General features: G+C 39.9%; 4 protein-coding genes and 2 non-coding genes across 6 annotated transcripts; 1 reads left to right on the forward strand and 5 right to left on the reverse strand.

Annotated features, from left to right (window-relative positions):
* Nucleotides 1-6,661: 6,661 nt before the first annotated feature.
* Nucleotides 6,662-18,988, reverse strand: Pdcd7 (programmed cell death 7). Its single transcript, XM_027926176.2, has 5 exons — nucleotides 18,071-18,988; nucleotides 16,160-16,298; nucleotides 10,554-10,790; nucleotides 10,203-10,290; nucleotides 6,662-7,932 (listed from the first exon to the last, which is right to left on the reverse strand). The coding sequence occupies exons 1-5, from the start codon at nucleotides 18,932-18,934 to the stop codon at nucleotides 7,809-7,811; spliced, it is 1,452 nt and encodes a 483-aa protein (XP_027781977.1). The 5' UTR covers nucleotides 18,935-18,988; the 3' UTR covers nucleotides 6,662-7,808.
* An 11,052-nt stretch (nucleotides 18,989-30,040) lies between these two features.
* Nucleotides 30,041-69,482, reverse strand: Clpx (caseinolytic mitochondrial matrix peptidase chaperone subunit X). The gene is made up of 14 exons (XM_027925182.3): nucleotides 69,192-69,482; nucleotides 63,175-63,335; nucleotides 62,504-62,621; nucleotides 51,434-51,588; nucleotides 48,427-48,586; nucleotides 46,514-46,555; nucleotides 42,639-42,815; nucleotides 42,101-42,265; nucleotides 41,066-41,154; nucleotides 39,930-40,094; nucleotides 35,952-36,251; nucleotides 34,668-34,760; nucleotides 32,597-32,703; nucleotides 30,041-31,769 (listed from the first exon to the last, which is right to left on the reverse strand). The coding sequence occupies exons 1-14, from the start codon at nucleotides 69,268-69,270 to the stop codon at nucleotides 31,679-31,681; spliced, it is 1,902 nt and encodes a 633-aa protein (XP_027780983.1). The 5' UTR covers nucleotides 69,271-69,482; the 3' UTR covers nucleotides 30,041-31,678.
* Nucleotides 52,207-53,690, reverse strand: LOC139704730 (syntaxin-12). Its single transcript, XM_071608387.1, has one exon. The coding sequence runs from the start codon at nucleotides 53,614-53,616 to the stop codon at nucleotides 52,900-52,902; it is 717 nt and encodes a 238-aa protein (XP_071464488.1). The 5' UTR covers nucleotides 53,617-53,690; the 3' UTR covers nucleotides 52,207-52,899.
* Nucleotides 69,483-85,525: 16,043 nt separating the features above from the next.
* Nucleotides 85,526-100,426, reverse strand: Cilp (cartilage intermediate layer protein). The gene is made up of 9 exons (XM_027925188.2): nucleotides 100,339-100,426; nucleotides 98,653-98,821; nucleotides 96,548-96,640; nucleotides 95,439-95,708; nucleotides 93,281-93,460; nucleotides 92,567-92,881; nucleotides 91,465-91,573; nucleotides 90,410-90,567; nucleotides 85,526-88,386 (listed from the first exon to the last, which is right to left on the reverse strand). The coding sequence occupies exons 2-9, from the start codon at nucleotides 98,711-98,713 to the stop codon at nucleotides 86,018-86,020; spliced, it is 3,555 nt and encodes a 1,184-aa protein (XP_027780989.2). The 5' UTR covers nucleotides 98,714-98,821; nucleotides 100,339-100,426; the 3' UTR covers nucleotides 85,526-86,017.
* An 18,480-nt stretch (nucleotides 100,427-118,906) lies between these two features.
* LOC114085101 (small nucleolar RNA SNORA18) lies at nucleotides 118,907-119,039 on the reverse strand. The gene has a single exon (XR_003581395.2). It is a non-coding gene; the product is annotated as a small nucleolar RNA SNORA18 (small nucleolar RNA).
* A 615-nt stretch (nucleotides 119,040-119,654) lies between these two features.
* On the forward strand, nucleotides 119,655-119,728 carry Trnav-cac (transfer RNA valine (anticodon CAC)). The gene has a single exon. It is a non-coding gene; the product is annotated as a tRNA-Val (tRNA).
* The last annotated feature ends 12,438 nt before the right edge of the window (nucleotides 119,729-132,166 follow it).

The raw sequence follows: 132,166 nt of genomic DNA on the forward strand, positions 1-132,166 counted from the left end.
GGAGTGTAACAATTGGAAAGAAAGAAAGCAAGCAACCATTGTTTATGGATGACATAATTATATGAGAAAATCAAAAATAATCTGTGAATAAAACTCTTAGAATTAGTAACATAATTCATCAAGGTCATTGGGTATGAGGTCAATGTTTCAAATATATCTCTGAGGCTAGCGATATAGCTAAGTTGGTAGAGTGCTTGCTTTGCATGCACAAGGCCCTGGGTTTAATCCCCCAAACCAAATGTGTGTGTGTGTGTGTGTGTGTGTGTGTGTGTTACTAGGGATTGAAACCAGGGGTGCTCTACCACTGAGCTACAACTCCACAGCCCTTTTTAAAATTTTTATTTTAAGACAGTCTTGCTAAATTACCAAGGCTGGCCTCCAACTTGTGATGTTCCTTGGTCAGCCTCCAGAGTCGCTGGGGTTACAGGTATGCACCACTGTGCTCAACTTAAATAGCATCTTTAAAACATTTCATTAGAAATGGACCAATTCTACTTGACTTTCATAGCAACAGTGCATGAGAGTTACAGATGATCACATTCTCAGTGACACCTGAAATTGTCAGGCTTTTTAATTTAACCATTCATTGTTGTGTGTGTGTAGTGGTATCTCATTGTTTACTTTGCACATAACTGACGATTTATGAGGTTAAACAACTTATCCAGAATTAAAAGCTCATTCACATATCATTTCTAGGTCTTTTGCCTAAGTGTAGTATCTGTACTTAGTTTAACAATACAAGAGCCAGGGATTAAATATTGAGTCTGCTGCCTTGCAATTAAAAAAAAAAAAAAAAACCTAATTCACACAGAATTTAAGCTCACAACTACCTATAATATAAATCTAGACTCCTAAAGACACTCTGGCATTTTGCAAACAATCAGGGATTATTAGGGAACTTGCACCAGAGAGTGCCTCTGGCTCAACACAATCTGTCATCCCTGCCAGGATGACGCAAAACCCTGCTGTTTAGGGTCACTGTGCGGTCATGCTGTTCCCTACAGCAGAGCACCATGTAGAGAGGTAGGGTGGGTGGGTAATCTGAGTGCAGACAGGTCAATTGAGGGCAGGTGGGCAAATCCTTTAATCCCCTCATCTCCTCCCCCATCTGTCCATTCTTGCCAGTGTCTTCCTCTATATGACTCATTCACTCCATGCTTTGAGCCAGCGCCCCGGCACAGCAGAGGCCGCTCCTCATGCTGCCTCCATCGAACAGGACCAGGCAGGTCCTCAGGTAACCAGTAACCCATCTGCCCTGTCAGCTAGTTCTCACAGGGCACTTCTGAGGTACAACAGTGTAAAAGGAGACATGGAAAATTCAGCAAGTTTTGGCATTCTCAGATTTATCATTCACACTTTCAGTTATCACTTGAATTCTGAACTATGGGAAGACCAATAGTTCTATTGAGGCTCAGAGGGAATGTACTGTCCACTTAGCAGGTAGAGGGCAGCCTTCTTCCCCATCTTTGACCCAGCATCTGCATTCTAATAGGTCTTCTCTAATCTACTATACACTTGCTTCCAGGGTAACTTAAGAGTTAAAGGATTCTGGGAATATCTCTCTTAAGAATGGCAAGAGCTGAGATATGATCTAGTTAGAACATAGTCTAAAATGAGGGTCACCTTGCTAAATACAAAATAAGAGATATAGATGGTTAGATAACAATTTCAGGGCTTACCAGGACCCCGCACAAGGGAGTGCCTCTGGAAGGGGAGTGTTCTAGTCCTTATGGGGCTTGGGAAGCTTTAGGAAAGCAACCGGCTTTGATCTGGACCCCAGAAGGTTGGAGAACAGCCTGTGATCAGGAGAGAGATGTAGAGTGAGATTCCAGGGAACAGCTTGAGCCAGGGAGCAGAGACAGGAAGCTGCAGGGCAGAGGGAGTGGGTGACAAGTTGTTTGATTCAAGTAGATAGTTTGTGCTGGAAGCAGTCTGCACCAAGATTGAAGGGATAGATTTGGGTCTGCCTGGGGAGGACTTTGAACTTTAGGTTGAGTTCCGGCTCCATTCAGTAGGTGACAGAGAAAGCCCTGAAGAGGCCTGGGGGTGGGGGAATGGGAGTGGAGACATTAGGAAAGCCAGGCTGTGCACGCTTCAACAAACTATACAATCCAGGATTTCTCAAATCCCAGTCCATGTGCCAGTGCCCATTTGGCAGAGCTGAGCATGGGCCTGGGTGGAGACTGGTGAGTTGTCTAGTCATGACAGCGGTTTTAAAGTTCTCTACTATACTCTTTTAAGTGACTTCACTTGCTCATAGCTTTAATTACCAACGAATGATTCACAAATTCTCCAGGTCTCTTCTGAGATCAAACTCATAAACACAACCAGCTACAAGACATCTCTCCCAAGATGTCTCAAGAGTCCCTCAAACTCAATGTATGCAAAGTGAACTATTGACTTTCCCCTCCCCCAAAGTGACCATCCCCCACTCCAGGGTATGGCAGCTTTGATCCAGGCAATGAGGATCTATTCCTGATGTTCCTCTCCTTTCCTACCCATGCCAAATCCTGTGACAAGTTCTCTCTTTTAAATCTGGAGTGTAGCCATTTCATGCTTCCTGCACTGCTACCATAGGAACCCCAGCCCCTGTTCTTTCACTTAGACAACTGTTCCCCATGTATCCTCTCATGCTGTATTACTGCGGTTTTGTTCCACATGCTGAAGCAAGAAGGATCATTTCAAAACAAAAACTAAGCCACTAACTTGCTTGAAAGCTTTCAATAATTTCCAGGTGCTTTCAGAATAAAAACTCCTTCAGAAGCCTTGCAACTTCTAGCCCCTGATCCCTCTTTTCCCATCTTACTGCAGCCATCATAGCCTTCAATTTCCAATTGTCTCTTGACTCACCACAGGACCTTTGCATATTCTATTCCAAATACTTGCCGTGTTCTTCTCTGTCTCTTCTCTACAACTAATTAAAAGCTGTTCATTTTTCAGAGTTCAGCTGAAACATCACTTTTATAAGAAAGCTTTTATAAAATGTTTAAAGTCTAATTAATATAGTGGCACTATCCATATATATATATATATATATACACACATATATATCCATACATATAAATTTAAAAATATATATATATTTTACGGTGACAGAGTATATATTTTATGACCTAGCATATACATATGTAGATGGAACAATTCTTATCCCTACTAGATGATAGTTTTTTCTGTTATTTCTCCTTATTATAGAACCATGTATGAAAAAAATTTCTACTTCATATTCTCCTAGAATCATACCTTTTCTTCAAAGTACTCAGTGCATTTTTTTTTATAATTAGATTAATATCTTTCTCACAACCTGTATTTTCTGTGAAGTTAGGGAGCATCTGGTATTTTGCTTAGCCTCTATGGGTACTTTGTAATAAATATTTGGATAATGAAAACTATAAATCAATTACTAAGTACTATTCCTTGTAGCATAATCATAATTGTAACTAATGACTCTAAATATCTGTACAATTATTAAAACTTTACATTCTCTATATTCAGATTCCAGGAAGGCATGAATCCTATATGTCTGCTCCTTTTTAATGTTTGAAGCATCTAATACAGTACCCAGAAAATGGGAAATTTAAAAAATCATATTCCAAGAAAACAAATTCTGGTATCCTGATTCTGACAAACATGAATTTAACAATGTTATGCATTCTAACACCACTTTGCTTCAAAGATCGTGATCTTAGTTTCAGAGACTGTTGAGAAATCAGTTTATTCCAAAAGGCAAAACAAATTCTTCATAGGTGACCAGATGTGGCAAGTTAGGAACTACAATACCAATACACACAAAGTAACAAGCTCCTTATATGGTAATTTATTGGCTCAAAACATTACAAAAAGTTAGTTGGAAATGTGTCATTTAATTTGTTCCCTAAAATAAATCACTACTAATACTTCACAGCATTCACATTCCTTTAATCTACTGAATTTTACTCTTATTTCAATGGAACAAGATATAGTTTGGACTTACCTTGGAATTCCCAGGAGAGCTTCTTTGTGAACAAAACATGTAGAAGTGAACTGCTACAACAGATGGCATAATCTTAGCTAAGCTTCTTGTTACAAAAGTCACATGGTCACAGAAGCTTGGTTTTAGAGTGATTGGTTGGCTTATAGCAGAAAATTCTTCGACAACATAAACTCAGCCACTTGGGTGGAATACTCTTAGTATTTAATGTATTTTCTTTCTCTCATAGCTTTCTTCCCTATGTTTATATCATTTCTTAAAAGTAAATGTTTTTGTCAGAGTTCTTCACAAGTCCAGGGATGACACTTCTAGGAAATAAAAGTATGCTTGCAGGGCTGGGGACGTAGCTCAGTTGTAGAACACTTGCCTAGCTTGTGAGAAAGAGGACCTAGGTTCAACTCCAGAACCATGCAAAAGAAAAGGAAAAAAAGAAAAGTATGCTTGCATATATGATATGATGAATCAACAAGTAATTGGTTGACTTTCTGATTAGTCATTGAATGGTTTCTCTATTTTTATCCATTCATGTTCAATCTATAGAGAATTCAGGTAAAAGTATAAAAATGACATGATTTCAAAAAGGCTGAAGGCTCAACAGCAATGTAGTTCCAAATTCTGTTGACTAAAAAGAATAAGAAATGACTCTAAATGGGAAGCAATAACAATAAGCACCCCTAACATGAAGGTTATGATCTATAAATACTTTTTCTTCTAAAGAAGAACCAGAACTCACTGGAAAAAAATCACTGACTCCAGGTCTGAGGTGGCAGATGGTACAAGATAAATTTAAAACAGAATACTGGAATGTATGGGAACTCAGTAGGAGTTGAAGAGCCTCCTACTGTCCAAAAGATGGGGCAAGCAATAAAGATAACAACAATGGTTTGATGGTTTTTAAAGAAAAATGTTTAGGTCCAAATTCATAAAGATACTTAAAAACAAAACTTGGGCAGTGGGTGCAGCTCAGTTGTAGAACACTTGCCTGGCATATGAAAGGTCCCAGGTTTAATCCCAGCACCCCCCACCCCACAACAACAACAAATGTGCAAAACAAAAATCACTGGCTATCTTTGGGGGATGTTAAAAACCAATTCGTTATTTTATGAATCTGTAAATAAAAAGAATTAAGTATTTATTTATCTCTTGCTTTCCTATACAAATTATACTCAAGGATAACCAAATAGTTGATGAGGGGAAGTTTCTCTTTTTAGTATTCCAGTTAATAATTGAAGAATTACGGAATTAAATTACTACTATTTTCCCACCCCTAATGAATTAATGAATCTAGGTCTTATTAGTGGCTGCTAACAGCCCAATGGGACAGACAGTAGAACCTGCTAAATGAAGTACATACCATGTATGTAAAGTAGTCTTGCCATAAAATTCCAATCAAAATGTCACCAAGCTTCTAGAACAGTGTTACCTAGTAGAAAGAATGTGAGCCACATACATTATCCCTATCTTAATTCAAACTAGTTACATTTCAAGTGCTTACTAGCATATGTGACTATCATATTGGATGGCATAGCTGTTGAACCACTAAACTAAAGAAGTATGGAAACAGAAGGATATGATATCACAAAGATGTAATTGGTGAGATGGAGACTGGGAACTCTTCAGAAAAAAAAATTCATTAAATGTGATAATAGTACTGTGGTTAAATTTTTTTAAACTAAGGTTCCATACTCAAGTATTCATGGATGAAGTAGTTTGATGGGATCTGCTTCAAAATAATCCAGGTGAGTGGTGGAGATACAGATGAAACAAGACTGTATGACTTGATAATTATTTGAAGCTGGATGATAAGTACATGGGAGAAAAGGTCACACTAACCTCTTTACTTCTGTATATATATGAAATTTTCCATAGTTAAAAGACTGGACCATAGGGTAAGATATTTACAATGACACCACTTGTAGTTTTGAAAGTACAATTCATTAAAGATGCTGTGATTCTTTCTAAGCCCGTAAAGAAATGCCATAGCACAAAGGCAATAAATCAGGAAAAACTTAAAACAAAAACCAAATAAAGTTCACTTTATAAAAACCTTGCAAAGGTCAAATAAAAGGTAAGAGGAATGTTTTTTTTTTCCTCTAAGGATAAATGCTCCCTCTGCTTGGGTTTTGCTGCCTGATTCTCCAGAGTCCCTACCTCACATTCCCCGCCTTCATCAATGCAGGTATCTTAGTGACAAGACTGTTCAGGCACCAAACAAAGATGGTACAATTCATCTTTTATTTCTGCTCCTACTGCAGTTCATCAGGGTAAATGGTGGAGCCTTCAAAGGAAAAGTCACCACAGGACTGTGGGGGTTACTTGAGGTCAATCACTTCAGATTTTAAGATTTATGAGCTTAGACACACTTTGGAAAAGTATGGTCCCTCATTCCTTGTGAACTCTGAAACACATAATGTGCAGTGCAAACAATACAAATCAAACAATAGAAAGAGACAAAGGCATTAGTATCTTGAACCCAGGAGTGTCCAACTATAAATCATTTCTAAGTTGATGGTGTCCATCCTTGCTTATCCAGAGTTGGATGTTGCAGACAAAGTTTGGTGTTTGAGATTCATTTTCCTGTAGCAAATGCCTGTTTAATAAATTTCAATTTTGGAATGAAAATGTTTCAGCAATGTGAAAGTGAAATGTGTTAAATGATTTAAGAGGCAACAAATTGGGGGCAAAGGCTGAAACTAAAAAATAAAAATGATGTTTATTTAGTTTTTCAGAAATTAAATAACAAAATTGGCAAAAATCAAAACAAACCAAAACAAAAGTTGACATGTTATATGACAGATCATCTCAACAGCATTTATTAATGAATATAAAAAATAAATTTTGTCATTCTTATTTCCTTTTCTCCCAACTATGACTACATGGATGTTTTGGGAAGCTTGAGTTCCTAAGAAAATTCCACAGCTAAACCAGCCTCCTACAATGTGACTGAGATTAAGGTCCCACTCCCACAGAGAACTTTCTATTCTGGGAGATTCTGAAAAAACTAGACTCCTAGGAACTTCAAAAACCAGGTGGTTTCACTAGAACGGAGAACATGAGGAAAATACAGTCATTGTCCATGTCCACTAAAACATGATCCAATTTGAATATGGGTACTCTTCAGATTTCCTAAGTTCTCTGCATGACTACTGAGACTAGGCCATCATGTTTTCTGGCAGCCCAGCCTGTAGCCACTGCCATCTTCCTAACTTGCCATCTCCCAAGCTGCACAAAAACTAGGATTAAGAAAACTGAAGGCTTTTGACCTTTACCCCAGGGAGTTAGTGTTCTCTAGGTAGGAAGGTAAGAAGGTTTTTGCATCAAGCTTGCCTTTACGCTCAGTTATTGGTGACGGGCTGCTAAATCTACCCAGCACACACTTGTTCTGAGTATTTAAGTGTATTGAGTATACTTACCCATCACCATACAAGGAAGCTAGACTAAATTAATAAGTCACTCTAGACCAAGCCCCTCAAAACAGAGGCAAATTTAGTGAACCAAGGTCACTACCTGTGGTAATAACCTCAATTCACCTAGGTCCTTTCCTGAAGAACCATATTGTTTTTATGGTGCTGGGGATTGAACCAGGGCTTTGTGCATGTGAGGCAGGCACTCTACCAACTGAGGTATATCCCCAGCCCCTCCCCGAAGAACAATATTAATCTCCTGATTCAAGAGGTACCTCTGGCCAGGACAGAGCATATAAGAAAGCATAACTTTAGGCTAGGGCATTGACACAGGGAGTTTAGCAGTTATGGTTTAGTCTACATCATAAGATGGCAACATCACTAATATTTAGAGCTGGAAAGAGCGTTGGCTGGACCACACTCCTGGAGCATCTTTCCTAATGCAGCTTAATGGCGGTTGCCCAGATGTCGTTGCTGGGGAGCGGGGGAAGGACCCATCCTTGGGGAACGGAGTTGCCTTTAGGATGATCGGATGGCACCAGGTACTGATCCCAATCATGCCTTAATAAGAACATTATAGAACAATTGTTTATTTCTGGTTTTTTTTCCCAAGCAAGATGTTCAATAATTCTATTTCCAGAACTGAGCTTTCAAATAACTAATGTATTAATCTACTATAGAACATGGTTTCCAGGACATACACAAAAGGTTACATTTCTTAAATGTATATATTTAGGGAAAAAATTCTGAAGAACTTACAACCTTATGGGTAACCAAATAATTAACATACAGCTGAGCCTCATTATTAGATTTTGTATATACAAATTTGCCTACTCACTAAAATTTATTTGTAACCCCCAAATCATCACTTATGGTACTTTCATGGATACTCATAGATGCAGAGTAGCAAAGAAATCTGAGTCACTAAAATACTTGTTGTGAGCTAAGGTCAAAGCAACACTCATTCTGCTTTCTTGTTTATAGTTCTTTCACTGTATATAAGTGTCCTTTTTGTGGTCTACTTACTACCATGTTTCCCCCTCCCCATATTTTTGTGCTTTTTACTGATAGTCTCTCTGTTTAAAATGGAGTGTAATGGTGAAGTGTTGGCTAGTGTGCTACATGTCAGAGAACTGTTGTGCCTTGTGCTTCATTTGGGCATGAGTTATAGTGCTATTAGCCATAAAGTCCTTGTTAATGAATTGACAATATGTGTTCAACAAAGTGTCTTTAAAAAGAAGACACACGAAACAAGGTACAATCAGTTGATGAAAATGAAACCAGAGGCTCGAAGGAATCTCTTAATCTCTTGTTTCCTTTAGACACAATGGTTTGGTACTCTGTAATTCAGTGTTCATAGTGACCTGATGGAACACAGCTATTGTGAATAATAATAAACTGTACTTATGTTTAAAAGCTGAAACTTGTACATGAGTTAAAAATAAACTCTTGGGGCTGGGGATGTGGCTCAAGCGGTAGTGCGCTTGCCTGGCATGTGGGGAGCGCTGTTTGATCCTCAGCACCACATAAAAATAAAATAAAGATGTTGTGTCCACCGAAAACCAAAAAATAAATATTAAAAAAATTATCTCTCTCTCTATAAAAAAAAAAAAAAAAAAATTATATAAACTCTTCCCAGAAAATAAATTTGGTGTGCTAAAGAGCATTCTTTCCAGAGAATCATAAATTGTAGTTTTGGAAGGGACCTGTAGAGATCACCTCTTTTGGTGATTTTCAAACCATATTTGAGGACTCCTAGACCCCAAAATGTTTTGAAGAATCTAGAATCAGCAAGATTTAACCTGCCTGGGAAACCTATGCATTCCATTTGTTTTATATACTGATTTCTCAAAAAACTGCATTTGGGAAGAATGATGCTGTTTCAGTTTGAAGGCCACATTCTAGTCCACAATCTCCATTTCACAGGTGAGAAGAATGAGACCCACAAAGCTGAACACTTTACCCAGATCATGGATTCAGATGAGTCCCTTGTTTCCAGATCTCTGGGCTATGACCGGTAGGAACTCAGAAGTCTGCCTGAGTCTTTCTTTTTTTTTTTTTTTAATATTTATTTATGTATTTTTTAGTTTTAGGTAGACAAATTATTTTGTTTTCATGTGGTGCTGAGGATCAAATCCAGTGCCTCATCCATGCTAGGGGAGCACTCTACCACTGAGGCCAGTCTCTACAGGCAAGTACTCAAAGGAGGGTTTTTCTTCCTAGATCTGTTTAGCATCAGAAGAGAATCAAGAAAATGAAGCTAGGGCTGGGGATGTGGCTCAAGCGGTAGCGCGCTCGCCTGGCATGCGTGCGGCCCGGGTTCGATCCTCAGCACCACATACAAAGATGTTGTGTCTGCCGAAAACTAAAAAATAAAATTCTCTCTCTCAAAAAAAAAAAAAAAAAAAGAAAATGAAGCTAGGGGCTGGGGATGTGGCTCAAGCGGTAGCACGCTTGCCTGGCATGCGCAGGGCGCTGGGTTCGATCCTCAGCACCACATAAAGATGTTGAGTCCACCGAAACCTAAGAAATAAATATTAAAAAATTCTCTCTCTTTAAAAAAAAAAAAAAATGAAGCCAATGTTTTAAATCCACAGAAGAGCTATGCAAAAGGGCAAGTCTCACAACTGAGTTTCAGTTTCTTTACCTGTTAAAATGGATCTAATGAGAACTAAACAAGACGTATGTGGCCTCCATGAAACTTGGCAACATCATAAACCTATAAGGAACTTAAAAAAAAAGTACAGTAACAGGCCTCAATAACATAAGCACTTCATTAAGTGCTTCTTGCTACCCAGGGAAAGACAAGAGAAAGAGCCTGCCCCTCTGACCTTATCTGGATGAGTGCTGGCAGGGAGTGCTCGGCTTGGAGGTAATACTGTCGGAAAGGCTGCAGGAGGTGAGCAAGTGGGAACTCATCTGAAAGAGAAAAGGAAGGAGACCACATCATTATGCTTGCTATTGAGGGTACTTGAGAAGCAGGGTGACTGAGCCTATGATTATGACAATAGAATCAAACATGTTTTGTCTGTATCTATGATTTGCATGATATAGTTAAAGTTTCAAATCAGAAGGCGTCATTTGTTGCCTACCACCTCCTAGCTTAAGTGAAAAATCACACATGATAAAAAGAGGTGCCAAATTATTATTTTCCTTTTCTCTACTGGGTAAAGAGAACTTACCTGGATCCCCAAATAACTTGGACTCGATTTCACGTTTCTGAAGTAAAAATTTCTCTTTTTCTTTTCTTTGTTTCTTTTCCAATTCTCTTTTCCTCTCTTCCTCTTGTTCTCCTTCCAACATAACTCTAAGGGCTCTCTCTTCAGCTTCATATAGTTCAGAGCGTTTTTTAATGAGTTTTCTCAGTCGCTGAAGATGGTGCTCAAAAGTCTCATCTGCTGAGGCTGGAGGACAGACCCCTGGGCAAGAAGAACCAAATAGTATTTTAGATAACATTTTTTCTTATCCCAGAATCCATGTTCAAATGAGCAGATTCAATGTCTTACCTTTAGTATGAATTTGCTTAGAATTTGGACATTCTACTCGGTCTTCAAGGCTCAATTTAATCTTTTCGAATTTCCAATAAGGCTGACCCCTACCAAGAGAACCTCCTGTATCTCCTCCCTCTGGATCACACCACTTAATCTTTGGTTTTGTCTCTAATGGTTTTGATCTTCCAGTTGGACAGCAAGCTCACTTAAGGGAGGCATCTGTCGTAACTTTTTCATTGGTTGTGAAATTCCCTCAGCATCAGCTCTCAGACCTCATAGACAATTCTCTACCATTCTGAATTCTGAAAGAGCATACTCCTGAGGTAGAAGATACACATAATCAATCACATTGACTGATCTCAAAGCCTGTGGCTGATAGTGAGATGACCAACTATTTGCCTTCTTTAGCCTTATGTCCCAGGAAAACTGGGGTATTTGTTAACTCTGATTAATCTTGGAGATCAGCTAACAGTACAATCAACATAACTAAAGCCACAACTGGGAAAATCTACTTACAGACTACTTATTAGGCAATATCAAAGAATTATTGGTCACTTTTTTGGTGTAATAATGATATCACAGGGGCCAGGGTTGTGGCTAAGTGGTAGAGTGTTTGCCTAGCATGCGTATGGCATTGGTTTCGATCCCTGGCACCATATAAAAATAAACAAATAAAATAAAGGTATTGTGTTCATCTATAATTACAAAATATTTTAATACTTATGTATTCTATTTTTGTGCATGTGTGAAATTTTTCATCAAGTTTTATAAGAAAACATTTAAAATTTTAATGAATACGTGAATAGATTACAGTTGTGCATTCACTACTCTATTGGCCTTTCAATATAAAAGCTGCTGAAACTGCTAAGTGATTCCTTGTGGACTGATGTGGTTATAGTTCATTCTGTCAAACCTTGAATACTTTTCTTTTAATATTTATTTTTTAGTTTTAGGTGAACACAATATCTTTATGTTACATTTATGTGGTGCTGAGGATCGAACCCAGTGTCTCGTGCATGCTAGGCAAGCACTCTACCACTGAGCCACAACCCCAGCCCCACCTTGAACACTTTTAAAGGAAATTGTATTTATTAACCTAGCATTTGAAAAACCAGAATCAAGGAAGAAAAAAATTCCAACCCCACTGCCTTCATCAACCATTTTTATTTCCTTATATTTCCTTCTAATCTTTCCATCCATATATTAGCAAGTTCATTTAGTTCAACATAACATGTACTTAATTTTTGCATCTCCCCATTTTTCCCCAGTATTTATAGTTTTTTAGTGTCTATCCAATTTCAACAAATAAATGTTATCATAATACACTTAAAAAGCTCTCTACTACTGAACCTTTAGCTGTTTCCAATATCCTATTGTTACACAATTCTACCATGAACATTCTTGGGTGTGTTATTTTTTTTCATTCCTAATATGTTATTTCTAAGAAATTCTCAAAGTGGAAATATTTATGAATAAACTTTCAAAAATTACCAAAATGTACTAAACAGCTTCCTAAAAGAGCTATACATTTACTTATACTGAAAAGGTAATGAATGAATATTTATTTGATGAATGGATAATTTAACAGTGTTTTAACAATTTATACTGCCACCTGTGAAACATAATACTGTTGGCTTTGAACACTAAAATTTCAATTCTAGCTGACAAAAAGACTAAAATAATGATTCCTCAAGCTTAGTAATTCTATTTCTTGTAAAGTTTTAATTGGCGGTATGATTTTTTCTCCCTCAATCACTCTATTAAATGATTATGGAGCTCATTCTCTTATCTTTACCTTCTAGGCTGACATTTCTCTGGATCATTTTCTCATACCTCTCTGCTTGAACATATTTCCATTCACTGATTCCCAACTATGAAACTCTACAATTCAATTTCATTTTCTACTAAGTTGCCAGGCTAATACTTTCTGTTGGGTCTGGACCACCCACACAGCTCTCTTAACATCTCACTGACCACTCCTGGTGCACTTGACACACTCCTTTGGAAAGGGCACTTCTCATCCCGTCTTCCTCTCAACCCCATGTACTAGCATCATGTAGATTCCTTTCTCCTCCACCACACATACCCTTAGTCTGCATCTGTAAAACACAGATGTGTTCACCTCTATTCCCCTTCAGTCACACACTCTGGGACCTCATTCACTCTTTGGATCTTGGCATGATCAGAAAAAACTTTCCATCTCTGAAATCTAGGTAGATTATTCTCTTCTGTCTATAACTTTCTACCCTCTCAAGATTTTTAGTTCCTTCTCCCCAAATACTATTAGTTTTTCCCAAAACCTCCAAACCTGATATATCTACCAGATTTCATCCTCCTTCCACTCCTTTTTTGAGCGACCACCAACATTTATGGTAACTCTATAAAGTAAAATCCCCAACAGCCCCAAGCTGTCTTGTGCACACTTGTCAGCTGCAGAGTACTCCTGGAAGAAGTCATTTAGGTGGGTAACCTCAATATATATAGGTTTATCAGCCAGACCCACAGTATCTCTCTGCAACCATCTAACCACCTTCCGTGGGTCTCCTGATGGCCTCACGGCATTATTTCAAACTTCCATGACTCTCTTAAAGCCCTACTTCTCTCTCTTTTTTTTTTTTAAGATGCTTCCTTCTTTCTTTCTTTCTTTTTTTTTTTTTTAAGAGAGAGAGAGAGAGATTTTTTAATATTTATTTTTTAGTTTTTGGCGGACACAACATCTTTGTTTGTATGTGGTGCTGAGGATCGAACCCGGGCCACACACATGCCAGGCGAGCGCCGCTTGAGCCACATCCCCAGCCCAAACAAAGCCCTACTTCTCTACTGATTCTCACCAAGCTGGCTATTCAATTTCCAAGAAAAAAACAGACTAGCAGTCAGGAACTCTATCAACCCTCCGCCCCCAACTGCACTCATATACCTTAGTTCCCATCTTTTCATCCTTCATTTTCATGCCTGAGGGAGATGGGTCCTTTTTACTTAGGTTAATATCTCCACCTGGTATCCAAATCTTCCTACCTTCTGGGAAAACCTGAATCACTATGTCTCCTGCTTCTCTTTGACCCTTCTTCCTCGCTCCTTCCCTCAGCACTTAAACATGCTCAAGTTTTCTCATGACTCTAAGTCACATAACACCCATCACCATTAGCACTAGACATATGGCCAGATACTAATCTTGCTCTCTGCCTTTTCTTTACAGGCAATCTTTTTTTTTTTTTTTTAATATATTTTTTTCAGCTGTAGGTGAACACAATATCTTTAATTTTTATTTATTTATTTGTATGTGGTGCTGAGGATTGAACCCATGGCCTCACACATGCAAGGCAAGTGGTCTACCACTGAGCCACAACCCCAGTCCCACAGGCAATCTTTTAATAAGCTGAATTTACTGTTTCTCTTATCTCCTATCTACTTTCTAACCTATTCTAGTCCAGTTTCTCACTCCCACCACCACTTTATGAAATGCCCCTGCATAGGTCATAATGACTTGTTGCATATTAATTCCCATGATGTTTTCTAGCCTTCATATTACTTCAGAAATAAAAAAACAATAATATGAAACATTTACATAGCATTTTTATGTGCTAGAATTGCTTTAAGAAATTTACACACACTAATTTAATTCTCACAATATTCACTCATGGATAGGAACTACCATTACTACCCTTTAGCAGATGAGGAAAATAAGGCACAGAGAAATTAAAGTAAGGTATTCATGATTTTATAACCACTCTCAGCACCTGTCACTTTCTAGGAGGTATAGGATTTATGTCTGCCTCTAGGAGACTTCCTTTTCCTCATCTCTCTCTGACCTCCCTTGGTCTGTTTTGTGGTCTGCTCTTTGCTCACATGGATTTTGACATTCTCTAGGATTTCATCTTTTGAGCCCTTAGTCCTCTTAAGACCATTCTTACTTATGGCTACTTGCTGATGAACTCTTATCCAGGATGTTTCAAACTCAACTGGCCCCCAACTAAACTGATATACCCCATCCAATTCTTCATCCTCTATATTCCTTTTCAATTAGAGTGGCATCAACTGGGCACAAGTGTGTATACCTATAATCCCAGTGACTCAGGAAGCTGAGATGGGAGAACTCCAAGTTGGAGGCCAGCATCAGCAACTTAGGGAGACCCTGTCTGAAAATTAAATCCCTGTAAAAAGGACTGGGGATATAATTCAGGGGTAAAATGCCCTGGGTTCAGTCCTCAACCCCCTTCCTGCCATGGGGTCATCTGATTCTGAGGGCTGAGTGGAAATTAGCTGCTCTGACAGCTGACATGCTGAAGCCAATCACTTAAGTAGTGAATGAGCCTAGCTGAATGCATAATAGTCACATCCCAACAAAACTTTACTAAGGGTCTAAAAGAATCACAGTTTTCATTTCTATTTTGAACCACACAGGGGGGAAATCATTTCGTACAGTGGCACCTTCTGATCTGTGTACTCTCAAATATTCCTGATGAATGTCAAAGGCTTATTACCTACTAAAAAAGGCAGTATATGGTCAAAACCAGGTGCAAGTGAGAGGAAGCAAGTCATCTCAGCCCAATCAGGGAAGGATGGAGGATGTTGCATCTGTAATCAATTTTGAAGGATAACGAAATCTTAAAATGGAAAAGATGGAACTGAGGGCCGACAAACAAACTGAACGGCAAGAGCAAAGACTGATAGGCAAATGGAAAGCATGACTGGGTAATTTCCAGAAAACCAATGTGGCTGGAACTAACCTTTGTGGAAAGGCTTGGAGGCCTGGCTATGGTGTCTAGTACTCCATTCAGTGGCAAGAGGAGACCAGTTAAGTCTTCTGAGTTCAAAAGGAACACATAGAGAAGCTGGGGACATCCATAGTCAAAGCACTCCCTGCCCTATTAAATCACTAAGATCTCTTCAAATAGCAATAATTCAGGTTTGAAACACAAGTTTTCAACACTTTCTGAAGCAGCAAACAAGAGGAGGGAAACCTTTACCTTGGTACATGGCAAAGCTGACCAGCTACAGTGAACCCACTCAGAAAACTCTGGCTTGAAATACCCGTGGCAGGAGTGATGAGTGGAAGGCAAGAAAGTACAGTGGATTCCCACACTGTATTTCTTTTCAACTTTGTCTACCTGGGGCTAAACATCTTCTGAGGCTTTTTGCTTCAAAAGTTCTAAGCTACTGCTGACAAGTCCAGTTACCAACACTGTGAAAATATCAAATATTTTTTCCATTAAAACATTTGGAGTGGAGAGGCACTAGATAAAGAAGGAGAAGAAAGAGGGGAAGAAATGAAAGTACAAATACAAAGCCTTGGTTACCTTTCCTTGCTGCTGCTTCTTTCCTCAGTTTCCTCAATTTCTCCAAAGCTCTAAGAATGTCCACCATTCTTTTGGTGTCTGCTTGTTTTTTCCTCACTTCAGATAAGACTCCGTCAGCAGCAGCCTTGAGTTCCTGCTCCTGGAGGAGAAACAGAGACCACAAGACTCTGTATTAGAAACAACCTTACAACAGGGCTTATAGCTGCTGATTTCAAAGGATCAAACAGTCACAGGGTTAAGAAAGACTCTACTGAATCTATACTCAGTTTCATAGGCCTGGCACAACTACTCCCCTCTACAATGGTCCAATGAAGGCCTTATCTTCCTCCACTGACTGTATAACTTTCTTAAAGGAGAACCTCTCTTCTCTGCATCTTCAACACTGACACTTGGTCCTTGTTTCTTTCTGTTTCTCAAAGCTTGGTCCAGGGAGTATCTGCTCCCAACTTACTTTGTTAAATGGGGCACTCTCTTGTTAAAAATGCAGACACACTGGCCTAAAGATTCAGATTCCCAGGGAAGATAATGCTGTTTCACCCTTCTGCTTAGATTATTCCCTCAGCCTGGAACAGTATCTGATGCCTTCACTTACTTTGACATTTTTTTCAAGGCTCAGCTTACAAGTCATTATATCATTTGGACTGAATATTCCTTCTCTTGTCTCCTTATAGCACCTATAAATGAAACCCTAACACACACCATGCTACAATGACATGATCCTTCTGAGACTCTAAGATTCTCAAGCACAAGGGCTATGGACTACTCATCTCTATCCTTGGTATTGTGCACCGATTCTGGCACCTAATGGGCTCTTGTTAAATTCCAGCTTAACTGACTCAAATTCCCTTGGGTTAAAGTGCTGCCTGTCCAGACATTCTCCTTTAAAGCAATGATATTCTGAAGTGCAATGATACAGCTTGCCATTAATATACTTCACTGCAAAGTTATATTAGACTCCAGAGTAGCAGCAGACCATAAAGAGGAGGAACTGACTGGGGAAAGTGGAGGGAGGCGGGAATGGAACCCCAACAGCATTCAAAGGAAAAGAGAAGGCCTTAGTAGAACATTTTACCAATTTACATTTTCACCCTGGTCCTACTTAAGAGCTTGAGATGACAGGCTTAGAAACAGACAATTGGGGCATAAATCTGAAGTTAAACTGCCACAAACTGGTTGTGATTGTTGGCAAGTTAATCTCTCTTTGCCTCATTTTCGAATCTGTAAAACTGGTGAAATTCCTCCTATATCTTGGGGTTGTTATAAAAACTCATGATCTAGTTTATTTAATACCTTAGAGTAGCACCTAGTACATGTATAGTTAAGTGCTCAAAAACATGATTGCTAAACCTAGGGACATGTTTTATTTATTGATACTGGGGATTGAACACAGAGCTGCTTTGCTACTGAGCTACATCCCCATCCTTTTTACTTTTTGAGACCAGGTCTCACTAAATTGCTGAGGCTGGCCTTAAGCTTGTGATCATCCTGTCTCAGCCTCCAAGTCGCAGAGATTAAAAGTATGTGCCATTGCACCTGGTTGATAGATGTTTTAAAACCAGCAAGCAAATCCTGGGAAAAACACTATTGCTCCACCAGCCAATTAGGGTATGTTCCTTGAGGCAGGGTCCCAAGTTCTCTATATTTTGCATTCTTAAAGTCACTTAGGGCAGTAAAGTCACTTATAAACCTTATAATTTTGGTTTACAGTCCTTTACAGTGCACTAGAGCTTTGTTTTGTGTGCCATACATCATTAACACGCAATTAGTATAGGAGTACCAGGTGGAAAGGGTGGCTAACATTTTACAAATACGGAAACAGGCTAAGCCCTGAGAAATGTCAGCTTAAAAACTTCACACCGCTCAGGTTCCAACCACCACCACCCCTACAGCCATGTCCTTCGCTGCTCTCACCCGCTTCTTCTCCTCCACCTCCTGTACGCACTTGACCCGCCAGCGGTCAATCTCCTGCTCGCGTTCCGCTGCCCGCGCGGCCTCCGCCTCCCGCTCGGCCTCGCGTTCCCGGGCTCTTTCGCGAAGCCGCAGCCGGCGGCGCCGGACCCTCTCTAGCCTCCGCCGCGCCTCGCCCATATAGGCGGCCTGGGACAGTGGCTGTAACCGCTCAGCTAGTTCGGTGCGCAGCGGCGCGGCCTGGGCATGCAACAGGGACCAAGCCGCGCCGTCGGCCTCCGCCTCGCGCAGGGCCTGACCCAGGCCACGAAGCCGCCGCACCAGGCGCAGAGCACCACGCAACCGCGCGCGTACGTCGCCTAGGCTGGGCGCGGCGGGCGCGCGCTGGGGCACCGGGCAGCCCGCCCGCCGGGGGGTCCCGAACACCGCCTCCAGCCACTGCCGGTCGCGCAGGCGCTGCAGGGCCGCGTCCCCAAGCACGTCGGGCGGCGGCGGCGCCTCAGCCCAGCGTGGGCTCCAGGGCGGCCCCGGGCCTGGAGGCGGTGGCCTCGGGCGCTCGCCAGCATCGGTCCCCGGGAAGGGCCGGCACTGGGGCGGCGGCGGAGGCAGCGGCGGTGGCGGCACCGAGTAGAAAGCGCTGCCGCCGCCGCCGCGGGAGGCTTCCGCGGGGGCCCGAGGCTGCAGAGCCAGCGGAGGCTGGAGGAAGGGGACAGAGGCCCCCGGAAAAGGGCCGGGCCGCTGGGGAAGAGGCGGCGGAAAAGCCGGGGAGGGCAACGGCGGTGGCGGACAGCCGAAAGGAGTAGGAGGCGGGGGCTGCGGGGGCGGCGGGCCCGGGCGACCCGGGTTGAAGAAGGGCGGTAAAGCCATATTCACGGAGATACTGAGAAGTGACAGGAATTCCAGCGGTTCTCCGTGAGTCTTCCGGGCGGAAGTGACGTCTTGCGATGCGCGACTCCTTACGACATGTCCCTCCAAGAAGCGCAGTGCAAGGGTGGGCGTTGATTGCATTCTCTCTCTTTCAAATCAAAAAATACTCTTCTAAATATTCTTGATGCGGAGCTATGAGCTCCGTGCAAGTGAGACAATGAGGCAGTCTATTCGTGGAATTGTCTAGTAAAAGAAAACCCATTAATCATGCAACAAATGTCGAAGTGTAATGATGATATTCGACTTGGTCAGAGTTTTAAAGTTCGTCCTAAGGATTTGAGGCTTCTGTTGCGATCTGAAGGACAAACAGGAGTTATATGGCAGAGACAGAAGCATGGTCCAGATGGGAACAGCATGTGCTAGTGGATAGGAGTATAACTAGTGGTGGTGGGGGACCCAAGGGGAAGTGAAGGAATGCCCGTGTGTGTGGAGCAAAGACCTGAGGGTGTCACCGTAAGGGGGTTCGAGGAGACGTTTACTTAGACCTTCCAGGCTCTTGACACATTGCAGAAGAGAATTTAAGAAAGCATCAAGTTTTAGAACATATGAAGGTGTTTATTAGAAAGTGAAAGGTGAAGATAAGCATTTTCAAGAGCAGAACGCGGGTTTGTTTTGGTTTTGGTACTGGGGATTGAGCCCAGAAGTGATCCACCACTCACCTACACTCCCAGTCCTTTTTATTTTTTGAGACACGGCCTCGCCAAATTCTTGAGGCTGGCCTCAAATCCCTAGTCGCTGGGAAACCCGAGGGCCACCATGCCTGACTGGGGCTTTTCTTTTAAAGGAAACTTTATGAAGGGTAGATGTGGTAAGGTTATGTGGGACCCTTGTCAGCCTGGTGAACTCAGTTCTTTGATCATAAATCACAAGCTGTTTATGGTTATCTGGTCTGTATCCAGGATTTTCAGCTTGACATTATCTCTTCTATCTAATCAATCTTTGGAATGTGTCTAAATTATGTACGCTAACAGTGCACATATTTAATCAAATGAGGCAATTTTCATAGATGGGTGAATTTATAGTAACTCTTTTTAAAAAGGTTTTGTAGATTTCTCAGAAATCTGGGAATGACAGGCCTGGGAGTGATATCTGGAGAGAAGGTCCAAGCTTGGGGCTTTTAGAGTTACAGCTATAGGCTTTTTTCCGGCTTTTTTCCTTCCCTTTTGTCTCCTTTTTACCTATCTTTTTTCCTTCTATCCTACTTCAAGAGGAACCTCGTGATCTTGGGGAAGTGGACAGAAGATATAAAATCCAGAGGAAACCGTTGATTTTAAGCAGTAGGTGAAGGGAAAACCATGCCATTTGATTAAACTATTTTAAAACAATTGCAAATTAAAATGCAATTGTAAGAAGAAATACAGGGAGATCCTGTGTACTTTCCCCACTTTCCCCTAATGATAACATCTTGCAGTATTGCAGATTACATATTACAATTACATATTACAACCAGTATATAAACAATTGCTACAGTCAAGATACGGAATGTTTCTGTCCCTGCTAGGATTCCTCATTTGTCCTTTAATAGTCACACCACTTTTCCCCCTTAACCCACCTTCTCCTCAATCCCTGGAAACCACTAATCTATTCTGTATTTCTATAAATTTTGTCCTCACAAGAATGTTATGTATTTATATGTGGAATCATATAGTGTATAACCATTTAGGATTTACTTTTTTCATTGTGCACAATCCTCTGGGGGAATAAAGTGTTTAAAAGTATACAGGGCTGGGGATGTGGCTCAAGCGGTAGCGCGCTCGCCTGGCATGCGTGCGGCCCGGGTTCCATCCTCAGCACCACATACAAACAAAGATGTTGTGTCCGCCGAAAACTAAAAAAAATAAAAAAATATTTTTAAAAAATTGTTATAAAAAAAAAAAAAAGTATACAGATCACTGTAAATTGTTGAGAGCCACAGCCGAAGGCCCCCCAGCAAACTTCCAACTGATTGGCTCACCATGGCCCCAGCAAACTTCCAGCTGCCAGCTGATTGGCTCCTCTGCGGTGATGCTCATTGGGCTGTTTCCCCGCCCTTTCAGACCACAGAGCTGCTCACTGGGGGACTCTTTTGGCTCTGTCCACGCAACCCAGCCAATCTGCCTCAAGAGCAGGAGGAGTGGGGGGTTGAGAGGCTCCTGTGAAGCTGGTGGTGGCAGTTGGGCTCTGAGGGAATTCCTGAAGAGCTTGTGTTTTGCGGAGTTTGTTTTCTAAAAATAAAGTTCGTTTCTGCTTGATAAGTGGCTCCTGAATTGTGCCCAGCCAGACTGCTGCATTTGGTGGCCCCTACGGGAACGACTGAGGGTAAGTGATAAGGTAAACTGCTCGCCCCTGAGGGCAGGGTGAGAGGATGGGTAGCCATTTCAAGATTCTTCTTTCGTTTTGTTTGCTTTTGTTTTAAGTTGCCTGTCCCTGGAGATGGGTGAGACAGAAGAAAAACCGCTCACATCAGAGGAAAAACTATTTGCGTCCGAGGAACAGAGAGAAAGGATGGATGGACATTTCAGGAGGATAGAAAGGCTGATATAATGATTTTTTGTTGTTCCATTTTTGTTTCATTCTGTATCGGTTTTGTTTGGCGTTCATTATCTTGTTGGGTTGTATTATACTTATAGTAGAAATATGGGATCAGAGATTAGTAAAAAACAAACCAAAAGAGTGTTAAGTAAATTGTTAGAGGAAGGAGGCATCCCAGTAAAATCAAGAGCAGTCAGGGCATACATTGATACAATACAAAAATGTAGCCCATGGCTTTTTAAGGAGGACTTGTTAAATATATCACAATGGAACCATCATGGTGAAGATTTAAAAAGAATAGAAAAGAAAAGCCCAGGAACTCTGCCAGTTGGCACATTGCCATTGTGGACGTTCGTATCTTGTTTGCTTAGTCCAAAGCCTTCAGTTCAGACAATGGTAGAGGAAGAAGAAGACATATTGATTCAAGTAAAAGAGAAGGTCTCTCAAGTTAGTCAGACAGAGGAAAAGATTCAAGTAAAAGAAAAGGTCTATTGAGCTAGTCAGACAGAGGAAAAAATTCAAGTAAAAGAGAAGGTCTCTCGAGCTAGTTAGACAGAGAAAGAAAGTCTAGAGCAGAAAAAGCCATCAGGGGAAAAGTTACAACAGGAGACTGCTACTAACATCTTTCTATCACCAGAGGACGTAAGTGTCCAACCAACAGCGCCACCTCCATATGCTGGGAGGCCCCCAACCCCCGTAGTTGATAGATGGGATCCTGAGACAGGACCTCAAATATTAGCATGCCCTGTATTTGAGCAGGCAGGAGGGCAGCGAATTCACCATGCTTTAGATTTCAAAACAGTGAAGCAGCTAAAAGAGGCTGTAACAACCTATGGTCCTCAAGCACCCTTCACTGTAAGCATGGTCGAATCCATTACCAACTTGAACATGATGCCAGCAGATTGGACTAGTATGTGTAAAGCTGTGCTAAATGGAGGACAATACCTGTTATGGAAGGTTGCCAATGAGGAATTTTGCAAGGAGACGGCTAGGCGAAATGCAGCAGCTGGTTATCCTCAGAGAAATCTAGATATGTTGTTAGGAAAGGGACCTTATGAGGATCAGCAGCAACAAATTGAATATGATCCTGCCATATACTTACAAATTGCTGAAGATGCAGTTAGAACATGGAAGACTTTACAAGGACATGGAGGTTTACAAGGTCAATTATCTAAGGTAATACAAGGAGCTAATGAACCTTACGCTGAATTTGTAGATAGGCTTATTCAAACAGCTACCAGAGTTTGGGGGAATCCAGAACAAGCAATGCCATTAATAAAACAACTGGCTTATGAGCAAGCAAATTGTTGGTGCAGAGAGGTCATTAGACCATGGAAACATGAAGATTTAAACACATATATTAAATTATGTAGAGACATTAATGAACAAGGGCAAGTCTTGGCAGCTGCAGTACAACAGGTTTTAGATGCCAGGCCAAAAACATGCTACAATTGTGAACAAATAGGACATTTTAAAAGGAATTGCCCCATAGGAGGGTTTAACAAATCTAGGTATCAAAGGAGTAGAATACCGGGTATTTGCCCACAATGCTGTAGAGGGAGACATTGGGCTAATGAATGCCATTCTCAAACCACCATAGAGGGTACTCCGTTATCAAAAAACGAACAAGGACCAGGTGTCTATCCACAATATTGTGGAGAAAGGCATCGGGCTCCATTGCCAAAAAATGGACAGGGGGGCCCAATGCTCTGGGGCCCACGACCACAAATATAGGGGGAACTGGAGGAACCCAGCAACCCCATCAGGGTAGTGCCCAGGACACATTATCCATTAGATCCCTCACTAGACAAAGCAGAGGAAGCACAGGATTGGACAGCTGCACCTCCGCCAGAACAGTACTAACTCCAGAGATGGGAGTTCAAATCATTCCCACAGGGGTAAAAAGACCTCTTCCCAAAGGAACAGTAGGCTTATTATTGGGACTCAGTTCTTCTACTCTAAAAGGACTATGATAAGTCCTGGGGTAATTGATCCCGATTATGAAGGTGAAATAAAAATTATAGCCAGTTCTCCAAAGGGTATATCAGTAATTTCACCAGGAGATAGAATAGCACAGTTATTAATAATACCCAGCCTACATGATAAATTTTCCAGTCATACTGTAGAAAGAGGTTCCAGGGGATTAGGCTCTACAGGTGTAGATTGAGCTATGCTTTCTTTAAATTGAGATTCTTGCCCCATGCTAAAACTAAATATTCAAGGACATGAATTTAATGGGCTACTGGATACAGGTGCAGACCTTAGCATCATCTCTCGTCAAGAATGGCCAAAACATTGGCCATTACAACAAGCCACTCAAACGCTTCGAGGCCTAGGAGTGGCAACTAATCCCCATAGAAGTGGAATGGTATTAGATTGGAAGGATCCTGAAGGATGTGAAGGAACTATACAGCCATATGTATTGGATCATCTTCCCGTAAATTTATGGGGACGAGATGTCCTAGATCAATTAGGACTAACATTAACAAATAACATCAATTCAAATGTGTCCACTATTATGGCTAGACAAGGTTTTAGGAAAGGAAAAAGATTAGGAGAACAAGAACAAGGTATAGCAGCACCAATACAAATAGATCAAGGAACAGACAGACATAGATTGGATTTTCAGGAGGGGGTCACTGAGACAATAAAAATTACTTGGAAAACAGAAAGACCAGTATGGGTTCCTCAGTGTCCCCTGACTAAAGAAAAGATACAAGCCCATGACCTGGTCAAACAACAATTAGCGGAAGGACATATACAACCTTCTGTATCTTCCCATAATACTCCCATTTCTGTCATTAAAAAGAAATCTGGTAAATGGAGATTATTGCAAGATTTAAGAGCCATTAATAATGAGATAGTTATTATGGGACCTGCTCAATCGGGGATTCCTCAATTGTCTGCTTTGCCAAAAACCTGGTATGTTTTAGTTATAGATATTAAAGATTGTTTTTTTTTTTCAATTCCAATTCATCTTGAGGATAGTCCACGTTTTGCATTTACTATCCCTGCACTGAATCATGAAGGTCCTGATCAAAGATATGAATGGAAAGTACTCCCTCAAGGGATGGCTAACATCCCAACTATGTGTCAAATTTATGTTAACAAAATAATCCAGCCTCTTAGAAATCAAATCCTGAACTACAAATATTTCACTATATGGATGATGTATTATTAGCACACAAAGATAAAAACACATTGCTAGAATGTTATGCCACACTTACAAAGTTATTAAAAAATTATAATCTAGAGATAGCAATAGATAAAGTACAATTAAATTTTCCAATTAATTATTTAGGAGTTCTATTATCCTCAACCATGGTCTGTCCACCAAAAATTCAAATACGAGTAGATCAACTCAAATCACTTAACGACTTTCAAAAGTTATTAGGAGTCATAAATTGGATAAGGCCTTATCTAGGCATACCAACAGGAGAGTTGGGACCTTTATTTGATATCCTAAAAGGTCCATCAGATCCAAATTCACCCCGAATGTTAATGCCTGAAGCAAGAAAGACATTAAAAATCATTGAAACATATATGGAAAATATGCATTTGGATAGAATTGATATAAGTTTGCCTTTATTATTTATTGTACTACCAACAAAAAATTTTGGCAAGAAGGTCCATTATTATGGATACATTTATCTTATTCTCCTAACACTATTCTTACTAGGTATCCTGAGGCTGTAGGACAATTAATACTCAAAGGAATAAAAGCAGCAAAGGGAGTGTTTGGAATTTCTCCCAATAAAATTATTACTCCATATACTATGGATCAAATTGATGAGTTAGCTAACGAGTTAAATACTTGGGCAATAATCATGTGCAAATCTAATGTTTCATTTGATAACCACTTACCATCTAATCCTTTATTGTCTTTTTGGTCATCGCATCCTGTAATTTTTCCAAAAATGACAAGAAAAACACCTATCATGAATGCTCCAAATATATTCACTGATGGGTCAAATAATGGTACAGAGGCAGTAGTTACACCTGATCAAACTTTTACATTTTTAGTATCCAAACAATCAGCTCAAAAGGTAGAGCTTAATGCAGTATTACAAACTTTTGTGATGTTTAAAGATTCTGTATTTATTTTCCGATAGTCAGTATATAGTTAATGCTATAGTATCCCTTGAAATGCTGGTAGGATTTCCCCTTCCTCTACTGTTTTCTCTTTGTTTTCCACTACACAAAGTCTAATCTGGGGCAGAAAAGATCTATTCTTTATAGGACATATCAGGGCACATACAGGATTGCCTGGAGCCCTTAGTTTAGGCAATGATTTAGCAGATAAAACTACACATGACATACATATTTTCTCTACACTAGAAGAAGCTACAAATTTTCATAAAAAGTTCCATATCAATGCTAATACTTTACAAAAGCATTTTAAAATAACTAAGGAACAAGCTAGACAAATAATAAAACAATGTCAAAATTGTGTGACTTTTTTACCACAAGTTAATCTTGGAGTCAATCCTAGAGAACTGATACCTAACCATATTTGGCAGATGGACATCACACACTTGCCAGAATTTGGAAAATTTAAATATTTGCATGTTACAATTGATACTTCTTCAGGATTTTTGATGGGCTCCCTTCATGCCAGAGGAAAAAACTAAAGATATTATAGCTCATTGCTTACAAAATTTTGCCACTGTGGGCATTCCAAAACAGTTAAAAACAGATAATGCCCCTGGTTATACTTCTACCTCTTTTAAACAATTTTGCTCATCATTTGGCATTACTCATATAACAGGAATCCCATACAATCCACAGGGACAAGGCATAGTTGAAAGAGCTCATCAAACTATTAAAATGTACTTATTAAAGCAAAAAGAGGGAATTGGGAAGGGGTATATATTCCCCAAAGATAAACTTAAAATAACCCTTTTTACTTTAAACTTTTTAAATTTGGATTCATCAGGGCTTAGTGCTGCGGAAAGGCATGTGTCCAAAAAATGTACATAAGCCCAAGGTACTTTGGTGATATTCTAACAGGACAATGGAAAGGTCCTGACCCAGTGATTATCTGGAGTCGGGGGTCTGTGTGTTTCCACAGGGAGAACAGCAGCCGATTTGGATTCCAGAGAGATTAACTAAGGTCCTGACCCAGTGATTGTCTGGAGTCAGGGGTCTGTTTGTGTGTTTCCACAGGGAGAACAGCAGCCGATTTGGATTCCAGAGAGATTAACTAAAGCGATTTCTACAGACCAAAAGAAGATGATTTGGCTCAAATCCATAACAGCTGATATCCAGAACTCCAGTTTGGCTATCCTTACATATGCGACAGTGGTTCTCCCACACCTGGAGGCTAATGAAACTAGGATGCTTTTTTCAGTATCTATTTTATTATTGCCCTTTCCCACATCATGAAGTTCTATTTTGTTTTTTGAGCTCATTCAGACCTAGGTTAATGTTTTGCTGATCAGTTCTATTTTTTGACTTTGGAGTTTTTAAACATTGCAATGGAGATTTCACCTGTAAAAAGTTATAAGGCCTTTACTATTATGTTATGTGTTGTATGTATTATGTGTGCACACTTGTGTTTTGTGTTGTATGTTTGTATGTGCATATGTCCATATATCATATATGACGAGCGCTCATGAAAAAATGGATCCAAATATTTTTTTTCTTATTCACGTGATTTAAATGGTTTAATTTAAATTGGGTAAACAGCTGTTGAGGATTGTTTTAATATGTGAACAAAAAAGGAGGTTAACAGATCTGTTTGTTTACTTTCACCTTTCCTTTTCATTATATTTAATAATTCCGTTCAGGATAATGTAAATTGTTCAGAAAATTGTTTTCTTTTAGTGCCTGCTGGAATGTTACATAATTTTTTCTTTAGCCATTATTGCCAGAATTCCTATCTTCATCCCAGTGCTGGTGAAGACAAAGATGACAGCTATCACTGAACTGCTTGCAGAACTTGCCTCGACTATGTATCACTTGTATGCATTGTGAACTATCTGTTGGTGCAGCGACTTGTGGTAGTGCCGGGGTATTTTTGCTGATGGTGACATCGATGGTACAATTTTTCCAAAAGGAGCCGTCAATTGGCTTGGTGTATCCTCCTTCCTTCTGCTTGTGATGGTCATTCAGCTAAAATTTGGGGGCCAACAGAGGTGAGGCAAGAACCTCACCCCCCCACTGGTACAAAGGCCTATCCACAGGTGTGGCTGTATGCTGGACTGGTAGTCAATGACGGGTAAGATCCAATTGCAATGGTACCAACCTAAAACAGGAGGCTGACACCTTGAGGTCAGCTCATCTGATGACGGGTAAGGACCATATGTAGTATTGGACAACCTAAGGCAGGCATGGTCTCTAAGCCACATGCTTGTTGTTTAAACAGAGAGGGGGGATGTTGAGAGCCACAGCCAAAGGGGCCCCAGCAAACTTCCAGCTGATTGGCTCACCATGGCCCCAGCAAACTTCCAGCTGCCAGCTGATTGGCTCCTCTGCAGTGATGCTCATTGGGCTGTTTCTCCGCCCTTTCAGACCACGGAGCTGCTCTTTGGGGGACTCTTTTGGCTCTGCCCACGCGACCCAGCCAATCAGCCTCAAGAGCAGGAGGAGTGGGGGATTGAGAGGCTTGTGGGAAGCCGGTGGTGGCAGTTGGGCTCTGAGGGAATTCCTGAAGAGCTTGTGTGGTGCAGAGTGTGTGTTCTAAAAGTTCATTTCTGCTTGATAAGTGGCTCGTGAATTGTGCCCAGCCAGACTGCAGGAACAAAGTGTTTAAAAGTATACAGATCACTGTAAATATATGAAGCACTATGGTAAATAGTCATTATAGTGAACAAAACAAGTTTGGTCTTCACCCTAGTGGGAATTATGGTGTAGTTGGAAAGATAAGTGAAAAGGCTTGGGAGATTTGCTATAGGATAAGGAATTCTCAGCAATATTTTGATGTTTCTAGGAATAATTCACAAGGAAGAAAACAGTTAATGTAATAAAAGAACTGGAGGCTTTGAGAAATGAGAGGGGATTATGGGACTCAAATCATACGTGAAGTGTTTGCATTTTGGTAAGGGGGACCCTTCAGTTTTAACTAGAAAGATTGGATGATGCAGTTGGTAGGTTCAGAGATGGTTTCTCTATGAAATAATAACAGAAAGCCATAGTTGCTACCTATTTCTCAACTCCTAAGGTTCTCTAGTTGTTTCACACTTCTGAGATTCTGATTTTAACCCTTTTTTTCTTTTCTCATTTTAGTGACCCTGGGGATTGAACCCAGAGACACTACCATTAAGCTACATCCCCTAGCACCACCCTCTTTTTTTTTTTTTTATAATTTTTATTGTTGGTTGTTCAAAATATTACATAGTTCTTGATATATCATATTTCACATTTTGATTCAAGTGGGTTATGAACTCCCATTTTTACCCCGTATACAGATTGCAGAATCACATGGGTTACACATCCACTGATTTACATATTGCCATACTAGTGTCTGTTGTATTCTGCTGCCTTTCCTATCCTCTACTGTCCCCCTCTCCTCCCCTCCCCTCCCCTCTTCTCTCTCTCTACCCCATCTACTGTAATTCATTTCTCCCCCTTGTTTTTTTTTCCCCTTTCCCCTCACTTCCTCTTGTATGTAATTTTGTATAACCCTGAGGGTCTCCTTCCATTTCCATGCAATTTCCCTTCTCTCTCCCTTTCCCTCCCACCTCTCATCCCTGTTTAATGTTAATCTTCTTCTCATGCTCTTCCTCCCTACTCTGTTCTTAGTTACTCTCCTTATATCAAAGAAGACATTTGGCGTTTGTTTTTTAGGGATTGGCTAGCTTCACTTAGCATAATCTGCTCTGATGCCATCCATTTCCCTGCAAATTCTATGATTTTGTCATTTTTTAATGCAGAGTAATACTCCATTGTGTATAAATGCCACATTTTTTTTTTTTTTTTTTTTTTTGAGACAGAGTCTTGCTATGTAGCTGAGGTTGTCCTCAACTTGATCACTCAGCTTTCTGAGTCACTGGGATCACAGGTGTATACCATTACTGGTTTTAATCCTCATTTTTCACCGGACAATTCCTAATTATTCTTCCAGACTCATCTGGGCTACCACACCCCCACTATTATAATTCAATGAATTCTATGCTTACTTCCCTTAGAAAACTAGTAAGGTTCTTGAAAAGCTTGGTCTGCGTCCTTAGTGTCAGATTCCATGCAGGATATTTAAGTAAGGATTTGCAATGATGTTTAACATAAATTTTAATAAAACTTTCTCTGAATCTATAACTAGGAATATTTGTTAGAGGGACATGAAAGTGCCAGGGATTAACCAATCCCTGGAATAAAGCAGCTCATATAACATCTGTGCCCTTTTAAAATGGCACTGCTAGCCAGGCATGGTGGCATGCATCTGTAATCCCTGCTACTGGGAAGCTGAAGCACATGGATCAAAGCCAGCCTGGGCAACACAGCAAGAGCCCACCTCAGCGCTGCTCTGGCTGTCCTTTTTACTTTCAATGTAGAGGTTCCTGCATTGTTGTAATATTGACACACCACCACAATGGCTTTCATTTAGTCCTTTTGTTTTATTCAAATGCCAAAACATAAGTTCCCAGATACAAACTGTAGTTGTATTCATTTGTGTTTGATTTAAAAATATCAACTATGCTTTGTTAACAACTTGTGAAACCAAAGGTAAATTGTTGACCATAATGTCTCCCAGTCCATTTCTGGAGGATCTTAATATAACTACTCCCAATTTTCACTCTACAAAAAGGAAAATGATGCTATAAGAGAAAATAATGAACAAAGTTAAAATACGAAAGATTCCTAAAGAGAATGTGAACCATTATTAGGGAGAGTAAGGATAACTTTTTCTATTTCACACTATAGCAATCAGGCTATACTCTGCAAAAGTGCATTTCTGGTCCTACCCCAGCCATAAATAGGTACCTCACATCCTTTTTATTATATCATAGCCCAAGCCTTCAACAGGATTTCTAATCTGTTAATAGCCTAAGAAAAAGTGAGTAAAAGGAAAACTAAAGACTAAAAACCAAAAAATGAACACAAATACTTAAAGGTACTCTGACTTAAACAATTTCAAATGAGACTGAATTGAACAATAATATAGAAACTGTGTCATTACAGAAGGAAAGAAAAAAAAAAAACCTTAAAGGGTACCCAGTTTAATAATAATGGAATTAAATAATATAATTTTCATTTGTTAAGTCCAAAAAATTTCCTCTTTTAGTTTTGCTATTAATGAAGGTTAATAACTTATATTAGTGTGAACACATTCACTTTGGCTGATGGCAAAACACATTTTCTTTAATGTTCTATGAAGCCAAAGAATTAGATGTCTAGCATCAAAACAAAACAAGAAACTAGCTTAGTACTTTGGGAAAGTACACATTATCAGGGTATTTTACTTAATTCTGCACATGGCTGTTACTATGACACTGCATGCTAGTTAAAAGAATGAGATGTATGGTCTTTTTCTGAAGATTTATATCAGACTTAATTCCATCAACTCACCCTTAGTATTAAAAATGGCTCAAAGATGGCAAATAAATGAGACAAGTCGGTAAGAGAATGTCTTTTTTTTTTTTTTTTTTTGTAAGTACCAAATGGGAAGTTAGCATCACACAATAGCAGATAAGACTAAGAATGTAGCTAAACAAATAATCAATTTATGGTCTTCAGGCTATTTTTTTCATGAAATTTTAAACTTCTTGAAACTACCTGGTCCAATTTGTAAGATGAATAAAATTCCAATATTTTCAGGAAATGAATGTTGGTAGAAAAAGGTAACACTAAAGAATGGTACCCCAATATTCAATTTTAAAGAATTTATTTTCCCATTTGTAGAGTAACATTATTGTAAAATCCACAGTTATTGCAATACCTGCATTGCTTAAAAGAACACCTAAGAATTTTGTTAAAGCATATTTTTTAAAAACTGAACCAAAATAATATACATTTTATCTCTAAACATTGTGCCATTAAAGTCCACATAATGTCCGCTGTATAAATCAATGTGATGTTACAATAATATACATGATCTGATTCTTATCCTAAAGGCTTCTGATCATGTATGATATCCAAGATAGATTCAATGCCTTTAATGTCAGACTGTAGAAACAGTTATGATCCTAAACATAAGAAGGAAAAGCTTTATATACAGGACAGAAGTCTGACAGTTTAGCTGTTTGCAGCATCTGCTTGGCGAGGCCATCCTTCTTCCTCAACTCCAGAGTCATACTCCTCTTCAGAGGATTCTTTTGTTGGGGCCCTATAATGAAAGTCATGTTTGTTTTTTAAATAAAAACCGAGATAAACAGGATTTCTAGATTCAAAGTAGCAAATTAATTTCCCTATCTAAAAATCCACAAAACAAGCACTTTTAAGATTGCTTAGTAGTGAAATATGGGAAAAACTACAACACAGTTGCCAAGTACACTTTCCAACATTTTTCCTAATAAATTTCTTATTAAAACTATAACTTATGAGCCAGATTCAGTCCATTGCCTGTTTTTGTAAACAAAGACTTTCTGGAATACAGACATGCTTATTCATTTACATATTGTCTATGGCTACTCTTGTGCCACAAGGGCAGTTGTGAATAGTTGCAATAAGGACCATAAAGCCCTAAAGTATTTATCTAGCCTTTTATGAGAATGTTTGCAGATTCTTGGAACAGATCAAATAAAGTAGTGAAAGATGTCATATTTGTCAACTGGTACAACTACTGAAAGAAAAAATTATGAACACAAAGTTTTAGTCTTATGAAAGATATGAAAAAAAGTCATTTTTTCAATTAAGAATTATTAGTAAAGTTCATTTTAATCTCTTAATTTTGACTACTTTTATGTTTCTTTTGATAATTTTTCCTTACGGGGAAAATGGATGCTAATTTTGAAGATCAATTTTCAAAAAGACTCACAAAATATTATTTCATAGGCCCAGATTAGATTTTTCAGAAAATTCATAAGATTACTTCCTTTACAAAAACACAAGGATTATTATGCAATTTTAAAATGACAGACCAATAAACTATAATAATAAAGACCAAAAAGGATCTTAAACTTTAGATCTTTTCTGGTTTGAAATACACTTTACCGAATGTATCCTGGTTCCTTTTTTCCTTCTACTACTTCTTTGTCAACCTCCACGCATACAATATCAGAATTAGGGACTTCAAACATTGGTTCTAGTAACAATTTTTCCTAAAGATATAAAAAGTAATAAATTACATGGAAAACAGGTTACATACAAAATACTTTTGTTCTATAGGTCAAGTGAATCCATTCACTCAAGAAAGACTGTCTATTATACACTCAAAACTGAAATCAATGTAAAAATTTTCGCGTTCTTTATATAAAAACAGTTTCTAACCAAATTCAGAAAAATCTTTTTACAAATAAGCTATTTGTCTGTAGTTTTGCCTATTTAGGTCAACATGCATGTACAAAAAGACTATGCTTTCAAGCTCACATGTTAACTCAGAGCTGTCCTGGCTTATTCTATTATTGAGGAGATCAAAAGATAATCCTTACTTTGAAAACAGTTCATTCTAAATCACTTCTACCAAGCTCTTCAATTTCAAATGACGACTCCAAATGAACACTGGTCTCAAATGCTGCAGTGGATCTAAAATTGTTTACTACAGAAAACCAGACTTGCCTTTAGGTCAGGGCTTTGCCTCTGAGTGTTATTCTAAAGGAAAATACTGACTGGGGACCTCAAATTTTCTTAAAAATGTCAACTCTATTACCTTCTCTTCATGTTTATAAAACTGTCCTTAATCATTAACACTTTATTTCCAAGCCCTTATCAGAGAGTATAATCCCACACTATCTGTGATGGATGAAGTGTTTCAATCAGAAGTCCTACTAAGGAAAGGGAAATGATAGTTAGCAGTGAAATCATTAAAAGGGCCAGGCTCAATGGCACAACCTATAATTCCAGCAACTCAGGCAGCTGAGGCAGGAGAATCACAAGTTCAAGGCCAGCCTCAGCAACTTAGGGAGGCCCTAAGCAATTTAGTAAGAGCCTATCTCAAAATTAAAAATAAAAAAATGCTAAAGATATAGCTCAATGGTAAATGTGCCTTTAGGTTCAATCCCCAATACCACAAAATGAAAAAGAAAAAAAATCCTTAAAAGGAAATAGGAACGGGGCTGGAGTTGTAGCTCAGCAGTAGAATACTCGCCTAGCATACGTGAGGCCCTCGGTTCGATACTCAGCACCACATTAAAATAAAGATATTGTGTCCAACTACAACTAAAACATAAATATTAAAAAAAAAAAAGAGGAAATAGGAACATGGGCTTGCTTTGGGAGCAGGTTGAGTATATAGTAATTCATTGTACAGTCAGACATGGAGGGCAGGGAAAAAAAACTCTAGAGAGGGTAATGGCAGAAAAATAGTCTGTATATCTGGGAAGTATACAAAGTTTAAAAGTAGGCATGGTGGTACACACTTATAATCCCAACTACTAGGAAGGTTGAGGCAGGAAGATTCAAAGTTTGAGGCTTGCCTAGGCAACTTAGTGAGATCCTCATCTCAAAGTATAAAATAAAAAGGATTGGGGATGTAACTCAGTGACAGAGTACTTGCCTAGCAATATGTGAGGCCCTGGGTTCAATTCCCAGTACAGAAAAAAAAAAAAAAAATGTGAGTTCACCTCATAGAAGAACTGAGGGGTAAAATGTCATGGTGTCTGCAACTTACTTTCAATCAAATAAAAATGGGGCTTTCAATTGGTCTCAGAAAGGGCTCAGTACTTAAAATAAAGGACCACAAAGAATTTCTTCAAATTGTTCTATGATCCTGATTTTCTGTATTTCACTTATCATATTATGTATGTGTCCTTGTTTGCAAACACCTTAAAGTTCCTTTTTGTTTTCTGGTGCTGGGAATTGAATCCAGGGATTCATGCATGTTAAGCAAGTGTTCTACCACTGAACCATACCCCCAACCCCAAAGAACCTTTCTGGGGAAAAAAAAAAAAAAAAGAAAATCTGCTGTGACCTCCATCCTCTCTGTCCCCTCAAGAAAGTCACACAAACACATACAAAGAAACTTTAGGCTGATTCTGTAAATACATTTGCAAAAGCAAAACAGGAGGCTTAATAGTCTCAAAACTCATGCCAAGAAATAATCTATTTTAGAATAACACCAACTTACCATTATGGACCGAAGGCCTCGTGCACCTGTTTTTCGTTCTAGTGCCAATCTAGCTATGGCTTTCAAAGCATCCTCAGTAACATTCAGTTCACACTACAAATAGATTAAAAATAAAGGAAAACTTAGATAATCCTTGATAATATTTTCCTAATATAATCATATAGCATTTGAGCTATTAACTATAATTATCACCATTATTCTTTTTAGAATCATAGAATTTTAGAACTAAATGAAACCAATGCTTTGACTTTCCAGATAAATAAGTTTTAGAGGGATAGTCTGATCCAACTACAACTCTGGTGGTAGTGGTCAAAGATAGCCTTGGGCTGGGGATGTGGCTCAAGCGGTAGCGCGCTCGCCTGGCATGCATGTGGCCCGGGTTCGATCCTCAGCACCACATACAAAGATGTTGTGTCTGCCAAAAACTAAAAAATAAATATTAAAAAATTCTCTCTCTCTCTCTCTCTAAAAAAAAAAAAAAATTAAAAAAAGATAGCCTTGAAACAGGGAGACCAATTGGGAACCAAGGCAGAGGTCAAGAAGAATGATAAAGGAGCTTGATTTTAGGCAGTGACAACAGAGAGAAGATGACTGATATTTAGAGATGTTAAATTCATAAAACCCAAAACATTTACTATCTGGTTGAATGTGTGGGCTAGATTGACTTATCATGTGTTTACTACAGATATGTAGATATGAAAGCTAATAAAGTTTTATTTAGACAAGTGTACAACAATATAAGCCAAGTGCCAGTAACACATGTAATCCCAGGGAGGATTACAGGGAGGCTGAAGCAAGAGGATCCTAAATTTGAGCCCAGTCTCAGCAATTTAGTGAGACCCTGTCTCAAAATAATAAAAAGGGCTGTGGGTGCACCTCAGTGGTAAAACATCCCTGGGTTCAATCCCCAGTAGTAGGGGGAAAAATATATGAAAGTATATATAGTATGTGACAATAAAAGTATTTAGAATGTCAGTGATAAAAGGACAATGCTGTGTATTTGGTTTAGAGGGGAAGGCCAATGACATCATTTCTTTCTATATACATCCTTGGGCTTTACATCACAATGATGTTTAATTTAGGAAAAAAGGAACCCCTAAATGTCTATGTAACACAATGTGCCTTCCTTGATTCATAGATCTATACCTAGTAAGAAATAGACTTATACTTAGTGAGGAACATTCCAGATGAACAGGATTCCTTTTTAAATCTGGAAGGCTAATTTAGGTATTTTAGAATTTCAACAGCGAGAAAATAATTAAATATGAAGAATAAAAACCTAACCTTATCCATGCTGAATAAGGCTTGGTATTGAGGAATAACAGCATTACGTGGCTCAGTTAGTATTTGTACAAGCGTTTTCTCATCTAGGCTATGCAAAGGAACCACCACAGGTAATCGTCCCACAAACTCAGGAATCATGCCAAATTCAATGAGATCTCTGGCTTCTACATGACGTAATAACCGATCTTTTTCTTCAATGTCTTGGTGAGTATTTGATTCTCCACTTCGATTAGCAAGATCTGCAGCAGCTGCAGCCCTTCTGCCTTTTCCCAGATTAGATGGTGTTCCAAATCCAAGATACTGCCAAAGAAATCATGCATATTATAAACAGTAGAATAAAGCTTAAGCACTTTACATACATACCTCATGTGATCTTTGCAACAATTCTACAAAGAAAGTTTTATTATTATTCACATTTTATAAAGGCGTAAAACAGGCTTATAGAGATTAAGTCCTTTGACCAAAGTCTTGCTGTAAGGGGCAAACCAAGAACTTGGGTCTGTCTGCCTTCAGAACTGTGTCTGCCTAATCACTACAGGATAATCAACTCTCAAAGCATTCTAACAGAAGTAGATATGTAAGACCTATTAAGTGAAGTCCCTTAGAACTCAGATAATAAAGTTGCAGAGTTTAGCCAAGACCACTAGACAAGTGTGCTTTCTAAAAGGTATAAGAAATATGAAAACTGAGATATCAATTTTTGTCATCAAAGTTAATTTTGTAGTACTATAAATTAGGATAATGCTTATGGAATAAACAGTCTTATAAAAAATTATATACAAACATCAGATTCTGCACTGCTGTGGCTTTGGGACTTCATTTGGCATTGACATCCCATTGTTAAACATTCTACTAAAATCATGATTTGGGGCTGCATACATCAATCTATGAGTTAGAATAATTCAGATTTTACAAGGAACCTAAGGATGATTCTAACCCAATGCTAACTTTGTTGAATGAGGGTTGATTATTGAAAGGTTTATAGTCTTGATGCAGTCAACATAAAAGAACCATACTCCAGTCAGCTGTTAGAAGGTTTAATCCTTACACATCATATAGTTTATGTTAAAAGTACAAGAGAAGCATGTTATACAAGAACATAGCCTAAGCTAAAAACTGGTCCATACTGCACTAAATGTTTGTGTTTCCCCAAAATTCAAATGCTGAAATCTTAATCCACAAGGTGATGGTATTAGGAGATGAGCTTTTGGGACATGATAAAGTCATAGGGTGGAGTCCTCATGAATGGGGTTAGTATTCTTATACTAACTATACTATCCTTTGTCTTTTTTGCCCTGTAAGGTTACAGTGAGAAGATGGTCATCCATGAGGAAACAGGTCCTCAAAAGACATCAGATAAACTGGTGGCTTGATCCTAGACTTCCCAGTCTCCAGAACTGTGAGAAAGAAATTTCTGTTGTTTGCAAACCACCTAATCTATGGTATTTTATTACAGCAGTCTGAATAAATTAAGACACGGTTCCTCTGATTCTCCAAGCTATGTACATGAAGAGTTGCAAAATACCTTTCATTCAAAATTATTAAAATTATTAACATTGAAATTTATCTAACATAAAAGCATATATAATAATAAATCTATATACTCATAAAAATGTTAAAACTCAGAATACATGCCTGAAGACAGACTTTATCCCCAAAGGGGTAATCTTAAGAGAGAGAATATATAAAAGTATAAAAGTATTACAAGTACTATGAGAGATGACTACTGGGCACTGTGGCAGTAGAAAAGATCCACATACTGGGGAGAAGTGACCAAGAAAATCTTCACAGAGAAATTAATTGATCATTTAACAGGTATTTGCTGACTGAATTGATATAGGGGAAAAAAGAGGCAAAAGCAAGTAGAATAAAAGGACTGTAAACAGTTTCATATGGTTGAAACACAGGTATATTATTTTTTATATTTATTTTTTAGTTGGACACAATATTTTTTTTATTATTTTTATGTGGTGCTTATTAGGATGGAATGCAGGGCCTCGCACGTGCTAGGTGAGTGCTCTATCGCTAAGCCACAACCCCAGCCCCCACAGGTATATTATTTAATATTGTATTCTTGGCTTTTAATGAGGGTTGATAAAAACAATACCTGCATGGGGTTCTTAATCTTCTATAAAATCACTCTTGGAGAGTCTCATGTCTCTTTCTCCATTACATTAAGATTTATGCAACATATCCTTTTAAAACTCTCTCTCCTAAAAATCTGATATGCTTCCTCCCTTTTTTATGTAATAACTACAGCCCATGACTTCCCCCTATTTTTTTGTTTATAGGTTTGTAGCTAAATGAAGTAATTTAATTCTCAATGGGTCAAAACTATATCTAAATCTTTCTTTTACATGTTTTTTATTCCTTTCTGATATTACTTTTAATTTTTCTATACTACATGTTTCAGCATCAAATTCTTTTTAGAAGTATAAAGAAATATTAAATGTAAATTAATATGAGTACATGGTCCCTGTTTTTGGTTACAGAATTTCAAATACAAGGTTATCTCTTACCCACACATGAAGAAAAAAAGAATTTCTTCTAATTTGTTAATTTATGCAGAATAGCAACAGTAAGAAAAATACAGTTCATAGTTAATTTATATTTTTCCTACTGTTGCAATTCTACATAAATTCATACAAAAATAAAAATCTAACCTTATTCATGCTGAATAAGGCCTGATTACATGGCTCAGTTATTATTTGTAAAAGTGTTTTCTCATGTAGGGTATGCGAAGAAACTACCAAGGGAACAAATACTACTCTACTGCTACTTAAACTCATGCATTAAACTAGACACTGATAACCAAGAAGACTCAAAGAAAACAACACAGGGAACCGCTAATTTGACATTCATTTTGGTAGAATGTTATAATAACATACAAGTGAACATTTGTGGCTAGTTATTAAGTAAAACACAAACACATGAAAAATCCATGTGTGTTCTGTACTTCTTGCCACCATGTTGATATTACATTTTATATAATCAATCAACAGACAGGTCATGAGCATGTAATTTGAAGACCTGAAGAAGTTAAGTCCCAGTCCCAGTTAAAAACAGGGCTTGCCAGGTACCCCAGCAACTCGGGAGGCTGAGACAGGAGGATCACAAGTTCAAAGCCAGCCTCAGCAATATCGAGGTGCTAAGCAACTCAGTGAGACTCTGTCTCTAAATAAAATACAAATAGGGCTGGTGATGTGGCTCAGTAGCCCCTGAGTTCAAACTACAATACCAAAAAACAAACAAACAAACAAACAAACAAAAAAAAAAAACAGGGCTTAGCCAGGAACAGTGTTGTCCGCCTATAATCCTAGTGGCTTGGGAGGCTGAGCAGGAGGATGGTGAGTTCAAAGCCTGCCTCAACAAAAGCAAGGCACTAAGCAACTCAGTGAGACCCTGTCTCTAAATAAAATACAAAACAGGGCTGGGAATATGGCTCAGTGTCAAGTGCCCCTGAGTTCAAACCTCGGTACCCCTCCAAAAAAACAAAAAGAAACATCTATGAAACTAGGTAAAATGACAACCCCACTCCCAAATGGTTTCTTCTATTTGTAAATGCCAGCAGTGATTTATGATAGACTCTATGGGAAGGAACAATGGAGACAAGCTGTTTAATAGACTTTAGTAAACATGGCAGAAGGAATTAATAAAAATTTTATTAATATAGCAGCTACCTCAAATGATAAGAGAACTCCATACATAAATATAAAATTGAATTCATCATATTATACTTTAAAAATGCCCACATCTAGTATTTTGAAATCCTCTAATTTACTGCTCTAAAATTAAAACAACCTGTAATATACTTCTGATATACTCTAACCCTCAATGACTGGTAGTCATAGATATGAGAACAGAAACTGAGTTTCCATAAAATCATTACATAACTTTCTTTTAAGATAAGAACTACTTTAAAATGTAACTACTTTAAAAAGTAACTCTGTAATGCTCCAACTCCTCAGAAAAACTTACCTTCTCATTTTTTCTTCTGCTGATGATTCTGTCTAAACCATTAAAAGCACCGGATGCAACAAACAGGATATTTGTTGTATCAACTTGTACTGTTTCTCCTCGTAGCTTTCGGGAATTCTTCTCTGGAACATTGACTATTGTGCCTTCTAGTAGTTTTAATAAGCCCTAAATAAAGAATGATTTATAGCATCACCATATATAAGTGCATTATTTATCATAATTTACGTAATGGCATTCAATGGGGAAATAATATGTGGTTATGGTCAATGAGCATAACTAATGAAAACTCCCACATAACAACTAACATAAAAAATCAAATGTACCTATCAGCTTAATAATTCATGAATTTATTTGAAATGAATACAAGACTCCTGATGCATTGTAAGTGAGGAAATAGTCAATCTAAGAAGTTGTTTTTGATAACAAAGCCATAACTCTGACCAAAAGACAGAATTATGATTCTATAAAATGGTTCCTAAACATAGTGGGAGCATTCAAAATTTGAAAATAGTTGGTTTGTCTTTCATATAAATTAAAATTCTTTTCTACTCCAGTTTAAACTTTGGAAATATATTTTGAGATGCCTTCATAAAAATAAAATTATCTAGCACATATCTTTGTTACTGTTTAAAAAGTGAAGCAATTTGCTATACCTTTTAGTTTATATCATAATTAATTACCACTAAAAGGTTAAGTTGGCCAATAGATCATTGTAACTTCAATTATGACTCTGAAGGAATGACACACTATTTGACACCTATCTTCTAACTAAGTGGAAAGAATAAAACATGTATAGTTCATTCATGTCTAGTTAGAATCAGAACTTTTTCAAGAGTCTTCTAGAATGCTTAACTGGGCCTTTGAGGAATAAAAATAATAAAAATTAAGTTTTGTTTTTTCTGTTCTTTAAAATATTTTTAATTTCTCAAGAAAAGTAATTTGTTACATAAAATCATTAATAACTTTCTTTTAAGATCAGAACTACTTTAAAATGGTATGTGAAGTTTAGGGTGGGAGGAATAAAACAAATTAAAAAAAAAAAATCTAATTGAATGTGAAACCAAACGTACAATATTTGGGAAGCTGATGTATTCCCTTCCTTTTAGTGGGCTTGAACAAAATATTCAACTGCTTACTTGCTGAACGCCTTCTCCACCTACATCCCGTAATTGATGAATGCCTGGCACACTGCCAATCTTATCTACTTCATCCAGAAAGACAATTCCTATAATTTAAGGAGGATTCTATTTATAATATGAAAATGATATACACAAGATAGCCTCAGCTTTAAAAGACTAGAGAACTACTGAGCAAGGTTGTTCAATTTTTCATACTTAACATATGCAATGGATTGATATATTAAAAACATATTGCTCTCTAATTCATCTATCGTTTTGTGCAAATACTTTGAAATTTATTCAATAATATCATTTGAGTATGATAAGCAAAGCTCTTTGATAACAGTTATCTACTCCACTAATATACTCAAGTTCTTTAATATGAGAAGCTGAGATACAGTGTGGAAGCATGAGGTACATGCAGTGCTGGCAGTAGCAAAACTTTAGCTTGCTCTTTCCCATCTACATTCTTGCATTTAAAAAATATTTATTTATTTACTTTATTTATTTACTTTTATGTGGTGCTGAGGACTGAACCCAGGGCCTTGCATGTGCTAGGTGAGCACTCTACCACTGAACCACAACCCTAGCCCCCTACATTTTTGTCTTAAAGGAATTTGGACAGGAAGCTGTCATGCTCTTCATGTAAACAAGTACACAGGATAGATGGAGAAATGAAGCATTTATGCCATCCTGTAGGTCAACAGGCTAAACTGTTTCTAGACTCACCCATTCTAAACTCACCTGCTCTTGCCCAAGTCCCCACTCCTGTCCCTACCCCAGCATTAGGAGTCTGGAGGGGAGTTAGACAAGGAAAAACAATGATAATGTTAAGGATCTAATGGAATAGTAACTTGACCCTAGCAGCCACCTTAGTGACCAAAAGATAAAGCAAACTTATGGCCCTTACTGAATGTACTAGAAAGTATATAACAAAGGTACTTCTATAAAATTATAGAATTTTAACCATTAACTCAAAACAAATGTTGTTTCTTAATATTAATTTCCCAAAATATTAAATCTGGGGATAGACAAGCTATGCTGCCAACATACCTTGTTGTGCTTTTTCTACATTATAATTGGCATCTTGGAGCAGTTTGGCAATCACAGATTCAATATCTTCACCTACATATCCAGCCTGAGTCAAAGTTGTACAGTCACAGATAGCAAAAGGGACATCAAGGCATTTAGCTAAAGTTTGTGCCAGCAGGGTTTTACCTAAAAACAGAAACAGAAACTAAAAGTTTACTAAAAATAAATTGACAATAAGTTTTTCTACAAAAATGCAAAATAAATTTGAGTAGTTTATAATAAAAGTCATTAACTGGAAGACCTTTTCTCCACTATTATTCAGATCTAATTTTATCTTATTATTATTCCTGTTAAGAAGTTAGGAATTGGCCAGAAGGTCAATACTAACATCTCAAGGTCAGCTTGAAGCCTAAACAAGAAAACTGACAATGTATTTAGAAAATCAGTCTTAAATTTTCTTCATAAAATCCAGAATCCCTCAATCACAGATATAAATTACAGAATCATTTATATTCTATTTTTTTAAGTCACTAGTAAAATTTCCCAGGAAGTTATTTACCTGACCCAGTTGGTCCAAGCAGCAAAATATTACTTTTTTCAAGTTTTATATCATCATGAGAAGAATCCAATACTTCACCTCCTCGTTTTTCCTGAGGTATTTGTTGATTTACCTGTTGCTGCATTGATGCTCCTAAAGCATTACCATGTGGGCTAATTCCAGCAATCTGAAGCAATTCTGAAAAAAAAGCCAAAGGAATTACTAGAGCTGCATCTGAATTTTCTTGAAAATAGGCTCCATAAAACTCTATATCTAAAACTAAATTCCAATTTAGAAAAATTTAAATGTCAACATTTTTTCTTATCTAAAAAAGGAAAAAAAAATCTCCAATTATGTCTAGCAAGAAATGTACAACACAAAATTATACAAAGAATCAAGGAAAGAAAATGGATTCTTCCCACCCTCATTATTTAATAAATGTTAAAGAATGATATTTCACCCAAAGGAAGGCAGTAATAGTGCTAAGAGTCAGAAATCTTTAGCTAAATGTACAACACAAATAGCTATATGATCCTTGGCAAGTGTATGTTTATGGCACAATGTTCACTGTGATTCAAATAGCAATAATACCTGTCCTGTTGATTTCAAACACACAATTGAAAAGAGTAGATAAAATGCAATTGATTTGGGGGCATGCTGAAAGATGAAAATGGGATGTTATTTTTTTTTTTTCAGCAAGAGAAATGATGAATGGAAAGAGGAAAAAACAATTAGATTCTAGTCTCAATTCTGTTGCTTCAGGGATATGGGACCATGGAAAGACACTTAACTTTCCTGGACCTGCTTCCATATTTACAATGGGAAAATACTAAAACATATGACCTTTATAGTTTCTTTCACATCTCGAAATGATTGTATGAGTATCCAAAAAAACAAAAACAAAATAAAGGGGTTGGAGTGGTGGCTCAGTGGTAGAGTGCTCGCCTAGCATGCATGAGGCACTGGGTTCCATCCTCGGCACCACATAAAAACAAACTAATGTATCCATCTAAAACTAAAAAGATACATAAAAATAATAAATATTTAAAAAATAAAAAAATATAAAACATGGTTAAGTCTCACTATTCCTGGCCCTATCTGAATCTCTGATTTTGACAGGTCTCAAAAGGGAGCTCTCTAGTCCGTTCAATATAGATACAATGCCTAATTAGACAGGATTAATATTGCTGGTAAGTATCAGTTTATCAGCTCAGGTCCCTACCAAAATGAATCTTTTTTTTTTTTTTTTAAAGACATCCCTGTGGTGTCATGTAGAAATAACTAAGAAAGAACTGTGATTTCTTTATATATATATATATATATATATTTTTTAATTGTAGTTGGACATAACACCTTTATTTCACTAGTTTATTTTTGTATGTGGTGCTGAGGATCGAACCCGGAGTCTCGCACATGCAAGGCGAGCACTCTACCACTGAGCCACAATCCCAGAATCTTTTTAAAAAAAGAATGAATCTTTTACAAAAAAATTTTTTGTAGTTGTAGATGGAAAGCATGCCTTTATTTTATTTTATTTATTTTTTTTATGCAATGCTAAGGATCAAATCCAATGTCTCAGACATGCTAGGCAAGTGTTCTGCCACTGAGCTACAGCCCCAGCCCCCCAAAATCAATCTTCATTCTCGCTTTCTCTTGGTTGAGGGAAAGAATCCAACTAATTTTTAAAGATTATCCAAAATTGTAAATATCTAGATTATTCCTGGTTCTTAGCATTTGAGAAATATCATACTTGTTTATATTTCTGGATTTATTTTTAAGTTGTTTCTAAGAAATGGGTTAAAAATATCAGTGCTTTTTCAATGCATTAATTTAATCAAACATGGTTCAGTAGACATACCTTATTATGGTCCTATTCCATCTGGCTGTCACTTTTAAACTCTCTTCATACTTAAGGTAAAGGGTTAATCTAGTCATCAAATTTGTGTTCAACTAACATTTGAATTTAAGTTGTGCTCCATTTGAGAGATAATGATTTGTGAAAAATTCATAATCTGCATCAGGTAAGAAAACTCACTCTCCTATATGAGTTTAATTAAATTATTGGTAAAATCTTTTTTTTTTAATTTCAGAAAAATCTACTTAGGAATTGTGACAATGTGGAAGGGATCTGGCTGCATTTTAGCTGTGCTCAATGGAAAAAAATGATTCAGATAAATAATTTGAACAAAATTACAAATGCTATATTAACTACATAATAGGTGTTTAATTTACTCAATGATTCAAATTTTTAAAAAGAGGAATAATTTGCCAGGCATGGTGGCACACACCTGTAATCCCAGAGACTCGAGAGGCTGAGGCAGGAGGATTTCAAGTTCAAAGCCAACCTCAGCAAAAGGAAAGTGCTAAGCAACTTAGTGAGACCCTGTCTCTAAATAAAATACAAAATAGGACTGGGGGTGTGGCTCATTGGTTCAGTGCCCCTGAGTTCAATCTCCAGTACCAAAAAAAAAAAAAAAGAAAAAGAAACAATATTATGTTCCAGTGATAGAGGAAAAAAAGTTATATCAGTATAAAAGTTGTATGCTGATCTCCAAGAGATTTCCAAAGGGTTTCAGGAGAATAATTTTGATTATATATGATTTTGGTCTAGTGGCCTAACTTAGAACCTAAAATCCTATGTAAGACTTTACTAAACTGTACATAATGATACATTAAAACAAGTAAATTGCTTTTACCTAAGTTATTCAATACTGTCAATTGTTAACATTTAATAACATTAAATTACTACATGTATTACAAGACAGGTCTTTCAAAATACTCACTACAGACTTTCTTTACTAATTCATACCAGTTCTACTAGCCATCAGTATACTTATGAATATACTGCTGAGTCAATATGTAATTATATTTTTGGACTATGAAATATAGATTATACATGCACTTAGTTTATTATTTAGATCTTACATTCTTATATAATCTAATTCTATTGAAATTGGTTAAATTTCTTAATTTTATCATGCACAATATATCAGCATTTCCATAGATTTAAAAATAACTAGTGACAAATATACTTTTCTTATATGCAGAAAATTCATGCCAGAGGTGATAAAACAGTTATATTATAATGGCTCAAATGTATGTGTAGTATACTTTAAAGAGTTGATATATAGTACTGCTTGGTTCAAAGGCAAAGGTGCAAGTATCAAACTGTCAATTTTCCTCTGTTATTTCAATTAATAAAGCAAAAAAACATGTTAACCTTATTATGACACCTCTGGAACCTTCACCTTCTGTGCAGCAGCCAAAAGAATGGTATAAATTTCAATGGTATAAGACTCTCTTTGATGTATTAGGTCCAATTCCAAACCCTCCATCAGACTATCTGTTAATTATAGGTGCAAAGAGCTAGAAACAATGAACTGGGGCTTATTCATAATTTGCAAGACTTTAAATTTCATAAATACCAAAAAAGAAATGGAGCAAAGAGTAGCTGGAAGATACTTTGCCCTCTATTAAAGTTCTAATCACTTAAAGCAGGCCAACTCTAATTTTATATCTTTATTTTATTATTATTTTTTTAACCAAAGATATAAAATAGCAAACTACAGATTTTAAAAAGAACCTGTTAATGTATTTATATTTATAGAGAAAAACTACATAAAATACTTTGTATTTCTCCAAGCTATGCTTTAAGAGTGTCATAACAGAAAAGATAAAATCAACTGCTTGAAATAACCCAACTACACAAATTAGGTATGATAAACTGTTCCCAACTTAGTATCAACCATGTATGATAAACACATTTAAAAAATACACATCTTTCTGGTATACAAGGAAATATATGTTTATCATTACTATCAAATGTTGAGACATTTGACTAAGGTAAATCTCAAAAGGAAGGAAGATTACAGAGGAGGATCTGAGAGATCACTTACTTGTAAATCTGTACTCATCTTCCCGTCTTCTTATTTCTAACTCTAAGAAAAAGATGGAAATAGTAACATGTGAAAATATTACATATTAGTTTAGTTTTGGAGAACAATGAGTATCCCATCTCTTGCCCTCTTTCAAATATATTTAACAGATGTATTCATTAACATTGTTTTTAGCTTTTCACTTCAGCCTTCCAAGTTCCTGGAAATGAAAAAATTTGTACACTATATCCTTTCTATATTAAACAAAACCAAACCAGGTTTAATGATGACTGCCTGGTTGCTAATATTCACATTTGTCAGATTAAAAATAGGCATCTATTATGAGTATAATGATTTAAATTCTCAATAAGAGTTAAAAATCATTCATATTATGAATATCACAACTGTTGCTCTTTCAGTACCTAAAACAATATTAACTTACTGACTAAAGGAAACAGAAAAATTTTTGCTCCATGACTAGACAGTGCCATTTGGACCTTATAAAAATGAAGGTTCCAAGTCTTCCATTACTTATGACTCACACTTTCTAAAAATAAAGTAACTGATACTATCACATAACTATTCTGCAGTTCAACAGATGAACAAGTGTCTTCACTGAAATAAGTTGTTTATTTAGCAGCCACTCAAGGTAATCAAAAGATATTATAGAGTTATAAATTTAAGTATTTAGCAGAACTTTCTCAAATTGTATAGTAATGACAAAAAAGAACCTAAAAGGATAGACTGTAGATATAAATCAGAAATCAGGACTCTCTGAAAAACAAAATAGAGTTAAATATTTACATTTTATTCATAGTTATTTTTTAATGAAAGAATTCTATTTATATAATATACATTACTGTCCACAGTAAGTTGAGATTATATGGTATACTGGTATTTAGAATCTAAGATTTATAAAATTTGCACTTACAATGACTTACAAATTTGCCCTTCACCTTGCACTCTGTAGTTTGGGCCCACAAAAGAAAGAGTGCAAGATATCTTGTATTAATAGTTACCATCTCCACATATCTCTGACTTAGGCAAATGAAATTCTGTATCCTGAATCCAAAAGAGAACTGATATTTTCATGGTGAACTAGTTGTGGTGAAGTCTGTAATTCAAAGACAGTAACTCAATCTTTACCCCAGTGGTCTTCAACATTTTTTTTCTTTCTGGTAGTGCTGAGTCTCCCTTTACTAGGCAAACACTCTACCACTGACCTACACACCCCTTTCAAACATCTTTTCCTGAGACCTTTAACAAGAAATATTTTATTTTGTGACTTAGAACCCATATATGCATAACTTAAAACTTATCTACAAGTTAATGTACTCTGGCATTTTCTTTCTTTTGGTACTGGAGATTGAACCCAGGGGCACTTCACCATAAGCTATTTTATTTTTTTATTTTGAAACAGGGTCTCATTAAGTTGCTGAGCCTCTAACTCACAATTCTCCTGCTTCAGCCTTCCAAGTTCCTGGAATTACAGGAATGTGCCTCCATGCCCAGCTACTCTGGTAGTTTCTATTCACTCCTAGTTTTAAAAAAAAAAAAATGCTATTAGCATCCTGTCAAAATGACTTCATAATCCACTAAGGGAAAGCAACCTGCATTTTGAACAATGCTACATTGTACTAAAAAGCATTTTAGGCAGGCACTGTGGCATATGCCTGTAATCCCAGCAGTTTAGGAAGCTGAGGCAGGAAGATCACAAGTTTTGAGTCCAGCCTCCAGCAATTTAGTGAGGCCCTAAGCAACTTAAATAAGATCCCATCTTAAAATAAAAAATAAAAAGGGCTAGGGATCAGTGGTTAAGCACCCCTGTGTTCAATCCCCAGAAAATTATTTTAAGACAAAAGCAAGGAATTACAAAAAAAGATTAATTCTAAGTATAGTAATTTCTATTTTGGTCAATTATCAAAAGCACTAACCTCTAGGTGTTAATGATGTCTGCTTCTCAACCTCTGCCTGCTGTCTCAGATTGGCTGGGATATTATTATATATCCTCTTATAATGATTATATACAGCGACTGAAAGCACCTTCTTAGCAAATGACTGGCCAACAACATACTTATCGAGGTAGTTATATATCTGAAAAATGATTAGGTATCAATAAGTTACTATGAGTTATCATAAATCATACACATTATATGCTAAACATATTTGTAGAGTTTTAAATTTGAACAGACTCTCATTAAAAATAAAATGCTAAGGACATGATACATTAAGTAGAAATGATTCAAAGGTCTAAATCTTTAATGAACAAAAACCACATCATTAGTTTTCTAGCTTAACAAAGTATTACTGTTCCCTATTAGGGTTATGCTAATTTCTATTCTGTAAATAATGCCATAGATTCTATTTTTTTTAAAGTTAATATTAAAGTCATTAAAATACCTACCATGCCACCATATATCTAAACCTATCATCATTAATGTAAATAATCTAAAAATATATTTTCTATATCTCTCTCAATCACATGGACATAACATTCTTCATAGATACTATATTATAAAACTACCCTTTTCAGAAAGAGACATGATAGCCAGGCACGGTGGCACACACCTGTAATCCCAGCAACTCGGGAGGCTGAGGGAGGAGGATCGAAAGTTCAAAGCCAGCCTCAGCAACGGCAAGTCGCTAAGCAACTCAGTGAGACCCTGTCTCTAAATAAAATACAAAATAGAGCTGGGGATGTGGCTCAGTGGCCAAGTGCCCCTGAGTTCATTCCCTGGTACCAGCCCCCCTAAAAAAAAAAAAAAAAAAAGAAAGAAAGAAAGAAAGGAAAAACAAAAAGAAATAAGACATTATACAAGTAAAAGGCATAAGTTATACTACCAGTTTCCATGTGTTTCACTACTCTGATATTAATCTTAAAGCATTCATTCATCTAAGTGGCAATCTAAAAGCCTTATTTTTAAAAAATTTTTTGTAGAAGTAGATGGACAGAATGCCTTTATTTTTTTTGTTTATTTTATGAGGTGCTGAGGATCGAACCCAGTGCCTCACTTGCCTAGTGCATGCTAGGCAAGTGCTCTACCACTGAGCTACAGCCCCAGTCCAAAATGCCTTATTTTTTCCCCCCTTGTAGTATAAGAGATTGAACCCAAGGGTACTTTACCCCTGAGTTATACCCCAAGTCCTTTTCCATTTTGAGACAAGGTCTCGCTAAGTTGTTCAGGCTGGACTCAAACTTGCAACCTCTCCCTCAGCCTCCCAAGGTAAATTCCTTCAATTTTTAGTGAATAAAAATGAACTGATAATAATCACCAACCCTTGAAAATAGTTAAACTGCTTAGTTTCTAAACCTTTGACTCAGCTGAAGTCTACACAAATTAGGAGAGATACAAAACTTAATAGCTACACACACACACACACTTTTAATGAGGTACTGAAAATTGAACCCAGGGGTGCTCTACACCACCGAGCTTCATCCCCAGCTCTTTTTACTTTTCATTTTGAGTCAGGATGTCACTAAGCTGCCCAGGTTGGCCTCAAACTTGCAATTCTCCTGCCTGAGCCTCTTGAGTCAATGGAATTACAGATGTGTGCCACCATGACTAGCTCTTTTTTTTTAAAAAATTATTTTTTAGTTTTAGGTTGACACAGTATCTTTATTTATTTTATTTTTATGTGGTGCTGAGGATCGAAACCAGTGCCCAATGCATGCTAGGCAAGCACTCTACCACTGAGCCACAGCCCCAGCCCCACCATGCCTAACTCTTCTTAGCTATATTTTCCATGACATTACTGTTACATGACAAATGCTTTAGCTGCTACACAACTAAATTTTATTATAGATTTTAAAAAATATAATATGCTTCTCACAAATTAAATATATGAATCTCCAAATCTGTCACAGCACATTTGGGGATAGAGACAAATACATAGTATAAGATATAGTTTAAAAAAAAGATACACTGAGGCAGAGTGAGAAATAATTTAAGTGTACACATATCTGAGACACAGAGGAGTAAGTACAAGTCCAGGAGGCAGGGGCTCCTGGTTCTTTAAAACCACACATCATGTGCCCAAAGGAGCTATCATGTGCACACTCTGCCATGTTTCACAAGACCAAACCACACTCTATTTGAGACTTCTGGCAAGAGCCCACACCACAAAAGCCATGATTATATACAGGGCAGCCCTAGTAGTGATTGTGAAAAAAAATTACTTGACACTGTTATACTAAAAGCCTTTCTACCATAAAATAGACTAATTTAAGGGGGAATAATTGCAAACTCGTGTTACTTAGGGGCCCAAGCTAACAAAATAAGTTAATAGCTGAACTTTTTTAAGGATATTATTTCAGACTAGGTATTAATACCATTTTAATAATCATCCAAATATATTTCATTAATACTAAGTATGGTAATCATGACAAGGGAAAAAGCAATGGACTCCAAATGTAAATTCCAACTACCAAATCTCAGTTAACAATTTAGTCAGATACAGCCTATAGTAAGAACTTATAGGTCTGGGGTTGTGTGGCTCAGTGGTAGAGCACTTGCCTGGCACGTGTGAGGCATTGGGTTTGATTCTGAGAACCACATAGAAATAAATAAATAAAGGTATCTTATTTCATAATAAAGACACATGTCCATTTACAGCTTTTGAAAAAGAACTTATAGCTAAGCATAGTGGCACACACCAGTAATTCTAGTGACTTGGGAATTCTGGGGCAGGGGGATTGCAAGTTTGCAGCCAGCCTCTAAAACTAAGTTAAACCCTCCTGTCTCAAAATAAAAAGAATTATAAAAAGGACTGAGGATAAAGCTTAGTGGTAGAGCATACTGGGTTCAGTTCCTGGTAACAACAACAAAAAATTACAATACTTATTTATATACCAGTGTTAGGATTCAGTATAAACATGAGAAAGGAAAATAATGTAATGTTTCCAAGACAAAATATTATAAAAGACCAAGCTAAAACCTATACCTTCTTAGGGGGAGGAGGAGGTTTCTGTTGGAATGCCAATTTTACAGCTTCTGCAGCTGATTCCGGTTCTTTAATTATGCTTTTCTTTGAGTCTGCTTCAGATAGGACAACAAAAAAATGATGGCATTTTTCACACTTTACAAAGCGGGTGGATGCTGAAAAAGAAAACAGAAATCAGCAAAGGAACATTTAAAAATAATCCCAATAGTGTTTTTTTTTTTTTTTTTTTTTATATTACAGGACAGCAATCTTTTATTGAATCTTTTTTGTCTAAAACTATGCATGGAGTTTTATTTACTCATAAATTAGAATGAGTCTAACATCACTATACCAAACCAGTATTATTTACAAAAATGAACCTTTGGTTTATCACCAGGTTCACAGGACTAAGTTTTAAATCCACTTCAGTTTAACTTTTAAAATCTCTCTGCCATCAAATGCCCAGAAACCCTTACAGGGTAGGGGCAGCCTTTTGACAGCAAATTCATCATTCACCAGGAATGTAAAACCACAAGTGAACAACAACAACAGAAAGATTAAATCATTCCAAACAATTCCTATTTGCTTTCCAAAAGCATGCTATGTCTAATTCTCCCTTTCTTTGCAGACAGGTGGGAGAAGGACCCATAGAGTACATTAATATTGATTAAATTAACCTCTTTGAAAAGGAAGCAAGATGGCTTAGTGTATATGAGGATGAACTGCTGTGGATGACACTAGCAGATAAAGTAAACTTCAAACTCAATTAAAACACATACCCAGCAACCAGCCAGTTCAAACAGATAACTTCTCATCTTTTTTCTCATTCAATTTAAATCACAGGTATTCTCCAGTTAAATATAGTGCCAAAATTTTGCAAAACAGGTAATAAACTTCTTATAAATTCAAATTAGAATGTTAAATAATAAAAATTGCTGGCATATTGTACAGTTTCTGACAGACTCCAATATGCTGGGTCCCAGAAAGTAATTCATCTCAGTTGCTAGTAAAAAGGTAAATTTTATATATACATAAAAAGACAATATAATGAGACTGTAGTGTCGTCTGTCAAAAAGAATATGTAGAATGGAATTTTCAGTAAACGCCTGGAATGAAGGGCAATCAGAAAACAAGAGAAAGCAAGATTCATATAAGTTAATTCCTAATTTGAGAAATCAATAAATTGTATACATAAATTGATAAATACTGTCTCCATAGGTCACTAATTCCAAGGACTAGTTAGTAGTTAGTTTCTAACTAAATTATTACAGGACATTCTGGTGTATGCTCTCTTCTTGTGATCAGTTTGTTCTCGCAAGACTCCAACAAGCACTTGCTTTTGAAAACAACTCAGCAGAAGGCTCTGAGGCAGTCACACTTCATTTAGAAACTTGCCAGATAATAACTATCAAGACTCCAATAATCACTGACAGGACAAGTACCAGGATACACATCTTCTTGCGAGATTTTTTCTGATAGTAAGCAGCTCACTGTAACTGATCAGTGGCTCTTTCAACATGCACCTCTGAGCTTTCCACATTGGCTTCTATGCTATCAATCAGATCACCTTGGTCATGGATCATCATGGCCAAATCTTTAAATATCTGATTGACATCCAAAATGTCAGCCTCCAGCTGCCGAATAGCCGTTTCCCTCTCTTTAATGAGTTCCAGATCCTGCTCAGTGATGGCTGCCTCATCCTCCTGGCTCTGCATCTGGTTCCACTCTTCATGGCTGTCAAATGAAACAAGCTGCTCCTCTCTTTGTCTCTCTTCTGCAGAAAGACGAGATCCAGCTCTTGCTCTGGCAATACTCTCCTTTTCCTTTTCAGATACCCTTCTCTGAACAGCCTGGAAATTATTTAAGGCTGCAGAGAAGTCATTCATGAGGCGTTCTTTCTGAAGTTTCTGCTGGCGCTGTTCTGATGTAGATAAGGGAAGGGGTAAGGACCCTAATTCCTTCAGCAATTCATTTGTTTCCTTGGCAAGCTGATTTGTGGAGTGCTGCAACTGCTGCAGATTTTCCTGTAGCTTGCTTGAGTCCTGCTTAGTTCCTAGTTGGCTCATCAAATTCTTTATCTGAGCAGTGGCTTGACTGATCCGCTGGATGTTGCCGCTGCATGTCTGGATGATGCTGTTGAAGTCCCGGAGCTGGGGCCCCGAGGGCCCCGGGTTTCGGTACATGTCTAAGGGACCGTAGGACATGACGAGGAACTGAAACCAGCTCGCCTTGCACCGCGTTCCTACCGGAAGCAGCCACCAGAAGGTACCCGCAGTCTGAGAGCCCAATAGTGTTTTTTAACCTTAAAAACTCACTGTAGACTGCATGACCAATGTGATTCTACAACATGTATCATCAGAAAAATGAGAAATTATACTGCATTTATGTATGACATATCAAAGTACATACATGAATTCTACTGTCATGTATAACTAACTTGAACAAATTTCAAAAATTAAAAACAAAAACAAAAGACTCAGGTAAATGAAAATTTATGCAGTGACAAAGAGTAAGCTACAGTTCACTCCACTAGCCATGATAATAGCCTCATGTATATAAGAAGTATATTACAAGGACAGATGAATTCAGTAAACTCTTTATTCATTTTACTAGGTTGCTTCCATTTTGTGATATATTTCATTTTGAGATTATTTCAACTTCCTATTCATTAAAGACAGTTTCAAAAACCACTTTGAGAATATTGAGAAATCATATTTTACTAAGTATTTGAATGAACAGTGAACAAAAGTCAAGCACAAATAGATTAAAGTATTTTTCCACTGTTTTATTATGAAAAATTCCAAACTGTGACTTGGTAAACATTTCAAAATATTTCATAATTTACCCTAATTACTCCACTAATTCTAATTTTTTTTTCCCCCCAGTGCTGGGAATCAAACCCAGGACCTCATGCATGCCAGACAAGCACTCTACCACTAAGCCACATCCCCAGCCTCTAATTCCTATTTTTTCTGATTGAAAAATCACTAAGAAACTAACAAAATAACCTTGGTTATATTGATTTGATTTAAAGATAATCATAGTTTTTGAAAGCAACAAAATGAGGATAAAATGGGCTTCAAAATCATCAGCTATAGTTTATCTTTTTTTTAATATTTATTTTTTAGTTACAGGTGGATACAGTATCTTTATTTTTTATTTTATGTGGTGCTGAGGATCCAACCCAGTGCCTCATACATGCTAGGCAAGTGCTCTACCTCCGAGCCACAACCTCAGCCCTATAATTAATCTTGTGTTAAACCAAAAGTGACTTTTCCCCCCTTTTTCTTTTTTTAAAATCTGGCTATATATGTAATGTAGACTTATGGACATATGTTTTTGACATTCTCCAAGCCTAATCCTGTTATTGGTAACCAGGGACCTCAGAAAGCAGCATGGTAGAGCATCCCATATAAGTGCATATAATGAATACCGATTTGGAATGTCTAGATAATACAATTTTGTGGGATATTTGTGTGTGTGTGTGTGTGTGTGTGTGTGAGAGAGAGAGAGAGAGAGAGAGAGAGAGAGATCGAGAGAGAGAGATCCAGTTAGATAGGTAAAAAACAAAAGACAAAATGAATTTTAAGAAAAACTGAAAATTTTTCTTCTTTGGGAAAATTATAAATAGTATTACCTATCCATAATTACCAAGCAAGCACACCTAATAACTGACAAGCACATCTAATCTTCACAAAATAATTTAAATGAGAGCTGGGGTTGTGGCTCAGTGGTAGAGCACTTGCCTAGCATGTGTGAGGCACTGGGTTCAATTCTTAGCACCATATATGAGTAAGTAAAATAAAGGTCCATTGACAACTAAAAAATATTTTAAAAATAATAATCTGAATGAAAAGAATAGAAAATTCCATATTTAAAAAAATAGAACTCACTATTAAATCAATCAATTTAATTTTTATTTTTCCAATCTTAAACACAAGGCAATTAAAGAATACAACCTGGATAAATTCTAGCATAAAACTTTAAACTCAGGGCTGGGGTTGTGGCTCAGCGGTAAAGCACTTGCCTAGCAGTGCAAGGCACTTGGTTCGATCCTCAGCACCACATAAAAATAAATAAAGATACTGTGTCCAACTAAAAAATAAATATTAAAAAAAAAAACTTTAAATTCCAGGGGAGCTCATACATGTTTTCTATTTAATGATCACCTATAAATGTTAACCTAAAGAAAAAGATCGAGCCAGTCCAAGTACTTGCAATTAACATAAGCCCAAATACGTAACCACCATTTCCCATCAATGGGAAGAGAGCCAACACCTTATTTTATAATGAGGCAACGGTTTACAACTGTTACTGATGGTAAACAAGGAAAGAAGGAGCAGAGACGCCTCTGATCTAGTTTGGGCTGTGTGACAGGAAAATGTGGCCTAAGAACATAAGAACAAAATATTTCTCCAAGATAAATAGGTCAAAGGGAAAGAGATTACACATCAACATATCACATCTCTCTTTGCTTGCTGTGGAAAGACTGTTTAAATTCAACTTGAATACTGTATTTGCAATATAATTTTACAGTGAAACATGTTCCACATATACCCAAGTTCAAGGAATGAATTTTATTTATCAAAATGCTACATAAGGGTCAAGAGTACTCAGTAAATTAAAGCTGAAGAAATTGATGTAGCCTGTGAATTCATTGTTATTCAATAAATTCTGACATTGTAGAAAGACAAAAAAATGCTATATAAGGAAAAAATATAAGAATTTAAAGGCTTTTTTTTTTAACTCCTCAAGGGGAGGGCACAAAATTTAATTTTGTTAAATTACTAGAGAATACACACTTTTTTCCTTTAAATGATTACTACAAGTATCATACTTTAGTCCTTTCTATAATACTGACACCAATAAATATGCTTGCAGAATATGCCAAAAACAAGAGCGACCACCTTAGTGAAAACCTTCTCAGAAGATTTTTTCTTTCTTTCTTTTTTCCTTTGGTTTTTGTTTCTGTTTTGTGTTTTCTGTGTGTGGTGCTGGGAATGAAATAACACACTTATGCATGCTAGGCAAGTGGTCTACCACTGAGTTACACCCTCAACACCGGGAGATTTGTTTAAATCAAAGTTCCTCATGATTCCAAATACATTTCAAGGTCCAAAATAAAATCTTCAAGCCAATGTAATAATGTTTAATACAAACCTCAACAGACACATAAGTAAGCAAGCCTTCATAAGTATTACATAAATAAAAATAACTAAAGGCTCTATCTTAAATAAAAGAAACTTCTTGTTTGATAAATTATTTTTAATAGGTAAAAGAAAATAATAAAAACATTCTTAGATTTTCTTTGTACCTCCCTAATTTCTGATCATTTTCTACATATTCATATGGTACCTATACAAATTGTATTTTATTTCCACAACATCAAACAAGAATACCTGATGTCAATATCAGCTAAGAAAACAGCAAAATCTCTACAACTATTCTCGTAAGATGGAAGTGTACTTCAGGACCCATGAGCTAAAATAGTTTTCGCATTTTTAAAAAACTGAAAAATGACAACAAAAGTCATAAAAAATTCAAATCTAAGTGTTTACATACAAAAATTCATAGGAGCAGCCACATTTATTCATTTACATTGTCTACTGTTGCTTCTGCACTTCAATTGCAGAGTAGAATAGTTGTAACAGAGACCAAATGTCCCATACAGCCTAAAATATTTACTATTTGGCCTTATACAGTAAAAATTTGTTGACTTTTGCTATACAACATTTAAAAGAAAAAACTACCCACAGAAAGAATACTTGCAAATCATGTATCTGGATATGGGTCTAGCATCAAAAATATATGAAGAACTCTTCAACAAGAAGATAAGCCAATTTTTAAATGGAGAAAGGATTTAAATAGCTATTCTTCCAAAAAAGATACAAAAATGGCCAATAATCACATGAAAAAATTATGATCATCATTAGTCACCAGGGAAATACAAATTAAAAACCACCATTGAATATTATTAAACAGCTACTATGAATAAAAAGTAAGCAGTAAAGAAGATGTGGAGAAACTGGAATCTTCATATACTGATCAATTGTAAGATGGCACAAATGCTGTAGAAAACAGTCTGGCAATTCTATAAAAACTAAACAGTTACCAGCTGACTCAGAAATTCCATTCCTATCTACCCAAAAGAAGTAAAAATGTATGTCCACACAAAAACTTATGCATGAATGTTCATAGAAACATTACTCACAATAGCCAATGAGAAGAAACAATCCAAATGTTCATTAAAAGATGCATGGCTAAAAATGGGATATTTTCAGCCACAAAAGACAATGAGGGGCTGGGGTTGTGGCTTAGCAGTAGAATGCTCACCTAGCACATGCGAGGCGCTGGGTTCGATCCTCAGACCATATAAAAATAAATAAATAAAGGTACTTTGTCCAGCTACAACTAAAAAAATAATAATAATACATATTTTTTTAAAAAGACAATGAAATATGGGGCTGGGGTTATGGCTCAGTGGTAGAGCACTTGTTTTGCATGCATGAGGCACTGGGTTCGATCCTCAGCACCACATAAAAATAAATAAATAAAGATATATATATATATATATATATATATATAGATAGATATATATATATATAAAGTCAATGAAATATTGATACATGCCACAACTGGGATGAACCTTGAAAATATGCTAACTGAAAGAAACCAGACAAAAATGCCATCTATTGTATAATACCACTATGAAATATCCAGAACAGACAAATTCAGAGACAGAAACTAGGTTAATGGTTGCCACGGCTGGGAAGAGAGGAAGGTGAAAAATGACTACTAAGAGCTATGAGATTTCTTTCTGGGATGATGAAAATGTTCTGGAATTAGAGAATTCACTGTACAACTTAGGAATATATTATATTAGTCACTGAACTGTATGTTTTAAAATGATGAATTGTATCATATGTAAATGAATTAAAAATCTTAAAAGTGAAAGAATGAAGCCTACATGTATTAATATATATTATTCTCAAAACATTGCTTTTAGGGGGTCTGGGGATATAGCTCAGTTGGTAGACTGCTTGCCTTGCATGTATAAGGCCCTGTGTTCAAATCCCACCACCACAAAAAAAAAAAGTATTATCTGATGTCAATATATGAAGGGATTACAAATACGATATGAACCTCTCTTAAGAAGGCATAAATTAATTGCTGCTTAAGATACTATAGAGAATGTATCTCTTTAATAAGAAGTTTGCCTAAAAGAATTCCAGAAAGACAAAACATTGCTTTTAGTGAAGAGAAGCAATTTGCAAAATATATGAAAAACAGACCACTTATATTTTTTCAAAAAGCATTATGTTCAATAAAGATATATTTCCAAAACCTTAACTTTATCTATAATGTCTAATTTTTTAAAAGGAGATTATATATATATGTATTTAAGTAATTTAAAATAATGAAAAAAAAATTTTTTAAATTTTTTTTAGTTGTAGATGGACACAATATTTTTATTTATTTTTATGTGGTGCTGAGGATTGAATCCAGTGCCTCACATGTGCAAGGCAGGCGCTCTACCACTGAACTACAGCTCCAGCCCCTGAAAAAAATTTTTAAATGAACAATTACCTAAATGAGCCATTCACAAAGGAATTACAAGTGACCAAAAAGCAAGAAAAAAGATGTTTACATACTTACTAGTATATAAGTGAAGATTTAAACAAAATAACCTGAGACCAAACAAAACTCTTTAGGATGAAGATGACACAGGTTTTAATGTGTACACACAAGTTTTAATGTGTACACACAGGTCCTTGGCATTCAAAAAAGACACATTCTGAAGAGATTTTTTATTGTGGGTAGGCAAAAACAAGAGAAGAAAGGTTTGTTATACTCCAAGGCCTGTAAGTAAAGCTCCAAGGAGAGGAGACGGTGATAGTCATCTGTATTTTCTGAGCCTGGCAGTTATGACTCAACAGTTGTTTGCTTGGTAAATTATGTATAAGTGCAAACTCTTCTTTTTACTCTTTTCTTTCATATTTTCTACTTCCAAGTCCCCACCTCCAATTAGAATTCCCAAAGGAAATAAGCCTCAGCTTTGAATTGATTATAGTAAAGTAGTGTTTCCACCCTTGGTCTGACTGTTAAACACAGATTTGAGGACCCCTCTCAACATCTACAGAATCTTAATCTCTAGGGAAGAAGCCTTGAAATCTCTGTTTAAAAGTTACCCACGGTGGTTAATTAAAAACTGGCAAGTTTTGAAAACTTTTATAAAAGAGAAATATTTAATCCCAAGAGGAGCTAGTTTACCTCTAAAGAATCTTCAGTTGGTAAGAATGTATGGGGTAGAAACTTCTGAAAAGCAAATTTTCACTGCTATGTGAACTAAAGCCTCAGCTTCTTCATTTATAAAAATGAAGATATTTTCTGGCTTAAGAAAAGTGAGGTTGCAAGATAAAATTATATATGTTGCATTTACTAAATTTAGTCTCTTTCTTGGCATTTACTAAATTTAGCCTCTTTCCCTTCTACTCTAAGAAATTATTCTTTGGGTCTATAAAGACTGAACTTGTTCCCTGAAAAAAGAAGAAAAGAAATTATTTCCTGATTAAAATATACATGAAATTGTTCCAATAAATAAACTGAGCAATTCTCAGATTCTAGAATTGTAGTATATCACATTTTGTGTGTGTGTGTTGCTGGGAACTGAACCCAGGGCCTTATGCATGCAAGGCAAGCACTCTACTTACTGAGCTATATCCCCAGACCCTCACATCAATTTTTTTTTTTTTTTTAGAAACTTTTATCATTTGGTTCTACCACTTTCATTGTATATGGCAATCCAAATTAAATCATTCAGACTGCTTTTTCTGTTTTGCCAGGCAAAAACCACAAAGATCTCTGTTACTCCAGCTATGAAATGGAATCACTTTAAAAGTCTTTCCAAAACTGGGACTGGGGATTTTGTTTAGCAGCAGAATACTCGATTAGCATGCTCAAGGCCATGGATTCAATCCCCAGCACCACAAAAAAGAAAAAAAAAAGGGGGGGGGGCGGGTTCAAAACTGTAAAAACATGCTATGTATAGTACTCTTTCATATGGTGGTCAATTAATACTAATGGTAAATGTGAAATGGTAATTAAAGCCTCAATATTAGGGTTACAACATGGAGAATCTTCTCTAGCTAATCACAAAAAGTGAGAGTCCTACCAAACCCAGCCATCGACTTTTTTTTTTTTAACCAATGAACCGTACAGAAAGCTGACATAGTCGCACAGTGTAATTTACCCTTGAGTCATTACTTCAATTCTAAACCATACGGCAATGAGTTAATTGATTATTTGATAGACTAAAGAAAACATCTGCCAGCCATGGTGACACACGCCTGTCATCCCAGTGGCTTGGGAGGCTGAGGCAGGAGGATCGCGGATTCAAAAGTCAGCTCAGCAACTTAGCAAGCTCCAAACAACTTAGCAAGACCCTGTCTCAAAATAAAAAATAAAAAGAGCTGGAGATGTGGCTCAGTGGTTAAGCACCCTTGGGTTCAATCCCTAATACCAATAAATAAATAAACAAACAGAAAAATATCTGTACTAGCACCTTTGTATTTCAGACACTAACAGCAAAAGTTGAATAGTTGATCTCTCCCTTCTCTTGAGTGAATCATTAATAAATATCTGACACTTCCTAGAATTAAGGGCTTACTCCTCTAGAGAGTTCAGAGAAGGAAATTACCTTAATATTTGAATGACTGATCTTTTAGTTAATGAAATGTTTAATAGTTATTTGAAAAATGTTATAATAAATATAGAGTAAGTTGGGCTGGAGTTGTAGCTCAGCAGGAGAGTACTTGCCTAGCACATGCAAGACCCTGGGTTCGATCCTCAGCACCACATAAAAATAAATAAAAGTATTGTGTCCAACTACAACTAAAAAATAAACATTTACTAAAATAAATATAGAGTAAGTCTTGGTTTTCCTATAACTCAATGATTGCATACATGAACACTAAAAAAAATCCAAATTTAAAATAATACACAGAATCAAAATAAAGATTTGGAGGGGTACTGGGATTGAACCTAGAGGTGTTTTATCACTGAGCTCCATCCCCAGTCCTTTTTTTTTTAATGGGGGCAGGGGTGGTGGTGGTACCAGGGATTTAACTCAGGGGCACTTGACCACGAGCCACATCCCTAGCTGTATTTGAAAAATGTTATAATAAATATAGAGTAAGATGGGCTGCAGTTGTAGTTGGGCTGGAGTTGTAAAATTTTGTATTTTATTTAGAGACAGGGTCTCACTGAGTTGCTTAATGTGTTGCTTTTGCTGAGGCTGGCTTTGAACTCACAATCCTGCTGCCGCAGCCTCCCAAGCCCCTGGGATTACAGGCATGCGCCACCACACCCAGCCCCAGCCTTTTTTATTTCCATTTTGAGACAGGGTCTCACTAAGTTGCTGAGGCTGGTCTTGAGGTTGCAATCTTCTTATCTCAGCCTGCCCAGTTGCTGGGATTACAGGCAGGCAGCATCACACCTAACAAGAAACAAATATTTTTCTTAAATTCTTTTTTTTTTTTTTTTTTTTAAAGAGAAAGGAAGAGAGGGAGGAAGGAATATGCTCCCAGAGAGAAAGGTCTAGGTCTCCATCCCTCTCTTAGAGAGACAGAGAGAGAATTTTAATATTTATTTTTCAGTTTTTTGGCGAACACAACATCTTTGTTTATATGTGGTGCTGAGGATCGAACCCGGGCCGCACGCATGCCAAGCAAGCGCACTACCGCTTAAGCCACATCCCCAGCCCTTTCTTAAATTCTTATACCACAACACAAAGTACTAAAAGCACTAGTGAGTTTTAGTATCTGGTGAACATTTAGAGAATCACCTAAGCTCAGGAGCAAAATAACTTTGGTATATATAATGTATATATTTCTATATATCTAATGACTTAAAAGGAAGGGAGAGGCTGGAGTTGTAGCTCAGTGGTAAAGCACTTGCCTCATATGTGTGAGGCACTGGGTTCAATTCCTAGCACACATATAAATAAGCAAGTAAAATAAAGGTCCATCAATAACTAAAAAATATTAAAAAAAAAAAGAAGGGGAAAAGAAAAACATTAGAAGTAATACTTACACACAAAGGTCTCTACATGTGTACATAAGTCACCACATTTAGGACAGCGCAGCTGGTTTCCACCTTTCCCAGAATTCCCAGAGCCTGATTTTTTACTGCTGCCCTCACTCACCGACTTCTAATGTTTGTGGAGGAGGAAAAAAGATTGTCAGATTATTAGTTTCAGGCAATCATTTTATATATACCTTAAATATAAGTGATGTAGCTTATAATTAATCTTATAATTTTTACAATTCCTAGAATGGAATTATCAGCATAGTTATATCCTTACTATCATTAGTTATCAAAAAAGCTATTTACCACAAAAATCAAAACACGTGTATTAATCTGTTGTTTTTTTTTTTTTTTACCCAGTATGTGCAACCATGTATAATAAAGAGTTTTCTTTCGATGACTCAATAAGCAATAGAGGAAAATTGTATTTCAGACAGTTATTGACACTGACAGTAAAAGTAGAAGAGTTATGCAGCTTCTTCTACAAGGCAATATAAACCCAGAGGTTATACAGTACTATTATTATATTTAACTATTAAATGAGGGGGAAATGGGGCTATGGATGTTGTTCCACAGTACAGCACTTTCCCAACATGCCCAAAGCCCTGGGTTCAGACTCTACCACTACAGGGGGAAAAAAAAATTTACATGGTTTTCAATAAAAATAAAACAATTACCTTATTTCCATCTCCAGAGCCATCTTTATTTGTCCCATCTTTTGAGGCAAAGTATGCTGGTGTTTCTGAAAAGGTTCTTAGAGGAGCTCGGCGCAGAATCTGAGTTTCAAAGGTCCCAAACCTTCCTAAAACTGGTACGTGAATGCGACTACATGAAATACCTGAAAATAAAAGGAAATCTATCAGTTTACCTAACCAAATATTGACATGCCGTAATAAATCCCCTGGAAACAAAAGTCCTTGAGCATAAAAGAGGCAGAAAAGTTAGTTTTCACAGCAATAGTACATGCTAATAAAGAAAACAGTGAGTGATACCATCAGAGACCAAAGTCCTCTCAAAAAACAACCAGGCCATAGCCTCTGAAAGACTCTTAGTAAGCAAAGAAATTGTTTCTGGTTCCATCCTTTCAAAGTGAGGTAAGACACCCCCCACCTTTGTATAACAATGTGTGGCTCTTTTAAAATGTGAAAGGAGTTCAACATCTGCTTTACCTGGAGGTTTTATTAAAAGACCATTTGTGCCCTATATTTTTATATAAATAAGCATGTGAGAGCAACAGCTGTCTGTGTCTTTGATTACATGGGGGTAATATATAAGACAAAGTAAACAAATTTCAATTATTCTTTTTAAAAATTATGTGTTATTCCACTTATGAGGTACTTACTGGTCAAAGTTATAGAAATAGCAAAAGGAATGGTGGCTGTTGGGGACTGGAAGAACTGAAAGTTATTGTATCAATGGTTATAGAGCTTTAGTTTTACAAGAAAAGAGTTATGGTGATGGCTGTACAACATTGTGAATGTACTTAATTGGAGGAAAAACAGTTTAATGTACTATTCATTAAAGCATCCATATTAATGAAATATTTCAATATAAAGCATTGAGCAAACTAATCTGGGAGTTTTAATCCTTTTTGTGCCATGAATCTCTTTGGAAGTATGATGTAGCCTTTGGATTGATCTCTTTCCAGAATAATGTTTTTTAAATGCATAAAGTATAGAACAAAAGAAATTAATTATACTGAAGTACTTATCAAATTATTTTTTTGGACTAGGAATATGGCTCAGTGATTAGCATGCACAAGGCCCTGGGTTAGGTCCTTAGCACCACTGGAAGAAAAAAAGAACTTAAAATATGCTTCTTTATTTACAAAATTAAATAAGCTCTAATAGTTCTTTTAATAACTACTATGATTTTGAAGTAATAAAAAGTACAAACAATATTTTGAGATATCAGCGACTATAATGTGATATGAAAATACTTGAGATTTTGACTAATGACAAATTCACAAATACTTCTAAGACTACTGTGATTTGTTGCTATATTCATAATTGAAGGAAATACTATATTTCAGTTAGAGACTACTGAAAACAAAGTTCACAAAATCTCTGAATCCTGTTCATAGACCCCTTGGGAACCATGAACTTCAGGTAAAGAACCCCTGAAAGCCAAAAAAGGTAAGTATTTTTGTAAAGTATATTTTGCAACACTACTTGGCAACAATGATAAAAGCCAGTTAAAAGTTAAACTATTTACAAAACTTCTGTCATGCAGATAAAGCTTTCTGAGTTTCAGGACAACTGCTTTTAAAAATAAGTATTAGAATTAGGCACACCCAATTTAGGGCTATTAAAAAATAGAAGTAGAAGGGTAGTTTACTCAATTTTATACTTGACTCTTGAACTAAGGAGTCTCCAAAAACATAAAAATGATTAATCTTAAATACATAAATGTTTTAGAAATAGTGTGAAAGAATTAAAAATTACCATCTATTTTAGTGCAAGTGTGTAACAGTTGGTGAAATAGTAAATCAAGTTAAATTCTTGCTCAAAAACTTGGTCTTTGGCTGGGCACAGTGGCACATGCCTGTAATCCCAACTACTCAGGAGGCTGAGACAGGAGGATCACAAGTTTGAGTAACTTTGTGAGACCCTATCTTAGAATAAAAAAATAAAGAAGGGTCGGAGATGTAACTCAGTGGTAGAGCACACCCCTGGGTTCAACCCCCCAGTATCACAAAACAAAAACAAAATGGTCTCTAATTTCTAACACAAATTGAAAAAATTTTTTTCAACAATAACTCAAAAATAATAACAGCAACTTAACAGATGTTTTTTCCCATTTTTTTTTAATATTTATTTTTTGATTGTAATTGGACACAATACCTTTATTTTTTTATGTGGTGCTGAAGATCGAACCCAAGGCCTCGCATGTGATAGGCGAGCGCTCCACCACTGAGCCACAATCCCAGCCCAATTTTCCCCATTTATTAATCTCAAATTTCCATTTTATGCTCAAACTATTGTTTCGGGAGCTCTGAATATTTTTAATAAAGTAATATCTTTCCTCACGTTTAAAAATGTTTGATGGGGGGCTGGAGTTGTGGCTCGGTGGTAGAGCGCTTGCCTAGCATGTGTGAGGCCCTGGGTTTGATTCTCAGCACTGCATATAAATAAAGATCCATCAGTAGCTAAAAAAAAAAGATTTTTTTTTAAATGTTTGATGGATTTTCATTAAAGACATTCTGCTACCCAAGAAAAATCTTTGACCTTGTTTTTTTTTGTGTGTGTGTGTGTGTGTAGAGTCAGGGATTGAACCTGGCCCCCATACATGCTAGGCAAGTGCTCTGCCACCAAGTCACACCCCCAGCCAGAGAAATCTTAAAAAAACTTTTGTAGAAACCAGACACACTGGCACCCACCTGTAATCCCAGAGGCTAGGGAGACTGAAACAGAAGGATCACACGTTTGAAACCAGCCTCAGCAATTTAGCAAGACCCTAAGCAACTTAGCAAGACCTGGTCTCAAAATTAAACACAAAAAGGGCCAGGATATGGCTCAGTGGTTCAGCACCCCTAGTTCAATTCCCAGTACCAAAAAAAGTTTTGTGAGAGACTCTGGATTCAATTCCAAGCCCTGCAGGAGGTGGAGGGTCTTTTACAATGCCAGAAATAAAGATGCTCCCTCGTTTATTCAGTTTGCCTTATTTAATTTGTATTATATTAGAGTGGAAAGAGAGAAAATTAAAATCTAGCTCAAATGTGAAATAAGCTAGACTCAGAAAATCAAGGGTGAATATTTTATCTCACGTGCAGAAGCTACAGAGGAAAAAAAAAAAGAAGGAATAAAAAAGGATCTCACTAAAAATCAAAAGACCAATAAAGTAAAGGAAGATTGAAAGGGAAGGAGAGAGCAAAGGGAATATCTGAGGAACAAAATTGACCAAATTATGCTACGTCCACATATATATGACTATATCACAATGAATCCCGCTTTTATGTATAACTATAATGCACTAATTAAAAAAATAATAATAGGGGCTAGGCATATAGCTCACAAGGATGTTTGCCTAGCATGCACAAAGCCCTGGGTTCAATCCTCAGTACCACAAAAACAACAATAATGATAATAATAACAATAAAAAAGAAGGCCAGTAGAGGAGGTATCTGGGGGAGTGAAATTGATCAAATTATATTAGATGCATGCATAAATATGTCACATTGACTCCCACTATGATGTACAATTATAACGTACCAACAAAACAAAATCTAGCTAAAAGTTTCAAGATAGGTCCATTCCGTAACTATTATGAAAATTATATACGCTAACATACTTAAGTTCTTCACTTACACCCTACATTTCTAGTCTTAAAATAGCCAAATTCAGACCAAGCATTGTCATTCAAAAAGTTTTTAAATGGAATTAAGCATTTCTTAATGCACATATTTGGAATGCAATGTGATCTCATATATGCAAAATATATTAAATATACATCACAACTGGAAAACACTAGCAAAAAATTTTTAAATTTCTACTTTACTATAGCTTTCATATTCAAAGAGAATAGTGCAGAAAAACACATTAAATTTGGTATACATAGCTCATCAGGAAAAGAAAACAGATCCAGTATCAAATACAACAAATTACTAAGCTTTCAAACTATCATTTGAAAAATTTTAAGTATAGCTTGGTAGGCCCATGGAAATAGAAACTATTTCAGAAGTTCTGAAATTACCACTTCTATTCTTAACTCTTTGAATTGAGAATTCTCCCACCATCTCATTAGAAAATTATAAGTATTTTGATGAGAAATTCTTAACTCTAATGTGTATAAGAAAAAATAATAAAATTTAATCCTGATTTTTCTCTTTCCCCTCTTCCTCTTTCCAAGAATTTCAAATAAAAACAATCCTCCTGGTATTAAGTCCCCTTTCTTGTAGGCTATATATAGAGACTTTCTACAATAAAAAATAAACATTTCAGTCACATGTGGTGTTGCACACCTGTAGACCCAGCACTCAGGAGGCTGGGGTAGGATCACTTGTACTGGAGTTAAAACCAGCCACTTCATTAGGGAAAACATAGCCACTTCATTAGGGAGAAAAAAAATTACGTAGTTAAAGCTTGGGAAAGTCTTAAATGTGTAAACCATCTGCCCATTTCATAAAAATATTAAATTCTATGATACTGGGTGCTGTCTCATATTTGAAGCTTAGTTTACTCCTTTTCAGTGAAAACAATAGTTCTGTATTTCTAAAACCCCCTGGCAACTTATATTAATGGATACAGAAATAGATAATAAGCCATTGTGTTGATTTACCTTGTTGATGTATTTAAATTTTAAGGAAAAACAGTGACGGGTTTGAAATAAATAATTGCCTGTCCTGTGATTCATAGTTTTCAAGGACTCCTGACTAGAACAGATCAAAAACTTTTTCAAAGCAGCTCTGGGGCTATCTTTGTTCTATCTTTTAAAGAAATCTTGCTTTCTATGCTAAAAAAAATAGTGCCCCTGCCCAAAAAGAATACCGAAATACTTTATACACGCTAGAAATGCTATTACTGTCTACTCCACCACATTTAAACATGAGGGTAAAGACTTATTCAACCACCTCCAGCATCAAAACGTCCTGACACATAATAGGCCTTCAACAAATGTATGTCAAATAAGTTAAAAACATCCATCATTTTCAAATGTTTATAAATATTTAACATACTTTACTATAGCTTTCATATTCATTTATATATCACTTTACAAAATGCTTCTGCCCACATTACTCTATGTAATAAACTGCCAGGATAGATAGACATTTAGTAAACAATAAAGTTATAATTAACCAAAAAATTAGGAAAGGGGGAGTTTTATTTATCCAAGGATCATAAACCGACAAAATAAAAAACGAGACGAATTAGTCTGGAAGTTAGTGACAATAACAGGTTCTAGCCTCAAAGATTTGAGGAAGAGAAAGATGGTTTCTTTTTCCGGAATTTCTTGGCTCAAGTGCCATTCTTTCGCAGCTCCTGATAAACAGAGAGGAGAGGTAAACATGAGCCACTCTAAAGATATCAAGACTCAAGTTCGGGGAAGCCAGCAAACGACTGCAGGTATGGCCAAATATTCCAAAAAGAATTCCACCGGTAGTTTCCCCCATCTCCCCGGCTGCTTTCCTGCGGGCCCCGGGTTTTGCCTGGCGCCGGGAAGTATTGCGAGCTCTGTTTATGTCCGGGTGTTGACCGCCGCACAATGACACCTCGAGTGTTGCGCGGCCTGCGTCCGGACGTCCAGCTGGGCGCCTCGCGAGACCCCAAAGTGACAGCCCCTCACTCTTGCCCTCCCGGTGCCCCCGACAGCCCAAGGGAGACTCGGCCAGACTCCGGAAGAGAAGCTGCTTTCATAGTCGGCGGCCCCCGAAAGGACCGAGTGGGGTCTCAGGACACTTTTTAATGAGAGGAGCATTTTTGTGCCTCATCCAGAGTTCAGACCCCAAACTCTGGAGGCCCGAAAGCGAGCGGTCAGGCAAGAACACAAGGATTTTCTTCAAATTCGAGAAACACCTTCTCCAGAGACTGGTAGAGAGAGCCCCATCCCAAGGGAAAGTGTGGGTGGGTGCTAAGTAGAGCGCCTCACAACTCGCAACCCGCGAGTGAGAAACGCCTCGGGCCCTCCCCAGGGTCCCCACCCGCCTCAGGTCCACGCTCCCAGGACCGAGGGCTCAGACATGGGACTACTTCATTACCTCTCTGCGCGGAGGCGAGCGAGGTGGTGATGAGCCGAGCGGCGGCCGCGCCGCAGGTACAAGCACCGCAGCTGGACATCTCTACTGGGCCTAGGCCGGGGCTTCGCCCCTTGCTGACCTCTGGATCTCAGCAGTCGGGCTCCTACTCGCGGGGCGCGCTGACTTGGTCCTGAACTGTCCCGCCGGCCCAAGGCCCAGTGCAGGGTTCACCCGCCTGTCAGCCAGGCCTTCGGGCTCTTCGTCTCCCACCGCTGTCTACTCACTACAGTAGACACTTATACCCCCTCCCTTTCCCTCCACCCCCCACCCCCCGCCTACCGGGCCCGGGGAGCGTGCGCGCGCCTGCGTCCTAGGCCCTGGGAGGGGGCGTGGGCACGCGCCGCGTGTGCGTGCGTGAGACACCAACGTGAGGCGAGGAAAGGGGGTGGTGACCTGGGCGCCAATGAGCGCCCTACGGCAAGCGCCTAGCCCCAACTGTCCCAACGCGGAGTTTTGGCGCCTGCCCCTTCGTTCCAGAGTTGAAGAGAGACACCGAGTGCTGCCATGCTAGGAGTTGCCTCAACTTGTCGTAGTTAAGCTCTTCTCCTGGTCATTTTCAATGGTGGAAGGGAAGGTCAAAATAAGGCAGGTGGCTTGGGGAGCGGGGTGGACGGCGTTGAGTGTGTAGCTCAGCCGTAGAGAGTTCTGCAGAGCGTGCACGAGGCCCCGAGTTCAATCCTCGTTGCTCCCCACACTCAAAGTGAACTGGCAGCTTTTAGCCATTCCATAAATTCCTTCCCTCCTGGATTCCGTATCCTGTGTTCTTTGTCTTCTTATCCTTATTTTCCTTGATAGTGGCATGGGCGTGGTAATTTTACCTAATTCCCACTCCCACAACTGTTAAGGTGATAGCACCTCTTGCTCCTTCAGGCCTAGTGTTGGTAATGCTTTCAGCTGTTGCTAGTGCTTGAGTTCTTTACAGTTTTTCGAAGGTTTTAAAAATCTGATCACACCCTTAAGTCCCTTAAATCAGTCTCTTCATTAATCCCTCTTTTATTACCCTTTGGGTGCAGTCTGTAGGGCCTGCTTACTCTGGACAGCTAAAGCACATCAACCTGCTGCACTAGGTAGAGGATGGTGAGAAATGAAGGAGGCCAGTCTTCTATCTAGGCTGGTGCCATACTAATTATTTATCTTGTATATAAGAATCTGATCAACTCTGAACCCCAGAGTAATTGCTAGGTGAGCTTGAATGCTTTTAGTTCTGAGCTTTGGGGAGAGAGGAGTGGAGAGACTCAAACTGAGGCCAACACGAAGGCATACAAGTCAGTTAGCCCTCATCAGTGTCTCACAAGAAAAATGTGACTTCTAGTTTCCTGGGTCTGGCTATGAAAAGGGGCACTGGTCTTGGCCCAGGTCACACAGTTCTTTTTCTTTTGGGGCACTGACTCCTGCTACTTCCTCAGCTTAAAGTGGAAAACACCAGAAGAGAGCCCAAGCCTTCATTCAGCAAGACCTGATCATTCCCCAGCTACCTTAAGAATTTTGAGAGATGAGAGACTTCAGAGTTCCCTTAACCCAGTATTTTCATTTGTTTACTTATGTGGTACTGAGGATTGAACCTAGGGCCTTGTACGTGCTAGGCAAGTGCTCTGCCCTTTTTTATTTTGAGACAGTGTCTTCCTAAGGCTGGCCTCAAACTTGGGATCCTCCTGCTTCATCCTCCCAAGTAGCTGGATTAAAGAATGCACCACCACACCCAGCTGCATCCAGTGTTTTCAAACTGTGTTACTAGAATATTGCAGGAGCTATATAGCTCAGTTGTCATCGTGAGGGCATCAAGTAGATGGGCCTCCTCTGCCTTCTACCCCACACCATCCCAAAGTCAACCAGAGAATCTCTGTTTTTATCTGTTCCATTTATTTGGGGTTTTGTTTGACAACAGAGTTTTTCTGTTTTGAAACAATGTTTGAAATTCATTGATTGTGGGACATTTCTTTCAGGAATGAGCCAGGAGGGCCAATTTAAATTCTTTGCATCCCACCCCACCTTCTCTTTTTCAATTACATGTATGCACATTTCTTTCTCATTATAGAAATAAAGAAGAGATTGTTTGCCAACATCTATAGATGGCTATAAAGCAAGCTGAATAAAAGTGTAGTTAGGTCAAAGCCCAGTTGGGGACACCACTGCTCCAGGAAGCCTTCTCTCTATCTGTTCTAGGGACTTCTTCATTCAGTCAACAAATATTTACTGAGCATCAGTTACATACCAGGTGCTGAGCAAATAGAACTGAGCAAATAAAAATGTACCTTTTCTCATGGAGCTTCCATTCTAACGGGGAAAGATAGGACTATAAGTAAAATAAAAATATATACCAGTGGTATTATGTGGTAATATCTTTATATGTTGTATAATATATATTATTCCCAGAATGACTGAGCATTGGATTTGATTTATGTGTTGATGTTTTGTATGTTTAGCGTTGTGTTTCCAACTGAAGGGTGAGCTCTTTGAAAGCAGGTACTTCATTATATACTTCGGACTGAATCCATAGTACTAATTCCATAAATATTTGGATTGAGTCCCAACCATAGTTTTTGTTTACTGGGATGGGATGGTCATATATCCTACACATAAGCAGAGCAAATTTCAATTGACAAAGAGGTATTGGTAGACGTATTCTAAGTATTCTAGAAACTTATTTACAAGGTTTAATGCAAGTGACTGAGTGTCGAGGAAGGAAGTCCCTGGGGTTGCCTGATTAACAGTGTAAACTTTGCCCTAGAAAGTACAAAACAAAGTCAGCTGTACACAACTTAGGTTAACCTTTCCTCAGCCATGTGACCAAGAGTCATGTGGCTTTGGCATTGGGCTGGTGGTGATTTCATGACTCAGGCAACACAAATTTGGTAGTTTCAGTGCATCCTCTAAAAATGTGCTCTGACAAGTCAGAATACCTGGACTATCGGGATTACCTCCCAAGAAACCTGTATTGGATCATACTTTGTATTAGGTTCTTGGATGATAACAAGCCTTATAGCGGTATTCAAACTGGGGAACTTATACTATGGGGTTCCCAGGAAGTATATGAGCACAGATGGGTGTCAAGTTTAAATAAAATAACATCTGTGTGGGAAATGGTTCAAACGTTAAGGACCATTCTTTGGCAACTACTTGAATGTTTGACATAGGAACGTGTTCCATTTTACATGTATATATTCCCTGACCTGGGACAGGTCATTTCTCCAGGGTATATCTGAGTAGCCATAAGATGGAGCAGAGCTTGGGGTCTAGACAAAGAGTAATGGAGCTCCAGAGACATCCTAGGACTTCTGTCTCACTTGGCATTGCATGAATAACCTCTAGTCAGATTTCCATCTGATCATCCTCTCAAGTTCTGGATTCAGAGCACAGGGCCATTTGAGATTTTCCTTGTAATAAAGTAGATTCTCTGTCAGGAAAATGATGGCAAATACCAGTGGTTACATTCTCTTTTTTTCCCCAGTGGTTACATTCTTATCAGTTCTTTGAAACAGAACATTTTCATATCACACATACATTAAGCTTTTAGGTTGATGATGCTTGAAAGAGAAAGTCAGAGCTGGGGATGTGGCTCAAGCTCAGGCTCGCGCTCGCCTGGCATGCGTGCAGCCCAGGTTCGATCCTCAGCACCACATACAAACAAAGATGTTGTGTCCGCCAAAAACTAAAAAAATAAAATAAAATATTAAGAAAAAAAAAAAGAAAGAGAAAGTCAAGTGCAGTTTTCCCTTAAATAGTTTTACTGGAGGAACTGACTCCTTTTCTTGAGTTATTTACCTTTTGTGAACTACCTAACTGAAGGCACATAGCTTTTAGTGTCTTCATTCTATGCAAAACTAATTTTTTGTTTTATGCTTGATTCTACCTCCCAACATGGTGAATGAGTTTCTCCAAGAAATATTTTTACAGATCAGATGAAGAAACAGGTACATTAAAAGGCAAGAACTTGATCAGGGTCACATAGCAAGCAGAAAGAAAATATAGCTCAATCTTTTGATTTTAAAACTGAATTTTTCACTCTTTTCTGACTCAAGACTCCTTTCAATAAACATAAAAATCTCATCCTCTCCACCAGAAATTCTGGCACTGCCTTCCTGAGAGCCCTCATTCTGCTGGAAATCATTGTATCTTCTTTTTTTAATTTTTATTTTTTTTAGTTGTCAATTGGTCTTTTTATTTATTTATATGCAGTACTGAGGATTGAACCCAGGGCCTCACACATGCCATGCAAGTGCTCTACCACTGAGCCACGACTCCAGCCCCTCATTGTATCTTCTGAATAAAAACATTTCTTTTTGATGGCTAAACTATTCCTTTATATCATCAGACATTAATCATCCCTGGCAAGATGTAAATATAAATGTTAAGGCACTCAATATTTATATTTTAAACAATAAGGACAGAAGCCAGGTGCAGTGGTGCATTCCTGTAATCCCAAGCAACTCAGATCTTTCTTCTGAGGCAGAAGGATCGCAAGTTATAGTCCAGCCTGAGCAATTTAGAAACACGCTGTCTCAAAAATAAAATGTAGGCCAGGTATGGTGGTACATGCCTGTTACACTAGTGGCTCAGGAGGCTGAGACAGGAGGATCGAGAATTCAAAGCCAGCGTCAGCAAGGCCCTAAGCAACTCAGCGAGACTCTGTCTGTAAATAAAATTCAAAAAAGAGCTGAGGTTGTGGCTCAGTGGTTAAGCACCCCTGGGTTCAATTCCCAGTACCAATTAACTAAATAAATTAATTAAATGTAGAAAAAGGATGAGGGAGAGGGAGAGGTGCTGGGGATGTTGCTCAGTGGTAGAGCACTTACCTAGCATGTACCAGACCCTGGGCTCAATCCCCAGTACTGCCAAAAAAAAAAAAAAAAAAAGATAACCTGTAATTGGTGTGACATGCAAAATAATACTAAGCAACTTAGGAAGTCTTGTCTCAAAAAATAAAAGGTGTGTGGGGGGTGTAGTTCAGTAGTAGAGCAGCCTTGGTTCAATCCCCAGTACTAAAACAAAACAAAACAAAATGAAAAAACCTTTAGAAAACGTTTTCACATTCACATTCTCATCTGATTATCACAACCTGGTGAGATATTGTTGTTAGCAGCATTCCTGTCTCACAACTGAGAAAATAGACACAGAGGATTTAAGTGACTTGTCTATTGTAACAGGAAATCTGAAACTCAAACTAAATCTCCATATGGGTTTCCATTGCTTCCCTATTTCCTCCTCCAAAAGCTGGTGAGATTTTTGGAGTTTGTGAATCTCAACCCTAAAATATTTTACTTTTAGGACTAAAAGGCCATCAATCCATTATGGCACTGATCCCCCCCCCCATCTTCTCTTAAAGAATCCTGGGGTATTCTTGTAATCTAAACCCTTACCCTCAAGATTTTGATAAAATAGTCTGGATTAAGGCTCAGGAATCTATTCTTTATTGCTAGAATTGTGAAATGCTAAAGTTTACTTGTCAAAGTGGACAAGGTGTATTTTCACTGTGGTGATGGAAGCCTGTGCCTTTATTTCTCAAGGTCTCTTCCTTAGGCTCCCTCCAGTTGCCACCACTTCCACAGGGAGTCGCTATCTAGCCTGGTAGCATAAGAAGACCACAGAGGGGGTGCTTATCATTCCCTTGTGCCAGTACTCAGTGCTGGCCTTATAAGATGAAGCCACGCCCCACCCCCATGCCACTGTCCTTCCTCTTGATGCTTTTAGGGAGATGGTCAACAGATGGCACTAATTCATCATGGTTTCCCTTTGAATTGCTGGTGGAGGAGGCAAGGTTCTTGAAGCTAATTCTGTGGAATTTTTTGGTATATCTAATCTCGTAGCCAGTGCTGATAAATATTTGTTTGTATTCTCTAAAGGACACAGATGTTAGAGGTAGAATCCAGCTGAGTCACTTACCAGCTATGTGATTTTGGGCAAGTTAACTAATCTCATAAACCTGTTTTTTAACTCTAAAGTGAAGTGCCCTTGACCTAGGATAATGTGAGGAATAATTGATTCTTTAGTTCATAGTACATAGTACATGCTTAATAAATAATAAAGACTATTCTGCTGTACAGTGCTGTACTTTATTGCCTTCCCTTTATGTCTTTGAAAAAATTTTGCTGGGTATGGTGACTCACACCTGTAATCACAGCAGCTCTGGAGGCTCAGGTAGGAGGATCACAACTTTAAGGCAAGCTTCAGCAATTTAAGACCGTGTTCCAAAAATAAACAAACAAAAGTACTGGCAGTATAGCTCAGTGGCAAGTGCCACACCCCACCCTCATGCCAAATACGAAATAAATATATTAATCCCAAGTACGAAATAAATATATTAATCAATCCCAAGTATGAAATAAATATATTAAGTAAATAAAAATACCTTTTTAGTAATGATTCTTAACTAGCTTATTGACGATCTCACCTGACTTCATTATACTATAGCATTACGAGAAATTTGCTTAATTTTAAATAAAAAACTCAGAGAGGTACAAAGAGAGAATGTAATTTGATTTATAAGTCTTTCAATTTGCAATACACACCTACATTAACCATAATATTAGATAATAAAAGTGATATTTGCTTCAGTAAAAATTATAATCATTTATAAATGATTGCAAGCAATATTTATTTATACACAAGCACCTACTAGGCTGTGTATAAATAAATGTATAAATAAATAGCTGTGTATAAATAAATGCCTATGGGTAAATTAGACAATAACAAGGAAATGAAAAGAGAAGGCTTCTGAGCCACCGAAATAGATGTTATAATGTTGGTACATCAGTGTTTATGCACTTTGCTAATTATCTTCAGATGCTTACTCTTAAATCTCTTTGCTATAAATATCTTTAAAATACAGATTTGGTCATATGGAATTAATTTAATTTAATTAAAACTATATGGATACATTTGTGTTTTTAGCCACCTGAAAAGAGAATTAATGGATTAAATAACAGATCAAAAAACACTATCTAAAATACAGCACAGATAAAAAGAAATGGGGAATACTGAATGAAAAGATTTTGAATAGTTCCAGACAAAATGAAGAAGCAATATTTGAAGAGAGAAGAATCTTCCAAAACTGATGAAAAACATTTATGCCTGCCTAGAGTATGTGAATTCATGATTCGGAAAACACAATGTTTACAAGACAGGATAATAAAAATAAATAAACACTTAATAATTTAACAGTCAAATTCACAACACAAAAATAAAACAATATATTTTAAAATATCAAAGGAGAAAAAGTTCACTTACAAGGAAGTAACAAATCAAGAGCAAAATGGATGTGATGTTACTTAACAGTGACAGGGAGAGCTAGAGGTTAACTCTCAGCCTGGAGCCGGGTAGGGGCAAGATTATTTTCAATCATGAGGATGAAATAAAGACATTCCAGGTAACTAAAGATAGGTAGAACAAAGATGGAGTATTGAAACTTCCTGATTTCAAAGCTTACAAAATTACAATAATCCACTGGTACTGTTTTAAGAATAGACACATAGAGCCAGGCATGTGGCACACACCTGTAATCCCAGTGACTTGGGAGGCTGAGACAGGAGGATCCAGGAGGATCACAAGTTTGAGGCCAGCCTAGCAACTCAGTGAGACTCTATTTCGGAAATTTTAAAAAGGAATAGGAAACAATGGTGCCGCCTGTAATCCTAAAGGCTAGGGAGGCTGAGGCAGGAGGAACACATCAAAGCCACCCTAAGCAACTCAGGGAGACCCTGTCTCTAAATAAAATATTATAAAAGGCTGGGGATATAGCTCAGTGGTTAAGCTCCCCTGGTACCAAAAAAAAAAAAAGGCGGAGGGATGTATCTCAGTGGTAAAGTGTTCCTGGATTCAATTCCCAGTATAAAACACACTCTAGACATGTAGAACAAAGAATTGAATTATAAGTCCAACGAGGCGGGGGGGACCTTCACATTTACAGTCAATGATTTTCATCAGCAGTGCCAAGACCATTCAATGGAGAAAGAAGAGTTTTTCACCAAGAGTGCCAGGTCAACTAAATATCCACATCCAAAAGAATGAAGTGAGATCTTTACCTCATACCATGAACAAAAATTAAGTAAAAATGGTTCAAGGACAAATGTAACTTAAACTGTAAAACTCAGGAAAAAAAATAGGAGTAAATATTTATAACCTTGGAATAGGCAACAGTTTCTTGGACCAAAAGCATAAGCAACCAAAGAAAAAAATTATAGAGATCATCAAAATTCAAAATGTTCAGGTTGGGATTATAGCTCAGTGGTAGAGCATTTGCTTAGCATGTGTGAGGCACTGGGTTCAATCCTTAGCACATAAAAGTAAATAAATAAAATAAAGTTATTGTGTCTACCTACAACTAAAAAAATATTTTAAAAGATTTAAAATGTTCATGTTGCCAAAAGAAAAAACTATCAAGAAAGTGAAAAGATAAACTACAGAATGGGAAAAATATTTGCAAATAATGTGCTGATAAGGGTCCAGTATTCATAATATATAAAGAACTCTTACAACTCAATAAAAGGACAACCTAATTTTTTAACTGGGCAAAGGATTTGAATAGACATTTCTCCAAAGAATATATGCAAATTATCAATTACCAATGAAAAGATGCTAAAAAAAAGATTCTCAACATTACTAATTGTTGAGGGAAAGTAAATCAAAATCATGATAAGATACCACTTCATAATCACCAGAAAGACCATAAATTTTTAAAATCAGAAGATAGAAGATATTAAGTGATGTTGAGGATGTAGAGAAATTAGAATCCTTATACATTGCTGGTGGGAATGTAAAATGGTAAACTGCCATGCAAAGCAATTTGGCAGTTCCTCAAAAATTAAACATAGAACTACCTATATAACCCAGCAATACTCTTGGGTATATATCTAAAGAGAATTGAAAACATATATTAATACTCATATTCTTCATAATAGGCAAGAAGTGGATATAACACTAATGTTGGTCAACTGATTAACAAATTGAATATGAAATAACCACACAGTGGAATATTATACAGCCATAAAAATGAATAGAATACTGATTGATACATGCTACAACATGATGAACCTTGGAAGTATTCTGCCAAGTGAAAGAATCCAGACACAAAACCATGTATGTATGATTGCATTCATATGAAATGTCCAGAATAGGCAAATCCATAAAGACAGAAAGTAGTTGCCAGAGCCAAGGAAAGAGCAACAGGGAATAACTGTTAATGGGTGTAGGGTTTCTTTCTGAGATGAAAATATCTGAAATTAGAAAGTTATGATGGTTGCACAGCCTTGGAAATATACTAAAACTCACTGGATTGTATACTTTAAAATGGTGAATTTTATGGTTTGTGAATTACATCACAAAAGAAAATTTTTAATGCAGTGCTGGGGACTGAACCCAGGCAGGGCCTCACACATGTCAGGCAAGTGCTCTACCACTGGGCTATATCCCCAGCCTAGTTTTTAAAATGTAATAGTTCTATCAGTAACACACCTTCACCAAATATATTCTTCGGGAAGAAGAAAAATGACCTTAAAAGCAAGATCTGAGTCGGGCGCAGTGTCAGGAGGTTGAGGCAGGAGGATCGAGAGTTCAAAGCCAGCCTGAGCAAATTAAGGAGCCGATAAGCAATTCAGTGAGACCTTGTCTCTAAATAAAATACAAATTGGGCTGGGGATATAGCTCAGGGGTCGAATGCCCCTGGGTTCAATCCCCAGTACCAAAAAAAAAAAAAGCAAGATCTGACAAAATAATCACATCTAAACAAACATGGTATAAAATAATAATAATAAGCTTATCTTGAAGGGTTTAAAAAACCTTATAGCAGGACAATTCACAATAGCTAAACTGTGGAACCAACCTAGATGCCCTTCAATAGATGAATGGATTTAAAAATGTGGCATATATACACAATGGAATATTACTCAGCAATAAAAAAGAATAAAATCATGGCATTTACAGGTAAATGGATGGAGTTAGAGAAGATAATGCTAAGTGAAGTTAGCCAATCCCAAAAAACCAAATACCAAATGTTCTCTCTGATATAAGGAGGCTGATTCATAGTGGGATAGGGAGAGGGAGCATGGGAGGAATAGACGTACTCTAGGATGGGCAGAAGGATTGGCGGGGAAGGGAGGGGGCATGGAGTTAGAAATGATGGTGGAACGTGATGGACATTATTATCCAAAGTATGTGTATGAAGACATGAATTGGTGTGAATATATTTTGTATACAACCAGAGATATGAAAAATTATGCTCTATATGTGTGAAAAGAATTGTAATGCATTCTGCTGTCATATAAATTTTAAAAAATTTAAAAATTATAAAAATTTACATATTATTTGGGGTGCAATTTTTGTTGAGTGTTAAAATAAGTAAGTTCAAAAGAAACACTAAAGGAATAGAAAAAGTGTGAAACTTTCAAATCAATGGAAGGAAAAAAACTGGACTAAGAAAGATATTACTCAGGGGGGCTGGGGATGTGGCTCAAGCGGTAGCACGCTCGCCTGGCCTGGGTTCGATCCTCAGCACCACATACAAACAAAGATGTTGTGTCCGCCGAGAACTAAAAATAAATGAATAAATAAATAAATATTAAAATTCTCTCTCCCTCTTTAAAAAAAAAAAGAAAAGAAAGAAAGATATTACTCAGCCAGGTGAAATGGTGCACACCTGTAACACCTGTAATCCTAGCAGCTCAGGAGGCTGAGACAAGAGAATCGAGAGTTCAAAGCCATCCTCAGCAAAAGCAGGGCACTAAGCAACTCAGTGAGACCCTGTCTCTAAATAAAATACAAAACAGGGCTGGGGACGTGGCTCGGTGGTCGAGTGCCAATCCTCAGTACTCCCCCCATCCCCAAAATCAGGTAAACACAAATCCAAATACATGTATAATAATTATGTATTTATTAAACTCATCAGTTAAAAGACAGATTGTCAAATTGGATAAAATAAACTAAAACTTAACTATAATACTGTTTACAAGGAACATATCATTAGGAAGACACAAAATATTTAAAATAAAAGATATAAAAATATAAAAAAGAGGGGCTAGGATTGTAGCTCAGTGGTAGAGCGATTGCCTAGTATGTGTGACTCACTGGGTTCGATCCTCAGCACCACATTAAAAAAGTAAATAAACAAAATAAAGGTGTTGTATCCATCTATAACTAACTAACTAAATAAATAAAAGATATTTAAAAAAGATACACTGAATAAATACTAACCAAAAAAAAAGTGGGGGTGAACTGGGTATAGTGGCACACACCTGTAATCCCAGTGATACCACATCTCTAATAAAATATAAAAAGGGGCTAGGAATGTGGCTTAGTGGTTAAATGTCCCTGTGTTCAATCCCTGGTACAAAAAAATTTAAAAAGCATGTAAGACCAAAGAACAAAACTATAAAAAAATAAAAAATTCTAACTCATAAGAAGGCATGAACATTCAATACTTAATATATACCCATTAAAATATCCTCAAAATGTTTAACCCCCAAATTGAGGAATCAGAAAAGTTACCAAGGGTACCATCTAGTGGAAGATTTCAGCATACTCCTAATTTATTGAACAGAACATGAGCCCTGCACCCAATGCAAATTATAAAAATTGTTCAGGTAGTAAGTAATGAAGCCAGATTCAACAGATTTCAAAGAACAGGTATCACACAGATCTTATCTGATAAATTTAAAAATCCCACCTGTGCAATGGCACACACCTGTAATCCCAGTGACTTGGGAGGCTAAGGCAGGATGATCACAAATTCAAGACCAGCCTCAACAGCTTAGAGAGGCCCTAAGCAACTTAGAAAGACCATGTCTCAAAATAAAAAATAAAAAGGCTGGTGATGTAGCTAAGTGATAAAGTGCTCCTGGGTTCAATCCTCAGTACCAAAAATAAATAAACAAAAATTCTTCCTGTTTGGAAATGAAAAACCCTAAACTCTCCACAACCCTACAGTGGTCTGCTCACTGAACACATGCTGAAGAATTTATCTTTTGGGGTGTCTCCTCAGCTCACAAGGACTCTTTCTCAGAATTGCTCTCACCTACCCAGCAGTATAAAGCACTGTCCTTTGTGCTGTTATGGTTTGGATCTGGAATGTCCCCTGAAGAGTTCATGTGTTGGGCAATGCAGCAATGATCAGAGGTGAAAAGCGTAGATCATGAGAGCTGTAATCCATTAGTGGATTGATCCATTTGGTGGATTAATAATTTGCATGGACTGCTGGCAGGAGAGGCATGGCTGGAGGGAGTAGATCACTGGAAGCTATGACCCTGGGGATTATATCTGTCCCTGAAATCTTTTTCTCTTTCCTTCCTTGCTGCCATGAACTGAGCAGCTTTCCTGTCACACCCTTCTGCCATGATCTTCTGCCTCATCTTGTACCCACAGCAATGGAATCAGCTGCCTGTGTACTGAGACCTTGGAAACAGTGAGTCCAACATAAACTTTTCCTCCTCTAAGTTGTTCTCCTCAGGTATTTTGGTCACAGTCACGAAAAGCTAACACATGTCCCCACCCCAAAGTAGACTAAAGTGCAGAGGTAAACTTCACTGAGGAGAACCAGATTCTCCCTCTTCTCAAGGAATCTGCTTAGATAACAGACATTGCCCTCTGTGGCCCACTCTGCCATGGCCTCAATTGATTGGACTAGAGGTGGAGCCCCAATTCAAACTGGACCGATCAGATTTAATCTTCAAGACAGATCATGAGAAGGATGCAAATATGATAACCATCTTCTATGTGCACAGAATGGAGAAGGCTAATTTATCAAGAACCAAGGATTCCTATATAGAGGAGTGAAAGGAAGAGAATGAAAGAGATTGCCAGAGAGAGAGAAATCTAGAAATAGGAGAGAGAAACAGAGAAGTCACATCAGACAGATAATCTGAGAAATAGGGCATGAAGAGCAAGATCAAGTTAGAGACTGAGAGGGCAGAAACCACTGAGTGTGAGGGAGAATAAGAGAATCAAAACCAGAGAGTGATGACCTGAATCCTGATGGCTCTGCAGTTCCGGACTCCAGTGGTTTCCTGAGGTTAGCTGGCATCGTGTTCCTGACTCATCATCAGAAGACTTCCATGGTGCAGGCCCCTCTCTACTTCTTGGCTGTAACCAGTTCTCTTTGTCTGAAACCCCACCCGTCCCTGCTCTGCTTCCAGTTTTGCTTCAATCCTCTCAATCCTTTCAGACTCTGATCTCTCTGGGACATCCTGGTGACATATTTCTCTGTCACCCCAGCTGCTAGAGCTCTGTGAACTCTTGAGAGCATTCTGTTTGAAAACACCCCTGCTCGTAAGCAGAAGCAGCCCCTTGGGCCCCCTACCTTCCTGTCTGTGCCTTTCCTCCTGCTGTCAGACATCCATCCTCATACACTTCACACCTAGAAACGGGTGATCAGCCACTGTCCAGCAGGCTGCGACTGAAAACCCAGGGCTTTTCTGAGGTGAACATTTGTCCAGCAAGAATGCAGTCTACACAGAGAAAGGAATAACCTGAGAATCAGCACGGTTCTGAATCAAAGCCATCCTGGGAACTGTGCCCTTAACCTCACTGAAAACCATGAACAGGACTTTAGAGATCATCTAGTTTCTAATCTAGACCTGTCCCTTCATTCATAGGTGAGGAAATTGAGGTCTAGGGGAAAGTTGCACAGCTGGCAAGGAGCACATCTAGCTTTGGAAGCAAGACAAACATTAAGGAATTGGGTGTCATGAGCTCAGCTCAACAGGGTTTCCTCATCTGAAAGAAGTATCTGCCTGCCAGCCCCTCCCAGCCTCTATCTGCTTGTGCCCCTTGTTCCTGATAGCTGCACCATCAGCAAGCCAGATCCTAGCTATCATTCAGATGTCAAACTAGATGTCACTTCCTTTAAAAGCTCCCCGAATCACCACCTCATCCAAGTTGGGTGCCCCCACTTGTAGGATATTTTCTATTATTTCATATACAAGTCCTGTCTACTTGCACTCATGGCCTGGCATCTAGCAGGCATTGGACATATGTCATGATGAGTGAAGAAAAAAGTCAGGTACTAGCTGATGCTGCTGGTTTCCATTTATTCAGGCTCTCAACTGAGAACAGCAAGGGAAGGGCATGGAGTGGAGACCCAGTCAGTCCACCTTCCCCCGAAATTCCTCTCTATGAGTTGGGAGGAACTGGTGGTCAGGTTGAGGCAGCATGTCCTCTGACTCCTGAAGCAGTCTGTGCTGCAGATAGCTGAATACTGACCCTTTTGCCTTGGCAGTCAATACCCCCCGCTGCCCCCATAAGCCATTAGTGAGAGCTATTCCCTGGAAGCAGTGGGACAGAAGAGAAATTTGGAAATAGGTCAAATTGCAATCAAAGACCATAAGGAAGCTGGACCTGGTGGCATATACCATCAGGTATCTGTCATTGCAGCTACTTGAGAGGCTGAGGCTGGAGGATTGCTTAAGCCCAGGAGTTGGAGACCACCCTGAGCAATATAGTGAGACCCTGTCTCTAAATAAATGAATTGATAAATACATACCACTAGAACTAGCCATGCCTGTGCTCACTTTCTCAATGATCTTTGGGATGGACTGTTCAACCACAGAATTTCTTTTTTTTTTTTTTTTTAGAGAGAGAGAGAGAATTTTTTAATATTTATTTATTTATTTTTAGTTTTCAGTGGACACAACATCTTTATTTTATTTTTACGTGGTGCTAAGGATCGAACCCAGTGCCCCGCACATGGCAGGCAAGCGAGTTACCGCTTGAGCCACATCCCCAGCCCCTCAACCACAGAATTTCTGATTACAAACTCAACTCCTAGGGACTGGGCAGATGTTGATTTAAGAGTACAATTCTGGGGCTGGGGTTGTGGTTCACTGGTAGAGCACTTGCCTAGCATGCGTGAGGCACTGGGTTCAATCCCCAGCACCACTAAAACAAACTAAATAAATAAAGGTATTGTGTCCATCTACAGCTAAAAATTTTTTAAAAAGAATTCAATTCTGGCCCGGTGGTGATGCATGCCTATAATCCTCAGTGGGAGGCTGAGGCAGGAAGATCATGAGTTCAAAGCCAGCCTCTGCAAAAGCGAGGCACAAGCAATTCAGTGAGACTCTGTCTCTAAATAAAATACAAAATAGGCTAGGGATGTGGCTCAGTGGTCAAGTGCCCCTGAGTTCAATCCCTGGTATCCAAAACAAAACAAAACAAAAAGAATACAATTCCGGCATAGGCCAGAAGTGGCCAAAAGGAACTATGCTGGGTTGGCCGCAGGTCAAGAAAAGTTTTTTGTCCTGATTATAATAAAGAATGCTCTCCCAGGGCTGGAGATGTGGCTCAAGCGGTAGCGCGCTTGCCTGGCATGCGTGCGGCCCGTGTTCGATCCTCAGCATCACATACAAAGATGTTGTGTCCGCCGATAACTAAAAAATAAATATTAAAAAAAAAATGCTCTCTCCTCTCCTAATCCTTCTGGCCTCTTTACTGCCTGTTCTGGAGGGGTTGGGAGAGGGACAACCTGAGTGCACCTTACCCCACCCAACTCCCCACTACCCTGACTGTTGATGCCTACAAGATTGTTCTGGCACCAGCCACTGGCCTCTGATTTACTATTTTAAACTGAATGTCTTCTCCAAAAACAAAGCCCTGTCCATTTGGACCAGTTGTTTTACTCCAGGGACAGGGGTTATTATACACAGCAGAGATCTTTTGTCTGGAAAAGTGGAACGTCTTTATAAGAGTTTGGAAAGAAAAAAAAAAGAAAAGACAGACCCACAGAGCACCCAACATTTGGGAGTGAGGTCAGCCATCCCAGCTGGAGAAGGCAATGGGCTTGTGGGGAACTAAAGTACCACTTGGCCAACTTGCCTAAGCTATTGGATAAGCACCACAGTATTGGAAAGAAAGACAAAAATTGGGACATATTTTTAGTCTTGCTCAGGAGCCCAGAACATGCTCACAACTCCAGGAATCTCTGCTCTTCTCTGCAAATGGAAAATATGATCCATGAGAATAAACTTGACTGCTGGAGTGTGTGTCTGGTTGCCCAGCCCTTAACTTAGGGACACTGGGCCTCACAGGGCCTTGTAACTGGAGTCCATGTGCTTCTCTGAGTAGCTGGCTCACTGTAATGGTTAAAAGACAGAACAGTGGCCTCAGAATGAAAGTTCATAGTGACATCTGCCATGAGCAAGAGTAAAAGCAAATATGAAGGAGACACAACTATCAACCTAGTATGACTGAAGATACAAGAAGATATTCTTTCTGGAGTTGGTAGAGGAACTATGACTATCCTATTTCAATAGCCTAACTTTGTGCACTAGAGTTCCAAATTCAGCAAAGTAATAAATAAGTTCTTTACATTTCAAGTAAAAACACTGTAGTTTATTTCTTTATTTCACCGCCACCTATATGTATGAATTGTGAAGGAGGCCTTGCTTACATCTTGCAGAGCATGGCCAAGAAATATGCTTTATATTGGTTATTTGATCTTCAGCATCAGATTATCATTATTGCAGAGATGAGCAAAACACGCTAAAAGAAAAGGAAGTACACTTGCATTAATGGCACTCAATGAAGAACAGTCAAAGATACAGGGTTTTACCAGTGGCCAATTTCTTGTGTTTCCCATGGCAGATGTCAAGATGTCACATAGCACACAGAGGCTTTATTTGTCATTTTGGGGGCTATGTGCCAATCAGTGTCATGGGACAAAGACAATAAGTAAAGGCATGAAGAAACAAACAAGCAAATTGCACCAAAACAGATGTGTTTAAATTAACTGAGTGACAGTTTGTGCATCAGTCTCACAATGGCTGTCACGTGAGGTGGGGGGAGTAAAGTATGAAGAACCACAAGACTTAGTTGCTCAGAGGCTGTTGAGCAACTCCAGGAATCCTCAGAGAGGCCACCCCTGCGGGCCAGCGCTGGCCTCCCCTACTTGCCCGCTGTTGCCTCCTTGAGGGCACCCTTCCTTGCACAGTGCCTGCAGCAGGCGACCGGGCCGGGGTGCTTTGGAGGTACTGGAAAGCACTCTGACGGCCCACTTGCCTCTCTGCACAGTTAAAGGTGAGGGCCACTCCCACGTTGCTCTTCATGATTCTGGAGGAGCCATCCGATGTGCCATCAAAGCACCTGCCAAGTGCAATCTCCTTGGCCACGCGAGGGTCCTGGTCCGTGACAGTATAGATGCCATAGTTGTGTCCCAGTGGGTCCAGGGGTGCCAGCATGGTGTACTCACTAGTATCATTGTTGACTGCCAAGGGTAGGTGGTTGACCAGGTACTCATGTAGCATGGAGTTTACACTAGCTCGATGGCAGCTGCCCTGGGGGATGATCTTCACCAGTGTGCGGTCCACACGGTCCTGGTCATAGAGCATCCCACTGCACTTGAACTCCAGACAAGCAGATGAGACATTGGGCTGGTCCCTGTCCCGAGTACTCCTCACGTCTCGGATTCCGTACAGCTTCCCCACGGTCCGCCGGTGAGTGCCCCCCATGTTGCGCGATCGCACATTCACCTCCACTGGCCCCACGATCTTTACCTTGATGTAGCATGCCCTGAACTCCATTGGCTTGGGCCACCATGCCAGGTAGTCTTCAGTCCAGCTCATAGGGTCATCTTCATTGAAGGGAACTGTGTTGTAGTCATAGTGATCCCCCTCAATCTGGTAGAACCGAAAGTGGGCTGCACTGGGTGGGGCCTCCTCACATGCCCGGAGGTTCTCGAAGGCATAGATAGGCCCATTGCTCTCCTCAGCTGAGTTGGGCCTTGGCTTGGCCATGCTGATCTGGAAAGCTGTCTTTTTGACTCGTGGGTCCTCATGATCTGTCCGACGGTACTTGAGCTTATTGAGGTAGGGCTGAGGGACACCAATGGCATTTGGGTTGAATTTAGGAGCAGACTCCACTGCTTCCAGTTCCTCCCCTGCCAGGCTTGCCAAGACATAGGCAGAGTAGGCATCAGGGGACTGGTCATCACAGAAGGCAGGCAGACAGGCCCCATTGGGGCCTGTGATGACACTGTCAAAGCGACCCCAGGCCCTCGGGTTGGATGAGAAGCCAGTTCTGGGCTCCAGATTGATCACAGAGACTACAACCCCTTGGATTTGCTCACTGGGCAAGAACCTCTCGCTCCGGTAGGCCCTCACCTTGATGTAGCACCTCCTGCTTTCAGGGACATCCAGGTTAAAGAGCCTCCTCTCACGGATCTCCATGTTGCCCACCAGGAAGGTTCTTTCTTCCCTTTTGTTCCTCCTTTGGCTTTCAAATTTGAAATCGCCTTCTTCCTCCCACAGCCCTGTGTCTGGATTGAGGGACCAGAGTTTCATTGTGGGCACATGCTCTGGCATCTTGACCTGGGTCGAGTCAAGGTGGACCTTCACCTTGCCAGCATTAAGTGGCTCTGAGTTGGCCTCATCTGTGAAGTCCACAGAGAACATGCCATATGTCCGAAGAGGGAAGGTGTCTCCTTCATCATTGATGAAGTTCAGGTCACTCTGGGTAGCTGTGGCTGTGGAAATATTCCGGGGATCCAGGAAGGTCACACTGGCCTTCACTTTTCCCATGTAGGGCTCTCCATTCTGCCTGTAAAAACTCTGGGCTGGGATCTCCAGTTCCGCCACAGGGTCTTCTCCAACCACCTCCCCCAGAGGGATGATATTGGTCTCCATGGCTTCCAGAGTGATGGGCTCTTTCCGGCGGAGCATCTTGATCTCATGGAACACAGCACTCCCCTTCCTGTTGAAGGGCAGCACTTTGGTAGTGTTGACAAATTTCTGCAGCCTGTCCACAAATGTGAGCACCAGCCTCTCAGTGTCCTGGGGGACATGGAGGGTGAAAGTGCCCTTGTAACCAGTCATGCTCACACGGCTGTTCCCCATGTACACATGGCCAAAGCGCATGGGCTCCCCGTTGTCAGCAGCACTGACACGTCCCCGCACAATGCTCCGGGTCTCTGTACACCGCTGGCAGCTGCACTCCGTGGCCACTTTGGTGGGCAGCGTATATCCACTGCACTGGATCTCCCTCTCCTCAGTTTTGGAGATGCCACAGCAGTTCTCCACAGCATCCCGGCACCTGATCCCATTATCCTGCTGCCCTGCACAGGTCTTGACCGGGCAGTGGCCCACATCATAGTAGAAGGAGTTGGTGGCATTCTGGAAGCAGTCATGGGGAAGCCGGATAAGGTAGCTCTCAGGGGTTGGGTTGCAGGGACTCTCATCAAGTGCTAAAGAAGAAATGTGGAAATGTTAAAGTGGAAGTTCATACCCTACACCGAGTACCTCATTGTTACCTCTTCTCAGTTTCCAAAGGACAATCCTTTGCAATATCCTTGGGATAGCCATATCTCTGACAGAACTCTCTGAGGGAGATGAAACAACCATTACAAATCTCATTTTTTGAAGACTTTTTTTTTTTAGTTGTAGATGGGCACAATGCCTTTATTTTTATTTATTTATGTGGCTCTGAGGATCGAACCCAGTCCCCAAGCATGCAAGACAAACGCTCTACCACTGAGCCACAACCCCAGCCCACAAATATCATTTTATAGATGGGGAAATGGAATTGGTTGCTGACGTCACTAGAGTAGTGGTTCTCAATAGAGAGGTCTTGAACATGTGTGAGGGTATTGTAGTCATCACCAAAATTAGGGGCACTACTGGCATATGGTGGGCATGGCTTCTGATGCTCTAGGTCCGGCAATGCCTGGCACTTTTCTGCATTAAAAAAATATTCTGCATCCTGCATGACTTTCACATATCCTGTGAGACATTCAAAAAGGTAGAAACCCTGTTTAAAAGGATTTTAGCCTGGTATTTTTTACATGGCCCCAACACACTGAATTTTTCAAGAATGCAACTACCATATAAATCAATCTGAGACTGTACTTTGTTTAGCTTGAAACAACACCAAGAATTGTTCCTTATATCAGGAAAATTACATCCCTACAACAACATTACCCAAGGACTATGAACCACCAAAATGATACTTCTGTATCCATCAGCATTTGTAGCTATCAATTCATGGTGACTCTGGATGTAAGTACAAATGTCTGACCTCTTGGATTATCTTCTCAAGTCAATGTGCCAAAGCATTTAGATATCGAAATATTACTATTTTATGTTAAAATTACTTTCTCTTTATTTTTCCTGTATTTTGTAGTTAAGGCCATGCACATATATATTTGGAAATTAGATGTTGTTACTCTCTATAAATTGAACTGTGGAATAGTTAAGACAGTATTTTTTAAAAAATCACTGTGCCAAACAGGAAGCATTGGTGAGATGAGCTGGGACCACTGCTGGGGGCTCCATGTCTTTGCTGAGGTCCAAATTTTTGTTTTGCCTGTTGCTCAATTTTCTTGGAGTCTGTGAAATATTCCAGAATTCCTCCAATAAATTCTCTCTGCCTCTTGTTTTGTTTTGTTTTGGCCAATTACTAAGATATCCTCTTTCTCCCTCACTTTCCAAGGACAGATTTTTGATAGATCTTTGGCTTTTGAATTTCTTTCCCTCCAGTTCTCTTCTAGAAGCCAACTATAATCAGGTCACTGTTTCTTATAAAGCCCCCTCAGTTCCCCACTTCTGTACCTTTGCCCATGCCAGACCCTTCATCTGTATACCTCTACACACAGTAACTGCCAATTCTTTAAGACCAGGGATTCAAACATGGGCTGCAAATTAGAATTACTGGGGCAGTTTTTAAATCATGCATACTCAGGCCATATCCCAAATTAAATCAGACTCTCTAGGGGTAAGGCAGAGAAATCAGTAATTTTTGAAACTCTCAATAGGTGGTGCCAAAGGAAAGCCAAGACTGAAAACCATTACTGAAGCTCCAACTGAAAGCAGCCACCTGGAAATCAGGTCTCTCATTACTAGCATCCACAGCCCCATGCCTGTAATCCAGTCACTCGGGAGGCTGAGGCAGGAGGATTGCAAGTTCAAGACTAGACTTAGCAACTTAGCAAGACCCTGTCTCAAAATTAAAGGGAGTGGGGATATAGCTCAGTGGTAAAGTGTACCTGGGTTCAATCCCTGCTACTTGTTTGTCTCATTTACATTTCTTCACCCCTCCTCAAATGGTGGCTCTGTGACAGCAGGAATCAGGTCTGTGCCATCAGGTCTGTGTACCAGAAGGCATGGCACTTTGCACAGCTCACAAAAGCCTGAGCTTTTACTTCCTACCTATGCTCAGTGGGTGTTCAGTGAGCCTCATTGCAGATTCAGGACCCAGACATAGGCTCTTACCTATGACAGTCAGCTGGGCAACCTGGGACTTTACAGCCCCAGCATCACTCTGTGCCTTGCAAAAGTAGTCTCCAGCCTGGTCCTGCTGCAGGTTCTTCAGCACCAGCTTGCTCTCATGCTTGTAGAGGGAGGGATCCAGCAATGTGTCATTGTGGTACCTGTGAGTGATGAAGAAGTAGAGTAGGAGTGGGCAGTGGGAGGGCAGGTATATCTAAGGACAGTCCCAGGAGCAAGGAGTCAGGGAGACAAATGGCAAACGGATTCCTGCAGACATCAACATCGGCTGTGACATGCCTGAAGAGCACTGATTGGCTTAGGAGTCAAAGGAATTGGTTTGAAGTCCCAGGCCTGCCATTTAACTGGTTGTGGATCCTTGGACAAATCGTCTCTCATCTCTCTGAGCTGTAGCTTCCTGCTTTAGCTTCCAGCTGACCTCAGAGAATTGTTGGGATTGTCAAACAAGGTAGTGGCTATAAAATGTTTGTGGAGAGTAAAAGACTCCAGCTCTTGGGGCTTCTGACACTGTTTTTATTGGGGAAAGAGGGATTGAGGAACCTGTACTGTGTCCTGAGAACATGCAGGTCAAGGACCCTGAGACCAGCGATGATCTGGGGGACCATAAGTTTGAGGGTACAAGAGGGCTTCCCAGTGGTCTAGGCAGCCTCAACCCTGCAGTTCCCACTTGTAAACACAAATATCCAGGCTACCTTACTTAGAACTTTATTCTATTGGTTTCTGGGGTTTTTTTTTGCGGGTGGGGGGTGTTGGGGTACCAGGGATTGAACCCAGGGACACTCAACCACTGAGCCACATCCCCAACCCTATTTTGTATTTCATTTAGAGACAGGGTCTCACTGAGTTGCTTAGCACCTTGCTTTTGTTGAGGCTGGCTTCAAACTTGCAATCCTCCTGCCTCAGCCTCCCAAGCCTCTGGGATTACAGGCATACGCCACTGCACCTGGCTTATTGGTTACTATTATTAATCCCTGACCCAATGCAAGAAACCTCTTGTTTCCAAAAAGAAAACTGGGAAGAGTAATTGGCAGAATACACACCAGAAATACTTGTCGGGACTGGGCTTGCCTGTGGCCTTACAGCACAGGGACACGCTCTGCCCAACTCTCCGTGCTTTTGTCTCTGGGTTCGTCACGATGTACGGAGTCTCTGGGACAGAAGATGAAAAACAGTGTTTGGATTTTTTTCTTTGTCACAGGTTCTAAGAGCCTTGCTTTCTCAGGGTCCCAGATGGTGTTCAAATTGTATGGCTTCACCCTCACCTCAGGCCCATCTCTAATGGTCTGAATAGCTAAGGGAACCAGTCTAGAATGGAGTCTACTGCTTCCACCCCTCAGCCTGATTTTGTTTTTTTTCTTTTTCTTTCTTTCTTTCTTTTTTTTTTTTTTTTTTTTTTTTTTTACCAGGGATTGAATCCAGGGACACTTGACCACTGAGCTGCATAACCAGCAATTTTTTATACTTTATTTTGAGACAGGGTCTTGCTAAGTTGCTTAGGGCCTCGTTAAGTTGCTGAGGCTGGCTTTGAATTTGTGATTCTCCTGCCTCAGCCTCCTGAGCCACTGAGATAATAGGCATTTACCACTGCTTGTTCCTATGGCCTGTCAAGCAGCTTGTAGGTGGACCTTGTGCCTGCCACGATTCCCAAGTACTACAATTGAAACAAAACTAGTGGTTTTGAATAGCACAATATTAATGTTCTGCTGCCTCCAGCAGTTTTTTTTTTTTGGGGGGGGGTTTGTTTGTTTTTTACCATTCTGCACCATTTCTGAGCTCCCCAACTCCTCTGTCTATGACTTCCAAACCTTACACTATACTATAATTTTGGATAATGTGGCCAGGGAACAGAACCTATGAATATCTAGGGGAAGAACACGCTACAGAGTCCACACAGCAAATGCAAGCCTTTGCATTTGAGGTAAGAGTATGTCTATATTTGCCAGGAGGCCAGTTGGCTAGAGTAGAGTGACTCCATATTGGGGGAGTACTAGGAGAGGAAAAATAAAGAAATAAGGGAGAGCTAGATGATTTAGAGCCTCGTGGGCCATAGTAAGGATTTGGGGTTTTACTCTGAGTAAGCTGGAAAGCCAGTCTTAGCACGTCACCCCTCCTCACTCACCCAACCTCAGAGAACTTAGGTACCTGCTCTCATGAACTCTGCATTGATGGTGGCTGTCTTCAGATGACTCTTGGGTATTGTGAGCAAAATAGGGGCAAACTTGGTCTTCGTGATCTTCAGGGTGCTTTTACCATCAGGGCACAAGCCAGGGACTTGAAACCTCCCCTGGTTGTCTGTCTTGGTCAGCATCTTAGGCGTCTTGGTCAGCAGGTAGACAGTGGCCCCTGAGGCTGGGGCACCCCCAGGAAGGGAGACAGCCCCATGAAACATGAAGTCCTGACACATGCAGGCATCACAGTCAGCATTCACCTGGCCCATGGAGCAGGTCAGGTCACAGGCTGTGGAACAAGAAGTCACATTAGCAGGGTTCATACAGATTAGGGCCCTCCCTCAGCACTTCCCAGCCTGTAGATTCACATGTGCTCCCCTTCTTCCTTAGGCCTTTGTTATCCTTCCTTATCAGCCTGCACAACTAATTCCTACCTATCCTTTAAAACTAAGCCCAAGACACCTCCTCAAAGGAGCTTCTCCGTATTCCTCTAAGCTATAATTATTGACCTTGTTCTGTGTTCCTAATTACTCTCTATATCCCACCTCGGAGCACATAATAGATATTCAATTAATACTTGATGAGTGAATGAAGGAATCTATCTCAGACTGACCCTCTAACCCATCTTTCTATGCTGTCTTGACCTCACCCACCACACCATGCCCAGTGCCAGAAAGGAGGGTGGTACCTGGACAGGCCTGGCTCACACAGAGCTGGCCCTCTTCAGTAGCCTCATCACATAGTGACACCGACTCTGCCAAGCAGGTGCGTGTGCGAGTCTGGACCCCAGTGTGACCACAGGGAGCTGAGCACTTGCTCCAGGGTGACCAAGGGCTCCAGATGCGCTCTGTGTCTTGGCGCAGGGACCCTGCAAATTGATCAGCAGATAATCTGACTTTCCTCCCCTCCCAAGGGGACTCTGTCAGGAAACCTGATCCTGAGGCTGTTTTTTCTATCTGGTAAGGAAAGACAGGGCCCCCATTTACATTGTAGATGTCACTGATATTTATTTTTATTATAATGATTTTTCCAATACAGGGAAGTCAAAATCTTGAAGAAGTAGTGTCTCTAATTTGTGCAAAGGCACCATATGGGTTGGGATGGTCCTGAGTGGGGCTTGCTGGGTCAAACACTGGGATTTGATATGCTTCCCGAGGGCAGCACCAGCTTCCTTCTCCACCAATGTGGAAACAGCCATGTGCTTTCTGCACACAGGCTCTGGCCTGCAGTGACTCCAACATCCAGCCTCCTACTCCCCATCCTCCTTACCTCTGGTCTGAGGCCTGTGTGCAAGAATGAGGGCTCTGATCTTACCCAGGAGAACACCACTACCACTTAATGTAGCATAAGATTATGTGGACTAGCAGATCCCCAGGGGGGAAGGTGCCTATCCAAAGTTAGCAGGACTACAATTGGCATGGTGGTCCCAGTGACTTGAGAAGCTGAGGCAAGAGGATTGCAAGTTCAAGCCTCAGCAACTTAGTGAGAGCCTGTCTCAAAATAAAAAATAAAAAAGGGTTAGGGATATAGATTAATGGTAGATCATCCCTGGGTTCCAGTATGTAAAAACAGGCCGAGTGCCGAGGCACACGTCTGTAATCCCAGTGGCTGAGGAGGCTGAGGCAGGAGGATCGTGAGTTCAAAGCCAGCCTCAACAATTTAACAAGGCCCTAAGCAACTTAGCAAGACCCTGTCTCTAAATAAAATATAAAAAAGGGCTGGGGATGTGGCTCAGTAGTTAAGCACCTCTGGGTTCAATACCAGATACCAAAACAAGCAAACAAACCTCAAAACAAAAGCAAGCAGGCCTGCAGCTGACCATCACTAACAACTGAATTATCCAGTGCAGGGGTGGGAGAGTGTAAAGAAGCTGGACTCTGCAAACACAGACAGGATTCAAATCCCTGCTCTGTACTTATAGGCTGTGTAATCATGAAGAGTTACCTAACCTCTCTACACCTCATGCAACCTGTCAAGACAGGTCTTAGGCCTCTAAGGTTAGTTGTCAAGTTCAAATAGTGTGGATAGCTAGCATGGCATAGGAGCAAAAACAGAAACTAACACTTGGTGAATCTGGGTTCAGTCCTCTACATTCATTATTTCATTTAATCCTCATAAAAACCCTATGAAGCCCAGGCACAGTGGCATATTCCCAGAGACTTGAGAGACCGAGGTAGGAGGACCACAGTTCTAAGCCAGCCTCAGCAACTTAGCAATGCTCTAAGCAACTTAGCAAGACCCTATCTCAAAGTAAAAAAATAAAAAAGGACTGGGGCTGGGGTTGTAGCTCCATTGTAGAGCTCTTGCCTAGCACGTGTGAGGCACAGGTTTTGATCCTCAGCACCACATAAAAATAAATAAATAAATATAAAGATATTGTGTCCATATTTTTAATACTAAAAAAAAAATTTTAAAAACATAAAAAATAAAAAGGACTGGGGATGTGGCTCGGTGGTTAAGCACCCCTGGGTTGAATTTCCAGCACCAAAACAAACAAAACCCCATGAAGATTTACTGGTACCCTTGTCTTACATATGAGACAATGGTGAGAGAACATTAGAAAATTTATCTAGGGAACACAGTTCCTCACGGTAGGTTCTGGATTCAAATCCCAGCAGCCCAACTCCAGAGACTATGCTCTTCACCACTGAGCAACACAAGCACAATACAATGGGGTGATGGGAGGGCTCCCATGAATACGGAACAATATTTGGGAGCTGATGGCACTTCTGAGTTGGAAGCATGGTGTGTGATATTCAGAGTTCCTGCGGCCAGAGGCAGGTCGTGGCCTCTCCCGGTGTCGACACTGGAGGGGGAGGTAGTGGGTAGGGGTCCTTCAGACTCACTTGGTGGGCAAAGGAAGCGCACAGTGTAATTTGAACAGTTCTGGCCAGGACGCTGCTCTCTGTTAAGGCACCAGAAGCCCTCACGGGGACTACCATGGACCACCTGGCCAGTGCTGCCCGCAGGTATCCAGTCAGTGGTCCGAGCTTCTAGCTTCAGGGGACGGGCACACATACGATCTCCATAATAGAAGCGAATGGCATCCAGCCGCTCATAGTCACCCTGTCCGCCGGGGTGGTCAATGTTGAACCATGTTGTCCACTCACCTGGACCTGAGAGAGTTGGGTGGGGAAGAGCTATATCTAGAGGCACAGTGAGCTCCAGTTCTCCTTTCCTGCTCAACCCCTGGGGTCCTCCCTGATACCTCTCACCCACCCGGCCACCCCATCATTTCAGGTCCTGCCATACTTGTCTCACCAGTATCTCTCCATCCCCTCTGTACCTGCAAGGCACAGTCCTCCATCGGCCTGGAGGAGCCATGGCAGTAACTCCTGCCTGGTCTCTCTACCTCAAGGGTCTCCTTCTACCCCATCTTACCCCTCCTCAAAACTGCAGTTGGGGTATGCTTTCTCTGTGTGGCTTGAACCACATTACTCTCTGGCTTAAAATCCCCTTAGCAAGGCTAAGCTCCTGCTCTCTCTCCATCCTCCTGCCTCCTCACCTGCCTGTGCTCTGGCTCCAGGAAGCTCTGCAGCATTCTTAGAATAAAATAGGTAGCTTCATTATTCTTAGCTGTCCTATGCTATTTCTTTGTCTGGACAGAGATGTAGGCCAAATGCCTTGTAAAAGGGACTTTACACAACCAGGTGCAGTGGCACATGCCTGTCGTCCTAACAAATCAGGATGCTAAAGCAGGAAGATCACAAATTCAAGACCAGCCTCAGCAACTTAGCAAGACTGAGCAACTTAGTGAGACCCTGTTTCAAAATAAAAAATAAAAAGAACTGGGCACGTAGCTCAGTAGCAAAGTGCCCCTGGTTTCAATCCCCAGTCCCCACAGACAGAAAGTGGGTTAACATGAAAGCGTCACACCCTGGTTTCAGAGATTCACTTAGTAAGCTCAGTAGAGACGCCAGCCCTCCAGGCCTTCCCTGCTCCAGCCATGACTCACTCTCCAGGGGATCAGCAGGCTTAGAAAAGGTGCTGGGGGTCCTCTTCCCAGTTTGGACTCTTCTCACTGACTGAGTCAGCATCGTCTGCCTCCCTGAGGGTCAGAAGGAGAAAAGGCTGAGTGAGGGTCTAGGACTAACGAGGGGTCTCTTAAAACACAGGGAAGCCGTGTGGTGTGGTGGATGAGGCATGAGTCCTGGCCATGGGGCTTCACCACTGCACCACTCACAGCTGTGCCACCTCAGAAAGTCTTCATTCCTCTGCACCTGTTTCCCCCTAAAATAGAAATGCATTAATAATCACTACATCATAAGTGATTATGGTGCATTGTTCAGGGTAATAATAAAGGGAAAGGGAACTGGCAAGTAGGGCGTGCTCCATGAATGGTAGTTCGCTTTTCACTCATGTTCTAGAAATGGGTAAGCAGAAACCGCTGGGCAGCCAATGGGCTGGGACTCCTGCTTTGGTGTCTCGACCTATCTGTTGGCAAAACTGAGCCTTTTCTCAACTGTAAAATGGAGATGTTAATTCCCACCTCATTGTGTGATTCTGGCATGAGGATTCCATGACTTAAAACATCAACATCTCTGAAGTGTGCGAAGACAGAGCAGGAGCTCTGAAGCCTCTGCCACCTCCTAACTGCGTGACGTTGGCAAGCTACTTAACCCATCTGGCCCCGTGTTCTCTCCTTATAAAATGAGGATGATAGCAGTTCCTGCCTAAGGAGATTGTGGGGATTACAAATGTTCATTCATAAAATCCACCTAGAACAATGCCTGGCACCCGGTGTGCACAGAATAAGTGTTAGCAACGCTGTTAGCTCAATGCCCGGCACAATGGACGTCCATTCCCCTTCCCTTGGCAGTCTGGCTTTGGGAGTCCACCCTCCCATAGAGGACTCATGGCTTAACTGGGTCAGTAGTCCTCGATTTTTTTGACCTCAGACTTGGCTGGTCTGTCTGAGGATAAATACAGGGTCCTCAGGTCATGGGCATTTCCAAGCCTTCCTCCACGTCAGGCTGGGTTGGGGGCTCTGGAATGGAAGGAGAAAGGCTAGAAAGCCTTGAAAGACAATTAACTCCCAGGCGGGGAGCCAAGTCAGAATTCTCTGTGCTGCTTAACTGGGGTGATAGGAGCTCTTTTAATCAACCTAATCTGATTTCCCCTCCGATGGTTGAATGCTAATCATCTTCACAAACAGCAGCTGTCAGGGTGGAAGAGCGAGGCAGAAGGTGGGTGCACACAGGGGTTGGCGCTATGCTGAGACAGCCTTTGTTCCTGCATCTGTGGTCACAAAGCCTGCAGGGCATGCAGCTTTAAAAAAGGGGGGTTGAGATTTTTTCCCCCATTATCTGAGTATATAGTTAGAAATCAGGAGAGAGGGAGAGGTGGGAAATAGCATGCAGGAGCTCTACTGCTGCAGGAAGTCTGCAATCCCATCAGGCAACTTCTCTCTGCTTGTTTTTTTCAGAGTTCAAATTTATCAGAGGATGGGGTCAAGAGGACAAGAAGAACAGAGGGGTTCTGGAGTTTCTGTGAAATTTGGCTGTGGGGTCTAAATGAAACTGAGCTTTAGAACAGAAGAATTTTCATGAAACTAAAAACAGACCAACCCCTAAACCTGCTTCCAAGAATTCAGTGATCCCCTGTGACTCCCTTTTGCTCTGGCTGCCGGGAAGCTCAGAGCTAAATTTAGGACTCAGGTGCAATAACTTTCCTCTGTTTTTTCCTTCACCCTTCTCCTCATTTAAAAGTTTCTGTTCTTGGGCTGGGGCTGGGGCTCAGAGGTAGTGCACTTGCCTGGCATGTGTGATGCTCTGGGTGTCTTTAGACCTTTATTTATTTCTCAGCACCACATATAAATAAAAAAATAAAGGTCTATAGACAAGTTAAAAATTTTTTTAAAAAGTTTTTGTTCTGTGAGTTTTAATATGGAGAACCTTCTCAAACTTGGGAAGGGGAGGGAAGCAGGGCACAAATTATGAATACACCATTAAACAGCCTTAGATCTTAGGGCCTGTGTCTTGCATAATTGGGTGCTAGAACAGACATGACTTCACTATGGTAAATGGAGGATTTGGGAGCTAGCAGATACTTAGCCTGTACCCAACACAGAGGTGACTTCCAGGACCAGCAAGGAGAACACCCAGGCCTTTGTTCCCACCATTCTTTTCCCCAGGCCTTGTGAGAATGTGGCAGGAGATGGGCGAGGGTGTTTCAGAGTCAGCTTGTCTTAGGAATGTGGTTCCCTGGAAATCTTCTCAGATCCAATGACCTGAAAAGAAACAAAGCTTATTAGATCCCACATTTCTGAGTGCAATATTTCTTGACATGTCAAGGATGGAAGGATGGCCAGAATGAAGTCTTGTGGGAGTTATCTCCTCAAGTTGCAAAACTGAGCAGCTTGGGAGATGCAGAGGCTCAGAATCTGAGTTCAAAAGAGGCAGATCCAGTTTCCAACCCAGTGTCCCTATAGAGGTGGGTCACCAGGGAGAGTAAAAGTGAAGAGGTTCCCTGCCAAGGGAGGGACCAGGATTTATTTACAAGTCTTCCAGCAGCTTCTAGATGACTTGTAAATAAATCACTTTCAAGACCTGGGCTTGGGGGCCTTTTGTTCTGCTACACTTTGGTGGGGTTCACACTCTTGAATGGGGGCTAAATATAAAGACAGTGCAGCCCTGGCCCTGATCACCGTGGTCCAGCAATAGCAGGCAGCTGAAGGGCGCAGATGCCTCGCACACCACCTCCCAGATGTGCACGCGCTGCAGCTGGAACACATTCTGATTTGTTTTGTTGGGGCCTGGGTGGGAGTTCCACAGCCAGGAGCCAATTGAGGGAAAGCAGACAGGGTGCCTTGTGAGTGGCCAGGGCTCCCCAATAAACGCTGAGCATGTAGGGGCTACAGGAGTGGGGAGAGGACAACAGGCCTGGCAATAAGGTTAGGGGACTGTGGGATGTGTGTGGGCTGGGCTCTCGGCAGGACATTTTTCTCTCTCCCCTGAGCTCTGGCCAATCCAGAATCTGACCAGTTTCTGGAGATTCAAAATTGGTTTCCTTCAATCTCCACAGAGTCTAGGGTGTGGTGGGAAAGGGGAGATGCCTCCTTTCTGAGAAAAAGATGGAAAAACTCAGATGTTCCAGGGGAAGGACAAACCAATTCCACGTTGCAGACCCTGTAGACCAAAAATCACTAACCCCTCCCCACCTGTTTCTTAGAGGAGGGAACAGAGTCTCAGGGAAGTCACTGCTTCAGTTGTTGCAGGCCTTATTCCAAGCACCGGGGAGCTGAGCAGGGGCCTGAGCATTCCGCAGGCCTGCACAGCACTCAGCCCAAGCCTGTTCCAGGCAAGTCTGAGAGGCTAAGGTGGCCTGAGGCACCTTGTGGAAAAACCATTTCCCATCTGGCAGCCCAGGGAGGTTTCTCAGAGTCCCGCCATTTCCTCAGCAAATGCCCTGACATTCAGGCTCCCTGAACCCACGCTCCGCAGAACTCTTGGACAATGCACACTGGCTGGCCGCAAGAAGAAAGCAAGGCAACCAGAGGTATAGAGACCCAGAGTGGGGCCATGGGGTGGGGTGGGGGTCCCTGATCTTGGCTGGGGGAGGGCTAACTGGGGAAGAGACAGCATTTCAAAGCAGAAAGTAGAGTCTTCTCTGTTGGAAGATGATGGGTCAAAGAGAAAACAAAAAGAAAGAAAAGAAAAAGAAAGAGGGTGGCCAAGGGAGGCCAGGAGCAGCTAAATCAGACAGTTTGGTACAGGGATGGGCAAGAGAATTAGGAGTGCAGCTCACCGTGTCCTGAGCAGGACTCCTTAGCGGGGGTCCAAGTCTTCGCCTCTCCCGCAGTCCAGCGTGGGCCTTATATAGCACAGCTGGTGGCTCAGCCTGTGGCAGCCAGCCACTGGGAAGCAGCAGTGAAACCAGATCTGAGCATGAGCCTCCCTCCCCTCCCCACACTCCCTGCAGCTCACAGAGGCTGGGATTTCATGTCTAGATCCTTAGGGGGCATGCCATGGGTCTGATGATGGCCCAGGTGGGCATCTGCCTGGCATTCCACAGGCCAGAACAGAGAGGCAGGGGTCAGGAGGTAGGTTGGGCACTGAGAGGAGCCTTGGGAAAGGGCCAAGGAGAATTCTACATCTGGCAGCATTTCAGGGCTCTGGGGATGGTGCGCTCTTGCCTAAGCTTTGCTTGCTGATCCCCCACATTCCCCTGGCCCTGGCTCCCCCTTTGCAGAGAGAAAGCACTTTGCTAGCCTTAGCACATACTTCAAGCATTCTTAGGCATGCAGGCCACCATGGCCTCTCAGTTGGATGCATCTGGTCTCAGTTGGGCAGCTATTCAGCTTCTCTAATCTGAGGGAACCTCTGGGAACTTCCAAAGGAATGAGGGACAAAGGAAGTGCAGGACACAGAATATCACTTGGTGAAAAAAGTTCTACCTGACCCTCCCTACTTCCATGTGTTGGTTTGTACCCATGGGGACCCCAGATCCCCAGCATGTGGACTCTCGAAGACCAGACATCTCAGTGAGTAAATGTGAAGTCAGGTATGGGCGTTCATCAGCACGTGAGCAGCCAGTCTCACCCATAGGTGGCGTGAGCAGCTGCCTGTGCTCTAGGACTTCCCTGGTTCTTCTGGCACCAGCATGAGGTTGGCTGCCCATTGTCTCAGGCAGTGGCTCTCTAATTATAACATGCATTCAGATCACTCCCAGGGCTGTTAAAATACAGATTTATGGACCCACATTCAGAGTTTCTGATTCAGTGGGGCCTGAGACTTTGCATTTCTAACAAGCTCCAAGGTGATATGGAAGCTGCTGGTTGTTGTTTTTTTTTTTTAACCTTTATTTATTTGCTTGTTTCTATGTGGTCCTGAGGAACAAACCCAATGCCTCACCCATGCTAGGCACTGCTACCCATGCTACCACTGAGCTAGAACCCTAGCCCAGCTGCTGGTTCTTGAACCATATTTTGAGAACTGCCAGCCACAAGGATAGAGCCCCAAATGGAAGCAGAAGATGACGACCACAACAGGAGTCTCCTGCCTCCTGCCTCAAGTCACAGGCTCTTCCAACCTGGCCTGGGCTTCCTGCCTTGTTCCAGCCCCTGGAGGTGAAGGTCTGTCTCTGGGACTAACCACACCAGGGTCACTCTTTCCACATAACCTCACTGAGCTCTTATTTGGGGCAGGATCTAGACTGGACACTGGGAAGTCATGAGAAGAGACCTGTGTTTTCACTCAGAGGAAAGAGCCTCCTTTGGAAATGATCCCATAGTGTGGCAGTGCAAATCTTCATGCCAGAGAGCCCTGTGCAGTTATGCACGTGCTCCTACCGCGTGTCTCTATATCTCTCTGTGTATATGCCGTGTCTGCCTTTCTCTCTGTGTAAGCAGGGGTTTAGCAGCTCTGTTTTCTCTGGACATCACCCTAGCCAGGAGCTGTTGGGGAGAGGAGTGGGAGTGGAGAAAAGATGTTGAGCAACAATAGCCCCCCAGCAGCCATAAGACACAAATCTGATTTGCTTTCTCTCCTGGAGCCTTCCTTCCAGCCCCCAGTCTTTGGCCAATGGGCCTCATAACTGGCCCCAGTCTGGTCCAAAGTATCAGAGCCAACCCATGAAGCAGTTTCACCCAAGGCTTTGACAGCAGATGTTTGAACCGAGTGAAGCTCACGTAAGCTCTGCTGGTTTGAGGAATAGACAGACTGAGGCTGAATCACCATAGGCAGAACAAAGGACAGGAGAAAAATATGGACTTGGAAGTCAGAAGCCTCATGCTGGCTCTGTTGCTGATCCTGATGTGTGACCCTGGACTAGCAACAACCCAAGTAACCCTGAGCCTCAGAATCCCCAAATGGGTAGTAGGAGTTGGGACTGAGTGAGCTCATAAGCCCTGCCAGCTCTGAAATTGCAAGGCTGGGTAACATACCTAGAAGAAACACACTAGGCTGGTCAGATATAGTAGGTCTTTAGCTCAAAGTTGCCCCTGCGAATCAGAAAGGAAAGGAAGGAATGACGGTTCCAAGAAATGTGGCCAGGATCAGGAGGCAGGCCAGAGAAGCAACATGACCAGAGAGGCTAGATTTTAAAAAGAAAGATAGGAAAGGAAGGTGTAGGGAGGTAAACTATAGATCTAGGGATCAAGGTCAAGGTCATCAGCTATTTTCGAAGAGCTTATGCCATGGGACCCCACGGCATGTGAAAAAGGCCTCTCCTGCTTCCCAGTTGCCTCTATTGTCTCTCTGTAGTGCAAGGCAGAGGCAGAGTATCCTATGGGGTAAGGATTTGGCAAAGTGGAGCCTCTGGGCCAGGATTCCTGCCTGGGTCTCCTTGCTTGGCCTAGCACTCAGATGCAGGCCTTCATTTACCTAGCCTCAAGTGGCCAATGGGTGTCATCTTGGATAGTACCAGTGTGAGGGACTGTGAGCTAGAATCTCTGGGTTCTAATGCCAACCCTGCTGTTTATGTCCCCCCAGCTCATATTCTGTCCCCCCTCCCAAACTCTCATCAGAGTCCTTTCCTGTTCCCAAGTTGGATTGGACTGGTTGTTGCACAGGGCTAGTCTGGGGGAATCTGAGCCTTCCCTGATCCTCTCCTTCCAAACTCCTTTGAGTAAGAGGCTTTTGCTCTCCTCAGCTGGGATCCAAGGACAGAGAGGGTTTGGGAAGTGGCCATAGGCCTAGACTGTCCAGGGCCTGGCCTGGAGGGGTCAGTCTCAGCCACCAGTCACCATCTGGGGCTTCTTCACACTAGGCTGGTCTCCAGCAGCTCCAAGCCCCAGCCTGGAACACAGGGGAATTCATCAATCAACCCCCACACCCCCGCCCAGGGAATGGAAGGACTAGGAGCCAGTTTAGCCACATGGCCTGTGACCCAAGCTTAGAGCCTGGGGTCCCCACCCTGCTGTTGAAAGAGAAGCTTGGAAACACATGGAGGTGGCTGACCTGATCCTGATGGTTCCAGAGGAAGGTGCTCTCTCTTTGATTGCCTCTCCCCTCCCCTCCTCTGTCGCCTCCCTGTGGCTCGAAGAGGCCTTGCAGGCCTGGGTAGGGACAGGACTCTGATGATCCTTGGAGGCTGGAAGCCTTGGCTGCAGCTCGGAGACCTTAGGGGCTACTGACCAACTGCCTGGGGGGCCCAGAAACCTAGAGTCCAGGGTAGTGGAGGCTTCCCCTCTGACCACGTGGCTCTCCTACCTGTCCTAGGCACAGTCTGTCACTGTTCTACCTCTGTTCACGTATAATTTTATTCCTCAGCTTCTCATCTTGAAATACAGAACTTTCTCCCTGCCAGTGTGATCAGTCTCCAGCTTACTGTCCTCTCTGACTACCCAGACCCATCTCGATTATTCTTTCCTCAGAGAGCAGATAATAATGTTTAACCACACATATACAGCACTCTGTAATTTATGAAGCACATTCTCATCTGTAGCCTCACAGCCAATCTGCGAGGCAGGAGTGATCAATCATGTTCATTTTACAGAGGAAGAACTCAAGTTCAAAGAAGTGAAGTCCCTCAGATATAGTAGGTCTTTAGCTCAAAGTTGCCCCTGCGAATCAGAGGCCAAATGTAGATGGCATCATGAGGCCCTCACAGAAGCCACAATGGAAATCACACACCAACTGTTGATTCCTCAGTGAAAACATGCCTATAAGAGTCTGGATCACCTGCCTACACATGTACCATACTTCCTATAACTACTTTTAATTCCCACAATGTTCCTACCTATGATTCAGCTCTCTATCACACTGTGGTAGATTAAATATCACCACAAAGTCTTTGTAACTCTACTATGATGAAGTAGAGTTCTTTATTCACTCTTTTTTTAAATTTCTTTTTTTAATTGTAGATAGACACAATACCTTTATTTTATTTATTTATTTTTATGTGGTGCTGAGGATCAAACCCAGTGCCTCACATGTGATAGGCAAGTGCTCTACCACTGAGCTACAGCCCCAGCCCCTTAATTCACTCTTGACTTGAGCATTATGACTTGCTTAGAATCAGGAATAGGACAGAAGTTGTGCTGTACAAGTTCTGGAGTTCAGGCCTCAAGAAGCATTGCAGCTTCTACCTTCACTCTCTTAGAACACTATCTCCATACAAAGAAGTCAGTCTATCCTAGGGAGGACAAAAGATCACACGGATAAAAACTGATGCCCCCACCCAATAGTCCCATATGTGATGTGGCCATCTTGAACCTTCTATCCCAGCAGTTACATGAGTGAGCCTAGGTGAAACCAGCAGAAGAATGGCCCAGTCAGCCCACAAAACTATAATAAATAATAAGTTGTTGTTTTAAACCACAGAGTTTTGGGGTGGTTTGTTATGCTGCAATAGATAATGACACACATACACTAAGTACAAAAGCTCTTTCAGTTATAAGTGACAAAAGCAAAACTCAGATTGATTTAAGCAGAAAAGGAATCTTAGGGTTCTCATGACTGAAGTCCTAGGAGAAGTTGGATCCAGGTACATAGACAATGTCATCAGAACTGTTCTCTTACCCAGTGCTGTGGCGCATGCCTGTAATCCCACCTACTTGGAAGACTGAGGTAGGCCAGTCTTAAAGACTCTGTCTCTAAATAAAAATAAAAAAGTCTGGAGATGTGACTCAGTGGTAAAGAGCCCCTGGTTCAATCCCCAATGCCGCAAAAAAAAAAAAAAAAAAAAATGTTCTCTTTCCATACCTCAACTACTTCCTCTGTAATAGCTTTATTTTTGAGGAGGAGGTATCAGTCTATTTTTCCCAAATAACTATAGTAATATCTCCCATTTCTCATGTTCTTATACTATATGACTCTACTATGCCACAAAAATAGAGTCTATATACATATAACATATAGCATATACATATGTGCTAATTAAAATAATAAGGATAATAGAAGAGAGATCAGTAGAGTAGAGTAAGTGGATTAGTGGAGGGAAGAGGGAAGGGAAAGGGAAGGTTCTGGGGAAGGAGATTGAGCAAATGTTTATGTGTACATATGATTATGACATAATGACTCCCACTATTATGTATAATTATAAGGCACCAAAAAATCTAATTTCCCTCACAATGAATCTGAGCTGGCCTCTTAACTTGCTTGTAACCAATAGTTTGAGGTGGACTTCTAGGGCTAGGTCAAAAAATGGCATATAGCTTCCACCTGGATTACTTGGGATGTCCACTCTGGGGAGAGTCAATTCTAACTATCTTGAGACACCATACTGATAGGCCTGGTGCAAGTGATCTGGTTGGTAGCCCCAGTGAGCCCAACCTTCCAAGCCATTACTGCCAAGGCACCAGGCATGTGAGTGAAGATGTCTTGGGTCCTCTAGACCAACTCATCCATCAGTGAAGTGTCACTCAGTGACCTTAATCAGTACCTCAAAAAGCAGAAATGTCCAGTCAAGTCCTTCATGAAATTCTGACCTATAGAATCTCTGGGATATAATAAAATCATTGTCATTTAACCCATTAAGATTTGGAGTAGTTTTTTACATAGTAGCAATAACTGGAACAGACGCTGAGTTCATGTAGTATCTCCCAGTAGCTCTAGGCTCCTTTCTAGCACATCTCAAATCCCCAGTGGAAAGAGCATCTCTTCCTCAATTATTTAAAAAATGTCCTGGGAAAGATTCTCATTGGCCCATTCCTGACCCAGTGCCCATAAGCAGGGAATAAAAAGCTCTGATCAGCCCCCTTCTAGAGCCAGGGGAATAGATTGGCCCCCCTGGAATTTTTTCCCCAAAGAAAAGTTGTGATACTGTCACCAGAAGTAGAAAGAATGGATGCTGGGAAGTAAAAATAACATGTGCCCACTGAAAAGATAGCCACAGGGACCCCTTTAATGGTTGTCAACCTTAGATTTACCCACCATGTGTTCTGTTGCAGACCCACACCTTGTAACCATATCCACACCCTCCAGAGAAGCTGAATGAAACTGAGCAACCACAACAACTCCAGCTTAGAAAATGGGAGAAAAAGAAAAGAAGCCTTCAGAAGCACACGTGCCACCATTGGCTGCTGCATGCTCTGTTAGGGTCTGCTCACACAGCAGACGTTGTAGCAGGGAGCAGACCCCCAGAGAAAAGGTCCTGGGCCAAGTGTATGCCCCAAAACATGTCCAATAGAGCTCTCTACCCTCTGTTATGCATACTGTGGCTCCTTGACCTTGAAACAGGGTACCTCTGTGTCCCTATGGTGCATTCAACACAACCAGAGCCCTATAATTGCACACAGCATCTACTAGTGTTCACTATATTTTTTAAAAATATTTTTTATTAGTTATTGATGGATTTTTTAAAATTTTTATTTCTTTGCTTATTATGTGGTGCTGAGAATTGAACCCAGTACCTCACACATGCTAGGCAAGCACTCTACCACTGAACCACAACCCCAGCTCCCAAGTGTTCACTATGTTTACAACAACATGTTCATCCCTCCAGAGGCCCAAGTACATTCACTTCTGACTATGGAATTCACACTCTGTTGCCATAATGCTAAACAAGCTTACCACCAAGTGTTCACAGTCACCATAGCATTTCTCTATTCCAGGGACGTGAACCAATGAGTTCATATTCTACAGGTGGTCATCATCGTGTCCCCACTGTGCCCTCTGTTATTATTCATGAGTGGCCCATTCACAATTTTATGTAGGATTAGGAGATGCAAACTCTGATCAGAGTATCATCTCAAGAGTGTTCCCACCTCCCTGTCAGTTCACACCATGATGTGTTTGCCCTGGTCATCTGACAACTTGCCTGTGCTTCCAGCAGACAGCTGCTGTGCATCCCGTGACCTGGGGCCTCTTTTCATGACTCCCCTGAGAGGACCCAGATGGCTCTGGGTGTGGTGTGGCTTTAGCTCTGACCAAGATGCTGGCAGCCCAGAGGAGCCTGAGGCAGTGAGAGGAAGTGGTCTTGGTCAGGGATGAGGGGAGGAGGATGCCGAGTAGATGCCCTCACAGGCCGTACGTTTTTGGGACACGTGGCTATCTTACTGGCTAGAACTGTGGAAAGTTGAGTGTGAGGAACCTTTCTCTTTACAAGCAGAATTTTTCACCCACACAGTGACTAGGCCATAAGGATTTGGTCCCTTCCTGAGGTCACTACCAAGACTCCAGTGCAGGGAAGAGGAAATGGAGGTTAGAGAGGAAGGGCTGGCCCTTGATGGTCAGGCCTAGAAAGACAGAATGGGACAGAGGGATGGAAACAGACACATGGCCCTGCAGAGACCACTGTTATAGACCATTTTCCTTTTGTTCCAGAAGCAAAGCAATGTTTAGGGTGCCTGAAGTGGGATATTTTTTGCCCAGGAGAACAAGATCCTTGAGGATAGGATGTTGGGTAGTGGCAGAGAAGACATAGTAAGGGGAGAGGAATTTGAATCCAACTCCTAATTTTTAAAAATTTAAGTGTAATTTTCTTACTGTAAAATTCAACCTTTTGAATTATATGGTTTTGACAAATATAATCACACAACTATTATCATAACCCAGATATAAAGTATTTTGCTGAGTGTGATGGTAAACGCCTATAATCACAGCTACTTGGGAGGCTAACTCAGGAGGATCAAGAATTTGAAGGCATCCTGGACAAATTAGCAAGACCCGGTCCCAAATTTTTAAAGGGGCTGGGGATTTAACTCAATAGTAAATCACTTGTGGTTAAAAAAAAACAACCAAAAAAAAAAGGGGGGGGGGAGAAAGAAAGAAAGGGAAAAGAAAAAGAAAGAGAGAAAAATATTTCCATTATCTCAGAAGTTTCCTCTACAATCAACCCCCCACTGCAGCCCCAGCAGCTGGCAGCTACTGATCTGTTTTCTTTCCCTGCAGTTTTGCCTTTTTGAGGCAAATGTCACATAAATGAAATCACATGATAGAAGCCTTTTTGAATCTGCTTTCTTTTACATAGAAAAAACATCCATGTTGTGTGCATCAGTAGTCCATTCCCTTTTTTTTTTGGAGGTTGGAGGATTGAACCCAGAAGTGCTTAACCACTGAGCCATATCCCCATATCCCCAGCCCTTTTATTTTAAAACAGGGTCTTGCTAAGTTGCTGAGGCTGGCTTTGTACCTGCAATCCTTCCAAGCCACTGAAATCATAGGAATGTGTCACCACACCCAGTTCATTCCTTTTTATTGCTAAGTAGTATTCCTTGTATGGATGTACCAGTTTGTTTATCCATTTACCACTTGAAAGACTTGTAGGTTAACTTGTTTTTAGCAATTACATTTTAGCTATAAGAATTTGTGCACAAATTCTACAGGTATTTATTTAAACATGTTTTTCATTTCTTTTGGGTAAATACCTAAGAATGAAGTTGTATGGCAAGTATATATTAAACCATATAAAAACTGTTAACCCACCAGGTACGGTGGCCCACCCTGTAATCCCAGCCATTTGGGAGGCTGAGGAAGAAGGATCAAGAGTTCAAAGCCAGCCTCGGCAACTTAATGAGGCCCTGAGCAACTAGGTGAGATCCGTCTTAAAATAAAACGTAAAAAGGGCTGGGGGTGTGGCTCAGTGTTTAACTGTCCCTGGGTTTAATTCCTGGCACAAAAAACAAAAACAACCTGCTAACCTGTTTTGCAGTATGCCTGTACCATTTACCTTTCCACCAGCAATGCTGAGTAGGTTACTCAGTATTCTCATCGGCACTCAATATCATCATAGTTTTATATTTCAGTGTTTATTTTCAGCCATTCTAATGTGTGTACAGTGTGATCTCGTTGTGTTTTTAACGCATTTACCTAGTGACCAATGATATTGAACATCTAATTTACCATTTATATATCTTTTCTGATAAATTATCTTTTCAAATATTTTGCCTATTTCATAATTAGGTCAATTATTTTCTTATGAATGAGCTTCACATGAATTTTACATATTCTGAATATACATATTATGAGATATGTGTTTTGTAAACATATTTCTCCATCTGTGGTTTATCTTTCCAGTTTATCAACTCATCAATTTTTACTTTATAGACTGTATTTTTGATTTTGGACCTAAAAGCCCAGAGTTGAAAAGATTTTATTCTATGTTTTCTCTAGGAGTTTTTTAGTGTTAGGTTTTGCCTTTAAGTCTAGAATTCATTTTGAACTAGTTTTTGCACGTGATATGAAGTATGGGTCAAGGTTCCTTTTTTTGGCACGAAGATGTTCAATAGTTCCAGTACAATTTGTTGAAAAGACTATCCTAATTGGGCATGGTGACCCACACCTGTAATCCTAGATACTTTGGAGGCTGAGGCAGGAAGATCTTAGCAAGACCCTGTCTCAAAACAAAAGTAAAAAAGGGCTGGGGATGGAGCTCAGTGGAAGAGCGCCCCTGGATTCCATCCCCAAAATAAAAAATAAAACAAAGCCCCCGTTAACAATGTGACCCTGTGGCATTGATCTTAGCTCTATAGAGCTTTCTCAGTACACCAAGTTCAGTAGTGGGATAAACATCTCTCTTACCTGATCCCAAAACAGGGCTACTTAGCTCAAATAAGACACAGACTGTTCATTCAGTGGAATAGCTCTTTGGCCTTTTATTTACAGTCTCTGCTCTCTCCAGGATTCAGACATGAGTCTCTTGAGAACTACACCAGAGATTGCTGATTGTCAAGCACATTTGCTGGGTTCAGAACGGCCCCTCCCCTACAATGACTCTCATATCTCCCAGGCAGCTTCTGGGCCAGACAGGTTTTGAATCTTTTTAAAAATTTTTTTTTTAGTTTTAGTGGACACAATATCTTTATTGTATTTTTATGTGGTGCTGAGGATCAAACTCAGTGCCCCATGTGTGCTAGGCAAGCACTCTACCTCTTGAGCCACAACCCCAGCCCAGGTTTTGAATCTTTTACACTCATACAATCCACCTCCACTAAAAATAGGGAAGATGCCAGGAGAGCGCATCAGCAGCCTTCCCTTTTCTGCTGCTTCATCCATCAAAGTTGCTGTTGTTTTTCGTTTTGGCCTGAGCCTGATCATAGTCTGTGGAGAGAGCACAGACCAGGTCTCCTAATTTCCAGCCTCTGATCTTTCCATTGTATCACTGTTGGCCCTTCATGGAGAATGGTGGAGTTGGTAGCTCTCTTTATTATCTTCCCTCCAGGACACGAGGAAGATGAAGGGGCTCTAATGGTCATGCACTTCTGAGAATAAGAATGATGACTCACTCAGGCCATCCTGAGAAAAAAGGGACTTGTAAAGGTATAAGGAGCTGGAGCGGGAACTCTAGGCAGGTCCTTGTCTCTCAGGTTCCTGGTGTTTCTCCTGTGGTGTGTTTGCTTCTTTCTGTGCAGTTGGTTCCACTTGTTTGTTTTGTTTTGGTACTGGGGATTGAATTCAGGGACACTTGAGCACTGAGCCCATCCCCAGCCCTATTTTGTATTTTATTTAGAGACAGGGTCTCACTGAGTTGCTTAGCACCTTGCCGTTGCTATGCTTGCTTTGAACTCACGATCCTCCTATCTCAGCCACTAGAGCCACTAGGATTACAGATGTGAGCCATTGCACCCAGCTTCAACTTGCATTTTGCTCATGATAGGCTCATCTGGGGCTGTTTTGGGCCAGAGAACCAGCCTGAGCCAGTGCCTGCTCCTGGCCAAACACAGGGGTCCTGCTTCCCCAAATAGGAGTCAGGGAGGGGGCAGGTACAGCTAGAAGGGGACCTAAAGTGTGGTGGCACCACGAGGGTTACCAGCACTATTTGAGGTTTGTCCTCACATCTGAAAACCTCACACACACCCTAAGCACTCCAGCCCATACCTCTCTGCTCCCTGAGCTTCCTGCTTTCCACTTGATTCCCCCCGCGTTGCAGTACTCTGTTCCCCCAGGAATGCTCTGTCTTCCCTTACTTGATGATGAGCTCCTGAAGGTTAAGACTGTCTTATTTATCTCTGTGTTCTTGGCACGTGGCTCAAAATAATATATTCATAGATCCCCATAGGAAAGGGGCTTACCAAGGCCGTTGACAGAGGAAGGAGCAGAGCCAGGGCAAGAGACTGTTCTCCTGTCTGTGTCTCTCCCATTCTACAACTTCAACACAAAGTCTGCCCCTTTGGTACTCACAACAAGCAAGCACACGCACTGAGCTTTTGGGAGTCAGTAGACTTGGCCAAGGGGGTCACCTCTACTCCAGCTCCTTCTCTCCTCTTCCTCTTCCACCACTGCTCCTTAGATCCCCTTCCAGACCCTTCTCCCATTTTTCAGTACAGCAGATGCCCCAGCCTCCGAAGTCCTGACCCTGCAGATCTCTATCCACCCAGCGACCTCATCTTCTACCCCCAGTTCTTATTAAAACATTTTCCTTACAGGAACAGCTCTCACCAAGACATCTGGTACACTAAACTGCCCCATAATTGTGTCTGGTGTGAACGTAATGGGAGCAGTAGGAAAGGGGGACTCCCCATGGGGAGAATGAGTCCATCTGCTTGTGTTTCTATAAGTAAATCTTTTTCTTGAGATAACTCCCAAGGGCACATACCCAGACGTCTGCTTTGTGAAGCTTCTTACAATATCTATTTGCATCAAGACTCAGCTGAGGTAACCACCATTTTCTTTAGAAACCCTTCCTCGTGGTCCCAGGCTGAGCTAACTGTCCCTCTTCTTTCCCACAATCCCTGTGTTCTCCTCCAGCAGAGTGTTTATCACATTCTACTGACATTGTTTTCTTGCCTTCCTCCTCTCTATGGTGAGGCCCTAGAGGACAGAGGTTCTTGGCATGTCTTATTCCTCTTGGCATCCAAGCACCCAGAAGATCGGGAGTTATGTGTGGACTGGGCTGGTCTCCCACACGCCTAATGGGCCACACTACGCCCACTACCTTCCCTGGAGTATGGGGTACACCACACCTAATATGCCCATGGAGCTTCCCTTGGGGTCATCACCCTAGGACATTCCCTTGGCCCAGGAGATGGAGGCAGCCCGGGATACAGGGTGTGGGTGGCCTCTGGCTGACCCCCTCCACACCCCCAGGGCCCTCCACTGCAGGGATGTCCCTCCTCTTCTCTGTACTTTCTGGCCCTGGCACGAACCTTGTTGGCGCCATTGGGCTTTTAATATTTTCCATTCCTGGCTGTTATACAACATTTCACCTCAAAAATGCTTCCTCCCCCTCACCAAAGGGCGCGCCTTTCCAGTGAGAGGAGCCGAGGCTGGACCAGTGGAGATGACCCACCCGTGTTTTGGGTCTTGGAGCAGCCACAGCCCAGTCCTGGAAAAGAGGTGGCAGAAAAGTCTTCCCAGCCAATGAAGTGAGAGCCCAAGCTGGTCTGAGGCGTCGTGGTGCTAGAATCACTGAGACAAAGTGGGGGACACCTGCTTGGCTCCATCTGAGTCCCCAAAGCCATCCCTTTCACCTGCCCTCTGGCCTTGGCCAAGTGGCTTTGCCTAAGCAAATTATTTGTAGGAGAATGACATTGCTTATCTTCAAGGTCCTTGTGAGTCTCAATGCTGCAGATTTGGATCACCTGGGGAGTTTTTAAAAGTACCCAAGTCCAGACCCACCTCAGAGACTGGTCACTGACGTGCCATGGGACTGGGAAATTGGTGTATTTAATAGCTCTCCATACAATTGTCACAGCTACAGCTAGCAAGGACTGCTCTGATGGGAAAGCACTTTCTAATGTGACTACAGGAGCTGGCTGCTGCTTTGATGATCAAGAGCATCACACCACCCATCTCCCCAAAAAGATGACCCCAAGGATGCCTGAGATCCCACTGAGATGGGGTACTGGCATATATATATATATGTGTGTGTGTGTGTGTGTGTGTGTTAAATGCATTGATGAGCTAGTAATGAAGCAAGAAATACTTAGGTCAAAAAGAAACAAAAGCTAGAATCCAGGGTCAGCTTTTACCTCAAAGACATTATTTGAACCCAGGGACCCTTAGTTTTAGATTTTCAGCCTATGAAATAGGACAACCCATAATACAAAGACAAAGCTTAATACAATCACTAATGGGGGAAATTGGTATCACTTTGATGACAGTGACTAATGGTAACCTTCCCCATGAGTTATACCTGGATAATTTTTCTAAAGTATACAGCCACTCAGAGGAGAGTGGAGGCCTGAACAAGGAGTCGGGTGGGGGCACTTGGAAAGGAGGGAAGGGTTATGGACATTGGGTAGCCAAGTTGCAGGATTCTTCAAGGATTCTTCCTTGAGAGATGAATCCACCTCCTAGTCTGGTCCCCCTGCACTCACATCTGAGTTCTTTGGGAGATAGTGTTAATATATATATATATATGATTTCAAGGAGCAAGTCAGTTCTGCTCTGGGAACTCTCAAAGCAGAAACATTTCCCCCTCCATGGTGGTATTCCTCACTGCATTTTTTTTTTTTTAAATAGCTCTCTGCATCCATCAAGACAGGAAAAGGCAGGGCTATGAAGAAGCCCTGCCTGGATCAGGGTGTTTGTGAACCTACATGAGTCACCACCTGAGGACTCTTAGAAACATGTAGGTAAACTTTGTAGGGGTGGAAGGGGCTCCTCATCCACCTCAGCAGGAAGACACAAAGAGCAGATGGAATGTGGGTGCCTACTCTTTCATTTTTATTCTAGTAACTTGTAAGTTATGTCCTTAGGCTATTAAGATCTGGGGGAATCCAGTTACAAAAAATTAAAAACTGACAAAATATCTCTTAGACTTGGTAATTGGTAAGTTCTTGGTGGTTTTAGGAGAATTTTCAGGGGAAGATGGCTGAAGCCATCTCAAAGGATAGGGAAGGAAGGAAAGGTAGGCAAGAAAGTGAAGACAGCATTAAGTGCCCTTCAAAGATATTTGGATAGAGGAATGAAGTAGTCACAAAGTGGCCAGAAAGGGAAGGAGAGAACCCTTTACAAAATGGAAGACGCTCGAGCAACTTTGTTATGCTTAAGAGAAAGCACCAATGCAGAAGGGGTCAGAAATAAGGGGCGAGCAGAGGCTGATGGAGCAAAGTCTCAGCATCAGTGGAGATAAAAGGATACAGAAACTGCGGAAATTGTTAAGATGGGCAGTTCTCTACAGCAGGGCTCAGCAGGCTAGCCGTTCTCAGATTCAGGAGAGGCAGACTGTAGGGGAAAGGCAGAGATGAGGGGAGCCCCAAAGAATAGGAGTGCAAGAGAATCAGAGGTACTGGAAAAGGAAGAATTCACATGACCCTCCAGTGATCCAGACTGAGGAAGAAGGAAGAGGGATAGGAGGAAGCAGAAAGACTGGAGCTAGAGGTCTCTAGTAAGTTAAAGATCAAGGAAGAGTTGTGAGGAGTTAAGATTGTCTAAGTAGGAAGACAGAAGACTATTAGGAACGTGACATTTAAGATTTCTGAGGAAGAGCACCTTATGCAAATTATTTAACCTCTCCAAGTCTCAGACCACTCGTTTGTAAAATGGTACTATAAAATCCTGCCCATAAAGCATTTTTTTCTCTATAGATTAAATGACCAAGCGTAAAAGTGTGGAGTCTGAAGAATGAAATTATGGCATTTGCAGGCCTGTAAATGGATGGAACTGTAGACTACCATGCTAAGTGAAATAAGCCAATCCAAAAAAAACAAAGGCCAAATGTTCTCTCTGATATGCCCATGCTAACACACTAGGTGGGGAGGGAAGAATAGAAGTTCATTGGATTAGACAAAGGAAAATGTTGGAACGGGAGAGGGGATGGGAATAGGAAAGACAGTAGAATCGGACATTACTATCCTATGCTCCTATATGAACACATGACCAGGGTAACTCCACAGCATGTACAACTGCAAGAATGGGATCCTACTTAGAATAAGTTATACTCTATGTGTGCATAATATGTCAAAATACATTCTACTGTCATGTATATTTAAAAAGAACAAATAATGGGCTGGGGCTGTAGCTCAGTGGTGAAGTACTTGCTTCACATGTGTGAGGCACTGGGTTCGAGCCTCTGCACCATATAAAAATAAAGATACTGTGTGTTCATCTACAAATAAATATTTTTAAAAATCTAGAAAAAAAAGAACAAATTAAAAAAAAAAGAAGTGTGGTGTCTGGGACATGAGGGGCACTCAATATATGTGGAAAATGAAGGAGAGTGTGTCACTTTCCCTCTATGGACCTGTGTCCAATTCCTTACTGATTGTTTGATCTACTTGTTGAGAGAGGTGTGCTAACAACTCTCAACTATGTTGTAAATTTGTCTATTTTTATTTTGCTTCCATTGCTTTCCTTTCGCTTTATGTATTTTGAAGTTATGCTGTTAGGTGTTTATAAATCTGTGGTTGTTCTATCTTTCTAATGGACCTTTTATTATTATGAACTAACCCTTCTGTTTCTCATAAGATTTTTTACCCAAAATTCCATTTTTACTAAAATTAGTGTAAATATGTCAGCCTTTTATAGTTGGTATTTTATGGACTTTTCCCCCATCCTTTTAGTTTCAAGATTTCCAAATTATATTTTAGTTGTGGTCTTTCATAAGATAACAGTTTGTAACTGGATTCATTTGCTTTGTCTAGCCTGGCAATCTTTTTTCTTTTAACCATATCATTTAATCCACTTATATTTATTAAAATACTAATATTTGCTCATGTGCAAAGATATATTTGTTTATTTATATCTTATTATTTTATATTTTCCCAGATTTCTTTAACTTGCTTTGGGGGATGGGACGTTGAGGAAGAACCAAGGGCTTCATGCATGCTAGGCAAGCCCTCTACTACTGATCTACACCCCAACCCCTTTCATTTTATTTTGAGATAGGATCTCCATAAATTGCCCAGGCTGGCCTCAAACTTGAAACACTCACCTCAGGCTCCTGATTAGCTCAGATTACAGGTAGGCACCACCATGCCCAGCTTCTTCTTGATTTCTTGATTATTTTTTTTTCTTATTACACTTTTCTCCTTTACGAGTTTGCAAACTATAATTTTTTGCTATTTTTAGTAGTTGCACTAGACATTTAACATGCACATTTTGTCTAAGTCTAAACTAATCAGTATTTTTAATTTGTTATCAGATAGTACAGGAACCTTAGAATGAAGTCAAATTTCTCTTTTCTTAGCTTATACACTACTGCTTTTACATATTTGAATTTTATCTTGTTTTTAAAACCCTACTAACCATTGCTACTACTGTTTTTCAATGTTTGCTTCGTCTTCCCACATATACACCACTTTCTTTGTTCCACATTCCTTCCTGACTCTCATTCCTTCCATCTGGAATTATTTCTTTCTGCCTGTTAGTGGCAAATATAGTTTTTGTTATTCTCATCATGCCACTATATTTTCTTACTCTTAAAATATTTTTCTCTGGTTTTAGAATTCTTGCTTGATAGTCATCTTCTCAGCATATTGAAGATACAATTCCACTGTCTTCCAGCTTTTGAGAAATCAGCTGTTTTAGTCTAATTGTCACCAGTTTGAAAACAATCTGCATTTTGCATTTTCACAATGATATGGCTGGTAACAGGTCTCTTTTTGTCTTTTAGGTGGTATATTGGAGTTTTGAGTCTATGGACTAATGAATTTCTGGATGAGTCTTAGCCACTATTTAAATATTGCCTATGGGGCTGGAGTTGTAGCTCAGTGATATAACGCTTGCCTGGTATATGTGAGGAGCTCTTGGTTTGATCCTCAGCACTGCAAAATAAATTTTAAAAATAAGACAGGGGCTCTTCCCCAAATAAACATTGCCTCTGCCCATTTTCCCTCTCCTCTCGCATTATATGTTCCTTGGATCTTCTCACCCCCTTCTCCATGCCTTTGAACTGCATTTTCATATTTTCCATCTTTTATTTGTGCTGCATTTTAAAGAATATTTTCAGGGCTGGGGTTATAGCTCAGTGATAAAGCGCTTGCCTAGCACGTGTGAAGCACTGGGTTAGATCCTCAACACCACATATAAATAAATTAAGGTATTGTGTCCCTCTACAACTAAAAAAAATTTCTAATTTAAAAAAATATAGAGAGAATATCTTCAGATGTGTCTTCTAGCTCTAATTATACTGTCTGATGTACTCAATTGTATCTAATCATCTTTTAAACCCAGTTATTATATTGGTAGACTTAGGGATTTTTTGTTTGTTTGTTTTGGTACTAAGGAGTGAATCCAGGGGTACTCAACCACTGAGCCATATCCCCAGACCTTTTTTTGTATTTTATTTAGAGACAGAGTCTCTCTGAGCTGATTTGCACCATGTGAAGCACTGAGGCTGGCTTTGAACTCTCGATTCTCCTGCCTCAGCCTCCTGAGCCACTGGGATTACAGACATGTGCCACCATAAACTAGTGGTAGACTTATTTTTTTTTTTTTAAAGAGAGAATTTTTTAATATTTATTTTTTAGTTTTCGGCGGACACAACATCTTTGTTTGTATGTGGTGCTGAGGATCGAACCCGGGCCGCACGCATGCCAGGCGAGCACGCTACCGCTTGAGCCACATCCCCAGCCCAAGACTTAGTTTTGATAGTTTAAATTTCTAGACAGACATTCTATTTGTTCTTCTTCAGATATACGTGGCCTTTCATCAGTCTCTTATTCCCTGCTCAAATTTTCAAGCTTCTCTTTCTTTATTGAACAATGTGAAGGGTTTTTAAATTTTTTTTATAGTTGTACACAATACATTTAGTTTATTTATTTATTTTTATATTTTTAAATTTTAAAATTGAACCCAGTATTTCACATGTTCTAGGTGAGTGCTCTACTACTGGAGCTAGAGCCCCAGCCCCACAACGTAAAGGATTTTAAAAAATTTAAATGCATAACAGTAGGCAAAATTATTTAAAGTCAATAAATTTTCATTTAAGGAATTTCACATGCTGCAATTCCTTCACTGCTCAACAAAGTAACCTCAGTTCCTCTAAAGCTGAAGTTCAAGATTTACCTTCAAGATAGCCTTTTTAAAAAGAACTGATGCTTAATCCAGTTGTTCCATCAGCCCATAGTTATTTTATTTGGACTTTTAAAATCTCCATTTGAGAGTTGGGGATATAGCTCAGTTGGTAGAGTGCTTGCCTCACATGCACAAGGCCCTGGGTTCAATCCCTGGCACCACTACCACCAAAAAAAAAAAAAAAAAAAAAAAAAAAAAATCTCCATTTGAATTATAGATATATTGATGACAACTTGGGGCTGGGGATGTGGCTCAAGTGGTAGTGCGCTCGCCTGGCATGCGTGCGGCCCGGGTTCAATCCTCAGCACCACATACAAACAAAGATGTTGTGTCTGCCGAAAACTAAAAAAAAAATAAATATTTAAAAAAAAAATTCCCCATCTAGGATCTTTGAAATCCAATTTCTTCAAGCAATTTACTTTTGGGTCACTTTTACAATTCCTAAGCCATCACATTCAGGATACTACATACCTGTAGGATATGCCAATACTTAATGTAAAAAAATATTCATTAGATATTTCATACTTTCTGTTAGCTGTCTAGTAGTTCCTTCCCACAAACTTAACAAATGATCCTGTGAGTGAAGCAAAGCCACCGAGGTTGTCCTCTGAGGTGTTTCCAACGATGTGCCACTACAGAAGAAGCCCCATCAGACTCAGCCTCAACCTCAGGCTTCTCTTTTACTTGTTAAGCATTTAAACGTAATTATTTTTTGCTTGTCTGAAAAGTTCACTATCTGAAATCTATGCAGATTTGTTTCCACAGACTATTGTTTGTTCAATATTCTGTAGTTTTCACCTTGGAGCTGCTTATTTCTTTGAAATTATCTGAAAGAATTCCTTGAGGTGCAGGATGAAGAGGGTTTTTCCAGGAGGGTTTGCATTTGATGTTTGTGGGCATTATCAGACTGGGACCACTTTATTTTATTTTATTTTTTTTAAAGAGAGAGAGAGAGAGAGAGAGAGAATTTTTTTAATATTTATTGTTTAGTTTTCGGCGGACACAACATCTTTGTTTGTATGTGGTGCTGAGGATCAAATCCGGGCCGCACGCATGCCAGGCGAGCGCGCTACCGCTTGAGCCACATCCCCAGCCCTGGGACCACTTTAAATCGAATGCTAACTTAAAAATTTCAGGATAAACTGGGTGCAGAGGCACATGCCTATAGAATGCTTGTAATCCCTGCTGAGGCAGGAGGATGGTGAGTTCAAAGCCAGCTTCAGCAAAAGCAAGGCACTAAGCAACTCAGTGAAACCCTGTCTCTAAATAAAATACAAGGGCTGGGGATGTAGCTCAGTTGGTAGAGTGCTTGCCTCACATGTACAAGGTCCTGGGTTCAATCCCCAGCACCACAAAAACAACAACAACAACAAAATAAATACAAAATGGGGCTGAGGTTATGGCTCAGTGGTCGGGTGACCCTGAGTTCAATCCCCAGAACCCCTGAAAACAAAAAATTCAGGCTATTAAATATTATAGATTTGTGATTCTTAGGGAATGTTATGGTTTAGATATGAGGTGTCCTCCAAAAGTTCAATTTTCAGAGGTGAAATGATAGGGTTATGAGAGCCTTAACCTAATCAGTGGACTAATCCAATGATAGGGATTAAGTGTGTGGTAAATGTAAGAAGATAGGGTGTGATTGGAGGAGATAGGTCACTGGGGGCATGCCTTTGGGTTATGTTTTGTCCCTGGTGAGTGGAGCTGTCTCTGCTTTCTGATTGCCATGTCTTGAGATGCTTGCCTCCTCCACACCCCCAGGATGTTCTGCCTCACCTCGAGCCCAGAGTAATGGAGTCAGCCATCTATGGATTCTGAGACCTCTGAAATCATGAGCCAAATAAACTTTTCCTCTTCTAATCATTCTTGTCAGGTCTTTTGGTTACAGTGACAAAAAAGTTGACTAAAACAGGTGATATTATTTTTCTCCTGAAAACAGGGAAATTAAGATAAGCATTTTTGGGGGCTGGGATGGTGGCTCAGCAGTAGAGCACTCTCCTAGCATGGGTGGGACCCGGCTTCGATCCTCAGCACCACATAAAAATAAATATTAAAAAAAAAAATTTTGTGAAACCTATTAAAAAAAAGATAAGCATATTTTTTCAGTCTGTTGGGAGATAGTGGTGCTTACATCTGTTTTTATTAGTGTTCCCACTTTGAAGGGGCCTTGAGTTTTCCTCAGTAGAGAGATTAATTTATTTCATCAGCTCATAAAACCCAAATATTTTGCATAAAAGTCCCTAGTACCATTGCTAGCTTGAAATCCACCATGATGGGAACATTTATACCATGAATATCAACAAACACTAAAAACAGGGTCTTTGTCCATTTTGTGCTGCTATAATATAATATCTAAGGCTAGGTAGTTTAGAAACAATAGATGTTCATTTGGCTCAGTCTGGGAGGCTAGAAAGTCTAGGATCAAGGGGATATATCTGTGAGGACTTCCCTGCTGCATCATAACATGTTGGAACTACACCACATGAGCAAGAGATTGAACTTGCAGTTTTAAGTCCTTTTATAATTGGCATTAATCCATTAAGGAGGGTGGAGCCCTAGACCCCACCTCCCAACAGTACTGTATTGGGAATAAAGTGTCCAACACATGTCCTTTGGGGGAACGTATTTAAACCACAATACAGGGTGCTTTAATTTGTTGGAGAGCCAGTTACTAGGAAGCCACTCATTCTCTGCAATCAGCTCATCCCCATGAGGCCATGAAAACTCAAAGTTTTCTGAGTTAAAAAATAAAAATGATAGTTTCAAACATGCAAGAGAAAAAGTTCTATAGATCTGCTGCACAACATTGTGCTTATAGTTAATAATGTACTAGAACCTTAAAAACATAAAAAGGTAGATCTCATGGGGTTTTTTTTGCCACAATAATTTTTTTTTAATATTTTAATATTTATTTTTTAGTTTTTGGCAGACACAACATCTTTGTTTATATGTGGTGCTGAGGATCGAACCCGGGCCACACGCATGCCAGGTGAGCGCGCTACCGCTTGAGCCACATCCCCAGCCCCCACAATAATTTTTTTAATTAAAAAGTCAGGCATGGGTGAACAACCAATAATAAAAATTAAAAAAAAAAAAAGAACAACCAATAATTAAAAAAAAAAAAAAAAGTCAGGCATGGGGCTGGGTTGTGGCTCAGAGGTAGAGCCCTCGCCTAGCATGTATGAGGTGCTGGGTTTGATTCTCAGCACCACATAAAAATAAAATAAAGATATTGTGTCAACTTATAACTAAAAAATAAATTTTTAAAAAGTCAGGCATGATGGTATAGGTCTATAACCTATAATCCCAGTTACTGGGGAGACTGAGGCAAGAGAACCTCTTGAGTCCAAGAGTTCAAGACCAGTAATATACAAGACTCTGAATCAAAAAAATAAATCCATAAATAAAAATAGGAATAGAAATAAAAAATAAAATAAAAACATCCTTAAAATAAAAGTCTGTTTCACATCTCAGCTCATCTCTGGATTATTGAATTTGGGAGCCTGAATATTCCTCAATTTCTTGCCAGCTCATTAGTGTTTTTTTTTTTTTTTGTACCAGAGATTGAATCCAGGGGCACTTAAACACCAAGCCATGTCCCCAGCCCTTTTTAAAAATATCTTATTTAGAGACAGGGTCTTGTTGAGTTGCTAAGTGCCTCATTAATCTGCTGAGGCTGGCTTTGAACTTGCGATCCTCCTGCCTCGGCCTTCCAAGTTACTGAGATTACAGGCATGCACCACCGTGCCCGGCACATTAGTGTATTTTTTTATTTATTTTTTTTTTAGAGAGAGAGAGAGAGAATTTTTTAATATTTATTTTTTAGTTCTCGGCAGACATAACATCGTTGTTTTTATGTGGTGCTGAGGATCGAACCCGGGCCGCACGCATGCCAGGCGAGCGCGCTACCGCTTGAGCCACATCTCCAGCCCACATTAGTGTATTTTTAAGTTCATGTTTTTTTCTTTTATTCAGAATTGTTTTCAGAAGGAAGCTTATCTATGGTAGCTTGTCCACCTTATTACCAGAAAATGTAATGATCTCAATTTCTCAATCTAGAATAGAGATAGTTGTACTATATTAGTTTTTGTTAACACTTCTGGGACACAAATTCTTCTGAGAATCTAATACCTGTTGAAGCCTGGAGAACTTCTTCCCAGAATGATAATACAGAGAGAAAAATGTATGTTCTTGCTCTTCTGAAACATCTATGGGCTTAAAGTTAAGAAGCCCCTCAAAACACATGCTCTCTGAGGTCCCCATCAAAGCTAACTTTTGACAGCCTTGCCATGTTTCCTGATCTAAGCAGGGAATCTCTGGGGCTCTCCCCTTGAGCAACTTATGAGAAATGCAGACCTTTGAGTTTCTGAACTGGGTCTTTCAGAATCTTCAGGACCTCTTAGGGAAGGAGAAACTGAGAGTTGTCAACTAAAGCCTACACAAAACTGAAACACAGGCAGTGTTCCTTCAACCAACCTCTTCTCCATTAATTCATTCAGTAAGTATTGGACCCCGTTCCCTCTGTCTACTTCTGCCTAACTTATTATCCCTAAATTTAGTGGTTTATGAAATAATTATTATAATAATTTTATCTTTATCTTGCATGGTTCTAGGAGTAACTGGACTCAGGTAGTTCGCACTCAATCTCTCATGTGGTTTGCACAGATGGTGCTATGATTTGAATTTGGTTTGATTATGTCCCCAAAGGTTCATGTGCTGGAAGTTTATCCCCAATGCGATGTTGAGACGTAGTGGAACCTTTAAGAGGTGGAGTCTAGTGGGGGGGGGAATTAGATCACTGGGTACACTGACCTCAGAAGAGTACAGGATCCTGTGAGCTAAACAAACCTCTTTTCTTTATAAAGTAATCAGCCTCCGGTACTTTGTTAGAACAACAGAAAACAGACTAAGACAGGTGGCAGATAGGTTGGAATCATCTCAAAGGTTTCTTCAGTATGTCTGACAGCTAATGCTGACTGCAGACTAGGTTTTCAGAGGGGCTTTTGGCTGGAATACCTCCATGTGGCCTTTCTCTAAGGCATGGGCATCTTCATAGCATGGCAGCCTGGTTCTGATTGGGAGCATCCAAAAAGAAAGTAAACAAGCCATGTTTTATCCCCCCCCCCCTTTTCTTTCTCTCTCTCTTTGTGGTGTCAGGGATCGAACCCAGCACTTTGAGCATGCCAGGCAAGTGCTCTTCATCCAGCCCCAGGTATCACACAGCTAAATTCTGTTAATTAGATATAAGTCATTAAACCAGCACATAATTAAAGGAAGTTCAAACAGACTCTATCTCTTGATGGGAAGAATGTCAAAAAATCTGCAAACATGTTTTTTAAATCGCTACATATACCCCTTGTCCGTATTAAGCACTAGACAAGGCACCTGGGACAGAGTGGTAAATAATCCACACCCTTCCTTTGTGGTGCTTACAGTTTAGAGGTAGAATTAAACATTAATAAAATAATATTACAGTGCCAGACATGGTGGTGTGTGCCTGTGGTACCAGGTGGAAGCTGAGGCAGGAGGATTGCTTGAGCCCAGGAGTTCAAGGCCCACCTGGGCAACATAGTGAGACCCTGTCTCTTAATAAAAACAAATAAAATAATATTACAAATATACCTACAATATATATCTTGATAGTGCTACAGAAGATGGGGACAGGGAACCATAAGGATTTACATAACATACAGGAAACCAAGGGAGATTCTCTGCAGCAGAGAAATCTGGGTTGAGATCTAAAGCATCAGCAGATGCTAACTGGGTAAAGTAGGCTGAAGAACCTTCCAACAGACAAAACACCAGGCCAAGGCCCCACCACAGGAGGGACAGTGGCCTAACAGGCAACCCTGTGTCTGGAAGCAGCAATAACAGAAAGTATGATCTAAAATTGCAGAAGTGGGCTGAGCCAGGCCTCTGGGGCTCGAAGGCCAGGTGAGGGTGCTGGTCTTCCCCTGGAAAGTGATATGAAGAGATCCACAGCTTCAGGATCACTCTGGCTGCTGTGTGCAGGGCCCCTGCCAGATGTTGAGTCAGGACTGGGAGGACTGGGAGAGTCCTGTCTGCAGCACCTCCCCTCCCCATGAGGCTCTCCCACACATGCTCAGGCCAGCTGCAGCCTCATCCCATAGTCCAGGCCTTAGACTGGAAGCTGGGCTCCTACACCCTACTCTTGATCTCTTGGGTCCCTCTTGCTAGACTAGACACAGGAAGTCCTCCTGTCTTTGCATTACTCAACTAGTCACTCTTTCAGAGCGTGTAAGTAGGTTTAAAGGCATGACTACAACCTAATTCACAGAACCTATAAAAGTGACCTTATTTGGAGAAAGGGCCTTTGTGGATATAATTAAGGATCGTAAGATGAGAAGAACACCCCTGCTTATCTAGGTGGACCCTAAACTCTATGACAAATGTTCTTGTAATGATAAGGCAGAGCCAGGCGTGGTGGCACATGCCTGTTATCACAAGTTCAAGACCAGTCTCAGCAACTTAGTGAGGCCCTAAGCAACTTAGTGAGACCCTATCACAAAAATGAAAAATAAAGAAAGGGCTAGGGATGTGGCTCAGTGGTTAAGCACCCCTGAGTTCAATCCCTGGTACAAAAAAGAGAGAAAGAGACTAAGGCAGAGGGAGATATGACTGAGACAGAAGAGGAGGAAGTTATAGACCACGGAGAAGGAGACTGGGGTGAAATGGCCTCTGGTCAAGGAATGACAACATCTGCCAGAGCTGGAAGAGTCAAGAACGGAATCTCCCCTCAAGCCTCCAGAGGAAGTGCAGCCCTGCCAACAACTTGAGTTCAGCCCAGTGATCTGATTTTGAGGTTTTGGCCTCCAAAACTGGGAGAGAAGAAATTTCTGGTTGTCTTAGGCCACCCATTTTGCGGGGTTTTGTTGTATCAGCCACAGGAAATCAATACAGCTCTATTGATTTGAACCTCCCCAGCTGCCCCTTCCTGATATGCTTTTCTGGTTCCCCCTCCTACAGGTGACCTCTAAATGTTGAAGTGGTCCAGGCACAGTTCTGACTTCTTTTCTTTTTCTCTTCTCTTTCCCTCCATGATCTCATCCATTCACTTGGCCTTAAGATTCAATTTGTTCATTAACATCCTCCAAATTTTATCTCCACCCAGAGCCTTCTCATGGAGCTCAGCCATTTCCATGGATAGATAAAAAAGAAACTTATTCCTCGCCCACCACCACCCACAAGTCTGTCCCTGGCCCAGGCTTCCCAAGTTACTCAGTGTTGCAGTCGGAAATGTGGTAGCCATCCTGGACCTCCACCTCCCTCCTACCTTACATTCAAACTACTGACAAGACATGTGGGTTGGATTTCAAAATATCTCTCAAATCTGTCCGCTCCCCTTCACTTCCACTGTCACCTCAACCACCATCATCGTACCCAGAAGCTGTGTCAGCCTCCCAGGGACTCCCAGCTTCTACTTTTACTCCTTCTCACTCAGTCCTTCACCTCACAGGAGCCAGAGTGATTAAAAAAATATATGAGATTGAGTTGCCATTTTTTAGAACAGCTTTTTTGAGACAGAGTTGACATACAATTAATTGCACACTTAATTTGTACAATTTAATGTTCTGACATATGTACACACCCATGAGATCTGTACAACCCCCAAAAGTATCCTCATGCTCCTTGGAAATTTAACTCTCCCCCACTTAATTCCCATCCCCAGGAATTCACTGATCAGTTTTAAGTCATTGTAGACTAGTTTGCACTTTCTAGAATTTCATATGAATGGAATAATATGTATATTTTCTTTTTATATGGCTTAATGATTTTGAGATTCATGTATCAGTAGTTCACCCCTTTTTATTCTGAACAATAAACTTTCCATTTGTGAATGTACTATGATGTGTTTATGCATTCTTCTGAAGGTGAACATTTGGGTTGTCCCATGTTGAGCTTTTATATAAAACCACTCTAAACATTTATGTACATGTAAGTCCTGATGTGGATTTCTACTATGGTTTTTCTTTTCTTTTTTTTTTTTAAAGAGAGAGAGAGAGAGAATTTTAATATATATATATTTTTTTTAGTTTTCGGCAGACACAACATCTTTGTTTGTATGTGGTGCTGAGGATCGAACCCAGGCTGCACACATGCCAGGCGAGTGCGCTACCGCTTGAGCCACATCCCCAGCCCTCTACTATGGTTTTTCTTGGGTAAATACCTAAGAAAGGAATGGCTGGGTCACATAGTAGGTGAATACTTAGCTTTTAGAAAAATTGTCGAGCTGTTTTTCAAAGTATTTGTGCTACTTTTTCATCCCGCCACAGTGTACAAGGCACAGTTGTTCCACATTCTTGGGAGTGATCAGTATGGTTGGACATTTAATTTTAGCTTTTTTAGTGGGTGTGCAGTGGTGTCTCATTGTGTTTTAATTGACACTTTCCTTACAAACAAGGAACATTTTTACATGAGTTAATTTGCTATTTGTGTATTTTCTTAGAAAAATTTCTGGAATTTTTGATCATTTTTAAAAATTTGAGTTGTCTTATTATTGAGTTCTATATATATATATTTTGTGTAATCTAGATAGAAATCCTTTCTTATTTATGTATTCTAGGTATATAAAGAAGCTTTTTTAATATTTATTTTGTAGCTGGACACAATATCTTTATTTATTTATTTTTATGTGGTATTGGGGATCAAACTCAGCTCTATCGCTGAGACACAACCCCAGCCCATAAAGAAGTTTTAAAAACATAATCTAGGGGCTAAGGATGTAGTTGAGTCGCAGAGCACTTGCCTAGCATATGTGAAGCCCTGGATTCAATCCCCAGTGCCACAAAACTATAGTTTATCAATTTTTCAATTTATTTGTAATTTTTGTATCATATCTAAGAACTCTGCCCAACCCAAGTTTATAAGGATTTTCTCCTATATTCTAAAAGTTTTATGGGGTTTGTTTACATTTAGGTTTGTGATCCATTTGAATTAATTTTTGTGTATGGTGTGAAGTAAGGGTAGAAGTTCATTTTTTTCCCCCACAGAAATACCCAGTTGTTCTAGTACATTTGTTCAGGCCTGTCTTTTCTCCAAAGGCTGGCACCTTTGTAAAAACTCAATTAACAGGAAAACAATTCCATTTACAATACCTTCAAAACTAAAACAGAAATAAAATACCCAGGAAAAAACCTAACCAAGGAGGTGAAAGACTTCTACAAGGATAATTATAAAACTCTGAAAAAGGGGCTGGTGATGTAGCTCAGGTGGTAGCGCTCGCCTAGCATACGTGAGGCACTGGATTCGATTCTCAGCACCACATAAAAATAAAATAAAGATATTGTGTCCACCTAAAAATAAAAAATGAAAAAATAAAAACTCTGAAAAAATAAATTGAAGAAGATACTAGAAGATGGAAAGACCTCCCATGATCATAGACTGGCAGAATTAATGGCTGTATCATCAAAGCGATCTACTGATTCAACACAATTCTCATCAAAATATGAAGAATATTCTTCAGAGAACCAGAAAAAAAATCCTAAAATTCGTATGGGAGAACAAAAGACCGAGAACAGCCAAAGTGATCCTAAGCAAAAAGAATAATTCTGGAAGCATCACAATATCTAATTTGAAATTTTATGACAAAGCCATAGTGACAAAAACATCATGGTTCTATCATAAAACAGACATGCAGACCAATGGAATAGAATAGAAGATGCAGAAACAAACCCACACAGCTATAGTCATCTGATTCTTGACAAAGGTACCAAAAACCCAATGGAGAAAAGACAGCCTTGGTAACAAATGGTGCTGGGAAAACTGAATGCTGATAAGAAGAACAAGGCCAGATCTCTCTTGTACACAAAGGTGTGCCTTTTCAAAAGTCAACTCCAAATCGATCAAAGACCTAAGTATAAGACCAGAAACTTTAGTTGGGCACAGTAGTGAATGCCTGTAATCGCAGTGACCCAGGAGGCTAAGGCAGAGAAGGCTCTCTCGTTCAAGGGGAGCCTGAGCAACTTATGAGACCCTAACTCAAAAATAAATAAAAAGGGCTGAGGATGTAGTTTAGTGGTTCAAATACCCGTACCACAAAGGAAGAAAAAAGAAACAGAAACTTTGTAACACTTGAAGAATCACTTTAACATATAGGCACAGGCAACAATTTCCTAAATAGGACTCCTATAGCTCAGGAAATAATAGCAAGAATCAATAAATGGGATGGCATAAAATTAAAAATCTTCTGCATAACAACAACAAAAAAGACAATTAACAGAGTGAAGGGAGAGCCTAGAAAAAGAGAGAAAATCTTTACCAACTACTCTTCTGACCAAGGATTAATATGAAGAATATATAAAGGACTTAAACTCAACAACCACAACAAAAACCCACTCTACAAATAGTCAAATGAACGGAACAGAAGCTTCTCAAAAAAAGTACAAACAGCCAACAAGTATGTGAAAAAAAAAAAATGCTCACCATCTTTTAGCCATTAGGGAAATGCAAATCAAAACTACATTGAGGGGTAGGGATATACCTCAGTTGGTAGAGTGCTTGCTTATCCCTAGCACCACAAAACAAAACAAACAAAAAAAACTACATTGAGATTCCATCTCACCCCAGTCAGAAAGGCAAAAACAAGAATACAAAATAATAAATGTATAGAGGACACAGTAAAAAAAAGGAACTCTTGGGCTGGGGTTATAGCATTTGCCTAGCATGTGTGAGGCACTGGATTCAATCCTCAGCACCACATAAAAAAATAAATAAAGGTATTGTGTCCATCTACATCTAAAAAAGAAATTATAAAAATTTTTTTAAAAACTCTTATTAGTGGGAATGTAAATTAGTACAACCACTGGAAATCAGTATAGAGAGTCTTCAAAAAACTAACAACAGAACATGATCCAGATATACCAATCCTTGGTATTCGAGAGAATTAAAGTCAGCATATTTTAAAAATATACACAATAGCTGGGCGCGGAGGTGCATGCCTGTAATCCCAGTAGTTTGAGAGGCTGAGATAGGAGGATTGCGAGTTCAAAGTCAGCCTAGCAACATCAAGGTGCAAAGCAACTCAAGTGAGACCCTGTCTCTAAATAAAATACAAAATAGGGCTGGGGATGTGGCTCAGTGGTCGAGGGCCCCTGAGTTCAATCCCTTACCCCCCATAAAAAAAGGGGGGACTGGCCTGGGGATGTGGCTCAGTGGTTAAGCACCCCTGGGTTCAATCAATCTCCAGTACCAAAAATTAAAAATAAAAAAAACACATGCAATAGTTAAGTTATGGAATCAGCCTAAGTATATATTAATGAATGAATAAAGAAAATGTGAAATAGATACATAGATGATGGAGTCTTATTCAGCCATTTAAAAAAGAATGAAATTATGTCATTTACAGGAAAATGGATGGAAATGGAGATATCATATTATGTAAATAAGCCAGACTCAGACAAGTGCCATGTTTTCTCTCATATATGGAAGCTACGGGAGCGGGGGAAATCCTAATAGACGTAGAAAGAATACCATTAGTGCAGAGGAAGGAATTAGGGGTAGAGAACCGGGGGAAGCAGAGGTACTGGGGAGTGAAACAGATTAAATTATGTCATATACATGTTCAAATATGCCAAAATGAGGCCTACTGTTCTGTATGCTTAATATATACCAATAAAAAAGACTTGAGAAAGTCAACTGACAGTATGTGTATAGTTCTATTTCTGGACTACCTATTCTGTTCCAGTGACACATGTTTATCTTTACCACACTGATTACTATAGCTTTACACTAAGTCTGGAAATTAAGTACACTAAATCCTCCAGTTTCATAACTCTTTTAAAACTTGTTTTCACTATTCAAGTCCTTTGTTTATTCTACAAAGAAAGGCCTGTTGAGATGTTGATTGAAATTATTTTGAATCTACATATTGATTTGGGAAGAATTGCAATCTTGAAAGTATTAAGTCTCCAATTCATGAACAGTCTCAATCTCATTTAGATTTTTTTAATTTCTCTAGCAGTTTTCTAGTTTTCAGTGGACAAGTCTTACACATTTCAAATTTATCCCTAATTCATATTTGTGATATTGTAAATGGAATATTTTTATGTCAAATTTCCAAGTGTTTGTTGTTCATATACAGGTATACAACTGATTTTTTTAATATTTATTTTTTAGTTGCAGTTGAACAGAATACCTTTATTTATTTATATGTGGTGCTGAGGATCAAACCCAGGGCCTTGAATGTGCTAGGCAAGCGCTCTACCACTGAGCCAAAACCCCAGCCCCACAACTGATTTTTATATACTGATATTTTTATAATTGATACTATAATTTTGATAAACTGACTCATATCAGTAACTTTTCTATATTACTCAGGATTTTCTCTGTGCATGATCATGCCATTTGCAAATAATTTATAGTTTTACTTTTTCCTTTCCAAATTGTATGCTTTATTAACATTATTATATTGCACTGGCTAGGATCAGCACAATCTTAAACAGATGTGGTAGGAGCAGACACTTCTTGGGGGCAGGGGTAGTGGCTCAGTGGTAGAGCGCTTGCTTGGCATGTATGAGGCACTGGGTTCAATTCTCAGCATCACATATAAATAAATGAAATAAAGATCCATTGACAACTAAAAGAGAGAGAGAGAGAGAGAGAGAGAGAGACTTCTTGCCTCATTCCCAATCTTAGAAGAAAGGCACTCAATTTATTAAGTCTGAAATTGGCAGTATGTTTTATATGAAGTCGTATATCAGGTTGAGGGAGTTCCTTACTTTGCCTACTTTTCTGAAGGTATTTTGTTTTTAGATCAGGAATAAATGTTGGAATTTGTCAAATGCTTTTCCTGCTTCCACTGGTGATCATTTGTATTTTTTCTTTTTCAGTTGTTAATATGTAAATTCTATTAATTAATTTTACTTTTTTTCTTTTCATTTTATTTATCCCCCTACCCTGACTCCCCAAACTGGGGATTGAACCCAAGGACACTTTACCATAGCCCCAGCAACTTCCCACACACTTTTTTTTTTTTGGTACTGGGGAGTGAACCCAGGGGCGCTTATCCACTGAGCCATATCCTCAGCCCTTTTTTGTTTTTTAATTAGAGACAGGGTCTCACTGAGTTACTTAGGGCCTCGCTAAATTGCTGAGGCTGGCTTTGAACTCAAGATCCTGCCTCAGCCTCCTAAGCCACTGGGGTTACAGGCCTGCGCCACCACACCTGCTCCCTGACACTTTTTTTTTTTTTGAGACAGGATCTCACTAAATTGCTTAGGTCCTCACTAAATTGCTGAGGCTGGCCTCAAACTTGTAATCCTCCCTCCTCAGCCTCCCAAGTGACTGGGATTACAGATGTGTGCCACCCCATTGGGCCTATTAATTGATTTTCGAAGGTTACTTCAACCTGGTATTTGTAGGTGAATCCTACTTGGTTATGAAGCATTATCCTTTTATGTATGACTGGACTTACTTTGCTGGCATTTTGATCAAAAATTTTGCATTTATGCTCATGAAGGATATTGACCTGCAGTTTTCTCTTCCTGGAATGACTTTGTCTGTTTTAGTAACAAGGCATAATGCTGGCCTCACAGAATAAGTCGTAAAGTATTCCTTTCTTTTCAATTTTCTGGAAGAGTTTATATAAATTTGGTGTTATTTCTTCCTTAACTGTTTGGTAGAATTTACCAGGGAAGGCATCTGGGCCTGGAGTTTTCTTTGTGGGAAGGTTTTTTTGTTGTTGTTTTATATCTTTATCTTATTTATTTATTTATGTGGTGCTGAGGATAAAACCCAGTGTCTCATACACACAAGACAAGCACTCCACCGTCGAG

This window comes from Marmota flaviventris, chromosome 2 (genome assembly GCF_047511675.1).
Source record: "Marmota flaviventris isolate mMarFla1 chromosome 2, mMarFla1.hap1, whole genome shotgun sequence".
NCBI classification, from domain to species: domain Eukaryota; kingdom Metazoa; phylum Chordata; class Mammalia; order Rodentia; family Sciuridae; genus Marmota; species Marmota flaviventris.

What these genes read in the sequence shown, in the direction of transcription:
- Clpx (XM_027925182.3), bottom strand. Translation starts at nt 69,270, where the DNA reads ATGTCCAGCTGCGGTGCTTGTACCTGCGGCGCGGCCGCCGCTCGGCTC. An exon ending in ACATGTAGAGACCTTTGTGT is followed by an intron (nt 51,589 to 62,503) that starts GTAAGTATTACT and finishes TTTCTTTTTCAG; the next exon opens with CATCCACCCGCTTTGTAAAG. An exon ending in TGTAGAAAAAGCACAACAAG is followed by an intron (nt 41,155 to 42,100) that starts GTATGTTGGCAG and finishes CTTAAATTATAG; the next exon opens with GAATTGTCTTTCTGGATGAA.
- Pdcd7 (XM_027926176.2), bottom strand. Translation starts at nt 18,934, where the DNA reads ATGGCTTTACCGCCCTTCTTCAACCCGGGTCGCCCGGGCCCGCCGCCC. An exon ending in AGAAGCAGCAGCAAGGAAAG is followed by an intron (nt 10,791 to 16,159) that starts GTAACCAAGGCT and finishes CTTCTTGCCCAG; the next exon opens with GGGTCTGTCCTCCAGCCTCA. An exon ending in CAAGTTATTTGGGGATCCAG is followed by an intron (nt 10,291 to 10,553) that starts GTAAGTTCTCTT and finishes TTTCTCTTTCAG; the next exon opens with ATGAGTTCCCACTTGCTCAC.
- Cilp (XM_027925188.2), bottom strand. Translation starts at nt 98,713, where the DNA reads ATGGTGGGAACAAAGGCCTGGGTGTTCTCCTTGCTGGTCCTGGAAGTC. An exon ending in GCCTGCTGATCCCCTGGAGA is followed by an intron (nt 95,709 to 96,547) that starts GTGAGTCATGGC and finishes CAACTCTCTCAG; the next exon opens with GTCCAGGTGAGTGGACAACA. An exon ending in TGCAGAGTTCATGAGAGCAG is followed by an intron (nt 91,574 to 92,566) that starts GTACCTAAGTTC and finishes CTTCTGTCCCAG; the next exon opens with AGACTCCGTACATCGTGACG.
- LOC139704730 (XM_071608387.1), bottom strand. Translation starts at nt 53,616, where the DNA reads ATGTCCTACGGTCCCTTAGACATGTACCGAAACCCGGGGCCCTCGGGG.